Here is a 121,455-nt window from a genome sequence, read left to right as displayed (position 1 = left end):
GAGGAGGCCCTGAGGGACAGGAATGGTGAGGAAGGTCTGGGTCAGGGTCTGGGCTGCTCCCAGTGCTCAGTGGGGTTTTGGGGGCACCAGGGTGTCTGCAGGGTGCTGGGAAGGGCATAGGGAGCAAAGGGAGCTCTGTGATCCTTCACTGTGATCCACCACAGGTGTTGGAGGCAGAGCCTTATCATTTCAGAGTAACAAATGTGTGCAAAACAACAGCAGGGGCTGCAGACCAGAGAGAAATGGGAGGGTGAGCAGCTCTTTCAAGCAGCCAGGGAAGAAAAAATAATCAAAAAAAGCACTTTGGCTAGAAGGTGCTTTACAAAGTATTTATGAGGTGTGCTCGTTAAAAATGGATAAGCTGTGCAGTGAGGCTGCAGAACTCCTGCAAGCACCAGGAATGGGAACTTCTGCTGCCCAAGGAAGGCCAGGAGGAGCGAGCCTGAGCTCGGGGAAGCAGCGTGGCCATCACTGCTGTGCAGCCACACCGGGCTGCAGGACCTGCACAGGTCCCACTGCTCTGCTTTATTTGTGCTCAGGGTCTGGATTGAAAGGGATCTCTACCCCTCCTACCTCCTTTCTGCAGGAGCTGGAGTGCTTCTGACACCAGGCTTGTGCCCCACACATTTTAGGGTCTACTGCATCCAGGCTGAACCCACCAGCAGCTTTGCAAAGCTGGCTGCTCTCCACAGGGAAAAGGAGCAGGCTTGGATGCACAGTGGGGGGGGCACAGAGAACCCTCCGTCTTCAGCAGCAAAATGCTCCCGGCCAGAACTGCCCGTGGGTTCATAGCAAAGAAAAGGTACAGCCTGCTTGGATGCAGCTCGGGGGCGGCAGACGAGGAGGAGGGAAGAGAGTTTTGCAGGGTGTGGATGAGGGATGGCAGATGGGTGGGACCGGAGCGTTGGGTCAGCGCAGCGAGGGTGAACCCTGCAGTGCTGGGGACACCGGCCCCTCCCGCAGCTGCACCCCGCAGGGCCCGGCAGCCGGAGCCATCCCTGTGCCGCAGCCAGAGCCATCCCGTGTCCCACAGCCAGACCCAACCCGTGTGCTGCAGCCAGAGCCATCCCTGTGCCGCAGCCAGACACATCCCTGCCGTGTCCCCGTTCCTTAGAACGATCCCTGCAGGTCCCTGGTATCCAGATCCATCCCGTGTCCCACAGCCAGACCCATCCTTACCATGTCCCTGCTCCCCAGAATGATCCCTGCAGGTCCCTGGTACCCAGACCCATCCTTGCAGGTCCCTCGTACCGAGATCCATCCTCGCCATGTCCCTGTTCCCTAGAACAATCCCTGCAGGTCCCTGTTCCCCAGAAGGATCCCTGCAGGTCCCTGGCACCCAGATCCATCTCTGCAGGTCCCTGGCACCCAGATCCATCTCTGCAGGACCCTGCTCCCCAGACCCATCCTTACCATGTCCCTGCTCCCCAGAATGATCCCTGCAGGTCCCTGGCACCCAGATCCATCTCTGCAGGACCCTGGTACCCAGATCCATCCCCGCCGTGTCCCTGCTCCCCAGCAGGATCCCAGCCCGGCTCCGTCCATGGCGCTGCCGCTCTCCGCGATGCGATCGGGAGCAGCTGCTCCGTGCATCGCATCCTCCCCCGGGCCGGGTCCCCCCGCTGGGCTCCCGGCGGTGAGAAAAGAGCAGCGCTGTCAGCGCCCATCAGCGCTGGCGGCCCGGGGAGGGCAGGGGTGGCAGGGCTGTCGGGGACGGTCGCGGCTCCTCGTCACGCGTGGGGCTGGGACGGGGACCCTGAGGGCAGCAGACATGCCCCGGGTTTGTGTTTGGATAAAAGCAACTTGGAGGAGGAGGAGGTGAGGCAAAGCCGGCAGGGTTTGTGTCTCTGCAGTGTGGGATGGGCAGCAGCTTGGCTTGGATGGATGCTTCTCTGCCGGTGCCAACCACAGCACCCCAAAGGCTGTGTCTCTCCCGGACAGCTGGGACAGCCCAGCCTTGCTGGGCTCCTTGCAAATCTGGCTCAGAGCCCTCCTGGTGTCCCACAGTCAGATCGTTCCTCTTTGCTTCTCATTCAAAGCACCTGCTCTGGCTGGGCCAAGGGCTCCAGAGGAAAAGATGCTTCCAGCTGTAAGGAGCCAAGCATGCCGGTCAGCAAATTCATTAAAGGCATGGCTCAGCCTCCCAGCGAGGCAGAGAAGCTAAAATCCCATCTCAGGGGTGACATCCTCCCTCTTGCCCTCAGCTCAGTGCCAGTGCTGTGCCAGGGGAGGGCAGCCAGCCTCTGGGGACAGCAGCAGATGGGAACAGCTCTCTGCAGGCTGCGAGCCAGAGCCGGGGCTGGTTCCCTGCAAGTGGGGCTCAGAGCACCCCTGCAGCATCCCTGGACCCTGGAGGGGCCACAGCAGAAATTCCTGAACAGAGAAAGTGCAGCCATGGAGCTGGGAGAGAGGGGCTGAGGGATTGTCTGTGGGATTGTCCTGTGAGTGCCACAGGAGCTGCTCACTCCTCTCCCTGAGGGAGAGGCCCTGTGCTGGGGCACTGCCACTCGAAATGATCCTCAGAAAATGGTCTTTTCTGCTGGGACTTGTGGTGAGGAGCAAGAGCTGCTGCTCTGGGAGATGTTGAGACAATGGAAGGAAGGTCTTCTCCAGATCTTCAGATCTTCTCTGTAAAGAGTCACAAAATGATAGAATAGTTTGGGTTGGAAGGGACCTTAAAGGTCTTCTGGCTCCAACCTCCTTTCCCAAGGGTCTTCTCTCAGCTTCACATGGGAATGGTTCCCTGGCCAAAATTCCCAGGTCACACCCGTGTCAGACAACCCCCCAAAACACTCCAAACCTTCTCTGAGGATCCTGGAGTCCTTTCCATGTCTTTACTCAGGCAAACATTCATCCATCACTGGCATGGGGTAAAACACAGACTCCAAACAACATCCCATGAAATGTCATCTCTATAAGAACAGAAAAACAGCAGGTTGGGACCTGCTGCTCACCTTCCTCAGCAAAATCCAGGGGAGCAACAAGGTCTAGTCCATGAGGCTTGAGCTGCCAGGCTCTGGCCAGGGGAGCTCAGCACCCTGGGGGCACCAGCTCAGAGCAGAACCTGCTCCTGTGTTTGGTGAATCACTGTTGCTGTGGCTGTGGAATGGGATGTGGAATCTGCCTGTGTCTGGCCAAGACTGGACAAAAACTACTTGTAGAGACCCTGCAGGCAAGCCAGGAGCTTTCTGTGCAATCTCACTCAGGACCACAATTTCCATGGAGATGGGGAAAGCTGAGGCTTCTCCACACCTTTGTCTACCTGCTCCATCTTTATTATGAATCTTTTCACCATCCTGAAGGGTGAAACCTCATTGTCTTGGCCCATGACAGCCCAACGTGTAGAGGTGGGTCTGATGATCTGGAGACCTGAGCTACACAGAGACCTGACCCTTTTCCTTCAGGCCTCTGAAGTCCCTTCAGGCAAGCAAGAACCTTCAGTCATTAGAAAGGCTGGATTGAAGCTAATTGCCCCAAAAGAGAAAAGCTTCACAACCCATCCCCAGGCCCCCAGGCCTTTAGGATTTGTACAGCAGCATGAAATTATTAAATTGCTATTTGTGTGATTCCCTAGACCCTTGCCCACAGGACAATTTTTGCTCTGTCATATAATGTAAACTGCAGGCTTTGGATGTTCAGAGAATCATAAGTAACTGGAAGAAGGAAGGCAAAATGCAACGTGGTCCCTCCCTGGGAGAGCTGCAGGCTCCCCAGAGCCTCTCCAGGAACGCAGCACTCACACGCAGAGCTGAGACAAACACTGACCCCTCTTCAGCTCAGCCTTCCATTTCCTCCCTCTTGCTTATTGCCAGGGAAAAAAGTCACCATTAACAGCCAAAACTGATTTTTTAATTTTTTTTTTTAATTATAATGAAGGGATGGATTTCATGGCAAAAGAGTTGTTTGCTGGTTCTGATCCTTGGTGTTCTTTGGTCCTTGTTTGTCTCCTTTATCTCAAGGTCACCACACTCAGGTGTGTACTTCTGTCACTGGTCAGTGCTGAATTTTGATGGTCCATCTGTGGACACAAATAATCATTCACACCAGAGAAACTGGGACAGACAACCCTCACTGGAAACAGTTCTTGACAGCAACACCAAGCTGGAGGCTGCTCCTTGCCCAGACAGGGAAAATGCTGGATGCACCCAGAGCTCTGCACCTCCTCCCACCTTCAGACACACAACTGTAGAGTATCCCCAGCTGGAAGGGAACATAAGGATCACCAAGTGCAGCTCCCTGCTCCTCTCAGTAGCACCCAGAGCTAAACCATGGCCCTGTGAGCACCATCCAGGAGGCTGAAATCAGGTAATGTGCATTTTGCTCCTGCTCTGAAGCTGTCTTATCTTGTCCCCCAGAGTGTTTTTCAGGTATCTTTGTTGCAGGTAGGTCACTGTCTCACCCACCATTACATCCATCACCTGTATAACTGAGACCTGAAAAGCTCAAAAGATGGAGGATTAACATAAAAATCATGGAATTGTGTGGGGTTATCTTGATCATGAGATGCTGCTGGGGAAACCTTGCTTGAAAGGCTGGAAGCCCTCTCCAGACACCTCTCCCTGGTTTTGTTTCAGAATAGCTCAAAACAACATCTGGAACCCCCTCAGCAGCTCCTCTGGCACCAGAGCATGGCCAGAGGGACAAGCAGCCCCTTCAGCATTAACCATGGTGTGGTGCTGCACTCCTGAGTGCTGCAGCCATGGCAGACACCTGAACCATCTTTTTCTCTCCAATGTGCTGGTGTCAGAGAAAAGGGAGCAGGGGACACACACCCTGTACAGGAGATCTCATAGAATCATTTAGGCTGAAAAAACCCTCTGAGACCATTGAGTACCACCACTAACCCAGCACTATCCCCAAGTGCCACATCTACGTGGCTTTTTAATCCCTCCAGCAATGGGGACTCCCACTGGGAAGCCAGGTCCAATGTTTTGTGGGCAGTGCAGGGTGAGGGAGGTGGGAATGGGCTCCAGGATGCTGCAGGAAGGGTTTTGTCCCAGAATGCAGAAGCAGAGGATGAAGAATAGCAGGAGAGATACTGAAAGCAGAGGAGGCAGGTGATGTTCTCTCATGAATGGCTCTCCCAGGTCCAGCCTTGCACTTCTGCTCTGGTTTCTGGATCCTGAAGGCCAGCAGGAAGGGGTTTCCAGGTTGCCATCCTGGGCAGCTGGGCAATTCTCCAGCCAAGCTAGAGGGGTGCTGCTGTGTTTTCCCAGAAATCATGAGAACAGCCTGATAAGAGACTTGTCTCTTGACCCTCAAACAGCAGAGTCCATCCCCAGAGCCCCACCACTGCCACCCCACCCTGCATCCCATTTGGCCTGGAGGTGCTTGGAAGAGGGTGAGGAGCTCTGGTTCATTGGTGCCACCTCTCCAAGGCCGCTTGCAGTTGTCATTGCTGATTTCTGTGCTCTCCTGCCTCTTTCTCCCTGACTGGTTTGGTGGCCCTGTCATTACCAGGTTTCTCCAGCTGCCTGTCAGGGTCCTAGTGGCCTCAGCGTTGCCTCAGGCTCCTGGATAACAAACAAGGCACAGAAGAGTCCTTGGGCTTCCACGGCCTTAATTAGCTGGTGTCATTTTAGGGATGTGTGTCCTGCTGGAGACACAGACAGCTCAGGAGGCATCTTTAACTGCATCCAATTAGAGGGGGCTTCAGAGACGAGCCAGCAGCTCCTGAGTGCAGGGGCTGCTGTGAGACCTGCTGTCCTCACTGGAGCTGGAGGGGAGGTTTCTCCCCCTGGCAAACACCAGTCTCTCCTCAGTGGGACCTGTCACTGCTGTGGCCCTGGTGGCACTCACAGCATCCTGCCTGGCTTTTCTCCAAGAAACCTGCCAGTGAATCGTGTTGTGCTCAAAGCTTGGGTAGATGCTGGGATAAAATCAGTCAGTGTTTGCTTCAGTTTTAAGCAGCCCTGGATCTCCAAGGGCACCACTCCCCTGCCCCTTCCCCACTGACAGGTTCTGCTGTGTAGGACAGGCTGATGTGCCAATTCTCACCTTGGCCACGATCAAGGAGCTGGACTTAATGATCCTTGTACTGAGTTGGTCCCTCCCAGCTCAGGATATTCTGTGGTTCTTTGATAACCTGTTGCTGAGATCCAGCCCAAGGAGATCCCTGATTCCTTAGGGAGTCTAAGGAGGCACATTCATGCCCTTCATGGACACATGAATTCCTCTGCAGGCTGTGGCTGAGGGGTGCCACCACAAGCACCCCCTCAGCACTCCAAGGAGCTTGTGCCCAACAGGATCCACCAGGAGAAGCCACCCTGAGGTGCCACTGAGACACAGTGGCTTGGGGACTTCACAGGGAATCTCCACTGGCATGGCGGTGACCTGAGTTACCTGGAAACCAAAGGCTGGCCAATGGAGTGAGGATGTGAATCACAGACCCACCCAAAGCTTTGGGTTGGAAAGGATCTTTAAAGCCCATCCAGTTCCACCCCTCCCTGCACCTTCTGCTAGACCAGGCTCCTTCAAGCCCCCTCCAATCTGGCCTTGAACACTTCCAGGAATGGGGCAGCCACAGCTTCTCTGGCACCCTGTGCCAGGGCCTCCTCACCCTCATGGCAAAAATCTCATTTATATCCTACCTAAACCCCCCTCTTTCAGTTTAAAACCACCACCCTTCATCCTATCACAGCAGGCCCTGCTGAAAGGCCTGTCTCTGTACCATGAGTGTTACAGGATTTTTTCTGAGAGGTGCTTGTTCTTTAACATCTGCACACAGCTGTTTGCAAAGCCCTCATGGGGAGCTCTGCATTCCAGTCAACCATGAACATCTCCAGCCAAACACGAACACGCTCAGACTGCCAGAGTCTCCCTGTGCAAGGTGAGCTCATCCCTTCTCCCTGCCCACATCCTGGCTCTGACAGGTCACCTTGGTCCTTGGTGTCCCCATCCTCCCCTCCTGCCCCAAGGAACAGCACCCACCTCCAGCTCGGCTCCCTCAGCCTCCTCAGCAGGAGGCAGCTGGGTTAATCCCCTCCCCGGGGCTCAAACATGATTAAATCAATTAAACCCTCTTGGAAGTGTAGTTCCCATCCCATCCCCAGTCCCGGCTGTGGTGCTGTGGCTCTGCTCTGGCCGGGCTCGGTGGCAGCAGCTGCCCAGCTCTGCCCTCTCAAAGAGTTAAAGCCGAGCAGCACCATTAATATTCTCACTGATAACCCCAAATACCAGCCCTGCACGGCTGTCGCTTTCATTAGCGCCGGGAAAATGAGCCCTTCAAAATAGGACAGGCTGCCTGGGGAGGGGGGGAGGCGTGGGGAGGAGGGCTCTGGGGCCAAACATGCGATTTTCCGTGCGATTGACGGATATTAAACCTCCTTGCAGTGACGTCGGGGTGGCTGGGGCGGTGGTGAGGATTCCCCAGCCCCCTCGGCCCGAGCCCCGGGCGGCTCGGGAGGTGTGCGGGGGCTGTCACATCGCATCAGCCGGCCCGCCGTGACCCGGGAAGGTCCTTGGCCGCAGAACCGCCCCAGGAGTCCGCGATTCGCTCACCCGGCCGGGCACTGCCGGGCACCGGCACCTCCTCGGAGAGACGGCGCTCGAGCATCTGGTCTCCTTCTCCAGGCAGCACCGACACAATCTCAGGCTGCGCCAGGGGAGATACAGGTTGGATATCAGGAAAAAGTTTTTCAAGGAAAGAGTGATAAAGTACTGGAATGGTTTGCCCAGGCAGGTGGTGGAGTCACCATTCCTGGATGTGTTTAAAAAAAGACTGGATGTGGCACTCAGTGCCGTGGTCTAGTCGAGGTGTTAGGGCATGGGTTGGACCTGATGATCTTGAAGGTCTCCTCCAACCTAGCTAGTCTGTGAATTCTGTGAATTTCTCCTTTTCGATGAGGAAGGGGAGTAAAAACTGCTCGGTGTGTGGGACAGTTAATCTCCCATGTAACCTGTCCAGGAGGTGCAGAGCCCAGGGCACCTCAGATCTTCTAAATTTGGCTTTACCATGTGTATTCCTGGCAAAGCTGAGCCCTGGGGACATTGGGAAAGGACGACTCAGCCAGGGCCAGATCCATTCTGCTCTCCATCACAGCCTCCCGGGGGATCCCGGGGAAGTTCCAGAGCATGGATCAGTTTTTTCAGCTGTTGCATGTCCCCTGCAGCTGTCCAGCTCCTTTGGGATGCTGCTGTGGCGAGGGAGAGGGATCAGATGAGGTGGGGAAACTGAGGCAGGGGCCAGGTGCTGAGTACACATGCTGTTCAAATTCATGGTGGATGGCTCAGGACTGGGGCTGTGGTGCTCTTGGCACCAGAGGAGCCGCAGAAGGAGCTGCTCAGCCACGGGAAGCACAGCCTGGGCTGGGCAGAGGCTGCTGTGGCAGGCTGGAAGGACCTCACTGACTTGTGGCACTGTATCCCCATCCAGGTCCTGCTGTCCATAGTGAGAAACAAATCTTGCAAGATGTTGAGTGTGTGCCAAGGCCCCTCAAAGAATCTTGGAACAGTTTGGAAAGGACCTCAAAGCTCATCTCGTTCCACCCCCTGCCATGGGCAGGGACACTTCCACTTGATCAGGTTGATCCAAGTCCTGTCCAAGCTGACCTTGAACACTTACAGAGATCCAGGGGCAGCCACAGCTTCATCCTTCTCTTCCTAAATGAGGACATTGAAGCAGTTCATGTTCAAGCCAGGCATTAAGTGGGAAAAGAAGATCCACTTTGACTCGTGCCTGGGGAGGGTGATGACCAAGACAAACCTGTCCCTGATCCAGAGACATCTCTGAGGGTGCCAGGAGCCAGCTGTGATTCAAGGTTTCTGCTCTACACAGTCCTGGAGGACACAGCTGTGAGTGCTTGTCCAGGGGCTGTAGCAGAGCTCCACCCCATTTTCAGGGATCTCGTGGTCCAGGCACAGATTTGCTCCCCTGCCAGCCCCAGCCTGCTCCTGATGGGCAGAAGGGTGTCCTGGAGGAGGGTGCCCTGTTTGGTGCCCTGCCCATGCCAGGGTGACAGGACATCCCTCAGCCCACGGTGCCCCCACAGAGCCCCAGCACTCCTGGGACCTGGAAGGGCTCTGGGGATGTTCAACCCCCCACCCACCGCCTACCCCCTCCCTGACCTTTGGGGTGCCCCACAGAGCTTGTCTCCTTATCTGCCCAAGCAGTGGCTGTCCCCAGAGGTCTCCTGGCATCCAGGCATGGGATTAGCACAGGATAACCCCAGCAGCACCTGTGAAGAGGGACAGAGGTGTCCTCACCTGGGGGGTCACTAGCACAGAAGAGGAACTAACACCAAAGTCAACAGCAAAGTGACACAACTGGGAGGAGACGGGCTGCACCTCTCTCCCCACCTCTGCTGCTTTCAAGCTGCTCTCCCTGGTGCCGACAAGACCCAAACGTGCTGCCGAGGAAGCCGAACGGCAGCGTGTCACAGCCGTGGGGCCGCGGGGAGGCGGTGCGGGCTCAGCCCTCGCCGCGGAGCAGGCGGCAGCCTGTGTGACAAGCCAGAGCAGCATGGTGGATGGCAGCAATTATCCTGCCGCCCACAGCTGAAGGGGAGCATATGGTAAGGAAAAGGAAACTAACTTGTATTTTTCCGCACCCCCGGGCTCAGCCTTTCTGGGGCTGTCACAGTCGATTTGTGCTGCCTGAGCTGTTTCGCCCCGGCCGCCTCTGCGTGCGGAGCTCCCTCGCAGGCAGCGGCGGGGCTGCAGCTCTCCGCTCCAGCATCTCCTCGTACCGGGGCTGCAGCTCTCCGCTCCAGCATCGCCTCGTACCGGGGCTGCTGCTGCCGCTCCAGCATCGCCTCGTACCGGGGCTGCTGCTCTCTGCTCCAGCATCTCCTCGTACCGGGGCTGCTGCTGCCGCTCCAGCATCGCCTCGTACCGGGGCTGCTGCTGCCGCTCCAGCATCTCCTCGTACCGGGGCTGCTGCCGCTCCAGCATCGCCTCGTACCGGGGCTGCTGCTCTCCGCTCCAGCATCTCCTCGTACCGGGGCTGCTGCTGCCGCTCCAGCATCTCCTCGTACCGGGGCTGCTGCTCTCCGCTCCAGCATCGCCTCGTACCGGGGCTGCAGCTCTCCGCTCCAGCATCGCCTCGTACCGGGGCTGCAGCTCTCCGCTCCAGCATCTCCTCGTACCGGGGCTGCAGCTCTCTGCTCCAGCATCGCCTCGTACCGGGGCTGCTGCTGCCGCTCCAGCATCGCCTCGTACCGGGGCTGCTGCTGCCGCTCCAGCATCTCCTCGTACCGGGGCTGCTGCTCTCCGCTCCAGCATCGCCTCGTACCGGGGCTGCTTCAGCCACGGCCCCGCTCCCGTCCCTGCTGGGACACGGCCAGAGCGGAGCTGGAGCCGTGGATGCGTTTGGAGCGCCCTGGGATACCGGAGCCCTGAGGAACCCGGACAGAGCAGGACACCCGCCCTGGCAGGGGCTGCCTTTGGGGAGGTGTCTGCAGCAGCCCTGGGTCATCCATCAGCTCTGAGCTGTCTCTGCTTTCCAACCAGGACCCCTGAGATGTTGCCCTGTACCAGTGAGACACCAGTAATAGTGGGAAAACCAGTTTTACATCACACTGCATAGAAACAGTGTCTTGGTCCAGCCTCTTCCAGGAGTCCCTAGGCAGCAGCAGCAGCAGATCTGGAAAGGAGCTGGAAACTCCTGCTTCCCCTTTCTCAATGAAAAATGAAAGTTTGCTTTCCAGTGGTGAATCCATGCCCAGTTGGCAGATGAACCAGTCTGGGGTGATGATGGCAAGGATGCCCAGGTGGTTCCTACACAGCCCTGCACCACAAAATGGAGGGGATCAGAACCCTTGAGGGAGCTCAGCTCCAGCATCAGACACCCCTTGTCACAGCAAGGTCAATATCATCAGGATTCACCCACCCCAACACCTGCTGGCAGCTCCCTGAGGATATCCCACTTCTTCCCATACCTGAAATCCCCACCAGGCTTTCCTGAAGGTGGGTTATTCCCCACTGGAGCCCCTAAAAGCCACCACTAGTCCTGTACAGAGCCCTCCCTGAGCCACTGCGTGTACCGTGGGTTCTGGAATGGTTTGGGTTGGAAAGGACCTCAAAGATCATCTTGTTTCACCCTCTGCCATGAGCAGGGACACCTTCCACTATCCCAGGTTGCTCCAAGTCCTGTCCAACCTGACCTGGGACTGCCAGGGATCCAGGGGCAGCCACAGCTTCTCTGGGCACCCTGTGCCAGGGCCTCCCCACCCCCATAGGGATGAATTTTTCTCTTCTACCCAATCCAACCCTGTTCTCAGAGAGTCTCCATTGCACTGACACTTTGGGATGATGTGGCCTCTCAGGTGGATCCATGGTGGGCACGATCTGGCTGAGAGGGAAAGCTGCTGCCTCACTCCAAAGCTCTCTCCCAGTCAGTCCTCTGTCCAAATCCTCTTGCCAAAAGTGAGCCAGGAAGTGGTAGAGGCAGCAGGCAGCTGTCCCTGTTGGAAGCATGGTGGTTTCCATGCCAGTTCATGGCCAGTGGGGATTTCAGGTATGGGAAGAAGTGGGATATCCTCAGGGAGCTGCCAGCAGGTGTTGGGGTGGGTGAATCCTGCTGATATTGACCTTGCTGTGACAAGGGGTGTCTGATGCTGGAGCTGAGCTCCCTCAAGGGTTCTGATCCCCTCCATTTTGTGGTGCAGGGCTGTGAAGGAACCACCTGGGCATCCTTGCCATCATCACCCCAGACTGGTTCATCTGCCAACTGGGCATGGATTCACCACTGGAAAGCAAACTTTCATTTTTCATTGAGAAAGGGGAAGCAGGAGTTTCCAGCTCCTTTCCAGATCTGCTGCTGCTGCTGCCGAGGGACTCCTGGAAGAGGCTGGACCAAGACACTGTTTCTATGCAGTGTGATGTAAAACTGGTTTTCCCACTATTACTGGTGTCTCACTGGTACAGGGCAACACCTCAGGGGTCTGGTTTGGGTACAGAATCTCTGAAAACAGAGCTGAGCCTTGTGGGAGGTGGGGACCATGGTCAGGCTGGTTTGAGACCTCAGCTCAGAACGCTTCAGGATAAAATATCAAATCTGGTCACCCAGGCACTCTGCTTGACCCAAAGAGGGAGGATTTTGCAGGGGTCTGCTTGACACAGGTGGCTGCTGGTTACAGGATGGGAGAGGTTATCTTAGAAGTAAACTCAATGGGCAGGAGACCTCAACCCTCACAAAGCCCTCAGCAAACACCACTAGAGAGGGCATGAGGAGGAGAGGGCTGCAGAGAGAGCCCTGAAGATAACCTTCCCATAGCCAGGGTCACCTTCCTGGGCTCCTGCAGCCACACAGCAGGGACAGCGGGGCTGGGGCAGCAGGGCTGGGGCAGCAGGTCTGGGAATATCAGGAACAGCAGGGCTGGGGACAGCAGGGACAGCAGGGCTGGGGCAGCAGCTGCCCGTGGAGCTCCTTCCCCTGCGCCAGGAGGTGCCCAGCTCCACCCAGCTCCATCCTGGGCCGAGTGGCTGCAGTGCCTGGGTGCCAGGGGAGGGTGGCACGGGCAGAGGCTGCTGGTTTTCAGCGCAGGGCCCGGGGAGCCGCTGGCCCCGGGGCGCGGCGCGGGGCCCATCTGTCGCACCAGCCTCTGGCCCAGGGACAGCTTGCACGCCACGGTGCAGAGCATTGCTCAGCGTCCCCCGGGCACAGCCAGCTCGGGATGCTCCCTCCGCAGCCGCTGCCCCCCCGTCTGACCAAGATCCCAGGGATACAGATGGAGAACTAACAGGGGGCTGTGCAGCCCCGTGGCTCATCGGTAACCCGGCGTGGAGGGATTGTGATGTGCACAGAGAATAGGAACATCAGTTAGTTTCTCGCTAATGGCAGGAGGAGGATGGGGGCTCTTGAGGGGCGGGGGGGCATCCTGAAACGCAGAGCTGAATTCCCAGGCTGGAGGAGCTGAAGGATGCGGCCGTGGTGCAGGGAACCCTTCCCGTGTCTGTGTGCCCTCCTCATGCTGTCCTCTGTAGGACACCAAGAGCATAAACCCGCCACCCCTGGACTCCCCACCTACCCCAAGAGCCCTTCCCCACCCGCCACCCTCCCCCTACCTTGTTTTGGGGGAAAATTTTGTTTGGGGGAAAAGAAACCACCAGACCCGAGCTGAACTGCTCCAGCCAGGGCTGAGTGAACGGGAGCGGTGGGGTGGGCTAGGAAGGAGAAGACCCCCGGGAAGCTGCGGCTCGGTGCCTCCTCCCCCTGCGGGTCCCTGACCTCCCGTTTGCCTGTCAAGAGCGAGCTCCGCCACCGAAACACCCCCTGTCAAATTAGTGAGTCAGAAGACGTAAGAGAGACCACCGCTGCTAATTTGTACATTAACTGGTTCTGACAGAAATATTTCACAAGTGAAAAAACAGAAAATGTGCCTCAAGACAATGTGCAACTTCCGTACCAGCAAACTTCTGCTTAACTGTGCGGTGCCCGAGGAGGGGGGACCCCCCGGCCCGCCGTGCCCCCGCAGCACCGGCACGGCTTTAGCCCCGGGAGATGCTCCTGCAAGGCTGGACCAGGCCCTGAGCGTGGGAGAGGGGCAGGCAGATTCCCCAAAATAGTGATGGGGGGCGGTGGGGGAGGAGGGCAGGGGATCCTGGCAGCGCTCTCCGTAGGGAAAAGGAATGACAGGGGCTGGGTGAAAGCCCCCTCCGCACCCCACGGCAGAGAGGTGCTGCCCCCCCACAGCACCCCGCTGTCACCCACCCTGCTGCCAGCAGCTGCCGAGATCAGCGCCTGCTGCTTGCTGCCCCCAGCCCAGGATAGGACCCGCTGGGGCTGTCCCCATTGTCACCATGGGTGGGTCACGAGCTGTGGGCACTCTGCCGGGAAAATCCACGGGTGCAAACAGCTGCCAGCTGTGCCCGCTCCAGCCCCACTGCAGGGCCCTCCCCAGAAGCAGGAGAACTGCCGGAGCCGCCGCAGCGCCGCCAGCTCCTCCTCATCACAGGCGGCCGCGGCCAAAGCTGGTGGCCGAGCCCCTGTGCCGAGCCCCCGGGCAGCAGAACCCATGGAGGGGAAGCAGGAGCGAGGTGGCTGCCTGGGCTACCTGGTGGCCCCTCACGGTGGCCCCGCGCCCTGCCCGGGCTCCCCCGCTGCGTGTCGGGGCGCGGGTGGGAGCAGGTCCTCGGGCCAGCAGCACCGAGCACATGATCTGTTGTGGCAGGTTCCCTGCAGCCTGGAGCCAGCCCCGAGCGAGCGCTGGTGATGGCTTTAATTGCTTTCAGATTCGATAGCCCAGCCCGTGACAGCCCGGCCCCAGCTGTGCCGGACCCTGCGCGGCCCCGCGCCCGCTGCCCTCGGATGGAGCCCGGAGGAGGAGGAGTCATCCCGGGATGGGATCTTCCTCTTCATCCCGGCAAAGTCTTCTCCTTCCTCATGTCTGTCTGGGTGACCCCCTGAGCCCCGTCCCTGGGGAAACCCAGCGGGGACAGCGTGATGCCATGGCAGCCCCGCTGCGAGGCCACCCGGCCATGTGCCACTGTCACCCCCAGGTGAGCACCCCAGAGCAGCTCCACCCCGCCCTCTGCAGCTCTGCCGTACCCCCATCGGAAGGGGCGGACGGAGGGCTCTGCTCACCCATCCGAGCTGGGGACTGGGAGGTGGAGGGTCCATGATGCCACTGAGGCACAGCTGCTCCTCTCTGGTGGCTGCTTGTGCCCTCCCGACTTGCATGGCCGTGCCGGGGGACTGGGCACTGCTCTCTAGGTAGCCTGGGCCCGACTCACACCTCGGGGGCTTTCTCCCTCGTCTGAAGGGGGAAGACACTGACCCCAAGCATCAGGTCCTCATCGCGCTGGGGGTGGTTGGGGCGTTGCTGGGGGTCTCCAGGGTGGGAGGGTAAAGGGCCGCTCACCACCCACAGCGGCACCCGTGGGCTGGCCCTGACCCACAGCTGCCTGTGCCTGTATCCTCCTCCTCCTCCTCCTCCTCTTTCCCGCTGCCGCGGTCCGAGGTCCCTCCCCCGCTCCAGCCCAGCCCAGGTGGGCGCAGGCAGCTGCAGGATCAGCGCTGTTTCCCTGCCTGGCCCTGGGACGTGCTGGAGGGGAGCAGGATGAGCTCCCTGCCTCTCAGAGCTCACCCGTGCCCTCCAGCGAGGCTGGGGTCCCTCCCTGGCACACGGTGGCAGTGGTGGCCGTGCCCTGCCGGAGTTCTGGCCCCAGCGGCTCCCGCTCCCTCCGGGGGTACCCGGTGGGCATTGGGGTGCCCGCAAGGAGCCCCGGTCCCTGTGCCCGCCGCCTGGGCAGCAGCAGCGGCTGGCGCCGGTGAAGGTGGAGGCTCCTCCGTGGCTCGCCAGCTCCTGGCAGGGCGCGGAGCCCAGCGGAGGAAGAGGAGGGGGCCGCTCGCATCCCGATCCATTATTGCGGGCAGCGCCGGCGGGCGCCCGGGGCAGGGGCTGCATTATTGACGAAGGGGGAGGCAGGCCGGGGCGCAGGCAGGGACCCTCCTGCAGGGCTCAGCCCCGGGCAAAGCACTTCGCCTGCGCCGCAGAGCCGCAGAGCTGCCAGGCCTGGCCCGGGGCAGCGGCCGCAGCCGCCGCAGCCGCCCGCCGCAGCCTGGTCCTGCGGCCGCAGAGCATCCCCGTGCCCGGGCCGGTGCTGGGCCCAGGGCACCCAGCCGCGCCCCGGGAGGGTGACAGAGGTGGGCGACAACGTCCTTGTGATGCTCACGCTGGCACTGGCGCTGCAGCTCTGCCCCCCTCAACCCATCGCAGCGCTGGTGCTGCTCTTTTTAAAGCTTCCCTCTGTCTCCAGGCGGAGATTTGTGGCGTAAAATGCACAATATGTTCTATCTGCCCTGTGGGAGCCATAAAATATTCACCAGCAGCTCCCATTATAGTCAGAGTGAATCACAGAGAGCGCTCGAGCCCTCGCTCCCTGACGTGCCCCCTCCCCGAGCAGCCGCGGGGTCCCGGCGGTGCCAGAGCCTGACGAGCGGCCAGAGCCCGGCCGGATCCCACAGCAAGGACCCACATTCCCACCTCTGCCCCCGGGAGATATTCCCTGGGCTCAGCAATCAAGGGGTGGTGACAGTGCTGATGGGGCTGCCTCAGAGAATCCCGGCTGGTTTGGGTTGGAAGGGACATCAAAGCCCATCCCATCCACCCCTGCCATGGGCAGGGACACCTCCCACTAGCCCAGGCTGCTCCAAGCCCTGCCCAGTCCGGCCTTGGGCACTTCCAGGGATCCAGGGGCAGCCACAGCTTCTCTGGGCACCCTGTTCCAGCTCCTCACGACCCTTCACCTTCATCTGCCCGAGCATCCTCGTGTGTGCCCGGGGAGGAGCAGCAGCAGCCCTGCGGGTGGAGGGGAGCAGCGGGACGGCAGCAGCAGTGCTCACATGGGCCTGGCAGCCTGCCCTGCTCACGCTGTCCCACCAGATGAGCTGATGCGTGGACACCCCTGGGGTGACTTGTGCTGTCATTTTTGCAGCCACAGCCCCTTGGGTGAGGTGTCTCAGCCGTGCCAGGGCAGTGGGACAGCCCCTGGCTGCTCCCTGCCCCAGCTGTCGCACCTGTGCCGCTGCTGTTCGCACGGCTTGGTACCACAGGACTCCTCCTTCATCTCCCCTCCAGTGTCCTGCTGTCCATCCTTCCCTTCCATCCATCCTTGCCTTGACCCGCTGCTCCCTCTGCCCATCCCCATCTCCCCCTTCAGACCTCAGGCTTAAGACTGACAGCCAAGGGATGACAAATTTCCAGATGAAGCAACACCCTCCTCCAGAGCTGATGCGTCAAGCACAATTTTATCTTTTGCCATACAATTATTAGTAATTATAAAGCAGTTAATGCTGCCTCACAGCCCTTGGGAATCAGGCACAATTAGGGTTTGATTTCACCTCCACCCATTCCATGGCTACACCGCAGCTCTCAGCTCGGTCTGTGGTGTTGGGGGTGGTCTGAGGGTTCCCAAAATGTTCAGACAGAGTCACTGCCCGTCACTGCCCCACTCGTGCATTCTCCTGGGAGATGGTGTCCCCTCCACCAGCAGCCCACCCGAGTGTCCCCGGCTGCCCCGGGCACTGCCGTGCCAAGCCGCTGGCATGGCAGGATTTGCTCCCAGGGCTCTGGAGACGCGGGGCTCAGCAGGACACGGAGCCGCGGCCGTGGGAAGGCAGGACACGATCACCCACCTGCGCTGGTCATCACGGCAAGAGCCAGCACCAGGTCACTGCGCTGAGATATCCCGGAGTGTCCTTGGCACGGAGCGGGGCGGGGGGAGCCATGGTGGCCCCACGACCCCCGGGATCGCCAGGAGGCGGCAGAGAGGGGCGGCAGGGCCGCGAGGGTTAAACCCGGCTCCTCTCCCTGAACAGACTGAGGGAGAGGAGGGAGCGTGGCAGTGCCCTCCCCGCCAAAATTAACTCTCCATCTGTTTCTCCCTGGCTGAGGCTGATGGCTTGTGACAGGGCCTCCTGAATGCAAAGATGTTTCGCCCGGAAAAATCTATTACAAGTTGCTGTAAGAAAGACCGAAATCCTCCCCTTCTGTCTCTCCCTACTGGTCTCAAGGTGCCCACCCCGGGCGAGAGCGGGCTGGCAGCCGGCCGCCTCCACTCAGCCGGAAAGTTCTCCCCGCGCCAGGCGGCCCCGCCGCCGGACAAAGGCACGGCAGGGAGCAGGGGCGCTGCACTGGCTGCTGCGGGAATGGAGCTGCTCCTGCATCCCCAGCCTGGGCACTGTGCGGGATGCAGAGAGCACGGCAGGGAGCAGGGGCGCTGCCCTGGCTGCTGCCCTGGCTGCTGCGGGGACGGAGCTGCTCCTGCATCCCCAGCCTGGGCACTGTGCGGGATGCAGCGGGCACGGCAGGGAGCAGGGGCGCTGCCCTGGCTGCTGCGGGGATGGAGCTGCTCCTGCATCCCCAGCTTGAGCAGTGTGCGGGATGCAGCGGGCACGGCAGGGAGCAGGGGCGCTGCCCTGGCTGCTGCCCTGGCTGCTGCGGGGATGGAGCTGCTCCTGCATCCCCAGCTTGAGCACGGTGCGGAGAGGCAGAGAGCACGGCAGGGAGCAGGGGTGCTGCCCTGGCTGCTGCCCTGGCTGCTGCGGGGACGGAGCTGCTCCTGCATCCCCAGCTTGAGCACTGTGCCCAGGGTGCAGCGGGCACAGTGGCGGCGCTGCCCGCCATGGAACGGGCGGGGAAACTGAGGCAGGAGCGGGAGATCATCCAGGCGGATGGTGGGTGCCCTCTCCCGGCCACGGCACAGCCCTGCTCGGCCCTGCGAGAGAACAACGCTCATTTTATGGGAATTTCTAGACTTTTGCTTTTTGTTTTGCTTTATTTCTGCTCCTTTCTGCGCTCCCGCACCCCGAGGTGCAGCTAAACAACTTCGAATTCCCCTTTTCTGGTGCTCAGCTCTCCCCCCAGCACCGACTGTCACTGCTCCACGGAAATGCCTTCAAGACCCATAGCTTTGACCCCCAAACCAGCCCACTCATCCCTTTCATCTCTTCCACAGCAAAACCAGGCAGCTTCAGTAAAAAACAAAACTTTATTTGGTCCGTCAGAACCTGAGTTTTAAAACCACCCATGGATAATTCGTATCATACAGGGATTACTGATCTGATTTACAATTGATAAAATATCCTATGATTCTGAAGAGCTGGACAGTATTTACAGGGTTAAAAATATTCACAGCTCAGAAAGACAGAAAGAGAGAGGAGAAAAAAAGTGAAGGACAAATCATCTCAAGGAGGAAGGAGCTGGAAAGAGAGGAAACAGATCAACAAACAGAAATACAGACAGAGCTTGGCTCAGCAGCCCCACGGGGGGTTGGGAGGGTGCCAGGGCAGCCCATATCCCCATCACCCCCAATCCCCCGGGGACACAAAGGGACAGGTCAGGCAGCGCCCCCCGCACCCCCTGCCCAGCCCAGGGGCTGGTGCAGGGTTTGGGGTGCAGGATTTGGGGTGCAAGACCCCCCAGCATGATCCATGCCAGAACAGGGTCCAGCATTGCCCATTGCCCCCCTCAGCTGTAAGTCCACACAGCCCAGGAAGGAAGGAGACAGTACAGAGGGTGACCCCTAAAACACACACACACACACACACACACACACACACGCACGCACACATCAAGTCAGAGAGCCACAATGCCCTGAAAACGTGGGGTGCAGCTCCCTCCAGGATCAGTCCCCACCTTGGAGCACCCACAGGGCCAGCAGCACCCACCTTGTGCTCACTGCCTCCTACAGCCTTCAGGCTCTGTAGCGGGCCCTCCACTTCCCCCACAAAAAACCACCACATGGACTCATGCTAACTCCAGGGATCTGATCCTGACCCTGGGTCTGTACCTGCTGCCCACCCTCCCTCCATGGGGCACGGGGGGCCCACAGGGCAGTGCTGGGGGCTGAGCCCAGCTCGGGCCATGGCTTCTCTGCAGGCACTGCTCCCACCTTTGCATAGTAACACTTGTGTGACAGGGAGAGGGGCCCCGGCACTGCAGCCCCCACCAGCAACACCCCGAGGCCTCACTCCCCACCCTGAGCCGAGGAGGAGGTGGTGAAACCTCTGAGTTTCACCCCAATTACAGCAAAACCCCCTCAGCAGCAGCTTTCTGCAACAACCCTGTGCCCTCTCCCCCCCAGCCCCAGCACCCAGGATGGGTGGGGGGTCCCTGGCATGGGTGGCACCACGGCAGTGTGACCCTGGTATCCCCCAGCCCAACCTCAGCACCACGCTGGTCCTGGCAGCAGACAAAGGGGGCAACAAGACAGTGGAGAGGGCCCGGGGACAGACGGAGGGTCACACAGACGGACAGACATCAGAGGTATATTCTTCTTTTTGCAGCGCCAGTGTCCTGGCACCACGGGAAGGGGCAGAGTCCTGAGCGCGGTGCCTGGGAAGGGTCTCGACAGCAAGCTCCAGCCCCTCCCTGTCCCACAGTCCCCGGGGCGGGCAGAGGGCACTGGGCCCAGCGCAGGTACGGGGCAGGTGGGATCCTGAGATGGCCCCGTGCCCCCAGCTGCTCCTTGTAAAGTGCGTGGGGGGCAGCGGTGCCAGGGCGGGGGGCAGCGGGCAGGGCTGGTGCTGGCCCTGAGCTCGCCCCGGCCCCGCAGCGTGGGGCAAAGTGCTGGGGGTGCCACTCTGGCTCTGCCCCGCAGCTCAGCGCTGGTGGCTCGGGGGGGCACCCTGGGCCAGCGGCTCGGTGACAGGAATGGGGCAGTGGGGCAGGGAGGGGGAGCTCTTCGTCATAGGGGCCGGGGGCCGTGCAGCCCGGCCACCTCGGGCGTGAGCAGCGGGTTGTGGGTGCCCTTGGTCAGCATCCAGTCATTGAGGAAGGCCTGGGTGGCTTTGCGGTGCGCCAGGCGGTGCGTGATGGAGAAGCCGGCGTTACCCTCCAGCTGGGACAGGATTACCAGCACCTGCCTGTGGAGAGAGCCATGGGTTCAGGGCAGCAGCCTCAGACCCAGCAATCCCAGCTCTGCCCCAGGAATCCCACCTCTGCCCCAGGAATCCCACCCTGTCCTGGTAATCTCACCCTGTCCTGGTAATCCCACCTCTCCCTCAGGAGTCCCTCCTCTGTCTCAACAACCCCACCCTGTCCACTCCTCCCTGCCAGCCCTGGCTCTGCCTTTCTCCCAGCCTCCTGCCAGCCTCCATGACCCACCCCAGCCTACCCCGGACCTGTGCAGGGGGGGGACGCTGTCCTGTGTCTTGAGGCTGCCGCGAGTGGACACCACGTTGAAGCTGTCGGTGCAGTCGCACTGCACGTGCAGGTAGGACTTGGGGTGCCGGTTCTCCACCACCACGATGAGCCCTGCCCAGCCATGGGTCAGGTAGTAGCAGGTCATCCCCTCACGGCCCTGGGGCAGATAGCAGGGAAGGGGATGAAGCCTCTGGGCAGCCTGAATCAAAACCCCTGCACTGGCATCTTCCACAAGGGCTGCCCATCTGCTGGGGTGCCACATGCTGCTCCAGGGAGCAAAAGGGGTGGGCATCCAGGGTGGCAGCCAGAGCTGGCACAGTCCTGCCCAACCCCTGCCTGAGGACCCCACAGGTCCAGGCTCCCCCTGGCAGCATCACACCCCTCTCCCCACTGCAGCCCCCTCTCCCTGTGTCCCGCACCCACCTCGTGGCGCTCGCCCTTGTTCTCGGTCAGCAGGATGATGGCATCTGCCAGCGTGGTGGGCTGTGCCTCCACCTGCTCCACCATCACCAGGCGGGAGCTGTAGATGGCCAAGATGTAGCTGGAATAATCAGTGGCTGGTCGGCTGCTGGTGGGACTGGAAGCTGCAGAGACACCCAAGGAAGGGGGATCAGGGAACTGCCACCAAGCCCACAATCCCCAGGAGCACGGTGCTCCTGGGTTGATGCATGTGCAAGGTGCAACAGGCAACCTCCACCCTCAAGAAGGTCCCTATGATGAAGACCAAGGGCTTGGCACCTCTCCCTCCCCCAGGGCCCCTCCATCCTCTCACCCTGGGCAGCAGGGCCGGCCAGGGCAGTGTTCCAGTGGTTGAAGGCACAGCACACCACGGCGTACTCGCCCGGCTCCAGCATCACGTCACAGTTGACGAACTTCTTGACGGCTCGTTTGCTGTGCGCCATCAGCCGGCCCAGGCTCAGCTTGTTGCCACTGGTGAAGGTGGCCCGGAAAACCATGATGCACAGGTCCAGCAAGTGGCTGTCCACCGTGTCTGACCTCCTGTGCCAGGAAGGAAGGGTCACACAGGCAGCAGATCCAGGGAAGAGCTAGCCCACTGCCCCAAATACCCAGCCCCAGGAACCAACCCTGCATTCAGGACTCGGGTTCCAGCTAAACATGAGCAGATCCCAAGATTCGAAGGGATGGTGATGGGGACCCATCCTGAGCTCTGTGATCCTGGGGGATGTCATGTGGTGAGATATCAATGTGTTTGGCTATCTTCTGGACCCACAGAATCACAGAATTGTGGCATCATTAATGTTGGGAAAGTCCTCTAAGATCATCAAGTCCAACCATTAACCCAGTACTGCCAAAGTCACCACTAACCCATGTCCCCAGCACGGCCAAGGTCACCACTAACCTGTGTTCCCAAGTGCCACATCCATAAGGTTTTTAAACCCTTCCAGGGATGGGGACTCCATCACTGCCCTGGGCATCCTGTGCCAGGGCCTGACCACCCTTTCAATGAAGAAATTTTCCCCAATATCCTATCTAAATTTCCCCTGGTGCAACTTGGGGCCTTTTACCCTTGTCCTGTCTGAACCCCCACATGACTGCACCCTCCTGTCAAGGAGTTGTGGAGAGCCAGAAGGTTCCCCCTGAGCCTCCTTTCCTGCAGGCTGAGCCCCCCAGTTTCGCTGCCCTGCCCAGCTCACCTGCTGCCCTCCTGGAAGAGGGCAAATTCCAGAGCTGCGCGCTCCAACACCGTCAACGATGTCACCGTCACCGGCCCGTTGGCCTTGTTGGGGAACATGCCCTGCACACGCACCTCGTGCCAGTCTGAATGCAGCTTGCAGATATCCACAGAGTCAAAATACCTGTGGGGAAGGTGGGCTCAGTGCCCATGGGCACCCTGCATGCTGCAGGACACCCACACTCCCTAGGGATGACTGCTCCCACCTGCCCCATCATGACCCCGTGTCCCATTTCCCACCCTGCCCTGCTTCCTGCCCCACAGCTCTGCCTCTGGCAGTGCCATACTTGATGAAGTCGCTGTACTCCATCCAGAAGACGCCCTCGCTGCTGCCATGGGGCATCAGGTCGTGGCGCAGGGGGAGCGGCCAGTGCGGCCACTCGTCCGACCAGCTGCCGTTCCAGGAGAAGCGGCCCCAGGGATTCCGGAGCCGCAGTAACCTGGGGGAAGGGGAGAAGTGTCACAGACCCAGGAGGGAGGAAAGACCCAGCCTGCCGTCCCTTCCCACAAAGGACACCTTGTCACTCCTGCCTTCCAAAGCCCTCCCAGCATCCCAGAACTAATGTGTCACCCACATGGTGGCCCCAGACGCCCCTGTCCTGTGGCTCTGGACCTGCTGCTGCTCCCTCTGCTCTTCCCTGCCCAAAGGGGCTCAGCCAGGTGCTGTGGGGAAGGGGCTTAGCAGAGGAGAGGCTGCTAAGAGTGACTTGGCTGAAAATACAGCTTCCTACAGCAGCCCAGCTGTCAGGCTGACATTCATTTCTATTTCCCCTCCCATTCAAAGGTGAGCAATATGCTCTGAGCACCTCACTGAAGTGACAGCTCAACTCAGTCCTCAGTGTCATGTGAAACCAGGTGAAACACTCTAGCCCTGAATATGGAGCCAGCACTAGGCAAAGACAGCTTATATGACAACAGTATATATGTAACACCCTAGGATGGTGTCATCCTTGCTGGCCATGAGGATGGGACACAAAGACTCCCCAGGGTCCTGTTCACCATGCCCTCAGTAATCTGCCCCATTCACCATGCCCCTGTTCACCATGCCCCAGGTTTTCTGCTGGCAGGAGCAGGTGCAGTGCCATGGCAGGCTCAAGCCTGAGCTCACCTGAAGCCCTGGACATCCCTCACGTCCAGGATGGAGTAGGCGTGCCGGGGCCGGAGCCCCATGCTCTCGTACGCCACATCATCCACCTTCATGTTGCCTCCGCCACAGGACGCGCCCATGAGGAACCTGCACGGGGACAGCAAACCCTCGGGGTCCTGCCAGGCCTGGCCTGGGGGAAGCTCATCCCTATCACACCAGGCACAGGACAGCTTCCTTCCAGCAGGCTCCTGGATGCTCCCTCAGTGCATCCTCAGTGATCCCACAGTGTTGGCATCAACAACTCTCCCCAGGCAGTGCCCAGCTCCGCTGGCCAGAGCTCACTCCCCTTGCCCACGTGCACGCTGAGCCCAAGCTCCAAGGAGAACTGAGGAGCTTTGCCCCAAACCTCCCCTGGTTTCTGCCAGGCCCCAGGGTCCTGCCCACTTCTGCTGTCTGGCACTAAGAAAGGCAGGTGGTCCATCAGCTAGACAAGCTGTCAGGGTGAGGATGCTATTTGGGGCAGGAGGTCTGCACCAGTCAGGTTGAGGAGGAGACCATGTGCTGGGAGCTATCCATTCATGTGGCCCCAAACCCCAGCCTTCAGCCAAACCAGCTGCCCTCCTGCCCAAGTGATGAGCAGGAGGTCTCTGCTTTGGCTGTGCTCCCTCTAGACCAGCGCTAGCCAGGTGTCATTAGCAAAGATGTCACATTCGAGTGGGAGACACGAGCAGGGTCAAGCATTCACACAACAAAAAAGCCCAAAGCAAAGCAAGAGGGCTCAGTGTCACTTCATAACTCCTGCAAGACAGCAGGGGAAGTTCACCAGGCTCTTAATTTCATACGAGACTCACAGGAGAAATAATTTCTTAGAACTTCGAGTGGGAGCTCCACCAATGCTCCAGATGAGTGGCAAGGGTGGTGGACCCCACCACACCTAGTGCAGTAACCCCTCTGCTGAGCCTCTAGAGACAAGAATGCTCCCCCTCACCCCCCTCTCCAGCATCCCTGCTCCTGCCTCGTCTTACCCAGCCTCCTTAGAACTCAGCATTTTGGCCCAGATGAGGTCAGTGTCAATGGGCTCCTCGCGAGGGTTAGTGGAGCTGACCTGCAGCATCAGGCTCTCGCAGGGGGCCCCTGTGAGCGTGGCCAGGCCTTCGATGGCACGCCCGGCCTGGAGGGCGAAGTACGAACCGTGCAGCTTGGCCAGCGCCTTCTCAATGAGGGCCACCCACAGCTGCTTCCTCTGGGCCTGCAGAGACAGGGAGGGACAGGTCACCACCCCGGGCAGGAGGAGGGACAGCCCCTCACAGCCATGCCCTACAGCCATCCCCTACAGCCACCCCCTACAGCCATCCCCTACAGCCACCCCCTCACAGCCACCCCCTCACAGCCATCCCCTACAGCCATCCCCTCACAGCCATCCCCTCACAGCCATCCCCTACAGCCATCCCCTCACAGCCACCCCCTACAGCCACCCCCTACAGCCATCCCCTACAGCCAGCCCCTCACAGCCACCCCCTACAGCCACCCCCTACAGCCATCCCTCACAGCCATCCCCTACAGCCACCCCCTACAGCCACCCCTCACAGCCACCCCCTCACAGCCATTCCCTCACAGCCATCCCCTACAGCCACCCCCTACAGCCATTCCCTCACAGCCATCCCCTACAGCCACCCCCTACAGCCATTCCCTCACAGCCATCCCCTCACAGCCATCCCTCACAGCCACCCCCTACAGCCATTCCCTCACAGCCATCCCCTACAGCCATCCCCTCACAGCCACCCCCTACGGCCATCCCCTACAGCCATTCCCTCACAGCCACCCCCTACAGCCACCCCCTCACAGCCATCCCCTCACAGCCACCCCTCACAGCCATCCCCTACAGCCATCCCCTACAGCCATTCCCTCACAGCCATCCCCTCACAGCCATCCCCATCCCCTCACAGCCAGCCCCTACAGCCATCCCCTACAGCCAGCCCCTCACAGCCATCCCCTCACAGCCACCCCCTACAGCCATCCCCTCACAGCCATCCCCTACAGCCACCCCCTCACAGCCATCCCCTACAGCCATCCCCTACAGCCATCCCCAGCAGCCATTCCCCACAAGCCCTCCTGGGGCTCCAGAGGCAGGAGCAGCCAGGCCATGCCAGCAGCTTGTCCCCCTGGCCATGGGTGACCCCTTTGCTCCCTGATCAGTGTTTTGTTTGCGAGTTCCATTCCCCTTGGGAAGAAGTCCAGGAATGAACACCCAAGAGGCCTGGATGCTGGCAGAGCTTCGCCCTGGGGTGCCCAGCAATCAGGCTGGCAGGGTGGGTGCACACCCTGAGCCCCTTCCATCCACTTCAACCTGAACTTAGAACCATTTAATAATGGAAGAGGATACCAAGCTCCCAGAGATCAAGGAGTATTTGGACAAGGCTCTCAGGCACAAGGTGGGATGTTGGAGTGTCCTGTGCAGGGCCAGGAGCTGGACTCATGATCTTTGTGGGTCCCTTCCCACTCAGGGCATTCTAGGATTCTGTGACGTGGAGCACATCTGGAACAGCTGCCTGTAACTCACACACCTCTGCAAACCCAAACCAACAGCCCTTTGGCAGAGGAGGTTGCCCAGAGTGCACACGGCCATGAGACTGATTGGATTCCACCCAGGGAACACAGACACTGCTTCAAGGACAAGCTCCAAAAACTTGGACTGGTAAAGTCCTCTACTCCAGCACAGGGGGTAACTACAAGGCCTAATTACAAGATGCAAGTTTTTTCCCAGCAAATGGGGTTTGGTGTCCGGTGCTTGGAGAGCAGCAGGGAAAATCACTGGTACATTGTGCGTGTGTGACTCACAGGTGGCAGCCAAGAGCTGGCAGAGGAAAGGAGGGCAGTGAAGATTTCTTTCTGATGGATAAAGGGAGCTTAAAAGTGCTTTTTGCTGGTTTTTGGGTCCCTCACTCAACAAAATCCATGTTGTTTATTTCTGCCTGAACCACAGTCAGGGAGCTCAGATAAGAGCCTGATTTTCTTTTATTTTTAAAGCTCCGATTTTCCTTTTTTATCCCCCACATCCAGCTCCCACAGCTGAACACTCAGCAGAAAAATCTAATCACGATTCGGATGCTCCGGGAAATAGAGGCAAGGCAAGTCCAGCCCATGTGAAAACTTCCAATCTTAAAAAAAAACTCCAAAAGCAGACTTGAAATTCATGAAAAATGGAAGGAAAAGGTAAAAAAAAATCTTACACTGAAATAAAGAAATGCATGTGTATCCTCTGCCTACTGAGAGGCAGAATGTAGACACAAACTCCTTCTTGTTCCCTTCTCTGAAGTTTGAGTCTTGTCCTGACATGGCTGTGTGTCAAAACCCAGAGGACTGGATTTGTGGAATGAAATCCAAGCCAGCAGTTCCAGTCCTTGTCTCCTCTTGAGAGTGGTACTGTTTTCTTTGGCAGATTTTGCCTCCTGAGTTTCAATAGAGACGTTCTCAGTCTCCTTCATGGACATGATCCCAGCAGGAGCTCCTGGGCCTGGCAGGCAGGGCAGGGCGGGCAGGACAGGGCAGGGCAGGGCAGAGTGATGTCCTGGAGGGGCTGAGGGAGTTCAACTGATCCGAGCAGATGCCACCCCTGCGTGCCCAGAGCAGCTGGGCACTGGCTCAGAACAGGCTGCTCCATGTGCCATCCCCTCCTTCTCCACAGTCCCTCCCTGGCACAGCCAAGCTGCCAGACTTCCCCTCAGGGAAAAGGAACAGCTTTCCCTCAGCCCCTTGCAGTACAAAACACAGGTTAAAATGTTTTTCTCTTATATGAAGAGTAAGGGTGGTTTTCCCTGCAAGTGAAGTGGCTGTGGTGCAAGGAGGAGTGAGGGAATAGCAACTGTAAATGAAACTTCTTCACTGCAGCCTGGGAAATGCCAAAAGGGTTCTAAATAGATGGATATTATGGACTCAAAGAGTTCAGCTGTCTTGAGGACACAGCAAAGAGCAGTGTCCTGAGCTGCAAATAGGGTGCAACCAGTGCTGGATCTTCCATTTGTGTCACAGCAGCCCCTGGCAGCTCCAGGCTCGGGGCAGCTGGGAAGTACCTGCTGGGGAGGACCTTGGAGTGCTGCTGGGCAGCAGCTGAACATGAGTCAGATCTGCCCAGGTGGGCAAGAAGGTCAATGGCACCTTGCATGGCAGGAAGGACACTGAGGGGCTGGAGCATGTCCAGAAAAGGGAACAGAGCTGGGGAAGGGGCTGGAGCACCAGGAGAGGCTGAGGGAGCTGGGAAAGGGGCTGGAACACCAGAGAAAAGGAAGCTTAGGGGGACCTCCTGGCTCTGCACAACTCCCTGACAGGAGGGAACAGCCAGGGGGGCATTGGGCTTTGCTCCCAGGCAACAAAGGACAGGACAAGAGGAAACAGCCTCAAGTGGCACCAGGGGAGGTTTAGATTTGATATCAGGAAAATTCCTTAATGAAAGGCGGTCAGGCATTGGAATGGGTTAGCCCAGGGCACTGGTGGAGTCAACCATCCCTGGAAGTGTTCACAAACCAAGTCAATGTGGTGCCTTGTGGAATGGTTTAGTGGGCAGGGGGTATTTGATCACTGGTTTGACTCGATGATATTTGGGGCCTTTTCCAACCCCAGTGACTCTATGACACTAAATGCAGCACGAAGCAGGTATCTCACACCCAGTAGTACCTCTTTCCACTGTGTCTCCTGGGAGAGCCCGGATGAGCCTCCCTGACCCCTGGAGCACTGTTCCCGTCCCCCCGGGGCACTGACCTGGGAGAAGAGCAGGTAGCCGCACTCATCGCAGGGCAGCATGTCATCCACCAGCACCGTGGTCCACGTGCCGTCCTTGCACAGCCGCACCTGGTAGGCGCCCTCGGGGCACAGCGTCCGGGTGATCATCACCCTCTCCACCAGCTCGGGCCGCTCGGCCAGCACGGCCAGGGCGCTCAGGAACCTGCGGGGCGGGCGGGGCTCAGCGGGGCACGGGCAGCGGCAGCGGCACTGCCCGGCCACGCAGCGCCCGCAGCGGGGGAGGCAGAGCACGGGCTACAGCCTGGGGCACTAATGGGTTTGAGTAGTGCTCAGAAATCAAAGTTTGACATGAAGGTCTCACAGGTATGTATGTATAGCAAAAAGATCTTTGAATGTAAAATCTGAAGAAGGTATAGAAATTATATCAAGTTTTGATGTAGAAGAAAAGAATTGCTGAGCCAGTCTTACTGGATAATTAGAAGGCAAAGGGTAAAATGAGTTGAAAGGAGTTTTTACAACTCAGAGCAAAGGATAAATCCACCTCAAACAAAAGATGTTTTTACTAAGCAAAAAGATTTTCACAAGCAAACAAAAATGCCATGTTGCAAGTAGGAAAAAAGTCTCAAAAATTTCTACTGCAAGAAAACTGAAAAACAACTTCTAGCTTAAACTGTAACATACTAACTTTTTGTAATTAGAAAGCAATAACATGAATATGCTAATGTCGGTATGTAAAAGCATTGATTGGTTTTCATATTTTAAGATGCTCTGCAATGAAAAGTATGTAATGCATTGTAACCAAAACTAGAGTTGGCTCCAGATGCTCTTGTTACCAACCACCCGTGAATTGCAGTATCAGCTGGATACAAGTTTCAGCTCTTACAGAGTATGGCTGAGGGGGTCGAGCTGGAGCTGGAGCTGGAGGAGAGGGGGGAAGCAGGGAAGGGGGGAAGGGGAGGGGTGGGAAGGTGTGAGCCCGGCTGACTCGCCCTCACCAGCAGTTGCCCAGCAGCCCCTGCAGGATGTCCGAGGGCCGGGGCGTGCGGAACACCGACCACTTCACCGAGCGCTCCTTGAAGATGCTGCAGTTGATCTCGTGGGGCCGCAGCCACTGCTTCACCCGCTGCTGCACGCTGTCCCCTTCTGGGAACCCCACGGACCGGGGCCCTGGGGGGAAACTGTCGTCTACAAAATTGACTTTGTTCTGTGAGGGCAAAAGGCAAGGAGAGCATCAGGACTGGGGGGTCTGGAGGGCCTCCCACTGCCCCCCAGAGACAGCAGAGCCCCCAGCCCTCCTGCCTGGCTCAGGCAGTCCCTTCCCAGCCCTTTAGGGGGCCAGGACCAGGCTGGTGCCTGCTGGCAGCAGCAGAGATTCTTCTTGTGCTTCAAATCCAGCATTCAGCCTTGCCTCAGGCTCACCTCTCCAGCCCCAAGCTCCGGGCTGTGACTCCAATCTGCCTTTTTCTGTTTCACAGGAGCCTCCCGGGGCAGGGACTGTCTGACACTTCGTGCTGGTGCTAAAAGCTGGGCTGTGGGGGGCCTTGGCTGCCTCCAGAAGCAGCCGGGCCTTCGAGCAGCAAGGCTGCGAGGAGCCACCTGGCACACAAACACACCTCAGCCCGAGCCTGTCCCTGCCCCGAGGGGACACGCTGGGCTTGGCAGCCCTGTGGCACCCCAAGGCACATCCATGGCGATGGGAGGGGCAGCTTTGGCAACTGCATTCAGCCAGACCATAACCAGGCAGCAATTTCAGTGAGGGTATCCCACGTCCCAGCCCTCCTGCAATACCTCCTGCATACTAAGTAAATAGGATGGGTGGAAAGGCAGGTAATCCCATAGACATTAACCACGTGGATAGAAGCACAGAACTTCTCCCAGAGGAGAAGGGTGGCTTTTTCAGTCTAACTCAGGGTGAAATGAGAACAGGTGTTTCTTTGTTATTGTTAATTAAGTTAAATTAAATTAAATTCTTTCTGCAAAAGCTGGCTCAAATTTAAATTAGCTTTATGCACACCGAGCTAGTAGTTGACCTTCTCTTCTGTGGCAATCCTACCTGAATGCTTCCTTTGTTGTGCCTCAATTAGCACCTCCAGCTCCTCTTTTGCAGGAGGGTGTTTTTCAGTTAATACTGTCCTGCTCTCTCAGGGGAGCATCTGCCCCTGAAGCTGAGGAGCAGCCACCATTCCAGCATTCCTCACATCCTGGCTGGGGCCTGGACGTGACCCATTCCTGAACATGGATCTCGGCTCTGCAGGAACATGCTATGCAGGGCCACGAGGACACAAGAGGGGATTCTCCCCCTCTGCTCTGCCTTGTGAGACCCCAGTTTTGTCCATCTCTGGAGGACTCAGAACAAGAAAGATGGGGATCTGTTAGAACAGGTCCAGAGGAGGCCGTGGAGATGCTCTATGGGCAGGATCCCCTCTGATCTGGAGCCAGGCTGGGAGAGCTGGGGGTGTTCACCTGGAGAAGGCTCCATGGAGACCTTACAACCCCTTCCAGTGCCTAAAGGGGCTTATTAATAAGAGGAAAAGCGGTTTTTCACATGGACAAGCAGTGATGCGACAAGAGGAAAGTTTTAAACAAAAAGGGCAGAAATTTAAGCTGGATACTGGGGAAAATTCTTCCCTGTGAGGGTGGGGAGGCCCTGGCACAGGCTGCCCAGGGAAGCTGTGGCTGCCCCATCTGTGGAAGTGTCCAGGACCAGGCTTGGGCAAGCCAGGGCTTGGATTAACCTGGTCAAGTGGGTTGGCAGGGTTGGAAGGAAATAAGCTTTAAGGTTCCCTCCAATCCAAATTCTGATTCCATTATTCCAGTGGAAGAGGTCAGCCCTGCACTGCTCCCCAACAGAAGAGAAAGGGTAAAGCTAGAATAGGGACCAAACACTGAGAAGAGTTGGAAAGGCATCCCTGGAATAGCAAAGGAAAATCCACAGCAGGAACTTGAGCACAAATCCTGGCAGGGAGTTGCTCCACATGACATGGGGCAGGGGGACAACAGATGGAGGAGAACTTGGCCAGCCTGGCTCCTCCAGGGGGAGGCTGAACAGCCTGGGAAAGGCTGGGGCAGCAGGGGGCTTGGAGGCTGCCTCACAGCCAAGCCTGAGCAGGAGCACTGGGGGGCACACTGACAGCACAGGAGAACAAGGACAGGAGCAGCATCGTCCCTCCACTGCTCCCAGGCCTAACCTCAGACTAAACAGTGCCAGAGCACAGCTGATGGGTGCAGGGGGATTTTTGGGATGTGGCCCACGTGGATCTAACACTCATTACTGGTGGGTTAAGGAGCAGGATGGGCTCAGCCAAGGCTCCGACCGAGCACTGCAGGAAAGGGCAAGGCAGGCTCCCCTTCCTGGCAGTGCCACACTGCTAATTCAGCCTGGCCATCATCGTGATTCATCCTTCAGGCCTGATTCCTGATGGAACAGATGTTCCCTGCCTACAAAAGAGGCTATTCACTTGCTTAAAGGACAGGGATAAGCAGAATCTGGGTCTCTGCTATAAAGACACCCACGCCTGTTACGAAGGACATGCAGCAATTTAAAAAAACCACAAGCCCAAACAAGATCATTCTCAGAGCTTCCCCTCCAAGCCAAACATCTCTGTCCCCTGGACTGTGCAGCAGAGGCACAGGAAGGGACACAATCCTCAGACCAGGAAAAGCCTTGTCTGTACGTCAAAATGGGACTGCAACTCCCTTTCCATCTGGTCCAGAAGAGCTGGAGGCTTCCCCCAGAAGGAGGCCAGAGAAGGCAGCATTCACAAAAGCTTTTAATGCCATACAGGGAAAAAAAAATGAGGCCATCAGAGTGGTGTTTGAGGCTGAAGCCAAACTGACTGGAGCAGATACCTCACGATGGAAAGCTGGGTGCTAGCACGTACTCACGAGACCTTCAACTAGAGCCAGGCTACAGCTCCAGCTCGACTGGCCTGCCCAGAAAAGGGGGAGCCATTTGTGCTGCACCTCTGCATGTGCAACACCCAAACCAAGAACACCTAGGCCCAGCCTGTGGTTCTGAAACACCTGCAGCTGCTGGCAGTGGCAGCAGTTCCTCAGCCTGCACTCTCATCCTGAGCTTCTGCTTGTTGCATTCCAGATTTCCTGCATCCACAGACAGTAGTGCAACCAGCCAACCTGGACACACTCACCACGTTCCTACCACTAGACACTGGAGGGAGATGGACTGACCACCTAGGGATGTCCCCTTCATCTCAGAAGTTCTCTCTCACTGATTCAAAATACCACTGGGTTTCAGAATTAACAGGTTTAGCACTGGGTTTTAGACTTCCTCACCCTTGCACCAGGAGTGGGCTGTATGGGCTGTCCTAGATCATTCTGCACCAAAAGATGACATTTCAGTGCTAACAACCAGCATCCAGCTGCTGCAAGGGAAGATCCCTGGAAGCCAGGGAGGCAGAAAGGGAAGCCAGGAACAAGCAAGCACTCACCTCCCTGCAGAAGGTCACGATATTCTCCCACAGGGCTTTGGCCTCGCCCTCATCCGTCTGCCTCCTCTTCTCCACGTGCATGCTCTCCCTCCTCTTGAGGGGCTTGAGGCCCTTGTGCTGGGCCACGTACTGCTGGGGAGTGTGGCAGGCGCCGCAGTGCTTGGCCTTCACCTCGTTGAGCAGGGTGCAGGCGGGACAGGCCCACTGGGCCGGCCTGTCCTGGCCGGCGGGCAGCGGGGCCGGGAAGAGCCGAGCCACCTTGCGGGCGGACGGCGCCTTGGCGCAGGAGCAGCCGGGCCGCTCGCAGTCAGGGCAGCGCGGCGCCGCCTCCCCCGGAGCCCCGTGCTCCTGGAAGCCGTGCAGCTTGGAGGAGCCGCACACCTTGCACTTCTGGGCCTGCGTGGGGTTCTTGAGGGTGCATTTGGAACAAGACCAGGTGGTGAAATCAGGGCTGGAGGGGCTGCACGGGGTGAACCTCACAGAGTCCCCCACCAGGTTGATGGTGTCGCTGCCTTTTTGGGTGCTGCACGCCTCGCACTTGCCGGCGCCGGCGGAGTTGAGCAGGGAGCAGGAGCTGCACTTCCAGTGGGACGGACTGACCTCCATCTCCTCCTCCAGCACGCTCAGCCGTTTGTTGGACAGCAGGTCCGGGAAGCGTGCGGCAGGGGCAGCCCTGGCCTGGCCTTGGGGAGAGCCCTTCTGCCCCACGGCGCCCGCAGCCGCGGGCTGGGAGCCCTCGGGGCCCGGCACCTGCAGCTGTGGGGGCACCTCCCGCCGGCTTCGCGGCACAGGGTTGTTCTGGAGCCCCGGGGAGAAGGGGCTGAAGGCTGCTATCTTCTGGGCCTCCTGTTCCATTGCCACCGGACCCTGGGGGGCCACGGCGTCGCCATCAGAGATCTCTGCAGAGACTAAAGGCTGCGGGGTGGAGGGGGCCATGTGGAATCCAGCAGGGGTGATGACTTCAGGGACGACCAGCGCCTCTGGTGGGATTTTGGGCAGGGAGAGCTTGCGTGGGCCACCGCAGGCAGAGCAGGAGTTGGCCACGGGCGTGTTGTGCAGGGTGCAGCGCTGGCAAGCCCAGCCGCTCTCCAGCTCTGCTTCGTCGGGGCTCTTCCCCTCCGAGTCCTCGCTGCTGCTTTCTGCCTTGGCAGCCTCCTCCTTGGACGTGCCCTTGGGCTCCACCAGCACGGCAGGCTTGGGCAAGATGCCGTTGATGACGGGCAAGGGGGAGCCACTGGGTCCCGGCTCCGGGGTGAAGCCACACACCTCACAGGTTTCCTTGCCCAGAAAGTTCCTGAAGGTGCAGCGGGCGCAGGCCCATTTCTGCTCCTCCACGCTGAGCCGCAGGATGTGGTTGAGGTCGGGCTTCTGGCGAGGGGCCTCGCAGATGGAGCACTGCCGCTGGCCCACGGGGTTCAGGAAGGTGCAGCGCGTGCAGGACCACTCGCGGACGGCAGCCATGGAGCCGGGAGAGTGGGAGTGGCTGCAAGAGAGGAGACACACTGTGAGGCTGAGGCCAAGGCCACCCAATGTGCGGCGGTACCACGTGTTTCCTGGGCTGGCATGGTCAGGACCTTGCTTCTAGGAAGTGAACAACCATCAATCCAGTCACTGCTCTACAGCCACTTGCTCCTCTGGCAATGACAAATTCTCCAAGTGCATGGCAATTATTGGCTTCTATCCACAATGCTTCAGGAAGGGCAAAAGAAGCAGCCCAGCACTCACTGACCTCATCCTCACAGTGGGGTTGTGCCCTGGAGAACAAACATACCATCTCTGTGCCCAACCCTGGCAACTCTGTGTGTCCGCACGTCATTTGAAACTCTTTGGAGGAGGTGACACCCTGCTCTGCCCTCTTGCTGTTCAAGAATCAGTTCTTTCCTCCTTCTCAACACCACACCACCTCTGTTTCACTTCCTGTTCCTGTCTCCCTCCTCTCCTTTCAGCTCCACACCACTTATCTGTTGCATTTTAGGCTATGTGAGTGGTGAAAATGATAATGCAACATAGTTCCTCGTGCAATGGAGAAGAAAAAGAGAGAGAGAGCTTAATTTAAAGAAACACTAGACATATATAGAGGGTAGTACGTGAAAAACAAAATAGAAAAGACTCATTGGTCCAAGAAGGCAACACCTCCTTGAAAACATACCTTCTGCAAAATATCATGAGACACTCACATGTCTCTCACACACCCTGCAGGTGCATAATCATTGTTATAACTTCTTATCCTTGTGAAGGCTGAGAAAGACAAAACTTCAAGGCTTCTTTTTCCCTGGTTCCCAGCAGCATCCAACAACACCTATCCACACTGGGATAACTGTTATCCCACACCAGACACCACCAAGGCAGGAAGGCAGGCTTTGGTGTGCAGAGGTGCTTCGACCTGGCTGTAGGTTTTGGGCCCAGCCAGCCTGGGAGCAGCAGCTCCATGGTGCACCAGCGCCAGGACAGCTCACAGCAGCGTCCAAGCTCAGCAAAGAGAGGCACCATGTCCCAGCTCCAGCTGCCTCCCCACTTATCTGTGAAGCAGAGAGGCCATAATTCCCTTCTGGCTGTACCAGCCCTTGGCACCAACCTCCAGCGTTGCCTGGGAATGCCTGAAACCCTGAGAGAGGAATGGGTCCAACACGCGACAGAACAACCTTGGCCCAGGGCAGGAGTCACAGTGACGTTTTCTAGGCAGGTTCCATTTTCAGAAAGTGCAGCAGTAGCAGTCCCACCTCCATGGACCAGGGTGATCCTTGGGTTGAGGGAGCAGCCTTCCCCCGTGCAGCCCTCCCAGTGCTTTCAGGATGCCATGTGTGCACTCACACTGAGAACAAACCCAGCCCTGCATGCTGCCCTTTGTCCCCTGCTCGGGGTCATTTCCTGCAGCTTAGAGCAAAGGTGGGGCTAAAGCAGAGTTTTCTCCTCCTTCACACAAGGGCAAACCAGCTCTCCCTCAGTTAAACAGGAACCTGGAGCCCTCCCTTCATGCACTCCTGCCCCCAGATAAGATGGCCAAGTCTTAAACCCAACCTTGAACCCCAGTTCCAGGTCAGCTGTGCCTCTCACCAGCAGAGAGAGCACGCCCCTTCCAAGCCCTTCCACCCTGCTCTGCTTGCCTGAGACCACAGACAGGGTAAGCTGTGCAGAAAAAGCCTCCAAGTCCATCCCATGCCCTCAGCTATTCCAAGGGACAGCAAAGTCAGACCTCCAGAGACCAAGAGCAGCCTAATTCATGGGAGCTGCACCTCAGTGGGCTCACCACTGGCTCCCTCTCCAGCGTCCCTTCAAGAGCCGAGTTCAACCACCACACTGGCTGGAACAAAGGGGAGGAGGGTGTTTAATCCCATAAAGGGCAGGCACAGACAGCTCTGAGACGCCGGTGCAGCCCTTGGAAGGAACTGGGTCCTGGCTGGCCTCCAGAATCCCAAGCAGCAGCACCTGCACACGCAGCTTCCCAAGGCTCTGAGCACACTGCAATGCAGCAGTGAGGTCTGGAGGGGCAGAGGATGCAGGCAGAACCCCCCTGGGGAGGAGGGAAGTGACCCTCCCTTTGGCTGGTACATGAGAAACTCTCCTGGGAACACTCCAGCAGCAGCAGCAATCCAACCACATTTCCACATCATGCTTCACAGCCACTGGAAGAGCAGCTCCACCTCAGAGAGATCAGACATAACCTTCAACTCCCTTCTTAAATCAAACGTTTCTCTAAATAAAGCCTGAAATCAAGAAATCCATTTTATTGCACGAGAGAACTTGAAAATTCATTCTGGTTCATATACGGTGTCTGCATCGTTTGAACTGTGCAAGGTGTTTATTTACTGGAGTTATTCCCAGCTAACAGAAATATAAACATTGATTTTTCTGCCTCAAGTCCTACAGCTGGGAGCCACTGTACATCCCTCTCCCCTGTGGCAGCATCATGTCCATCATCTGAAAGGGAGATCATTCCTCAAGCAGAGGAGGGGAAGGAGCTGCTGCCCGGCTCTGGCAGCAAATGGGGCCATGAAGGGCACTGTGATCCTGTCACATCCATTTGTCTTACTGGGCGAGGTTCATCAAACCCCAGGCATGAGCAAAAGGCAAGGGGAGGCTGTCAGCAACCTGTGCCATCCACCTCCATCCTCCTGCAGCTTTCAATGCTGTTACCCAGTGTACACAGTGTGGGAGAGCATTGGCTCCAAAACATCCAGCCCAAAGTGCGGATGCCACAGTGCCTTCTGTGGATTGGGACATACAGCCACCAATCTTCTTCCTGCACATCCCTCACACACCCATGGTCCCACCCAGCAGGCAAAAGCTTCTAGCAATGCCACCATGGGACTGTGGAAGGAACCATCCTGTCCCTTCCCACAGAGAAGAGAAAACCCAGGATAACCTACAAGACAGAAATACCACACCAGGGGACATTGGGGTGAGCTGCATCACCAGACCTGCTTGATGTGGCATCAGCAACAAGCTGCAGGCTCAGGGAAGGCAGCACCATTTCACTCAGCTGGGCAGGAGATCCAGACTCCAGGCAGCTGGAAGGGAGGTGGAAGCCAGGTGTCCTGGAATGGCCCTGGGGAGCTCTGACATTCTCTGGTCATGTTGTGCCCCCCTGGTCCCATCTTCTCGCCCCATGGAACAGGAGTCGGCCCCAAACACTGTCCAGTTGCTGCTGGGATTTCCACCTACTTGACTTTCTTGGGAAAACCAAAAAGCTTTCCAGAAGGGCCATCAGCTCTTCCCTCAAAGGCTCTGCAGTGGCTGGGCCACCAGTGTGACAAGCTTTGGCAGGAGACTTCCCTGCCTTCTGTTGCACGTTGTGGTGCCCAGCAGCCACACAAAAATGAGTGAGAGAGACACAGAGAACAGCACAGTATATGGGACATGAACCTTCAGCTGTGCCCCACAGTTCTGGGGTCCCAACCACCAATCCCCCAGCCTTGGCGACTGACAGGACACCACCTGCAGCCTGCCTTCCCCTGCCTAGGACAGATAGACAGTTCCAGTCCCTGCCTGCAACAGAATTCAATTTAGGGTCCAAGGATCCCAGCAGGCACCAGGCTGGAACCTGCCTTTACATGGTCCAACCCATACCAGAATGTGGTGGGTTGTGGCAGCAGCGTCTCCCTACAGCAACAACCTCCTCCCAAAACTGAACCAGCTGAAGGAGAAATCCATCCTCAGCCTGTCCAAGCTCCACACTTCTCCTTAAACAGCCTGGCTGGCTCCTTTCCCAGCAGGCAGCAAGGCTGCATGAGGAAATAAGGTTATCTCCAGCACCTATTCATTCACCAGGCCCATCTGCTGCGTGCTAACACAGTCACTCTCCAGCCCCAACAAACACAACTGAGATAAACATTGCCTGCCACCTTCCTGCAGGAGAGGAGCTCCTCCAGAACCTGGGACCTGGCAGCAGCCACCCACAGGAGGGCTTTCCTGGGGGACACTTCACAGGGAACAAACGCAGTGATGCAGGTCTCTGCTCTGCAGCCTGGCACCAGGGAGCTGCTGGATGCTCTTCTGGGGTGCACACAACCAGGGCAGCTTGGGGTGCAAGGAAAGGGTCCAGCAGCACGGATGGAGCTGGATCCACATGGCTGTGCTTCCCACCACAGCAGCTCTCCCCAACCAAGGCAGGAGATATCAGCTGGCAGGAGGCACCACCACGTTGGCAGGAGTGCCCCTACCTTGGCAATCACAGCAGTGTAATTATCATGCTTAAAAAATAATATAGAAAGTACTCAACCAAGCAGGCAGCTTTCAGCACACTGATCAGGTCCCAGGGAATCTCACTGCTCCAGGGATTAAGAAGGTTCCAGCTGGTCACCTTCCAAAACCACTTCAGGACAGTGATATCCCCGCCCCGGGCTCTGCTGAGAGAGGAGTTTGCTGAGCCCTGTGTGTCCAGCTGCTGCAGAGCTCTGGCTCCTACACAGCCACCAAACTGCCCAGGGCTGGCCACCACCTCTGGCACCATCTAGGGCTGAAGACTTCTCTGAAGCAGAACAGCAAAACAAGAAGGAACAAGGCAGAGTAGGAAATCAGGAATTGCCCAAAACCTGCAGTTTGTGTCTTTCCTGCTGGCAGGTAGCTGGTGGTGTGCCAGGGCTGTGTGATGTGCAGCTGAGCCCAGGGCAGGAGGTGGCACCCAGCCCTGGGCAGAAGCACCCTGGGCTGCCAGAGAACAGCCTGAGGTGACCTGGGCACTGGAGTGAGAGATCCAGGGCTCTGCTGCAGAGCCCACTCTGGCAACAGGATTAGAGGAGATTGTATCAATCACACACAGCAACACAATCAGGCTGTTTCTCTAAATAAAACTCCTCCAGAGCAGCTAAAGTCTTAAAACTTACAGCTTCGTTTCTCTCCCGCAGTAAATAAACAAATAAATAAAAATCAATTGTTCTAGTCAGCAACACAAAGCCCGAGCTCTGACACGAAATGCATCCCAGCAAAATCCTCACTGACAAATACAAGAAAAAGCACTAGAATTTTGTGGACAAAAATAAAAACTACCAAAAAATCCTGAACAAATCCTGCTTCAATATATTTGAGCTGTGAATCCCTTCCCCTCAACCCCATGCTTTCTATTTAATATCTCCCATTTAATTTTCTTTCAATAGCACTGCTATTGAAGAAGAGGACTGCTGAGCCTTCTCCCACACGGACCTACCACATCTCCAGAGCCAGCAGGAGCAGAAGGCACCTGTGCCCACCAGGAAGGGGTGCAGGAGGTCAGGAAGCACTCAGAATCCCTGTGGCAGTGCACTGTTAGGAGCACACGTGGGCTGGGATCATGAAGCCCGGGCAAGGAGATGCTGTTGGCTGAGCTGACTCACTCTTGCAGAGCCAGGCAAGGGCTGGGAGGCTGGACCTGGAAGGTTGCAGCAGATATACTGGCAGAGCAACACAGAAACACGGGGAGCTGGGACTTTCCACTTGGTACAAGTTTCTATAGGAGCATCAGTGCAGACAAACAGTCTCTGATTCAGACTTCTGAACCCCCGAGGCTATAAAGGAAAGTGTCGCCAGCTCCTTGCTGGCATCATCCAAACAGGGCAGGTTGCATAAGTACTTCCAAATCCTGCCTCCAAAGTGAAAAAAAGAAAATAAATCAGGCTTTAATACCAGTGACCTTCACCTCATCCTTCCAGGACTCTTCCAACTCAGGATATTCTGTCTTGGAGAGACATGGACAAAAACAGAGCACCAGAATCTCTTTGCCCTTTTCTCCCAGATCTGCTGAGCAAGGGCAGAGACAGCAAAGAGACCCTCCCCTAACTCCAGCTTTCCTGGAGCACTGTATCAAAGTATCCACACCAGTCAGAGCCAGGTGGTCCCACTGCAATGGCACAAACATTCCCAAAAACCAGAGGCTGCACTTCTCCAGGAGTGTGCAAAAGCAGCACCCCACTTCCCCAAGAGCAAGCATGGAGGATTCCAGAGTGACTCAAGTCAGAGACACCTCAGGGTGGTCTCCAGCCCAAACTCCTGCTTCAAGCTGAGTCTCTTAAAGGAATTGCAGTAGGTTTAGACAGTCTGATCTTGAAAACCTCCAAGGATGGAGACTTCACAACCTCTCTGGGCAGCAGCCCCAACTAACTGACTGTCCTTGGGCAGAAATGCTTCTCCCTATATCCAGTCTGTTACTCTCCTGTTCCATCCTGTGTTTGTTGTTTCCTGCCCTCCCACCACGTGCTGCTGTGAAGAGCCTGGCCCTGACCTCTGCATGATGTGTCTGTAGGTACTGGTGGAGCTCCTCAATTCCTCCTTTTGTTGAAGCACTTGAGGAAATTTCTTAATCCTGAAATATTAATTTTTGAGCACTCCAGACCTTTATCATATATTTATATCTGCTCTCACTCTTTAGTGTCAATCCAGGACAAACTGTCAAGGAGTTCCCAGAAACATAGTTTAGGTTGAGGATGGAAAATCAGCCAAGGGACCAGCATGGTCCCCTTCCAGGACAAACTCTTCTGTGGCCAGGACATCCCTTCTTTCTGGAAGTTCCCTCCTCCCTGCCCAGTATCACTGCTCCTGACCATTCACTGGAGCAGGACAATCACATTCATACAGAAAATGGTATTTTCTACTAGTGATAACCTGCAATGAATTGAAACAAGACAACTGAATTTGTCCTGTTTAATAAATGAATGATGAATCCCTCATCAAAGCAGAAGGGAGGGGGAAAAAAGGTCTAATTCTGCACCAGGAAACCATGCAAGGGTGAGCACTTGATGGTGAATGGGGCCATAAAAGACCCAGCAACACCACACAACCCTCCCTAGAGGTGCCAAGAGGCTCAGACAGACACAGTTTCCCAAGCTGATGACACACTTCAGTTCCTGGGAATTTCTTGGTCCCATTGCACCAAACCTCCAGACAGTTCTTGCAGTTTCTATTTCATTTCTTCTTTTCCCACACTGGACACAGCTCCAGCTCAGATGTGCTCCAGCAGCCAGGGAGAGAAGAGGCTGGGAGTTTTAATGAGAAGTTCCCAGGGGAAAGCTGGACTCTGCTAATGAGAGGTCTGAGAGAAAAAACACTGGCCCATCTGTACAGAGTGCACTCAGCACAGGAATTTCTGGCAGCCAACAAAGCCACAGAACATGCTCTCAAACTACAGCTGTCCCTGTACTTTTACTCTCTTGTCACCTCCCCAAAACCAGGGATTGCCTGTCAGATATGAGGGTGAGAGGGGACATCTTGCTGTGGGACAGGCAAGAAAGGACTTCATAGAATCACAGAATGTCCTGAGCTGGAAGGGACCCACAAAGATCATGAGTCCAACTCCTGGCCCTGCACAGGACACTCCAACAATCCCACCCTGTGCATCCCTGAGAGTGTTGGGCAATTCCAAGGCAATGCTCTGTAAACACAAGTGCTCGCAAGGGGTGCAATGAGACAGAGAACACACTCTTGAATCCTCCACCAGCCATGAAGAGACACCAAAGAATGTGTTCAGAGTGTGGTGGGAAACAGGAGGAGGGCAGAAGCCCAGCTGGGACAGGAGCACCCTGAAAGCTCCTGTGACACACACCAGAGTCTGGCTTTGATGGAGAAGGGAAGTTGAGGAGACCGTCACGGCTTGCAGAGTCCTTTTCATGGCTGAAATGGGTTTTGTTCAGGAAAAGGGAGGGAAGAGGCAGAGTGTTTGGAGGGATCTGGCCATCTGAAGCTGCTGGAGCTGCAGCAGGAATGCCAAGTGGCACACACCTGGAAGGAGCGTGCCTCGCGCTGCCTTGTCTCCGAGCGTTACCCTGAAGTGATGGACAGGAGACAAGAGACTTTCATCATTCTTCATCAAAGCAGAATCAGAATCTGGAAGGCTTGTCTTGTGAGAAAAACAGGCTGGGCATGAGTAAGTTTAATTGCTGCAGTGTTGTAAGAAATGAGCTCTCAGAAGAAAACCAGTTTGGCTGGCAGAGCACAGGCATGCTGGGACAAGACCATTCCCAAAGGCTCCTTGGCTAATGAGCAGGTTTCCCATACATCTGCCAGAGACACAATTACAATCCCTGGGGATACAAAAGGAGGAGGCAGACTGAGTATTCCAAGGAAGTCAGCAAAGTCCAAGTTCTAGCTTTGCTCGAAAGTTTTGCAGGCTCTGGATTCACGAGCTTTTGATGAAGTCTCTCACCCTAAAGCAGCACCTCCTACACCTGTCCAAGGTTGTGGAGATGCAGGGCCTGGATGAGATGGCCAATGGCAAATATGACTTCTTCAAAACCAGCATGGAGTCACTCAGTAGCACAGGATCATCATGGGACAGGCTTTGGAGCAGCAAGGCTGGCAGGAGAACTGCCCAGGAAGGTCCTCCTGGAGCCCCAGCCCTGGAGCCAGCCACCAGCACAGCCTCAGCTGCTCCCAAGCTGCACTATTTCTCATTAAGATCAATTCCAGCCTGTTGTTATAATTAATAACCTCACCTTGCCTCCCTGCATGCAAGCAGGGGAAATTTCTGCAGCTGCAATCACACTTTACTTCAAAGAAACCCATTTAGCACAGCACTACTGCTGCCATCATTCCTCTTACTCAATGACTTTATTTACCTTTCCTGTACCTAATTTCCCCAGCCCTTTGTGTGTCTGGGGAAATTAAAAGTAAAAAATACCAAGCTCCAATTGCACCCAAATATTATATCAGGGGGAGGAAATTTGTGTCCTTACCTCAGCACCATACTATGGTCATTAACACATTGATTTGGCTCAAGCCTTGCTCTGACTACACAACACTGACTTTAACCAAAATCTACATATAATTGAATCCTCTCAAGAGAAAATATAGAAACTAGGTACAGCAGTTTATGAGGGTTTGTCACAGTGGCAGAGATTGGTGTAACTTGAATGTAGAAAACACAAAAGATCTCTGATTCAGCCAAAACATCAGTGAGTGCTCCAGTGTGCCTGCAACTCCCCAAAAAAGCTACTTTTTCATGTGAAAAAAGGCCATAGACCTCCAGCAAATGCAACACAAGAATTCAATAATTTTATCTTCTTTTGTCAATAAAAGGTCTGAATCCTAGAAGACTGATAGCCCCAAGTTCTGTTGGACACTTGTAGCTTCAGCTTCTTGCACACTTGGAGCATGAAAACACTTCAAGAAATGTAGTTTTGCTTTTTAGAAAGCCTGGTAAATATTGGATCAGCTACCTGTATGGTTTTTATAACTATAACTATATATATATATATATATATATATATATATATATCTGTGGTGTGAGCAGAAAGTTCCCCACATAAAATAAACTTATTCAGCAAAATTTGTGACCACCTAAAACAGAGGAAGAAGCACTGAACATGTGAGCAGGTCACATCACACAGGGATGGGAACACAGATCTCCAAGCCTCCTCTGGTGTTAGGACAATGTAAGATGTAAAGAAATCAGAGAATATCCAGAACAGCAGGATGAGGATTTATGACCAATGCACCAGGCTCTGGGACTGGCAAGATGCTGGGGAGGAACAGCTGGGAAGATGATGTTCTTTAATACTACTGCTACACTAATTCATTTCAAATCATGGCAGGTTTTAATGTAAAAACCCAATAGAATCTTGAGTAGGAGAAGTGGGAGGGATGGGCAGAGGAGCTCAAAATGGGAGGATTTCAGATGAAAGGCAGCAGGGAAGGGAGCAGAGGACAACCATCTTTTCTCCCTGATAAAATAAATCAAAGCATAGCTCCAAGGTGCAATTAAGACAAAAACCAACAGTAATAAGAGCTTGGTACCATTTGGGATGGAGGGAGAGAGAAAGAATCATGTTTCCATGAGGTCTGAGACTAAGGAGAGTGGGGCTGCAGCCTGGCAGGTGGAAGCAGAGCCCCCAGCCTCCTCTTCCTCCTCTCCTAGGGCTTTAACTTGGCCACCATCCCAGCTCCTGGCAGAGCTGCTGCTGGGAACTCTTGCTGCAAACGAGGAAAGTTCTCCAGCCAAGCTCTGCAGTTGCAGTGTCCCATGCCAGAGCAGGCAGTGCCCTTCCTGTGGCTGCCAGTGACACTGGGGCAGCCCAGGCAGGACCATCCTGGAGAGCTGGAAGGCAGCAGGGCACTGTGCTCCATGGCCAGCAGCTGTCAGGCTCCCCAGCATGATTAACAGGCCTTAATGAAGAGCTAAGCCAGTCCTGGACCTCAGGAAAGCAGCTGATGCTTAATATCTCAGCCAACGAGCTTTGCACTGATCTGCAGAGAGAAACACAGACTGCCAGGGGCCAGAGGAGTGAGAGGAGCTCTGGCAGCCCTCAGCATGCCTGGAGTTCAGTGTGTGCCTGCTCAGGGCACAGCAGTGAAGCCACTGCAGCTACAAATGTCACCCAGCAGCGAGGGACAGGAGAGGATGGAGGCTCCCACAGCCACTGCCACCACCAGCACACCCTGCCAACTCTCCACTTGCCTGAGCTCCTTTGGTGTGACAGAAGGGCAGAAAACAAACATGGATGTGCCCTCTCCTGCATCAGGAACCCTGTCCAAAGCTGCATGAAGCAGAGTCCCAGCTGAACTGGGTACTGCACTTTGTACACACACACTCCATCGAGTCCTTGGCTCCACTCACACTCCCTGCCAGGTGCTGCAAAAGCCACACCAAGGCCTGCTGCAGCTGCTGGGCTGACCAGGGCTGGAGAGGGGCCAGCACAGACAGCAGCACACCCCACCAGCCTCACAGAGGGCTCCTGCCTCTCCTGCTCCCAGAGCAGCAGCACCTTCTCCAGCTCTGCTCCCCTTCCCTGGTCATGTCAGGTCAAGCAGCTGAATGCAAGAGCACACAAAATTCGTTGCTCCATCAGGCAAGCTTTGGGGAGCCTGTTGCCAGCTGCAGCAGGCTCTGCTCTTCTTGCAGGTTTTGGAGGAGGAAGAGCAAGGAGGGGGAGAAGCTGCCTCAGGTGCTGCTCAGACTCAGGGCAAATGAACCAGCATCTCCCCCAGGCAGCAGGAGGAAGAAGGAATTTATTGTGACAAATGGTGAAAGCCTGCAGCAGGGCTGGCCCTTCCTGTCAAAGCTGGTGAACCACACCAGGAGAGGGAAGGGCCTGGCAGTCAAGTGGGATATGCATCACTTCAGGGGGAAAACCATCAGCAACTCATGAGAAGCAGGCTGCAAGAGATCCCTGCCTGCCCACCTGGGATGCTGGTGAGCAGTGTGAGCCAGCAGCCACCCCTGCTCATCCCCCACTCTCAGGGCTACTAACTGCCACCTCTCAGTGTCCCCTGCTCCACTGGGGTCATGCCTTGGCCCTTCAGCCTCAAAAAGGTTTGGGCAGAAGTGTCTGGGATGGGACACGGGGTGAGGGAGCATCCAGCAATGCAGCACAAGTGGGATGTTCATATCTGCATCTCCAGCTCATAAACAACTTTCTTGCTGACTGTAAAGAGTCCAGAAGGACAGGAAATAAAATTCTTAACTTTTAAGGAATCTGAAACAAGGAGAATCTGGGATGCCAGTTGTCTGACTTAGCCAGGAGAGAACAGGAAGAAGCCCCTCCTGAAGCAATGGAATTCCAGGGTCCATTTGGTCTCTGGTGAATACTGAGACATGGCTGTGTCCTCCTCAGCTTACAACACCTGCCTGGCTGCCACATTCCCTTTTTCAACAAAGTATCAGGTGGGGTTCCAGACAGAACTGGGACTGATTTTCCCACTGCAACCTAAGAAACACCATCAGCACCCAAAAAGAACCTGTACAGATTTCTCTGTGTGTACCTGTGCAGCTTTGTGCCTGCAGCAAACCTATTTTGTTTTGGAGAGCCTTGGATTCTCCTTCCATGGGGACTAGACAGCGGCCAAAGCACTGACAGACCACTAAGTCTAAGACAAATTCAGAAATGAAATGTGAATCTCTCAAGTCCTGGCAATGCACCTTCACCATCCTTACTGCACAGCAGAATGACTTCCCAAGCTTTGGGTCAATCTGGAGCTGCCACAGCCCCGTGTGGGAGCACACACTTCCCTGCATCCCAGAATAGAAAGCAGCTGGGGTCACATCTGAACATTGCAATGAGAAGATGAAAGACTTCCAAACACTCCTCTTTTTCCACTGAGACTTTTATGGGTTCTTCTCCCTGCTCTCACTTCACATACAGCTCCTTCAGCTGCTGATTTTCCACAGGTGCTGAACTTCCAGATGCTCCTGGAGGCTCTTCCATCTCTAAATTTTTTCTATTTAAATATCAGAAGCATATGGTTTATATTAGCTATAAAAGGGTGTGGATGTGTGTGGGGGGAATCTGATCCTGATATCCAGAAGGCTTCCAGGACCTCTGAGCACCCAGGCATCGGTGCCTGGCCCAGAGGAGCAGAGCCAGCTCTGCCTGCAAACATCACCTGAGGGCTGTGATCGAGTTTCCAGCTCACCTACATCACACCAGGTCCTGCAGTGCTAGTGAGGAGGCTTATACCAGCTCAGGAGATACCCAGGACTGCTGTGTCCTTTCTAGAACAGCTGCCACCCCCTGAATAGGAAGAAGGCCAAATCTTCAGGACAAGAGAAGTGCCAGGATCTAACCAGGAGCTTACAGAGGGCTTCCATCACCCCAGTACCACTAACAAAAAATGTCTGTGCATGAGCTGGGTTAGCACAGCTGAATAAAGATCCCACACAACAGGAGCCCAGCTTCTCTTGGGAGAGAAAAGGATCCCAGGGGAAACCTGCTGATGTGTCCTTCACCCCAGCTGCCACAGTATCAGGAGGAGCTCACAGGTCTGGGCACTGATATCCCTGGAATTAGTTTTGACTAACTCTCTCCAGGTCCCATTTGAAACGGGTTCAAGAGTAGCACAGGCTGCTCTTGGAAGGAAGCACAGGGATGCAGGATGCAGGCAGGGAGCCTTTCAGCTGAGAATGTGGGAAGGAAGGGAAATACTGATGGGGCTGATATCCACAGTTACGTTTCACAATACAGCCCTACCTGCTCTCAGCAGGGAGGGGAGGAAGCAAGGAAAGGAGCAAGAAGCTCAGTTCATTAAGCTTCTCTCTCACCTGAGGAGCTGGGACACCTTCAGCAAGGAGGGTGGACTCATGGGACCAAAGGACACTTGTTTCCATCCATTTAGCTCCCCACACCTGAGGTATGTTTGAACAGTCACTTCAAAAACAACCCCTGAGGAAAGCAGGCTGGATGAAGAGGAACCTCTACTTGTTTTCATTTCTCTGTCTTTAAGCCAATTAAGGAATTTCTTTTTAAGTGAGGGTCTGTGTCTGCCTCAAAGAGCCTGTGCTCCCCAGAGAACAGAGAGAAGTGAAGTGGCCATCTGGAGCCAGCACTGCAGGGATTTGTGCTTCTCTACAAAAAAAGAAACCCTGCTCCAAAGCCCCAGAATCTCTGTTTTCTAACACACCTCTGCAGCAGGTGCCTCTCCCCTTTGCACCTCAGTTTTCTCATGGTACATCACACAAAAAGCAAGTGGTGTTGACATCAGGCAGAGTTCTCCTTGTGTCTTTCAACACTTGCCCAGTGTTTGAAGAATCCAGTGTGGAAAATGCCTTTGAAGCTTCACATCCAGCCAAGAGGCCAAGACAAAGGCATGGTCTGCACTTTATCCTGGTCTCGTATTCACAGAACCACAGAATGGGTTGGAAGGGACCCCTAAATCCATCTCATTTCATGGGACACCTTCCACTATTCCTGCTCCAAGCCTCATCCAACCTGGTCTTGGGCATTTCCAGGGATGGGGCAGTCACAGCTTCTCAGGGCAACCTCTGCCAGGGTCTCACCATCCTCCCAGGGAAGAATTCCTTCCTGACATCAGGCTGGTCAAGCTCAAACGTGATGGAAGGGGGCTGCAAACACAGGCAGAGCACAGCCAAAGACACAGAACCCACAGCTGGAAAATGTTTGCTGGAACAGCTCCTGGTGTGGGACTGTGCAGACAGATCCCTTGCATGGACTAAATGACCAAATTTTTCCTTTCACACACCACTCAGAGCTATTTTCCATCACACCTCCCACGGAGGATACACACATTCTGCATCAGGTAACAGAAGCACCTGCATGTGCAGTGTAGTTTGGAGGGACAGGTCCATTTGCTCAGAGGAACACCCCCTTGTATTGTCTTCAAGAACAGGGAACAACTTTAGGGTCACAAACCTGAACAAGAACATTTGGATCTTATGCTGGTAGCCCTCCTATTCCATATTTGAGGCTGTTTCACACCACTTCCCAACACACCTGATGTTTGAACTGAAAGCTGGGGTGGGAGAAGAATTTTCCTGTTTCCCAGGACTAGAGAGATGTGGGATTAAGGCTATGGGCCTACAGCTGCAAAGAACCAGGAAAACCTGATGGGACTGTAAACTCAGGACTCACCCACATCCCCTTACTCCCACTGCAACTTCCCTCACATGGGGAGGGTGCAAGAGGAGATTTACTGGTGGCTGCCAAGCCAAATTGCTGCTCAGCTGAAGATTTATGCTGCAATTTGTAGTGCTGTTAAAATAGAATTGGAAGAGCGGTGGGGGAAGAGAAAGAGCAAATGAAAGAGAGGGGAGGGGAAATGGATCAGGAGCAACAGCACAGCTCCAAAGCTATTTGCTCCATCTCTCACATCTCCATTGAACCAATCACTCTGCATTTCCAGCTGCTCTGCTCCAGCCTTCAGACCCTGCAATGCCAATGCCTGTGCTCACTTTGCAGTGGGACACATGCAGGGTGCAGTTAATAGAAATCTGTCCATCTCCCAGCACCTGAACTGTCAGGCTCAATAAATGCAGCTGGCAGAGAATGGCACAAAAGGGACAGGGCATCTGCAGGTGGTGGCTGCTCACATGACTTCCACACTGCAGCCACCAAGGACAGGAGTAGGGACACCCCCATCCCAAAGGTCACCCACTGCCTTCCCATTCTGGCACTGGTTAAACACCATTCCTACCTGCTGAGGTCAGAGGTGAGCTAAATTATCCCCTGCACCTCCAGGAACTTTTCACACTGGAACTGGAGGAAAAAGGCTGGCAAGTCATGGATCAATATTCCTGCATGGGCTTCCCCTGCTGAGGCCCCCATTGCCCCCTCCCCTGAGAAGGCAAGGAAAGGTCAGAGTGCCCTGCAGCTGCCAGGGAATCCTAGCTCTGCTCTGCACAACTCCAAAAAATCAAAAGTAAAACCTCTATGAACTTCAACAGAACAGCTTTTCTTTGACATCAGGGAAACTCCTCATGCCCTGAGCCAGCCCTCTGTCCTGTGCTGCCAAAACCATGGAGGAATTTCAGAATTACAGCCAAGGACAGTTTGGCCTTTCAGCCCCTGGGCATCCCTGCAGAAAAAAGCCAGGCCAGGCTCATTCCTCATTCCAGAAACCACCCTAGGGCTGGGGTTTCAGTTTACTGAGAGGTCAAACTGTGGATCCAAACTGACGTCCCAGGGACTGGGGAGCTCTCAAGCCCTGCCACTGAAGGTGCCCCAGCCAGCAATGAGAGCAGTTCCCTCGTGCAAGGGAGATGGGAGAGGATGGGATCCTGCACAGGCTGAGTCCCACCCACAGCAATGGCTCTGTTTGTATGTGTACTCCTGACCTATAAAGGTCACTCCTCTTTCTCACGTGCCTGAACCTTAGAGGGGACAATTAGCCACAGTTCCCTAGAGGCTCAATGGGATAAAATACACTGACCTTCCTGTGGTTTGGCTGGGGATGCTTCATCATGCACAGCCTACTTGGCATTTCATTTCCTGCCACTGGCAGCTTCTAGGACAGTCCTGGGCCAACATCCAGTGCCAGTGTGCAGGTGAAAAAGCTCTGGCTGTGCAGAGTGGACCCTGGCCTGTATCCTCTGGCACAGCATCCTGTGTAGGCAGTGACAGAGGTTCCCTCAGCACAAAACCCTTCCATGCACCTCCTGCCCCATCAGCACCAAGTCCATGCTGGCTTGAGGCTATCCCAGGCAGTTGCCACTCACAGATCATCCTCCAGGCTCCAGGAGGACACAGGAGCACTGCAGCACACCAGAAGCCCACCACAGTTCCAATGCCCCATGAAACACAGGCTCCACACAGAAATCCACACTTGGCCTCAGATTCAGTTTGGCATCACTGTGCCCTTTCAAAATGGGGGCTGTTTGGTTTCTCCAGCCTCTTGGAGACAGAGAGGATGATTTGGTGGATTATATGGAAGGGCCAGGAATAGAGAGGAGCAATGCTGTGCTGGGGCAGACTGAGCCACATGACCACCTACAGCACCCCAACCTGCTCCTTCTGCTCATACCCCAAGCTCCAGAGCTACTGCCACCTTAACTGAGCCAGCAACACACCTGGCTGCCTCCTGGAGCAGGCAGAGAGGCTGGAATTACCAGGGAAGCCCCTAGGAGTTATACTGCACCCTGGAGGCCTCCAGGCTGGGTAATTCAGACCATAGCACTGTTTACTGCCCTGTAAAGATGACACACACTTAACTTAGTGTTTTGACAGCTGCAATCTAGAGGATGCTCCTGGCTGGAGCATGTGCCATTAACCCTCACGAGTCCATGTGCCAGAGGGAAGCATCCTGCCAGCACAGCAACCCCAGAAATGCCAGGCTGGGGCTGCTCCAACAGCTCAGTGTCTCTTCCCTGCAGCACAACACTCAGTTTTCTACCAAGGAGAGCAGCTCCTGCTGTTGTTTAAAGCTCCTGAACCTCATCAAGTCTCACACATGCTCACAGCCAGCCCTGGGTAAGCTCAGCACAGATACTCCTCAAGGACACCTAGAAGGACATCACTGCTGACCTGCACAGGACAGAGCAGGAAGGAGCACACGTGCCCTGGGGACTGAAATGCTGCACCAGACACAGGGCCCTGGCAGCTGCTGTGCCCTCCCCACCACACTGCCACCAACAGAACAAGCAGGGCTGCAGTGCCCACAAGACACATTTACTGTAGGAAAACAACCCAGGGGAAACTGGGCACTGGGTGAAGCTTTGCTGCAGATTCTCTAGGGCCTGTGTGAAGTGCTCAATGCCAGTCACTGCACGTGCCACAGGGGCTGCTGGGCAAGACTGCAGCAATGTCACTCATCAGTCCATTCTGTGCCATGAGCTGCAGCCTGAAGCTCCTGCACAACTAAAGTCTTTCCATATTCCAGAAGCACCAAGTGTTTCCATGTTTATCCCTCCCCACAGACAGACACAGCAGCTGTGGGTAAGGCAGCAGGAGAAGCCTCAGCTCCTGGGCAGGGAAGGTACAGCTGGTGGCATGGATCTGATGGAATGTTCCAGTGCTGCATGGGGCAAGTGCCAGCCAACACCAGTGCTCTGAATGAAAGGTGTCCTCTGCTTGGTGTTCCAAGGAAGCAGGGGAAAAAAATACAGTTATACACACACACATCTATCCATCTACCTACCTACAGCTTCACTTTTCCAAGGCAGGGAGATAAAAATCAGATTTTAAGGAAGACAAAAGATCCTGCTTGTGTCTGCCTTCTTCCCATTCCACAGCTGCTGAAGGACAAGAAGTGCAGACACTGTCCTCTCCCACCAAAAGCTGGCATGATCCAGCCTCTCAAAATCCCCTTGTGCTGTAGCCAACCTGCCACGCTCCAAACACCAGAGCCCAGCTCTGTGTAACCACAAGCCCCACTGTGTGATGCACAGGGGGCACTGGGGGCAGCAGGGCTGGAACCTGAGTGTCTGCAGAGCCAGCTGAGCTCTGCACAGCTCTGGGCAAGGCAGGTGAGGCCCCTCCAGCTCCCTGCAAGCTGCTGACTTGGCAGCCTCCAAGCACCTGCAGCCCAAACTCTCCTCACTCCCCCCACAGCCCCAGCTCTCCTGCTGCCAGTCCTGCCACCATCCAGAAGAGCTTCAGGCTGCCTTCACACTCCACTTCCAGCTTCCTTCTGGTCTGGATGTCCTGCTGCAGCCTCAGAAACGCCATCTGTAAGGCAGGAGCAGCTTCCCTCTCCTCGGATCAGCTCTTCCCAGCTCCTCCCAGTGACCTGCACACCTGCCCCTCGCAGGGACTCAGGGATGCCTGGGGCTGCACTGCCTGCCGAGGGTGCTCCTGAGATCCTGCTGCCTTGCCAGGCAGAGTGGGAATGCTGGCAGGGTGAGAAGCACGGGAAGGTGCCCAAGTCAAAGAAAAGCCCAGGGCAGTTTGTTTGAAGAGAGTGCCTGAAAAGGCACAGGCACCTGGGTGGGTTTTGGGTCCCCAGGCAGGAACAGAGAGATGCAGCACAGCTTGGCAAATGCAAATAGCACCCAGGCAGGGCTCCCCTCTCCTCCCTGTGCCCTTCTGCTGGCAGCAGCCCCGTGCTGAGGGTGGTTCCATCCCAGAGAACAAAGGCCTGCAGAGGTTCAGTGAGCACAGCCCCCCTGCACACACAGCACCAGGGACCCAGGCAGCTGTCAGGGACACGGGGGAAGGGGCTGCAGGGAGCTGGGGGCAGCTCTGAGCACCCCCCTTGCTGCTTCTGACTCATCTTAGTCAGACTCCAGCCCAGAGCCACCAGTGTCAAACTGGATTAAGTTACTGGTTGGAGAAATCCAGCACGTGCCTTTCACTGCAACCAGAAGCTGGTAATCTGAGAGGGAAGCAGTGGGCTCTGGAGTGATGCCAGGGAATGCTGGGCAAAGACAGGGAAGGGAGCTCCTTCCTCCCTCCCTCCTCAGGATACTCCTGCCTTCACCCCTCCTCTCACAAGCCCACAACACTGAGATCACTGCAAGCCCATCTCCCTCCAGGACACTTTTAGGTGGATGTGTTTGCAGTTTCCATCCTGCTCCCAAGAGAAGAAATAACCCTCCAAACACACACTTTCCTACATTTTCTCCTTCCTTGCAGCAGCTCAACCAGGTTCCTGAGCTTCCCACTCTTATCACACCCATCCACCAGCTCCTGCCAGAGGACTGAGACCATTTCACAAGTCCAGGCTTCACGTGTGACACCTCTCAGGGGAACAAGTGATTTGCCATGAGACACTAGACCATGTTCCTCCCTATGCAGCCAAAGAAGCAATGCAGAAGGGTTACTCTGGAAAAAAAAAAAAAAAAAAAAAAAAAAAAAAACCAACCTGCTCTGGCTCCTCTTACAGCCCTTAAAAAATTTAAAAAAAAAACCCAGAAGTCACAAGCTACCAATTCCTCCCCCTCCCCAGCCCCAACACACCTGGAAAAATGCCAAGCTCCAAAGGGCTTTCCCAGGCCCTCAACCACATATTCCCACAGCATCACTTGCAAGAGACCAGCTTCCTTCACAGAAAACTGCATCTGCAGCACCTCTTCCCAAAAGAAATGAAGACTGGATCTATGACAGCCAAAGCTGGATGCTAAAATCCTTCATGCAATGCAGCATCCCAAGCAAAACTCCCTAACACCTGCACCTGGAGAAGGACCTGAAAACATGGTCCTGGAGCAAAATGCTCAGCTCCTGCAGACAGGAGCATCCCCAAACCAGGTAAAGGAACTGGATTTTCCCTTCTCCAGGCTGACACTATCAAAGGGACAGCTCTGCTGTGCTCTCCATGCTGTGACAGCAACATCCAGGCAGGAAGGTCAGGCATTGCTGCTCAGACTTGGCCAAGCCTGCTGTGTAAGTTGAGGACGTGCTCCAGCTGCCTCTGCCCTGGATTTGACCTCCTTTGAGGCAGGATGGCTCTTGTGGGACATGGAAATGAGGAAGGTTGGAGGGCACACAGGGAGCAAAGGGAGGGTTTGTTTGGGGATCTATTGAGAACTCTGGTCTCCACTGCTCTGCACCACCCTCCAAGTTATCCACGGCTCCAGAGCTATAAATAGCCCTAATTTAAACATCTAATAGGCTTTGTGACCGCTGGAGCAGGCAGTGTGGAGAGGGATGGGCAGGGCAGGGAGCCTCAGGCAGATGAAACAGCATCCCATGCTGCCAGCTCCTTGGCACTGCAACACCTCCTTGAGCAAGACCCTGCTCCAGAAACTGCAGGCTCTGCCGAGAACTGGTGAGCAAACAGCTACAAACCAAACATTCCCAGCAAACAAGTACCCACAACAACCTGCAGCATCTTTACTGCACCAAATCCCAGCTGAACTCCACAGCAGCTTGCAGAGGGAGCAGAAGGTGCACAAGGATGCATCCACCTCACTGCAGCACCTGGGGAGCACAGGCTTCACCCCTGTGTGATGAGCAGCATGTCCTGGGTATGAGAGCTGACAGTAGAGCCCTCGTGGTTTGCATGAGTGGCTCCTGTTTCCCTCCTCATCCCTCTGTGGATACACAGAGCACGTTTTGGTGATCTCCATCTGTTCCACAGCCACATCTGTCCTTTGCATGGAGGCTTAGGGAGGGGGATGGACCAGCTGGACCCCAGAGCCCCCTTCCAACCCAACCAGTCAGTGACGCTTGAAAGGTGCAAAACAAACTCTGAGCACCCCCAAATCCATGCAGGTTGCTGATAAAACCCAGGGACCTGTGCCTGCTCCACCCCAGGTCTGCTGGGGTACATCTGCACTGCTGAGGCTGCCAGACCTCCCAAGGTCTGAGATCTGATGACAGAAAACAGAAGCAGGCAATTATCAGGTGATTCCCTGCAGTCACCTGATGCTTTACCAAGAGCTTTTTATCCCAGAATCTCATTTCTCTGGGCTCTGGTTTACCCAACAAGAAACACTAGGAGTCATTTAGTTAGGAAAAGCCTTCCAAGTCCATCGAGTCCAACCCTTCCCCCAGCACTGCCAAGACCACCAGTGATCCATGTCCCCAAGTGCCACATCCATAAGGTTTTTAAATCCTTCCAGTGATGGTTATTCCACCACTGCCTGGGCACCAATGCCTGACCACCTTTTCTGTGAAGAATTTTTTCCCCAGCATCCAACCTGAACCTCCCCTGGCACAACTTGAGGCTGTTTTCTCTTATCCTTGTCCTTTGTTCCCCGGGAGCAGAGCCTGACCTCCACCCAGCTGCACCCTCCTGTCAGGGAGTTGTGGAGAGCCAGACGCCCCCTGAGCCTTCCTTTCTCCAGACTAAACACTGTCCTGGTATCCTCCAGACACTTCTCCTAATGTTGCACTCAAAGCTGAAGTGCCACAGGAAGGGGGGATGGAACAGCAGAGAGCCACATTCCTGCTCCACCCAGCTCCCTCCACACTTCCATATGCCAGAGTTCAGTTATTAAAATCTCCACCAGCCTCAGAATAACTCATAGCCCACAGAAGAGAGCTCTGTGATGCTGCCCAGCAGTTCTGACATTTCCTGTATTTAAGCCAAGGGCTCACAAACACCCAGGACACTTAGGCTTGCCCAGAGATTTTCCCCAGAAATAAGTGGTACTTCTGGGGAGCAGGAGGTGGCACAGCAAGTGCCCTCCCACCATCTGCCACAAAAGCAGGTTCCCTCTAAAAGCAGGGAGATTTACATATTTTTATGTAAATTTTTATTTTTAGACATCATAATAATAAAATAAAAGAATAATAAAAGAATGTGTTCCTCCCTCCACAGTCATTGAGACCCAGAGGTATTTCATTCTGCAAAGGCTTTTATAGAAAAATAAAAACCCTTTGCACAGTGCTGTGGGAAAGCCCAGAAAATGAATACCCTCTAGAAGAGCAGGGCATTCAGAGAGCTTCAGCCAAAGCAAGTAGTGAGCACAGACACTTAGGTCAGCTGCACAGACCTTGCAACCCTTCCCCAAAGGCCTCTCCTAAGACTGAAATCCAGCAGTTCTTGGTACTCAACAGGACCCTGTTCATGAATCCTGGGAGTGAGGAATAGGTGAACAGCAACATTGCTTTAAATCTCATCAGGAAACAGTTTAAAGCTCAAATTCCCTTTTAGCCCCTTACAGGGGGGAAGGATGCACCCTGGAGAGGTGCCACCACCCCTTCCAGCAGCAGCAGGAGAAACCACTGCTATCCCACTGCTCCCAAACCATTCCACAGTGGCAGGCACAGCCATGGAGCCGTGTCCTGCTGCCAGCACCAAAACTGTGGCACTGCCCCTTGCTGCTCCCAGCTCCAGGAAGGGTTTGGCACATCAAGAAGTTTGGCCATGATGGATGCCCAGGCTCAGCTGAACCCTCCCACCCAACAGACCAGGCCAAGCACCTTCAAGCACATAAGCAAGACAGAGCCCAAGGGGACTTGTAGCTGAGGCAGAATTTGTCTGGCTGCACACAGCTACCAGGAGTGAATTTAAACCCAACACCTTTGCCCTAAGCAGAGGTTTCTGCAATTAGATCCCTCCAACAAGAACCTAATACCTGGTACCTCCAGTCCTCCAGCAGCTGTGTCCTCCTGGCACACGGGGAAGGGACAGGCTCCTGTTTAAATGCTGACACTCAGAAAGAGACTGCACAGCCTGTCCAGAAAAGATCAGGGACTCAAATCTTTTTGTCACAAGCCTGCTGCTTCTACCACTGAGGCCCTTTCTCTACTCCCTCTTGTCTCCCTGTCATCAGCAGCCAGGAACTTCCACACCATCAGCCTCACCCAGGCAAAAGAAGACAGTGAAGCCTCCTCCCAGGTTTTAAAATCTTGAAAGCCAACCAGCACTGATTTCTCTCCTTATTCCCATCCCACCACAAGGGATGACTCCCCCAGCTCCCAAATCAAGTACAGACCAAAGTCACACGCTAAGTATTTGTGTCCTTGTTTTTCTGCCAAGGAAGGTTTGTGTTCATCCCTGAGACAGCCCAGAGCAGCTTGGCTCTGTGCTGCTCCAGCCAAAGCATTATCAGCTTTGAAGGTGGCTGCAGGCAGGGACAGAAAACCAGCAGGAAAAGCAAAGTCTATCCCAGAACTCCTGCTCAGCCTCAAATTGACTCCCCAGTACTCCACTTCCTTCCTACACTACATGACTCCGGGGACGAAGACATGCACAGGCAGGATACCTACTCTGACTTGTTCTATTGACTTACTTAATTTTTTAAAAGAATATATTTGTTCCTCTCTGGAAACAAATCATCCACTGCTCCTTGGCCCTGCTGCTCCCTGGGAGCAGCCCTTTGATGCCTGGCAGCCTGGCTGATCTCAGCAGGTCTTTGGAACCCACTTCCATAATCAGTGCCTGGAGCGAGTTCTTCCCACGCAACTCGCTGCTCAGTGAATCATGGCTGGTGATTTTCCTGTCTCCAGGAACCACACAGCACTGAGCTGGGATGAGTTCTGCTCTCCCCTGAGCAGGGGAAATGAGGAATTATCACAAAAGCCACCCCTGTCCCCACAGGACACCGGTGTTATCTGCGCCAAGACCGGCAGTTCCTGTTCTTGCCCCGACATCCGCTCCACCACCAAGGCTGGTTCTTCAGGAAATTTATTTCCACACGTCAAGATATCACTTAGTTCCTCAAACTACAGATTTGGAGTCATGAGCAGCTTCAGCTGCCACACACGAAGCTGCAGAGACACTGCCTTTTTTAGTGCCCAGGGCCAGGTGTACGCTGGAAATTCCTAAATTTCAGTTCTGGCAGTGCACAGCCATACCAGGGAATTAATCTGTGAGCTGAGATACCTTCCCAACACCTCAAGGCAACAGAGGGAAAACCAGCACTCCAGAAGGGATAACCCTGCAGGAAGAACCCAGCTCTGTTTGCAGGATCCCTCTAAACCAGAGGGGACAAACCTACACAGCACAGATCACCAACCAGAGCTGTGGACCAGCCACACAGGTTAGCACACACAGCAACAGAACTTGGAAACTGCACAAAATATCTTTTTTTAAAGTACTCAAGTCTATGCTATAAAGACAACAACTTATTGGCTTTACACTGTCCCCAGCTCAACAAGAAGACCCAAGCCAGAGCCAGAAAGGAGCAAAGCCTGACATTGCTGGGAGCCTCCAGAGTCATGCACCAGAGCCCAGGAAGCAGATCCCGACCTCGCAGCAGCAGGAAGGCAGGAAAACGAGGACTGCACCACTGATACTGCACCAACATCACACAAACACCTCCAGGGGAAAGCCAGGACAGCTCAGGGACACTCAGAGCAAGCAGCTATTCCTAAATGACCAGCAGCTCCAAACAGACTCAAGCAGGTATGGACACCCATCCAGGCTGGAGTCCATACAAAGCAGGCTTTAGGCAAAGGCTCAAACGTTATCAGCACAAAACAGGGCAGCCTCTATAGCCAAGCCCCCAGGCAGAGGGGTTTGGGATGCTTTTTGATAAATCTCTCAACCTGTCAGAGACTGAATGCAGGACACCAGCCCTCCAAAAACAAGAGAAACTCCTCACCGCAAGTGGCTGATGCAGAAGGGGCAGAGGCAACAGCTCAGAGACATCTGAGGTGCTGATTTCATCGAGGTGGGATAGGAACTGAGGGCTGAAAACACCAATTTGTTTTTAAGAGTAATTCTGTTTTGGTGTGTTTCATCCCTGTGGAGCTGTTACTCAAAAGCATTTCACTGCTTTTGCATGCAAACAGCTTCTCTGGTTCTTCCGAGTTCAGAAACTCCCAACCTGGAGACACAATCCTCCACCTGTGATGCTACAGTGTGGTTGGGAGGCCAGAAAGAAAAGGAGCCACGAGAACATGGCAAACAAGGAACTGAGATCCCATTCCCAGGCAGCCACCTTGACAATTTAGGTGAGTGAGGCAGAGCTGGGATGAGTCCTGCAGCCCATTCTGCAGGAGACATCAGCCACCCTGTGTAAAGCGAGGGGTTGGCATCACTCAAACCGGTGGGAATTTGACTCTGGCATCCCGAGGAACTGAAGAAGGATGCAAAGCAAGCGGTGTCCGCAAGGCAGCGCTGGGCTGAAGCTGAGGTGAGCAGTGAGCAGGCTCCTTCCCCTCCTCCTTACCTTCGCAGCCGGTGCTGGAAGTGCTGGTGCTGCCGCGTTATAAGGGCGCTCTCCCACACGGGGCCGCCGGGGCTGCTCCTATACCAGCCCACGGCCGGGTGCCCCGCGTAGGGCGAGCTAGCGAAGCCATGGTCCGACTCCGTCTCTGCGGCCAGCGATGAGGCAGAGCTCCCCATGCTTCCCCCCTGCCCAGGCCACGCTGACTCGGCCTACGTTAGGTCCAGGCCAGTGGCATGGGCAGCTCGGGCGGAACGGGCGAGGCGCTGCGGCATGGGCTGCTGCAGAGATCCCAGCACGCTGGACAAAGGAAGGTCGGTTCTGATCAGAGTCAGGAAAAAAACAACAAACAAACATAGAGAAAGGGGAAAAAAAGGAAAGAAAAAGAGAGAAAGATAAGGTATGATTTCAGCAACAACCCTGCAGTTTTAAAGCCTAGCAATGCATGCTCTGCTCAGGGTCCCCATTCCAGAGCTCACTGTGTCACTGAAGAGATGGGGAGTGTGGGGGCTCTAGAAGAGGCCCCCCCAGGTTAAGCACCAGGAGTTCCTTGGCACAGGGAAGCACTAACTGATGGAGGGAAGCACAGCACAGCCCAGCACAAAGCCCTTCACACACGGGAAAGAAGCAGAAAATGGGACAAGCCAGGCCTAAGCCAGCAGCCCTGGGCACCACACACACCAGGTTAGTCTGGGCTCTGACTGGCACACCAGTTTCAGGTACTCAGCTACAAGGACTGGATAGCTTAGGTGCTTACTTGTAAAATAAAATATCCTTTTTTTCCTGTTTCCCACTAACACCCCAGGAGGACTGGAACAATGGACTGGGGATCTGCACAAGTATTTTCTGTGACTATTTACTTTCAGCTCAAGGCAAGTTTTAGCTGATCCTGAGCACGACCCTACCCACAGAAGCAGGTCTGGGGCTTTGCTCCTCCTTTTCTCCCTCTTGCTTTCCTACTTTTCAGAATTTATTCTTCAAGCACCCTCACAATTAAACTCCAGAAACACTTCATGTCCTCTGTATTAAAAGAAGTTTAAACACACACACGTCTCTCCTTCAAGTGAAAAGGCAGGACAATTTGGATGCATGTCAGGAGCAATGGATTAAGGTAACATTTAACAGAGCAAGCAAGAAGAAACAAGGAAGATAGAAAAATTAGCACAGCTGAGCTTATTCAATTACCCACCAGGATTTAAGGAGATGAATGAAACACAGAAAGACCTTTGCGAAGAAACTACTTTTGCCATAAAAAGGCTGAGATGAGGAGTCCTAAAATACAGCTTTTCAATCCCAGGATTGATCTAAGGGATCAAGAAAGGCCTTGATAGATAATAGACTCTCAAAAGCAGCAGCTCAAGGAGCAGGTGCAATTTTGCTACAAGCTCAATACCAGAATGCGCCTGCATTAGGTCATTAACTGGAGAATGCTAACTGCTCTGTCACAGCCTCTGTAGCCTGCAAAGCCTGGATGAACCAAAGAAATCTGAAAAAAGCCCAAGAACACAGTTTTCCCTGCCTCCTCCTTGTTTTAATTGGGCTGCCTCACTGCTGTACATCAGCACCACATCCCCACTACCCAAGAGCAAGGTTTCACTTTTTCAAGCAGTTTTCAAGCAGCTGATTTGTAACAATTCTGATTTTCTGCCTAAATGAAAGGCACAGGATGTGAGGGGAAGAACACTTCCAAGTGTCATCAACTCAGTCTATCTGGAGACACCAGACATCCCACACCTGTGGTGTCTCTGACTCTTCCACCCCATCTCAGGGGCCCTACGTGCTCCAGCAGCAAAGGCACAGGGGACGCAGGTCTGACACCTACAAGAAGAACAAACTGTCTCTTACCTCAGAACTTGGGTTCTATCAGGATGAAGTAGATAAGTAAAGGCAAGCTGGGTAGAACAGCCCCTCATTGCAGGCTGAGCCAAACAGAGGAAGGATGCCCAGGCATCAGTAGCCTTTTCCCCCCTTGAGGTGGGTCAAACTGCCACATAAAGCAATTCCACAGCCTGGTTCAAGACCAATTCCTCAAGCTGGTAAAGCAGAACCCTTTGCTTCCTCCTGCTGCCCATGGAAAGGCCAGTTTTAGCTCATGCCAAGAGGAGCCAGACACGCCTGCCGCCCGCATCGCTGCTGCTCCCCCAGCTCCACTCCAGGGAGCCACAACAGGCAGCTCCACTCTGCAGGGAGGGGAAAGGCTGGGAGCCCTGCTTTAACACCTGCAGCAAAACCCCACAGTGGGTGGAGCTGGGAGAGGAAGGGAGCTATAAATAGGTGGAGGATAACCTAGCTAAGTCGGAGTGATCTCCGAGACTGTCTGGTCTAACTGGGCTGCTCGGCTGTGAGTGCTGCGTGAAATCGGATTTCTCCAGGCAAAGCAGTAAATCCTTCTCCTCAGGGTCACCCTCATGCCAGGTGAGAGCAGCCAATGAATGATACTGAAGGGGGAGCGTTGACCAAAGGTGGGGAGAGGGAGAACCAGTCTGAGAACAGGAGTGGGCAGCAGTGTCACAGCCCAATGCAAAGCACGGACGTGCTCACCATGCTGAGCCCCAAAATGCCTCTGGCCAACACTAGGCAAATGAGGAGCCTCCAAGAAGTCATGGTGAGAATGGAAACTGCACCCCAGCAAGGGAAGGGGTCAATTAAAGAAGAAGAAAGTCTCTCAGCCTTATTTTTGAGGAATTTCTGCCACTAGGCAGGGAGATGCCCAGGAGATGATCTGCAGGCACCTGGCTGAACAGGGGAGTTCACTTCAGTCACCAAAAGGGAGCAAACTGCCAAGAGTTCCTCTGTCTTGGCAGGAGAGAGCAGGAATTTTCCTCTAATTAATAAAGCACTACTTCCACCTACCTAATCTGGAGAGGAAGCAACACTGTGAACAGATTGAAGTGTCTTTATAAGGGTGGATCTCACTCATGGAAATTAGCAGTTAAGCACCTTAGCAAGATGCTGAGTTTGGATTTTGGTTTTCTGCCCCTTGCAGCTGCAATAATTACCAGGTTTGAACTGATGTGTGCAACTGCTCCCAAAATATCGTTTCCAAAATAAAACCAGGTTTGATCTCACCCCCCCTCAAGCCACTCACAGCTGCTTACCCTGATCTGTGCTATGTGATGCAGACCCTTCCTCAAATTCTCCACCAGACCCTTGGTAGCTGGCATGCAGGGAGTGCAGGACAGCAAAGCTGTCCCATGGAGCTCCTAATGCTGCCAGGACAGCAAAGCAGCTGCCTGGATGCTTCCATATAACCTTATTACTCCACACCAGTGAGCAGGGCTGACCCTTTGGGCCCCAGCTCTCGTGTCACAGGAAGGGTGGGGATCTACTCAACCCCCTTTCCTTCCCTCCAGTTTTAAAGTTAAGTTTTGGCTCTGAAGAGGGAAAAAAAAAAGGAACTAGCCCATGTGCTTCAGTGCATCTAGGAAGTTGCAGGATCAACTTTTCCTAGCATCAACCCCAAGCTCTGCCCTTTGGCATGCAGCAGGAAGAAGAGACAGGTCCCTGGAGCTGCTGCAGCCACTGAGGAAACCAGTGAGGCAGACTCACCCCAGCTGATCCCACATGCAGCAGCCCCTCTTTGTGCTGGATACCCCCACACTCCTTTTCCTAGTAATTTACTGATCCATGTGGCATGAGCCAGCTTTGCTCCAGCTTGAATTTTCCAGCCTCTGTTGGTTCTCAATTTTGGAAATTCAGGGGCAAGACTTTGCCACTTCATTAATTCCTCCAGTCCCCCAGCCTATAAATCAAGTCAATTCTGAGCCACTCCCTTGCTCCAGGGAAGATCCAGGAATGAAAATACCATCAGACATACTGAACTCCAGACAGCTCTGGTCTGAGGGCCAGCAGCTGGCCCAGGAGAAGGCTCCTGAGGGAAATACAGCCCTCAAAGCTGTGCCCAGAGGAAGCTGGAGACTTTCTTCTAAGATTGAAGCTGAAGTACCAGCCCTTCTTCTCCCTCTGCTGTGTGAGCTCCCCTGCCTGGGGGCTGACTAAGATCCACATGTCCTGAGTTAGAATGGACTCATAAGCATCATGAGTTCAACTCCTGGCCCTGCACCAGGACTCCTCAACAATGCCACCCCATGCCTGAGAGTATTGTCCAAACACCCTGGAGCTCTGGCAGCCATGACCATTCCCTGGGGAGCCAGATGTGCTGGGACCTGGGACCACATCACCAGCAAAGGAGGAGCTCTCTGCCTTCAGTCCCATGTAAGCTCTGCTGGCAGGGAGAAACCAGGGCTCCTGAAGAGCTCTCATTGTGAAGTGCCCACACACAGCCCTGGAGGAGCAGCCTCCTCTCTGGGGACTGCAGGATGTGACTCACACCCTTGAACACCAAGGAGCTCAGGGGCAGCTGCAGGAGCTGGGGCTGTGTGGGGGCATTGAGCTGGGGGAGAGCACTTCAGACATCCTGAAGGAATGGACAACCCTTGACCCCCCACCAATCCTGCCTCTGTGCACAGCAGATCTCACATGCTCAGGGAGGGCAGGGTAAGCAGGGAATGCTGTGCAGGGCTGGGAAGGTGCACAGCACCTGGCACGTGGCAGCTCAAGGCTGTAAAGTCCCAGAGCAGGCTGGGATAGCTAAGAATGCAGAGGAGAGTGTCCGATGGTGTGATGCTAGCCAAGGAAGAGAAAGGAGCTCAAGCATTTGTGTGATCTAGCCAGCTCCCAGCAGCAGGCAGGGTGGCAGGACCCAAGGAAATGCAAAACCAGGCATTAAGATCATGGCTGGAATTCACCAGGTTGAGATTGCTTGTGAGAAAAGAAATAACCCCAGGAGAGGAAGGGAAAAATCCTCTTTTTTTCCACAAGGCAGCAGGGGAGGAGCAGGCAAGCAACAAGACACCCACCTCAGGCAGACACAGCACTGAAATCCAAGCTGCAAACACCAACCCAAGGAGAGCTCCACGGCTCAAGTGCAGCAGGAGCAAGCGAGCTGGAACACTCTGTGCTGAGCACACAGAGTGTCCTGAGCAGGTGGCCTGCACACAGCTGGGGACAAGACAAAGTTTTGCTGCTCCTTCTGCCTGCCCTCACCTGCCAAGCCAGCCCAAGTGCTGCAGTCTTGGCAGGAAATGAAGGTGTCAGCAATTCCTTGCAAAGCTTCTAGCAGGGAGGGCTGGGAAGGCACCTCCAAGGACAGACTGAGGCAGGGGTATAACTGCAGGGATGGGACAGTGGTTGGCACATTCAGCTGGGATGGGGGAAGCTTTTCCAGCCCTTGTGCTCCACCACAGAGCTCCCAGGGTTCTGTGGCTCAGAAAGCTCTGACTTACCTGCCAGGGCCAAGGAGTCCTCAGGTGTGCAAGGCACAAGGATGACAGCAGTGTGCAAGCACTGCACATGGGAGGACATAGAAAAAGGAGCAAAGGATGAAACTCACCCACCCAAATGTTTGTTCTGGGGCAGAGGGCTGAGGGAAGAGAGTCAGATATTCTGGTCTTGCAGGAAACTGAGAGGACAGGAAGCTTTAAGTGAGCTGTTTTCCAGGTCTTGGTGAGAAACAGACCAGTACACCACTTGCAGAGATATCACTAGCTGAAGTGCACTGTCTGGAAGCAGATTTCCAGATGGGTTATTAACGAGGTAACAAGATAATTGACCCTGGAGTCCTAGACCAGCACAGAGCACGATCTCACACTCCATGTTACAAAGTCCAGAACAGCAGCCCATGTCTCTGGCCAAAGACACCAACATGCAATGGCAAGCTTGAGGGTCTTTACCTTCTTTCAGCTGCCTTGAAACTGGTTCTGGCCCAATTTTAGCCCAGAAGAAACTCGTACACAGAGCTGAATTGGGCTAAGCTGCATTTAATGCCCAGCTTTGTAAATATACAGGCAGAGGAAGAGGTGTCCGAAGCCTGAAGTGAAAGACTGATAGGAAAAACAGATGTATTGCAGAGCCAGCTTACAAAACAACTACCACCAAAGTCTGAACAAAGTTTCCTCTTCTCCCCTGCACTGGACACTGTAAACCAGTGACAGATAATCCAGGGAGCTACAGGAAATCTATCCCGGTCACTTTGAAAGAGGGGATTACACAGATCTGAAAGGGCAATCAGCATCTTAATCACAAGCTGGAGGGAGAAAAAAAGGAGAAGCAGGAAGGTTTTTTTCAAAATAAGGGTTAACTTCAAACCTCATCTCCACTGACAACTGCAAAGCAGCACCTGAAAGAGCATGAAAATGGCAACAAGGGCACTGCTGCAGAAGGGTCTGAGTAAACACACATTTAAGAAAACCCACAGAATGAAATCCCTACCACCCCAGTGCTCTATTAAGTTAATTAGCACTGCTCCAGTGGAGTGCAATGAGCCTGTGTGTCCCGCAGTTCCTGGCCAATTGTGGGTGACTCTGGAGCGTCACCACAGCGTGGGTGGGCTGGCAGGGCCCTCTGAGCACCAGCAGCAAGGAAATGCCACTGAGAGACTCACAGGGGATGGAGAGAAACAACACAAGCACAGCATCCAATCCTGAGAAGCTTTACCAGCAGATCTCATTTCCAGATCTTTTCCTCCCCGTGTTTATAATCCTTGCAGCAGAGTTCTGTCATCCTACTCAGCTCACAGGCTGCCCCAGCTACAAAAGATGTCAGGCTGAAAAATCACCCCGACAGACTGCCTGCTGAGACCAGTTGCATTATAAAAACAGGAAGCTCTTGCCTGCCTGCTCCCAATATGCTGTGGATTTAATGGGAAGCAGCATAAGCAGGGATGCTTTGCAAGAAGAGCACACACATGGGACTCTTGCCAGGAAAAATGCATCTTGAGTAACACATGTGCTCTTAGTTTCCTCTTTTTTCAGAAAGGTTTAACTACACTCTGAGCTACCCAGCAGCAATAAACCACTTTTTTTCCCCTCTTTCTCACTTATAGCAGAGTGTTGCTTGGTAAACAGCAGATCTTCCTGTCTGAGGCTGTGCCAGCCTGTGCTGAACAGAACTGTTGTTATTGCACATTCACAGCTAGAGATAAACATGAATAAGAGCCACGAGTAAGAGCCAGGCACTGGCTCTTCAATACACTGCTTTATCAGGTTCACCTTGATTCAAATGTTTCTGACATCTCTCCCTCCTGAAGGGGCAAGATGGCACAAGCAGCAAGGACAAACATTAAAAAAGAAGACAGAAATGACAGCAGCACAAAAAGCGCTCTTCTGTATTTGCTAAAATTCACAAACTGTGCAGCTCACAGCTCCACCTGCACTTGAAACACTCAAAAGCACAACAAGGAAACAAATGGGTCCAGCCAAACCAAGCTGCCCAAATGGGAAAACAAAACAGCCTTCAGCACATTTCTCAGGACAAATCTCCATCCAGAGCCACAACTGCTGCAGGACATAAAGGTTACAGAGAACCAGGGAAGGAAAAAAATGTGCAAGTCATCATCTCATCTGCAAGCTGACACTCTGCAGTGACACAGGCACAACAAAACAACCCAGGAAAAGTGGACACTGGAAGTGTGAGGAGGGTTTCTAACCTTTCCAAGAGATCTCTGGACCAGCTGCTCCAGAAGCACTGGGGAAAAAAAGCACAGTGTGAATTCCAACAACTGTTTCCAGGACAAGTTCATGGCCTGCATGAGCTGACTGACCATCTTCAGCAGCTTGGAACTGGACTTGATGACCCATGAAGTTCCTTCCTCCCAATCACTCAGCAACCCAAATTCACAGAGGCCCAGACACAGCACAAACACGAGGCCATTCCCAAAAGGACAGCAGGGATTGTATCTTCAGATCATGCTAAGCTGACAGATAAGCAGATGAAGGGCTGGCTACTGCAGAAGGGAGGGGAAGAGAATTGCAGCAAGAAACAGTCTCACAGCCAGTGAAAACTCAGGCCACAGACTCGGAAAGCAAAGTCTCAGAGACAGGAGGTGGAGATGCTCCCTGAGCACACTGGCCTCAGACACTCCAGTCACAGCTTTCATTCTAACACAGATTAGACAGACAGTAAATATGTCATTTGCCCAAGACACAGTTGCATCCCTTCCTAGAGACAGCTCCAGTGCCCACTGCAGTGCCCTGCCCAAGCCACACAGGCAGCAGCACCTGGCTGTCTCCTGCCATTTTAATGCAATTTGGCTTTCCCGGGCTTTCATCAGGCACCATGTCCCAATTTCCAACCAACTGGCCTAGATTTAAGCCAACACATCTCTGGCTGTGCCTCAGGCAAGCACAGAGGTGGGAGAAGCCTGTCAGACAATGGTGCCATTTGGCATTTCCATCACAAACAACCAAGAGATAAAACAGAATTGCTGAGAACTGCACAAGAGGCTCAGGCCTTTCCCAGGAGCACAGGAAACAGGGAAAGAACAGGGAGGTGGGACAGACTCAGGGGGCAGAGAGGAAGTTCGTTGTCTAGAATCACAGAATCACACAATGGTTTGGTTCAGAGGGAACCTTAAAGCCCATCTCCTACCAACCCCTGCCACCTTCCACTAAACCAAGCTGCTCCCAGTTACATCCAACCTGGCCTTAAACACTTCCAGGGATGGGGCAGCCACAGTTTCTCTGAGCAACAAGGAAGCACAGCTCACCACAATCACTTAATGCAAAAGCACTGCATTACTGCTTACCCCTCTCCACCTCCAGATGACACCTAAAAACACATCAATCCTTCTGCACACTGATGTGGCAGCCATGCCATTGCTTCTGTTAGGAGATTATACTGTATTGAAATTGTAGGTGTGGAATAACATCTGGTACGAGGAAGTGATACAAATAAAACAGTGCCTGACACCACCACCACCCTTCCCTCTCCTCACCAGAGTAGTTTTACTGGCTCATTGTCTCCATCACAAGTGGCTCCTCTTCAGCTACACCAGTACAGCTGGAATTGTAGGATGTGTTCAATTACACACACCTTAAGCAATATTTTCTGGGAACAGTCATTTGAACAAACACAATGGTCATATGAGGAAAAGGCTGTACTCTGAGAGGGCTGAAACACAACACAGATGGTTTGAGTAATGGTGGAGCAAAGCCAGCCAGCCACACGAGGTACCTCCAGCACAGGGAGGGAGCTGAGCTTTAACCAAGGGCTGCTGGCTGCATCCTGAACCAAAAATGCAGATGGAGAGGAGATCATGTTACTGGAGTCACTCCCACGTGCCTTGCAAGACACATCCAGCTGCCTGAGCCTTGTGTGGTGCTGCAGACCCCCAGGCTCCCCTCCAGCAGCCTCTGCTTGCTAAGACATGGCAAGGTCAGGCAACAGGAACAAGGGCAGCAGCTTCTGGAAGACATTCCAAGGCTGCATCAAAACAGATCCAAGAGCAGGAACACCACCTTATCCTTCTCATCCATGAGAACAAGCTGTGGTGGAGACCTGACCAACACCTGCCTGGTGACAGTCACCACTCAAACTCCAGAATGCTCATGGCCTGGCCCAGCTTCACTGACCAAAGCTAGGAGAGGTTCCTGCAGATCTTCTGCTGTGGCTGGACCCCAACAACACAAACACATCCAGCCAGACCAGATGGGCCAATGCACAGCATGTGCTAGTGTCCATCTGATTCATCCAAAGCTCCAACCTGGATGAGGCCATGTCAACCTGGATCATTTCAATCCAAGGACAGCACCATCAAATGCTGCAAATGTATCCTGATGGTCCAAGCTCACACTGGCCTCCCACCACCTTGTCCTGCCTCCACAGCACAGGCTGAGAGCAGCACATAAGGCACAACACAGTCACCTCTCTGTCCCAGGGGGCTGGGAACTGCCACAGCTCTGTGGTTACTGCAGGCAAAGCTAAGCAGAGTTTCTTCATTTATTGCCCTGTCCTTGCACTGCCACAAACACACCCTGGAACAGCCATGCAGTTTCCACTGCTTAAGATTGCGAGGTGCTGGAAGACCCCACAGTTTCTCTTCCTCTCTCAGTTTCTTTTTCACCATGAGAAAACCAGAGGATGTTGGTATCCCCATCCATTTAAGCACGTAGCCTGCACACAGACAGCATGGAAACACTCAGAGAAGGAATTCAAACAAGGAAGAAAGACAAGAAAGAGAGGCACGAGAGACACGAAGCAGGGTAACTGTGCTCACAAGCCAGAGGTGAGAAGTCTCCTTCCTTCCAGCCCCTCCCAGCCCAGCCTAGCATCATCTGAGTCAGAAAAGCCTCTCACCCAACACAATTCCTGCTTGGCAGGTCCAGTGCCAGTCAGTCAGTGTAGGGTCAGCCTGGTGTCCCTGGTCCCGAGCGGCCGCTGCTGGCACCCGCTGAGTGGAGCATGCTAGAAGGTCCCTGCACTGAGCACTGGGAGCACACCAAGCCTGGAAGGAGCTGTCCCAAGCTGCTGGACAGAGAGTGAAAAAAGACACGTAAGAATAAATGACTGCTGAGACTCCAGGCCCATCAGCATGGCATCAGCAGAGACAACCAACCTCACATTTTTGGTCCCTCAAGCAATATCCCCTTGAACTCCAGCATGCAGAGGGCTCTGTGCTTCCCACAACATCCAGCTGCAGCTTGGTCCCTCCTGGAGACAGCTTTTGGGTCAGCTCAGGCTCTTCACTCGTGCTCTCAGAACCTTTGGCTGTGACTTTATAGCTCTGTGCCCATCACTGGTCCCAGTCCCTGCTGGCGGCCGCTACTCAGCATCCTGGTGTGAGCTGTCATCAGAGCAGGGAAAGGCACACCTCAGGAGCACAGCAGGATGGAGCACAGCAGGATGGTGTGAGGAGGACTCTGGACAGCTCTTGACAATTAGCAACAGGGCAGGATCTCCCGAGGGCCGGACGGGAACGCAGCGACGGCTGGCGGGGCACGCTGCCTGAATGTTCAAATACAGAAACAGATGTTAATTACTCTGCATAGCCAGGACATCATTAGCAGCTACATCTCCTGGAGATTCTGAAGTACAAATTTCTCTGATTATGCCAAACATGCCCATCCCACCCCCAGAAGCCATGACGTTCGAGTAGTTGCCTCGGCAAACCTCCCTCCTCCGAGATATTTCCCCTCTCTCCTTCTTACTCTCTGCTCTCAAAACAACCTGTTTTAATGAAATTCCTGCTTTGGGAAAGTGTTGTCTCCTTTGGGACAGGCCTTTAGCAGATGGAGGCAACAAGAACCCTCATCCATAAGTGTCTGGCTCTCCAGCACACTCTTACTTCCTCTATTTAGGTTGGGGAGGGAGGACAAAAATAAGGATTCAGCTGGCACCATGTGATCAGTGAGCCTCTTTAGCAGCATGGCAGAGCAAGAGAACCCATTCTACCCCCTCACCTTGCCCACCATCCCCACAGCCACACCATCAGATGCAGTGTGATACCTCTGGGGTAGGTGATGGTACACTCACAAAGAGCTTTTCTCTTCCAGCACTCCCCACCACTGATAATTCCAGGCAATGGGACAAACACTTGGACAGGTGCTGCTAACAGAACCAGAGCAGCAGAGAGAGGGTGTACAGAATGGGCAAGGGGCACCACTCAGGGACCAGTAATGAGTAAATAAATAAGGGTCTGATTCAGGAACCCTTCAGGTTGAAAAGGACCACTCTAATCCTTTTAGCCCAAGAACTGGGCAGCTACACTGGGAATTCCAGGCACACAGCACCTCCACAGCACCTCCAAGGCACTCACTGAGCTGCTCCAGCACTGGAAAGGAGGGAGATTCAGGAGAGAGAAGGAGGGAGTGAGACCAACACCAGCAGACAGCACTTCCCAAGTGCCACATCACATCATTATCCTTGCACATACCATGGGATATGAAGGGAAAGCAATCAGCACCCAGCAGCTCAGCACAGACCTGCTGGGCTGGGCTGGAATTCCAAGGAGTTCCCAAGCTCTGCCTGCTGGCCAGAGTCTGCAGGAAGCAGAATGACAAGGGGCAAGGTGGAGAGCAAGACCTTGATCACATCAGTGCAGCCTCTGTGGATTGTGGATGGCCAAAGGAGAGGACAGAGCTCAGCACACAGGGACCCTGGTGCTGTGCTCCCACTTCCACGGAGCAGCACAAACACAGGGGATTTGCTACCAGCAAAGTTGTCCATGAGTAACCTTCTCTGCAAATGTTTTTGTTACAGGAGCAGAAGGACACAAGTTGGGAAGCTGCCTGTGATAGTCTCAGTAAACTCAAATCACCTGGGCTGGGAGTGGGAAGAAGATGCTGAAGGGGAAACTCTGGCGCTGATACCTGAAAAGGCTGACCTGGAACAGAGATCTGGCAGAGCAAAAGGAATAAAATAGGAATTTATTGAAAGGATACACCTTGGCCAGTGCAAGAGCCTAGCTTGGGCTACACCCAAGCCAAATCCAAGATGGATTTAGGTCATGAGTTTTACACTTTTATAAATTTTGATCTTGGGGTCAATTGTCCAACCACAGCCCCAGGTTATGGAGCCTCAACCCCTGGCTTGCCCCCTTCCTTTTGACATTGTTTATGCCTTTTGGGTAATGGGTGTCCTTGATTCTCTAGCTGGGAAGGGATTGTTTTGTCTAACTACCCTGTGAAGAGAACTTATCAATATCTAATATGAAGTTCCAGGGTTACACACTAACCAGAGAATCTGAAAAATATAAAAGCTAAAACCCAAGACATCATTGCCACTGGAAGCATCACATTAGAAATGCATCTGGGCAGCATCACTGGAGGGAACAACAGCTTTTTGTAAGGTCTTGGTATCTATTTCACCAAATTGAGAATGCACTGATAACCTTGAGGTTTGGCAAGGGCTGCTCACACCAGGGCAGGGGCAGGACACCAGCTCAGTGCCCCGACACAGTGTCACTGTCACTGTCCCTGATGCTGAGCCTGCTCAAGCCCACAGCATTTCCTACAAACGGGGCTGCACTGCAGGAAGAGAAAAGCTCTTTCTTTTTTTATGAACACTCATTAGAGTTTACACTGTTGGCAAAGTGTGGAGGCACGCATTTGTGGAGGAACAGAGATATGGTTCCAACACTGGTTTTAATGTGCAAGCCTAAAGACTCGGCTTCAGTTTTTAGAAATCAAACTTGATCATCTCAAGCTGGCAAAAATAGCCCCATGTTCCCTTGAGTTATTTTCTTTTCAAATAGGCAGGGTACAGCACAATAGGAAATATCAGCAGTTATGTATTCAACCTCCAGAAACCCAACGGGCCAATTCCAGCAACCCACGGCAGCTTTCCAATCTCCCTGATCTATTTGCTGGAGTTAGTCTGAAAAGCAGGCTGCCCCCGAGCCATTCAGCAAACTCCACGTCCCGCTAATTACATCAATATAAATGTATTATCTTGGCTGTCAAACATGGGCTGCCTCAACAGGACAAGGCTCTGCCATGGAAATGCAGGAAAACAATTGCTCTTTCTGCTGGTGACACATTTCTCTGGATCCTATTTCCTTGCCAGGGCTCCCCCTTCTCCCTTCTGCCCAGGCACCAGGGCACCAGTGTTGTTTTCTTCCAGAGCAAGAGGAAACTGCACACAAAAACCCTCCTCATCTTTTAAGGAACTGAACACAAATTAATTTTGGGAGCACCACTGGCATTTCCTATCAGCCAACCTGAGAGCTGCCAGCACATGGGGAAGGGAGCTGTGAGGGCAAGAGTTAAATGTTTCTTGTGAGCAGGCAGCAGCTCTTCTGCCTCTCTTGGCTTCCTCAGCTGCCACTGCTAAATGTAAGGCAAGTGTCAACACTCCAAACAGCAAATGTGACAGAAATTCGGAGCAGCCTGCTCCTCCCTGCTCAGCCTGGTGACTGTGGCCTGGAGCCTCCAGGAGCAACTAGCGAGGCTGAGGCAAACACAGGCAGATGCAGAGGCTGCCAGGGAGCAGGGAGGCAGCTCCAGAGAGTGGGATTATGACGGAAAATGAGGAGGAAGCCACTGACTCACCTGTCCCACCCGCGTAAGCAGCTTTCCCACCGAAGGCTGCGTGAGTGTGACCTTGCTCAGAGACCCAAGTTCCAGCAAATCAAGGGCTCACAAGGTTCCCCCCACTCTGGGCACAGGGAGAGAGCCATTGTGGCAGGACACTGGGCTTTCCAAATCTGTCTCCACTGACTGCAGGCAGCCACAGTCACTCACTTCAGCTTCCCTCTGCTTCCTAAAACCCTCACTTGGAGGAATGCCACAGGGTCTGCTCCTTCCCAGACCCCCCTGCTCACAGGAAGGATCAGAACAAAGCCAGAAAAAACCAAGCCTGGATTCAGATGAAGTGGGAAGATGGGAGGAAAACAGCATTTCTCCATCTAGGAGAAGATGATGTTTCCACCAGCGGGGATCAACACGACCATGGACACACGGTACAGGCTGAGCCTCTCTCTAGATCTCACATGCAACCAGTGCAAACTTGGAAAGCTCCCACAAAACCAGAGCAGAGCAGAGGACAGAGCAGAGCAGCCTGTTTTCCATGAATTAAAGCCAACTGCACTCAGCTGGCTGAGGGAACACCTGGGCTGTGGCCACTTCCCTCTGCAAAGCCAGAGGAATTCCCAGCAAAGATAAAGGGTGCCCAGAGCAAATATAAGGGGGGAGCAAGCCAGGAGAGTGAGGGGAAATCAGTGCATCTGCTGAGGGCATCCAGGCTCCTCTCTGGGGTCACCCAGCCCTTCCACCACCATGAGACAGCTCCAGGTCTGGGCACAATGCCCAACACATGCAACGTGCAACTTTAGCACTTCTGGGTTGTTTTCCAAGATTTATTCCCATTCAGGAGACACCATGCCTCCAGTTCCCTTATGCACCAAGTCATCAGGCTGGAGGAGGCTGCTCTGCCTCCTGCCAAAGCAAACCCAGCCAGTCACATCAAACCCTCAAAGGGCTCTTCAGCCATTCAACCCATCACAGGGAAGGAAGCAATGTTGGGCTTTGCCTTCTGCTTTCAACTGTTAAAGCCTTGGACACAAACAGAAGCTGATGCAACTTGAAACGAGTTAATATCCCCACATACATAAAATCAGGGTAATTTGAATCATGCCTTGGAAAGGTTATGCTCAGGCAGAGCTCAGCCCTGCTCTGGTGCACTCAGAAGCATGAGCCAGACAACAGGCTCTCAAATGGCCAGACAAAAGCCACCAGCAGACTCTCAAGAGTCACAGGCAGCTAGTCTGTCACCACAGCTCTGCTCCAGTTTAGGGAGGAGCACAGCCCTGAAGCACAAGTCCCTCCGAGTCCCAGGTGATAACGTGCAAAGCGTGGCAAAATCTCTACATTCAGAGCCAGTCTGGGATATGCAGCCCTCACCTCCAAACACACCCCCCAGTCTCCATCAGCTCTTGACCAAGCCACAGCAGTGCAGCACTGTCTGCACCAGTGCCCCAGGCCACGTGCAGTGAGCAGTTCCCAGATAACCTTCTGTCCGACCATGAGAAGCCAGCCAGCCGCATCCTGGGCCTGCAGGCCAAGCTTCAGCGAGATTCCCAGCTGAAAAAACGCTTGGAGGAAACAGTATGACATTTCAAACACAATGTTCACATTATCCCATCTCCTCCAACAGGCCCACGGATGATCACCCTGAACATTTGTTTCCTGGTGCTTCGGGGGATGTACCCCAGGAGCAGCAGCAGGGAGAGGAGAGAGCTCAGTAAATGGAGAGGCTGGCAAATAGAGAGCTTTTGCCATCCTCTAACACTCCTACATCCAGGACCTGGAGGCTGAGATGCTTCAACTGCAGCTGAGCTGACATGCAGCAAAATCCAGGGGTCTTTATGAGACAGTGGGACCCAACAGCCCTAGGATGTTCAAACCCCAAGGATTAAGAGCCAGCCAACTGATTCTAAATGGCAAACTCGCAGACGCTTGAGAAACTCTGCATAAAACCTTGCACAGCCCCAGCACGGGTGTCTAAGCTGGAGGTGAGAGTGAAGACCTGAAGGACAGGCAGCCCGGGGTGCTGGGGGCCCCGCCGTGCTCCGGAGCCGGCATTCGGCGCTGCCCCGAGCGGGCTCCCTGCCCGCGGCAGGAGCCGGGAGCGAAGGCAGCTCAGGCACTGCAGCCTAGCGCGGGCAACCACGGAGCCTCCCCGCTCCCCCGGCTGCTGCACGATGCCCAAGCCCGTTAAAAACCCTCCGGCTGTGCGGCCGGGCTGCCTCGCGAGCGGGGTCCCCGCAGCCCCCGGGTCGCTGCAAAGCCCCGGGCGAGGCGCCCCGGCCGCCGCACAGCCGCGAGCCGGGACCCGGCACCGCCCGCCCGCCCCGGCCTCCAGCCCCCGCTCGGGCCCACCGGCAACAGGTGGTGCGGGCGGCCCGGGGGCGGCCGGGCCCAGCCGGCGCCTCCGGCCGGGAGAGCCCCAGGCGACCCCCGGCGCGGGGGGAGCGCGGCCCGCGGGGCTGCGGCGGGAGGCCCCGGGCGGGCGGCCCGTCCGTCCCCGCTCCCTCCCCCGCGCCCCCGGCGCCGCTTACCTGGGGGTGGAGGCGCCGCGCTGCCGTTCTGCGCCCCCGGCCGCGCGCGTTGCCCCGGGCGGAGCAGCTCGCGCCCGCACCGGCCGCCCCGCCGGCCCTTCCTCCCGCCCGCCGGAGCCCCGCGCCCGCCCTACGCCGCCGCCGTGGCGCAGCGCCCCGTCCCGGCCGCGGGCGTGCGGCGCGGAGACAGCGCAGGGACCGTCGTGAATAGCGCGGCGGGACTACGAGCCCCGAGGGGCGCCGCGCGCAGGAAGCGGAAAGCGGAGGCCGAGCAGGGCACCGGGGGCGGCGGTTGGGGCCGGGGCAGGCCCGGGCAGCGGCGGTGGTTCGGGGCCGAGGGACCGGCGAACTGCGGGCCCGCGGAGGGTGGGGGCCGGAGCGGCCGGTGAGGGGCGGAGGGCGCTGTGCGGCGGACGAGGACTACAAGTCCCAGCGTGCCTTGCGGCCCGGGGAGAGCGCCGCCCCCCGGGCGGGGGTCGTGGCACAGGCGGCGCCGCGCTGTGGGGCGGCTGGACCTGGCCGGGTTGAGGGTCCCGGGAGTCTTGGCGTGTTCCGGGGTTCCCGTGGCCCCGTTCGTCCGAGGTCGTGGTTTGGGAAAGGCGGGTGCATGGCTCTGAGCCCTCGCACGGCGGCTCCGTGCGCCCCTGAGCGTCCCTGCCCGCTCCCCTGGCAGGCGCCGCCGTGAGGGGATGGAGGATCAGGGCGTTCCCTGCGAGGATCAGAGCCAACCTGGACAGAAGCCGCTCGTAATTACAGCTCTTAATGACCTGGCGGCGGATGAAGCGAAGCTGGAGCCGGCAGGGATCTGCTGGGCGCTGCGGGCGATGTGCAGCCGCGGTTCGGCGTGGGACAGGCAGCCGCAGGACGGGCCTGCGCCCCCAGCAGCCTCGGAGCCCAAGGCCGGACTCGCCGGGTTAAGAGGCACCTCCAAACCTTCTCAGCCCAAGGAGATGAGAGCTGGGAGCGGTTCGTGCAGCACCTGCGCCCTCCCGGAGCCACGAGTGAAAACGGGGAGGGGGTACCAGGGGGGACCCAGCCCAGCTGGTCCAGCACACCCTAAAGGGAAATCAATGGCCGTTGTTGCAGTAAAAGCAGTATCATTTAAACCGCCAAGCTTGGAGGGGGGTTACTGGCTGCTAGGTGAAACGTGACAATTGCTAAACAGGGAAAATGTTCTCTTTGGGCTGTTGGACCCTCCCCAGAGGGCACCCCAGGCTTTCTCTGTGGGCAGTTGAGGACTGCTGAAATGAGACCTGTAGGACAATGCAGGGACCAAAAGCTGATGAAGAGCTTTGGCTTTCCTTCATCCATCTCTAAGATGTGACTGTCAGTCGTATCAACACATTTGTTTGCAGACAGATCTTTTTTAGAAGCTGCAGACGCGGCTCTGCCACTGTTCTTTGGGGTGGGCCAGGGAAGGAGCAGCCCCATGCTGCCCTTGCTCCCAGATGGAATTCCTGGACTGGGGAAATTGAGAGCTCGGTGCTCCAGCAGTGCCTGAGGAAAGCACAGAGCAGGTATCCCCAAAATCACAGGATCATGGAATATCCCAAACTGGAAGGGACCCACCAGGATCATCGAGTCCAACTGCTGGCCCTGCACAGGACATCCCCAGGAATCCTGCCACGGCCAGTGGGGCTGCCTTGCCCACTGTAGGGAAAAACCTCTCAGGACCACTGGGGAAAGAGAGAATTTGGGCTTAAAAGGATCTTTTGGCTCCACCATGGTGGGCATTTCAGTAAGATCTGTCACCAGCTATGGAGCATTAGCTGGAGTGGGAGCTTGGGCACTTGGGACATTCAGTGGCTGCACTCTGGTGTCACATGAGGTACCTCAGGTGTCCAGGTCCTGGCCCCACAGCTCAAGCGTTTTTTTTTTACCATACAAACCTTGCTTTCCTCTGGCTGCAAAAGTTCTCCCCCTCCCACCACAACTTCCCAAATGTGACAGAGGAGAGCGTCAGCCAGCTGTCCCCACACCATGGACTCACACAGCTGAGATCCAACCAGCCGTGGATCAATGTGTGTCAGCCCAGACACAGCTCCAGATCTCTCTGAGAGCTCCCCTGGCGCTGATCCTGAGCTGCTGTGCTGTGGAATGCCCTGGAGGATGGGAGGTGGCCTGGAGCAGACCCAGCTGGCCAAGCACAGGGTTGGCAGGGACTGGAGGGTGCACAAGGAGAATTCCCGTTGTGTTCTGGCAGCAGCTCCTGCCTGAGGCACATCAGGTGAGAGAGAGAAAGGGTTTGCATGTTCCACATCCCAGGATCTTCCAGTCCTGGTTTCCCAGGACACCAGGCTTCCCTCTGTTCTCACCTCTGCTGTGACCTGCACACTGGCAAGTGGCTCTTTCCTGGTACCTGCCCTCAGCCCTCCCAGCTGCAGCCTGAGCAACGGGGAGCTGATGGCTGTCAAAGGGCAGGACAGAAAGTCATATCATCCATCATTGATTTGAGAGATCTTCTTCCTTGAGCTGTTGCAGTGGAAGGCTTTTTGCAGCAAGGCAGGTGCAAGGAAATACAACCCCTGACTAAATATATAATGTGTATATATTATATAAGGGTGGGGATGCCCTGGAACAGGGTTGCCCAGAGAAGCTGTGGCTGTCCCTGGATCCCTGGAAATGTCCAATATTAGGCTGGACAGGGCTTGAAGCAACCTGGGATAATGGGAGGTGTCCCTGCCCATGTCAGGGGGTAGGACAAAAAGAGGTTAAAGTTCCTTCAACCCAAACCATTCCATGACTCTGATTATCCATGTGTGCATCTATCACTGATCAGTAATATGTTTTCAGCTGGTAGGGATTTCAAAGGTGTGCAGATGATGTAGTCCTGTGTGTAGTATCTGTGTGTGCAACACTGAGGGCATTTGAGGGAACAATATGGTACAAATCCATAAGAGTTTTGCTTTTGTTGTCAAGAGAATGCATCACCCACATTTTTGGTACGAGGGAAACTGGACTGGATGATTTTGAGAGGTACAGGAATGCCCCAGGGAAGATGCAGACTGTATTTGTGGAGGCACATGGTGGTTGCAGAGTCCAGCAGCTGTCAGCAGTGTGCTGTCTGACACCAGGCTCATGGTTCCTCCTGCTCAGCCAGCACCACGTGCTGTCAGCTGCAGTGGGACAGCTGAGGGGATGGAGATCAATGGCCCTGCTGCAGCTATGCCAGGACATGTTCAGTGGGCTCTGCTGTCTTTTTGTGTGTGGTTGTGACATTCAAGCCTCTCCCTGCTCAAGGGAAAGGTAGCCATTCTTTCTGCTCAGGGAGGATTATCTATTCCAAAACCCCCAGGTGATCCAGGGCCCCACACCTGTCCTTGGGACTGAGTCTGCGGCCTAGAATGGCCCCCTGGGCCCCACATCATGGGGACATGGGGGATTGGGGTGTCTCTTGGCATGCTGGAGCTGTGGGAATGTTGGTGGCACTCTGGGGGTACTAGAAATTCCCTGTAGTCCTGGGAGAATTCTCACTAGAGGAGGAGAGTTGTCAGCATTTCCTCAGGGGAATTTGAGAGCCCTGGGAGTATCAGGGCCTTCTTGGGGGAATCTGGGAGCTCTGGGAGTATCAGGCATCCCCCTGGGTGTGTGGTGTCCCCAGGAGATGTCACAGTCCCCAGTTCCTCACAAACACTGCCCAAATGCATGGGGACCTCAGAGATTTGGGGTACCCCAGCTGTCATCACTGGGGTGGAGGTGTCAGGGGACCCCAGGCAGGGGAAGCCTCCCCAGGTCACTGTCCAGGGGATGGGCTCACTGTGGCCCTTGGGCACACCTTGGGGCAGGGGTAGTGACAGGGACCCCCAGGGCCTTGGGAAGGACAAGTCTCATCCCTCTGCAGCCCCTCAACACCCAGTCTCACACTTGACTCTACTTTCCAGTGCTTCCCAACAGCCCCTGCTCACTCTCCAGCCCCCCAGTGCTGGCCCAGAGGATCCTACTGCCCCACCCTGAGCCACCGTTTACCCAAGGAAAGAAAGGGACATGGGTGTGGCATGGGCCATATGTGACAGGCCTGGGCATGGGGTCCACAGCCTCCCTGATCTTGGACTGCTGGACACTTTTCCCTGTGTTTGCCATGGCCCTGATGGTTCAAGTCTCTACCAGAGCCATTCTAGAGGGTCTGGCTGTCCCCAAACACAGTGCAGGGGCTCTGACCTGTCCTCTGCTCCTCACACACGTGGGCTGGGCTGGTCTCTCACAGCTCCATGAGGAGATTCTGTCACAGCTCCCCAGGTTACCCTTTGGATTGCTGGTTTAACCATTCCTACCCTTAAACCAGCTACTAAAACACTTCAAATCATAAAATATGTCGAGTTGGAAGGGATCCACTGGCATCACTGCCTCCTCCAGCTCCCTGCTCTTTAAGACCAACCTCCCCAGTACAAAGTGCCCCAGGTTTGTAGGGGCTGGAAGACTCCTCCTCAGAAAGGGCTGAAGGCAAAGGAAGGAGTGGTAAAAGGATTTTTGGCAGCAGTGCCTGTTCTGCCACCCTCCCTAGGCAGAGAGGTGGAAGCTAAGTTTTCACTGGAAGTCTGTCAGAATGGGTTAGTAGAAAGGGTTTGGTAGAGTGGGAGAGGAGAACCAAGTGTGTGTGAGGAGCTCAGTGTGACTCTGCTCCTGGAGCAGCCAGCTCCAAAATCCCTGGGATCCAGAGTGTCTCTCTCATCACCCCAAGGCACACAATGTCCTGCTGGCAGGTCTCATGGGATGGTGAGTAAAGGGGTTGGAGATCCCCAGGATCCAGCAATATAAACTCCCACATGAGGAGCACCTGGAATGACACGGACTAAAGGAGACAGTAAATGACAGAGGAGATAAGACAACGTAGAATAAAGACTCTTTTATGGAAGAGACAAAGCAGGTGCAGCTCCCACCAAGGAGGAAATCGGCTCCTGGCCATCAGTGGTGCTTGTGGGGCTCATCTCTCAGGGGTGGCATGATCTCTCCAGTCTCTAAAATCCTGTCCCCCTGTGGGATGAGAGTGTGGTGAGCATTCCCTGTGGCACCCAGACTCCCCCTGCACAGCCCAGTCCTCCAGGGAACCTGCAACGTCCCCACTTCCAGGCAAGAATCTCGCAACTCACTCTGAACACTCTTTCACCCAACACTCCCAGACCACTGGAATAACATCACAGCAAAATCACCTCGACTCTCTACTTGCTTTACCCTTTGTTTTCACTACAGAACAGCAGCCACACGTTTTGAGCCCCTTTTGTTTCAAAAATTACTTATAGCACTGCATAATATCCTCCAGCAGTGATCAGTGAGTCCAAATCCACAGCCCAGAGCTCATGGAGAGCCATGGAATCCCTCAAAAATCAGCCTGCTGCTCCAGCACCACTTGTTCCAGCTCTAGGCACAGTCCTGAGCTGACCTAACTCGACTGGAAAATTAGGCAGAAGACAGAGGCCAACAGCTCAACCTTCAGCATGTTGCTTTGTGGTTGTTTGGGATGGAATATTTTATAATTTTATTTTAGAGCATGATTAGAAGGTGTGATGCCAAAAATGGGAAGCATTCAGAATGGGCAGAGCTGATTTTCTGTGGGAATATTTGCCCTCTGACTTGTTACACCAATCAGTAACAGCTCAGAGCAGCCTGAGAACAGAAAAGAACAAATATTGTGACACTCTCTGCTTCATGAAACTTGTCCCAAGCTGAGGTGACACAGCTCTTTTGGGGACACCTGAGTGTGGGGGACCTTCAGGGACAACTGGGACCAAGCCAGAACCAACACTCTCAGTGCTGACAATGAGGAAGGAAAAGGAGACACTCCTGTGTGATTCCTTGTGTTAGTAATTACTGGGGCTTTGAACACCCATTCCCAAAGGGAATGTTTGTATTTTCCACCCAGGATGGGCAGCACTGGCCACGTTCTGACAGCCAGGTGTTACAGAGGAGGTAACATCCAAACAGAGACTGGGACAAGATGAAAGTGCCCAAACCCACTGTCCCAGTGCTGCCCACAGGACCCAGCACATCCCTTGGGAAAGCTGTCACTGGACATTTCTCTGCACAAACCTTCCTGGAAACCCCCTCCTGTCTGTGGGACACAGCTGGAAGGTAAGACAAGTGTTAAGAAACTTACCGGGAATATCCGTGGGTTTGTCATAACCACACCGTGCGGAGATTTCTGGAAGCAGGGGGAGAAGAGGGGGAAGGGTGAAGAGAACAGTGTTACTTGGAGGGAGCAGAAAGGATTTTCAAAATGGGTACCATAACACTTCCAGAATACAAACTGCTAAGCAGAAGTCTTGTTAAACCTTCCACTGCTTAGAGAAATACCTGAGGCTACAGCAGTCACACCTGCCAGGGAGGGCAGGGCTGGCCCTTTTCCCTCCCCACACCAACAGTTGCCCAGGAATGATGTTCCTGCTGTTTCTGCAGGGCAGGAAAAATTCAGAAACAACTTTTCTGGTCACATCACAGGAAAAGCTGGGCATTGCCATAAATCATGGAATGTTCTTTGTTGGAAGGGACCTAAAACCTTCCACCCCGTGCTATGGGCAGGGACACCTTCCACCATCCCAGGCTGCTCCAATCCTCAATGTCCAGCCTGGCCTTGGACACTGCCAGGGATCCAGGGGCAGCCACAGCTGCTCTGGGCACCCTGTGCCAGGGCCTGCCCACCCTCCCAGGGAACAATTTCTTCCCAATATCCCATCCAGCCCTGCCCTCTGCCAGTGGGAAGCCATTCCCCCTTCTCCAGACCCTTATTCAAAGTCCCCCTCCAGCTCTCCTGGAGCCCCTTTAGGCCCTGGAAGGGGCTCTGAGGTGTCCCTGGAGCCTTCTCAGGTGAGCACCCCCAGCTCTCCCAGCCTGGCTGCAGAGCAGAGGGGTCCAGCCCTTGGAGCATCTCCATGGGCTCCCCTGGACGCTGTCCAGCAGCTCCATGTCCTACTGCTGTTGGCCCCAGGGCTGGGGCAGCTGTGCTGGTGAGGTCTCAAAAAGGTGTGACACAAAATTAATATATAAGTGCTACCCCAGAAAGGAAACACAGGTGGTGAACAGGCCACGGGGAACAACCTTCATCTGCAACCGCATGTAAGCAGCGCATTGGCACACCCGCTGTGGGATCACTCCTCGCATCATCCCCCCGGCCCTGGGCTTTTCCAGCCTTTCCGTCCCTTCCCGAGCGCCCCCTTTAACCCCCGCCCGCACGCACCAGCAGGTGGTACTTCAGGAAGTAGGTGATGGCCCAGGCGGGGAGCAGCACCCTCAGCATGACGAAGCGGCCGCCCTGGTACAAGCTGTGCACCTGCGGGCACAGGGACGGTCAGGCGGGGCAGCGGCCAGGAGAGGCCGCACGGAGCCCGCGCCCCGCCGCTCACCTGCTGCCGCCACGGATCCCCGCTCTGCAGGAAGCGCTCCCAGAAGGCGGCCACGGGCCCGAGCCGCCGCGGCGGCAGGACGGGCTCCCGCGGGCTCAGCTCCTGGTCCCGCAGCCAGCGGCGCCGCAGGACGCGGAGCTGCTGCACCCGCAGCTTCTCATCCTGCGCAGGGCTGCTCATGGCGCCTGAGCCGCCCGCTCCCGCTCGCTCCGGTCCCGTTCGGTCCCGTTCGGCCCCGCTCGGCTCACTCCGCTCCCCCTCGCTCCGGTCGGCCCCGCTCGGGCGCCGTGTCCTTCGCCGCGGCGCGCGGCAGTGACGTCACAGGGCGCGCAGTTGTGACGCAAGGCCGCCAAGGTGATGGCGGGGCTGTGGCGGCTCTGCCGTGAGGGAGGCTCAGGGAATCGGGAGTGTCTGGGGTAAAAACAGCTCAGAGATGACTCAGCTGTGGCTCTCCCAGAGCCTGCAGGGAACTTACTTACGGGAAAGATGGGACAAGTCTATTTGCAACAGCACGGAGGGACAGGACAAGGGCTTCTCACTGCCAGAGGGCAGGGCTGGATGGGATATTGGGAGGGAATTGTTCCCTGGGAGGGTGGGCAGGCCCTGGCACAGAGTGCCCAGAGCAGCTGTGGCTGCCCCTGGATCCCTGGCAGTGTCCAAGGCCAGGCTGGACGGGGCTGGGAGCAGCCTGGGATGGTGGAAGGTGTCCCTGGATATGGCAGGGAGTGGGATGGGATAGTCCCTAATCACCTTTCCCAGCCAAACCACTCCATGATCCCACCGATTCCATTATTCCAATATTCTGTGTTTCCATGTTTATAATGATTCCATAATTACAATGTTTCCATTTTCTTATCATCCCAATGATTCATTAATCCAGTGATTCCACGTTTCCCCGATTCCAGCATTCCATGATCTCGATGTTTCCCTAATCCAAATGATTCCCTGCTCCCGATGTTTGTTTTCCCCGTTCCCGGTGTTTGTTTTCCCGCTCCCGGTGTTTGTTCCCCCGTTCCCGATGTTTTGTTCCCTGTTCCCGGTGTTTATTCCCCGCTCCCGGTATTTGTTCCCCCGTTCCCGGTGTTTGTTTTCCCAGTCCCAGCCCGAGCGTGGCGCCCCCTCCCGGCCGGGGCACTCACTCGGGGGAGCCGCTCCGTGTCCCGGGGGTCGCGGATTCGATCCTCACTCCGGCGTTCCCTAGTTCGTGCCGCGGCCGGGCGGTGCCGCTCCGCCCTCTGGGCGGCTCCTCCTGCGGGGACAGCGCCAGGCGAGGCTGGGGACTCGCGGCCTGCCCTGCCCGGCCGTGCGCTGCGGGGCCATGGCCGAGCTGCGGCCGGGGCTGGCGCAGCTCTTCCAGCGCCGGTTCCTGGCGGCGCGGCCGCTCCGCTCGCTGCCCTGGCCGGTACGGGAGGGCCGGGCGGGGGGGAGGCGGCCCCGCGGCCTTGTATATTTATTTATTTATTTATTTATCTATCCTGTTTCAGGAGCTCGAGCAATGTCTGCGGACCGCGCCGGACCCCGCGCTGCTGGCGGATATTCTGCACAAGGTGAGGACAGCTCGGAGTCTCCCCCGTGCCACCTGCGGGCGGTGTCCCAAAGCCGGCGGAATGGCTCAGAAATACGGAGAGCAGTGACCCGGTGTCGCAGCGTTTCGAAAGGCTCTACAGAACTGCAGGTTTCCTTCTCTGCCTTGGAATTTGGGTGTTCTTAGGCCAAAATTGAGACCCGCGTGCCGCAGCACTGATGTGGTGAATGGCACAGTCAGTGCAGCTGCTCCTGGATGTTCGGGGATACTGGGAATGGTGGTGCCTAAACTGTCCCTGCGGATGGAGATGACAAATTAGGCAGCAAACCAAAATGGAAAGAAGGAAAAGAAGAGCAAAAGAAAGAGGAGAGTAAATTGGATTATTACCACTCTGCTTTCTTCTTAATATATTGAAAAGAGATTTTTGTTGCCACAAAAAGTTAGAAATTTGTGGCCACAGATCTGTAAACTCACAAACCTGTCATAAATCATCCCATTTCAATTTCTGGCTTAGCATCTCTTGTACAGACTAAATTCCAATGCGTATCGTGGTACCCAGAGCTAATTAATGGTCCTCTGGTCCTTAGTGCCTTTCCTAAAGCCTGCCCTCAGTAATTGGTTTCCATGGCTGTTCTCATTGTAGACAATTCTTCACCCTCTGTGTGTGAAATATCCCCCTTCGGCCAAGTACAGGAGATGTTTCCTGACTGAGCTCATCAAAAAGGTACTTCTCACTTGGTTTTCTTTTATTTTTATTTTTTTTCCTTGAAAATACCTCATAATAACCAACATTCAGTGTAAATACACTGCACTGAAACAGGGCTTGGAGTGCAATTGTTTTCTGCTTCATGACAATGTGATGCTCAGATCTGCCCTGTTCTCCTCCCCACAGCTTGAATCCACAGCAGCTGAACCTCTGGATGAACTCTATGAGGCACTGGCAGATGTTCTAAAAGAAGAAGAATCTACTCACTGTTACAAAAACTACTTACTGGTAAGAGCTGCAACTGCACTGCTCTAAACCACATTTACTCACCCAAATTGAGCAATAATTTAAAAGCATGTAAAGCATGTAAGTCCCTGAAGCTCTGAAGCTTCCTGCCTTTTTCCAGGTGCTCTATTGATTGTAAACTCTAAATCCTGGCCTGTGCTGATCCATCTTTGCCTTGCCCTGTCCTGCAGCCCACGGGGGACTGTGTGAGCCTCTCCGAGAGCACGGCGCTGATCTCCGGGGGCACCACGGGGCTCGTCACCTGGGAGGCTGCTCTGCTGCTGGCCCAGTGGGCACTGCAGAACCCTGCTGTCTTCAGGGACAGGTATGGCAGCAGTGAGGAGAGAGGTGTTCATTCCTGCAGGATCACAGAATGGTTTGGCTGGGAAGGGATATCATTCCATGGGCAGAGACCCCTTCCCCTATCCCAGGCTGCTCCAACCCCATCCAGCCTGGCCTTGGGCACTGCCAGGGATCCAGGGGCAGCCACAGCTGCTCTGGGCACCCTGTGCCAGGGCCTGCCCACCCTCCCAGGGAACAATTCCTTCCCAGTATCCCATCCAGCCCTGCCCTCTGGCAGTGGGAGCCATTCCCTGTGTCCTGTCCCTCCATCCCTTGTCCCCAGTCCCTCTGCAGCTCTCCTGGAGCCCCTTTAGGCCCTGGAAGGGGCTCTGAGGTGTCCCTGGAGCCTTCTCTTCTCCAGGTGAGCACCCCCAGCTCTCCCAGCTGGCTCCAGAGCAGCCCTCTGTTACTGTGAGCTACACAATTGCAATTTAATAACAGAAATATTGCACTTAAAATAACTGAAATGATACCCTTTTGCTGCCGTGTAATTGCTGCTCTTGTCTGTTCTGCCAAACTTTAACCCAGGACCTGTCAAGACTTGGTTTAGGATCAAACCCTTGCACCGTGCAGTCTGACCTGCTCTATGAGGTCAGCTGTGCAGTTTTCAGTAATTTAACTAACAACCATGAATCCATGATGGGATTCACCAAGGATTATCTACATTAGATAATTAGTGGGCAGGTCTTACCACATCATTTCTACTTTATTTATAAGCAGTCAAGATGAGCAAGGACTTTTGAGGAAAGATAATTTAATAATTAAGCTCAGTGTTTCTGAGGGGAAGGAACTGTGCTGCTCAGTGTTTCTCTCCACTGACTAAAAACTGGAGAGCCAGCTTAGGTGGAAACAGCTGTGCTGCAGATGGCTAAAGCCAAGTGGGAATGTCTCTCATCCCTGTGGTGGGAAGGCTTTGTGCCTTACAGAAATCAGCATTTCAGCTAATTAATTTTATGCTGACAATTCCACCCTCAGTTATTCCCAACTCTTCATTTGCTTGGGGCAAAGGTTAGATTGTGGATGGTTCACTTAAAAATTATTGTAATTATCTGGAACTGATTTTACCTTTAATTATATTTAAAATATTTTGATTTCCAACTCAATTCTGATAGTACTTTTTACTCCATTACCCTCAGGACAATCCTGGAATTGGGCAGTGGGATTGGTTTCACTGGAATTGCCATCTGCAAGACCTGCCAACCCAGGACATTCATATTTAGTGACTGCCACCCCCGTGTTCTCAGACAGCTGGGAGAAAACATCCGGCTAAACGGCTTCATCCCGGAGCCTGACGTGCCCTGGAGCATCCAAACAGAGCCCCAAGGACAGGAGCTGGAAGGAGAGAGCTGCCAAAACCCAAAAGTGATTGTTGCTGAGCTTGACTGGGGCTCAGTGACAGAAGAACAGCTGCTGGGTCTCAGAGCTGATGTTGTCATTGCAGCAGGTACCACACCCACTGACAGGGAGCAGGGATGGGCAGGGCTCAGCAACCCTGGCAGCCTCTTGAGGAATAACAGTAAAAAAAAACAGCTACAGACCTATTTTGGACTTGTCTGTGCATAAATTCAGAGAGAGTTGTATAAAAAAATCCAGTGCCAGTAGGTGATACCTAGTGAGAGCAGAATGTCTCAGCTGTGTGTCTTACACCTTAATTTGGAGCTTTCCAAAGAAAAACCTGAGAATCCAGGTGCAAAGATGGCATCCAAGGTATCACAGGATGCACTGAATGGGAATTCAATAAAATTGTCACTGCATGGTACCTAATGCCAATGACACTGCAGTGCTACACACACCTGGACACGTCTGTGTAGGAAACAACCCCCTCTGAGCATCAGCATTCTGCTCCCCTTGGTGTTCACTGACCTCTCACCACCATTTCTGCTCTCCAGGGAATGACTCCAGATACTTCTGCAAGCCTTGGCATCAACCTCTAAACCAACTCATTTCTAACAGTGCAGGTTTGTTTTGCCAAGGGCAGTGGGAATAGAGCACCAGCACTCAGTGGTTCTGGTGCCTCCCTTAGGATGGGCTTAAATAAAATATCTGACAATCCATTTACAAAAAGGAGCACTGATTTCTAGTGATGAGGGCATAGCCTATAGAATATCAATATTCTCCTGCTCTGTGAAGACTGTATTTCTGCTTTGCTGTTTTTATTCTGGTTTTTGTTCAATTCTCAATAAATATTGTATGTTTTGTTTTTTTTTTGTAGATGTGGTGTATGATCCTGAGATAATCTTAGCCCTCATTGGGATGCTACAGAAACTCTCCACCTGCAGAGCAGACAGGAGAGCTCCTGAGGTGTTCATTGCCTCCACAATCCGAAATCCAGACACGTATCAGCTCTTCCAGGATGAGCTGGGTGGGTGCCTGTTCCAGTGTTCAGTAGTTTTGCCTTTTTGCCTCTTTCCCCATTCCTTGTTCTGTGCTAGAGAGGAGCAGGAGCATTGTCCAAGAGCAGGATCTTATCCTGGAGCTGGATTTACAAGCAGTAGATTTTGCACAGGGATGTCATCAGGAGCTTGGAACTCACCTTTAGGTACATTCTGGCTATCACAGCTCACATCTGAGCTCAAATCATCTGAGGGATGATTTGTAAGTCTGGTGCCAATAATAAAGTAAAAAGATGTTTAAGCTTAAAGGAGGGAGCCATCAGTGCTGCACTGTCACAGTGATAACACCTGAGGTGCAGCCTAAACCCTTTATCTTATCTTACTGTTCTTTGAGGGTTAAAACCCCCAACTAGAGATTAAATAAAAAAGGGATTTGGGGATTTTTCTTCATATACACTTCTAAAGCCTATCTCTTGGAGTCTCTTAGCTGTTCAGCTGGAGTTCACCAACTGGACCTGATGATCTTTGTGGGTTCTTCAGCTCAGGATATTCTGTGAAATTCTGGTTAATTCACAAAGTGACACTGAGTGTTTAGCAGAGGCATTAATAGGATTTTTAAAAACACTCATAAGCATTTACCTGTCAATCACAGCATGTTAAAGATCTCTTCTTACAGAACTTGTCATGCAACTTTTGCTCTTTGTTTTATTAAGCATCAATATGATTGCCAGTGTTTCTCTTCACAGATAAAGCTGGGATCAGGTGGCAGATGATTCCAGCCCACAGCTGCTGTAATTTTCTCTATGATGTGCAGCCAGATGTAACTATTCTACAGCTATTTATATAGGCTTGGCAACAGAACTGGAATATTGAGACCAACAGGAGCTGTCTCAGCCTTGTATCAAGATTATCCAGAATTCTGGAAACAAGAGGTTCTGAGGATACAACTGTACACAAGGACATGTGGAGTCCTTCCTGTAACTCCCAGCATGGATCCAAGCCTGCTGCTGCCCCTGGGAAGTGACTGAACCTCAAGCAACAGAAATCAAAAAAAAGCCCCAGTCACACTTCACTTGCATTCTGTAGAAGACAACAGAATTCAAGTGGGTTTTTTTTCCCAACTGTGTAGTGATTTGTAAGTACTGGGGGCAACCTGCAGGATCACAGGATGAGGATCACAGACAAGAGTGCAAAACAATGTTTCAAAGTAATCAATGGGTTTTGATACTAAAACCAGCTGTAATTGTCTACTCTGGTCTTTTATGTCTGTATGCACTTGCAGTTTGGGTTAGCTTAAAATCCCCCAATAAAACAGTGACCAACACCTGTAGTTGTGTCCCAGGATGCCTCTGCTGTAAATGAGGTGCATCTTTACTCTGCAGTGATGACAAGTCAGAACTGATGGCCCTTTCTCTCACATAAGGACTGTCACTTCCACAGTGGCTGCTGGGAATGAAGAAGGAATCACTCTGGAGCAGTGCTCCAGGTATCCTGCAAAGAGCAAGGACTCAGCTCCCCTGCTCTGAAACTTCCACCATCCATTAATCACTCTCCTGTCAGGCAGTATTGGTCCTGAAGCAAAAAAATCAAAGTGCTGCTCATTCTTCTCTTTTGACTTCATTTTCTCCATTAAAAACTACTTGAAAAAACTTCAAGTTCCTCCTTCTGTAGCAATGGAGAGAAAACTGATGACACCTAACTTGAAACTTGAAGAATCTTCTTATTCTTTAAGCTAAAGGAGACCATGATTGCTGGGATCAAGCAGAAATAACCCCAGGCCAGGTTTTGCTTCCCTGTCCCCAAAAAGAAGGAACTCAAAGGTGTTATTTCCAGAGTAAACACAAGCTGGCAACCCACACAGGAGCTCCTGTATCTTCCCTTACACAAAATTCAAGTCAAAGGTTCTGTACAGAGCTCATTTTGGATCTAATAAGTTCTATTATAGGAAGAGGAAACCTCTCTAAAGCTTTTGGCATTACTGGTTAATTAGAGAAGTGCCTAATTTATCTCCATGTGCACAGGAATGGCCAAACCTCTTGACAGGATTTTGACTGAAAACAGGAAAAAAAACCCACTAAAAAACTGGCAAATCATGCCAAATTTCTGCAGTAAAGCAACTTGACTCTATTTTCACATTTTCTCTTTTGACAAAAGCAGATGAACTCAGGGGTTGTTCAGAGTTTAAAAATGCTGGTGCAGAACCCAGTCCTCACCTCCCACCCTGACACTGGAGCTGTGAGGAGCAGTAAACAAAGTCCAAACCAAGCACATTTACCAATGACTGACATCTATTTTATCATCAAAAAGGTGATGAAAAAAATTTTGTAAGCATTAGTGAATGCCTGTAAGCATTAAGTGAACACTGACCTTAATAAAATCTAAAGGCTGTAGCTGAGTAAGCACTCACTAAGCAAAGTGCCTTTTGATCAAGTTATACATATTCTGTTCATATATTTTGGGTTTCTTTTTCCCTTTTCTTTTCATCTGTTCAAGAAGAGATTAATTTTATGTTCTTTCCCAAGGTAAATGGGACATGCATTTCAGAGCCCAGAGCTGCAAGCTCTGCTTTGCTCTAAGTGCCCAGTAAAGCTGTCACACACAGTGCACACTCCTGCACACACTGTCAAAAGGAAAAACAGCTTGGAAACAAAATGGTTCTGTCCCAATAAAACAACACAGGAGGATATTCTGTGCTTGGGCAATTAACTGGCCATCGAATTGAGCAGCTGAAATGAAATAACTGAAATGAAAAGCATCTGCCATATGCCAAAAACACCACACCCAAATCACCCACTAAAGTGCTGACTGTACAGGAGCTAAAGCTGGTAATAGTTTCTATCTGTATTCAAGGATCTTCACCAAAAAGGGACCTTCAAACAGCACAGGTTCTCACACAACAAACAGCCTCAGCACCTTCAGCACTTCTTAGCCAGGAAGCTGAAACTGTAAAGGAAGAGTGAGAGCCCCGTTCCAAGACAAAGGAGTTAAAAACTGTAAATGCAAACAATACAAAGTGTTTATTCACTGTTTCCCTAATCTCCAGCTGCAGGAATGTGTTTGACACCCTCCTTCCCCCCAGTCATTCTTTGTTCCCCAGCAAGGGGAGGACAACCTGGTCCCAGCTCTGGTCCCAGCGCAGCTGCCGCGACGCTCGCAGGTTCTCTCGGAAACGGTGAAGTTTCCCTTCCAGGGAAGGGAAATCCAAGAAAAGCATCTGTAATTTAAAAAGCAAAACCACAGAAAAATAACTAGCATGTTCCATTTCAGGCTCATTCCACCCTCCCCAGTGTTAACTCTCAACTACAGCTGCAGTTCTGGGGTCTGGCCCCACAAACAGAACAAGGACAATACTGGGAATGCTTTTGCCAGCCTCAGGTTCACATTTAAACAGAAGGGAGGCAAACAATGCTCACCAGGCCAGGCAGTACCTTGTGAGAATGCAAAACACACGGGTGATACTCAGATCTGAAAAGGCTGCCCACACAGTGGCACCTCTGGGGTTATTTCTGAGGAGAAGGAAATCAGTCAGAGCCTTTACCTTCAGTTGTTCTGCAAGTTCCTGCGAGTCCCTGAATATCAGACCATTCTCATTGTGTTTCACCAGTTCATGTAAACTGTGAAAAAAAGTCACAGAAGAAAAACTGAGGCAAAAAAGCAGCGAGTGGGACATTTACAATGTTGTACAGTGACATCCAAGGGGACCAAAGCAGGATATCTGTATCTTATGGCCCCAGATGTCACAAGCTCCACACCTGACATAATGGAATTAAACAGGCAGTTTGAAACAGTTAAAGATTTCTTCTCCTTTCTATGTCAGACTAAATCTATCACAATTGTACCAAAGGGCCCTCATTCTGTCTTTGTGCCTCTCGTCTGGACATCCATTAAAAAACAGGGCAATGATCTACTTTAAAACTACATTTTTTTTTCCACAAGGAAAATCTGTCCATGATCTATCATGAAATCTTCACAGAAAATGTATCTTCTTTTTTAAAGCTACTGTTTTCCCAAAGAACCATACGTTTCCAAGAATGCCCATGCATACACTCACCCTTTCACTGAACATATGTGTCTATGCAGAATAAAGATTTTTTTAAAATTAAATATATGGAAACAATGGAATACAGGGATTTTTAAGGCAAGTGCTTGCATTAAATGCTCCAAATTTGTAGAAACTAGAATTAACTTTTAAACTTAAAATAACCTTGATTTCTGTCTTCTTGAATTTTAAAAATTGCATAATACAGGAATCTCACTGAATTCCTGCAGTAGCTGCTGAACTCTGGCTTTGTAAGAATATTGTTTTATGTGATCCCCTTGAGCTGTAACAGAGTAAACTCTTACCATTCAAAATGTATTGCACACACAGGTAAACAGCAGCCAAACATATCCACCACCTTCATGGGCAAATCCAAACCACTGGAGGATTTATGGAGACACACCCCCAGGTCTGCTGAGCCTGAAAAACCAACACAACACAGTCTGAACTCTCTGAAAGCAGCTCCTCTGTCCTCCTGCAAACCTTTATTTCTGTGCTGCTTTGGGTAGTGCAAGTGAAACTTTCAACTACCCAGACACAATTTCAAGCAATCAGGGAAAAAAATAAAGCACAGGGTGTTTTGGGACTCAAATTAGTTATGTTTTAGAAAAGTAATAAGTGAGTGTATGTTAAATTAAAGGGGATTTTTAAGTTTTATGTATCTTAAAACAGCCCTTCAGCTTCTCAACCTGCTAAGAATGGGTAAGTAAAGGAAAATCCCATCACTATCCAATCAGGATACACTGCATGGCTCACCAGTGACCTCTCTCAGTTGAAGTCAGCTCAAACAGAGGAATTACAGTGTGATTTTACAGACTTTATGTTAATTCTTTGAAAAGATCCAAATAAACAGTGTTTCACAGCCACATAAATTGTCATGCCCTAACCCTGCAGAATGAAGATCACACTGAATATGTATTTTATAACTCTATTATTCCCACTTCACGTTGTTGCAATAAAAATGCTGAGGGAGTAACATCCCAATGACAGGATAATTTAGAATTTCAGCTACTTTTGCTTGCTAAGCCAACAACTTTTTCATTTCATTTACTGGAGTGACCCTGAAAGTAAAGTAGAACGTGCACAGCTGTATTTCAGCACAGCTGGAAGAAACAAAGAGTGCAAAGAACAGGCTGAAACAGCAACACAGCTACTCCTTGGGAAAATTCGGGACAAGCCAGCCAGAGGAACTCAGCAGCTCTGCTGGAATGAGTCAAATCCATTAATATCCTGTCACTAAGCAGCAACATTCCTGACTATATTCTTCCAGCTTCTGTGCAGTCTGCATCAGCCCCCAGCAACTGTGCTGAGTTGTGTCCCACACATCCTCAGGCCTTTTCCATCATGCACTATTTACCAAGCAGAAGAGGGTAATCCTCAGCTTCCAGCCATGGTGTACAGATCTGGACATGCTTCAAGTCCAGTTTTTGGATCAGTCCATTGTAGTAATCCTTCAAAGGTCCTTTCCCTGTTTAAAACAGAAAAATAATCTTTTATCAAGGTGACTGAAAAGAGTGTGGTCTGTGAAATACAAGCTCCTGTTGGATCAGGTGCACAAACAGGATACAACACTTGTGGTACCCTAAAAAGACATGAGAAATCTAAGTTCCCTTGAAAGCAATGTGCACCTGGACTTCTCTTACTCAGTATTTCAATGAGTTTTCAATCCATGTAGAATCATGGAGTTTTTAAGGTTGGAAAAGCCCTCTCAGATCAAATCCAACTGTTCCCCAGCACTGCCAGGGCCAACACTGACCCATGCCCCAAGTGCCACATCCACATGGCTTTAAATTCCCCCAGGGATGTAATCCCAGCACTGCCCTGGGCAGATGTGCCAGTGCCTGACCACCCTTCCCATGAAGGAATTCTCCCAATATCCAACTTAAACTTCCCTTGGCACAGCTTCCTCTGACATTGCTTTTCCAGCATCATCTCAACATTGACCTTAGATTATTTTTCATGCAGAGCTGGAGCAGACAGGGAGGCTCTTTAAAGATGTGCCATAACTGGTGGATGGTGCAATAACTCAGCTATAAATCACTGTCCTTATAACCAGACACAAAGGCAAAAGTCCCTCCTCTCTCCCACCAGCAACAGAAGAGTCAGCACAGAACAAAAGTGACAACTAAGCCTTCTGTTGGCACTGACAGAATTGAACACAAACATTCTTACCTGTTATCACACACACTAAAGCTGGAAGCTTGGCTCCCTCCTTGATAAACCTCTCATAGTCTGGAGAAGATAAAACACTGGTCAGAGCTGATAAATCTCAGGGTGTTTGGTTGAAGAGAGGTGAGAGTGCATTAATTATTGAGCTTCCCACCACAAGCAATTTCTTTATAAGCATGTATTAGTAACATAGCAGTAAATTCTGCAATGTTAACATTTACAGACTTCTACAGAAATAAATCCTGCTGTTTATGCATGAAGCATTTCTTCAACTGCTCCCCAATCAGTTGCTTCAATAGATCAATTTAGAATTGCAGCTGCAAAGTTTACAAGATAAGACAAAGTATTCCCTCCCTTCCCATTAACAGATACCTGTGGAGAGTAGGTGTAATAGCTCAGAAAATAAAACTGCAGTTTAGGAGCCAGTTAAGAGATTTAATTCTTCCTGACAACTCTTCTAATTGAATTCACTCAGATATTGCACTGCTGTATTTCAATTACTTATCTGAAATTAGTGCTAATTAATCAAATACAACTGCATTTGCTCCTTCACATAGCAAAACCCTTAAGTGTCCAGAAGAGACCTCTTTAAAAAAGTGAGATTAATTCCTTCATACCAACCTTCTAAAGCTCTTAAAAGCACTGAAAAGTCTTCATCCTCTGAAAAAGAAGGTTTTATTAGTGAAATTAATATTTCTACCATTTTAAATTTTTGTCTTTAAATAACAATTGAGATTTTCCTCAACTTCACCTACACAATTAAAATATAGACTATGCACTCAAAGTTTAAGTACACAGTCTGTACTTAAAGATTACTATTTCCTATAAAGTGCTATTAAAAAAAACCCTAGTTTATTTTCATAAATAGAAGTCCATAACCATGCACAGTGTTTATTTATTTCCCTTGCTGGCAACATGACAGACAAACCAGCTACAAATACTAGACATCTTTGAAGCTATCAAGTTAAATTCCTCTACTTTCTAAAACTGAGAATTAAGTGCAAAAACTGCCCTGATTATTCCTAGATAAAGAAAATCCTGCCCATGGTTACTGGCAATGGATTTGTTTCCAGTCTCTGTTCCTTTCTTGATACAGAGGGGAAAAAAAATGTACATAATTATGTAATAAACATCATCAGAAATCATGGAATCACAAATTGGTTTGGGTTGGATGGGACCTTAAAGCTCATCTCATCCCAGCCCTCTGCATGGGCAGAGACACCTTCAGGGTGCTCAGTAAGGAGTAAATATTTGAGTTTCTTAATCTGTTTTACACCACCATGCAAGACAGCACGTCTAGAATGAAAGCTAAAAAAACCAAGTAGGAAACCTCTTTTAATCATTCTTACAGGTGAGCTCTATAATTAAAACATAACTTCTAAAAAATCATTCATTTGTAGCTTTATGTAAGTTTCTCAATATTTAGTTGCATCATACACACATTATCTTCAAATTCTCCCAAGAAAACAAAGGGCAAACACAACTTCAGGTGTGAGAAAGTACAAACAGCCCTATTTGATATGAAAAATAAAACTGAATGCCAACCTGTCCAGCTGGTGCTGCTGATGAGGAGGGCTGGCCTGGCCCTGGCCTTCAGCACACTCCCACTGCTGCTGTCCCTCTCGGTGAAGGCTGATCTGTCAGCAGCAGCACTGACAGCTCTGTACTATGGAAACACAACTTCTGAGCAAGAGCTGTACACACAGCCAGCAACAGCAGGGAACACTCTGCTTAACTGGCACCAACTTCCACACATTTGGCTTCAGATTTGCTGCTCAACTTGGCTAGAAACAGAATCATTGCATTACAGAAATACCAGGACAGGGCAGGCCATTTTTGCCTCTTGCCTGCTGCTATAGGCACAATTCCACTTTGCAACCAAATGTTTTCCTTCACAAGTCAAGCAGAGTCAGCCTCCCTTTCCACAGTCTATCTCACACTTAGCACAGCATGGAGGCCAACAGCACATTTATTCAACTAAACTCACAACCCACACATTCTGAGCTGGGCATTTCCAAAAATCCCCCACCATGCACTGTGGATTTCACTTCTTTTTCAAGCCTTAGTTTAGTGAATTTAACTCCCCAGTACATCTGCTACAGGTGACATCGTGCACAGCCAGAGGGGAGTGTCCAACACTTGGACCAGGATCCTGAGGCTCTCCACAGTAATGAAGGGATGCTATGAAGGAAGCACCCAACCACTGCAGTGTGGGTCAGTGGGAAGCAAACATCTGCAGAGTTCCACCCCAGACACTCCTCACAGATTGCTTAAGTGCTTATGCCAACTGCTTTAAAAACAGAACACTTCTACTACTCATGTGACCAGAGCTCAATCATTTCACTTCTTCTGGCCTCTCCTAGTGACAATTAAGGCATCTCAGTGCCCCCTGTGCCTGCTGGGGGTCAGAACACCCCACACAAGTATTTCTGGTAACTTAAGTGCCACAACTCCGTGTCCCTTGGTTCAGGGCTGTAGGGCCAGCTGCACTTGCACATACCGTGGTCTGAAAGGCTCGTAGTCCTTGGCAAGTTTCATGTACAAGCTGTGCTGGAGGTCTAACGGTGTTTCCTTAAAATAAGATGCTGGTTTGTCATACAATGTTACAGCCCTGGGAGGAAATAAATGTGCAGCTTCAACAAGATACAGATGTAACAACATGCACGTGGTACAGCGGCAGGCTACAAGAATGTAATCAGAAACAAATCACTCAAATCAATGCAGCAAAGTAATTCATTTTTTGACTCTTACAATTTCTCTCCTGAAGTTTGCTGGAACACACCAAGGTGGACACAAGTAACAAAGAACTGCTTTCTTATATGCTTATTCTAGAGGTGAAATGCACCTGTCAAAACTGCAGACATCACTGTTCTGATTTTCAAACTTACTCCATAACTGCCCCTGAGCAACTCTGATCTTGAAGCCCTCAAGACAAGCTGGCAGATCACAGTAAGTGTTCAAATCCCACTGGTACCTATCCCACTCCAGCAAACTTGCATGGCTCCTGGACTGCCACCCCAGCCCACACTGCACTGGCCCATCACAACACTGAGCTGATGTGTTTCAGTGGTGATGGATGAGCTCAGGACAGCTGCTTTTGTAAGATCCCTCTGCATCCTGAATCCTCAGGGATCTGTTCTTTCATTTACTTAGCACAGACACAACTAAACTGTCTGAGGCACATGACTTACTTTATCTTGAAATTCACCCAGAGATCTTTTTTCATGGCATCAGTGACACACAGGTTATAGTCAGACAAGCGCCCAGAAAGCTTTTCATACCTGACAAAAATGAAATGCCAGTCAGAAACCACAGGCTGGCAATTGCAGCAATTGTCCCCAGTGCTCATGCTTGATGAAAGCCAAACAAAACCCAAAGAAACCCAACTGCACCCAGAACTGAAATATGATTGCCAATTTTTGATGGACTCCTATTTTCCAAAGCCTTTAACTACACATAACCAATTATATTCAACAAAGAGCTGTTCAAAGAAAAGTTGAAGTGTAAAGCAGCATTAGAGAATAAAAAACCCAGGACATATATAGAAATTCCAGTAACAAAATCAACATTTGCATATATATGGAAAAGCAACCTGCCTACTTCCTGCAAACCCCCCTCCCACGTGTTCCACAAAGCAGCTGCAGAACAGAAACCAGTTTTACACAGCAAGGCCCAGAAACCCCTCCCCATGCCAATGATATTCTCCCCACTGGCCTCCACTCTGAATTTCACCAAATGTCATTTTCACAGAGCAGGAATGACTGCACAAACCATTCTGCAATCAGGACCAGTGGGTGGCTCCTCCCGTGACTCAGGCTCATGATGGTGTATCCATAGTTGTGCCAATCAATGATGAGTTTGCTCCCCCACCACAGCCCTGCCACCCAGGCAACAGCTATACTGGGCAAGCCTGGGGGATTCTGCTCAAAAACAAAACCAAAATAGCATAAGACTGTGACCAAGTGACAAACACAAAGCAACCACCAGAAAAAGAAAATCAAATGTAAATTGCATCACCTTAAGGGAGCTTCATGAACAGAGACTGTATTGACTTACAAACACTGGCAGGTACTTCAAATTTAACCCTTGCATCAAGATCAAAATTCCCCTCCAATAAACATACCAACATTTCCAGTAAGATTTATTCTTTAGTACTACCCTTGGCAATGAAGTTTTCAAAGCACAACAACTAAAGGAAAGAGAAAACTTGACTTGTTAACAGACAAATCAAATTTAGAGCCAAAAAATACCTGGATACAGGTTCACAGCACTGATAAGGCCAGTTCAGCTCTGAAATAATTAGAACAATGTCTGAGATGGCTAAAAATGCCCTGTAATGTAGCACTATTTATTTTTATTTAAATTAGTCCCAATACAAAACATACCTGAAGAAGAATATAGGATGGCTGATCTATCCTCAGCAACGTGTACAGTAACTGCACTGACTGCACCAGCACCTTTAGGACATACTGGAAAAGCTTTGGACCCACTGCAAAGTGACAAAAAAAACAGGTAAGAATATTAGAGCTTTCCCCAGAGAAATATGAGCATCAGAAACAGCCAGCTCTGTGGAAACACGTCAAAATAACATGAAAATGGACACAAGTTTAATAACTTTAGCAACAACCTGGGTCAGTGATTAGTCACACCCTCAGCAAATTTGGAGATGGCACCAAGTTGTGTGAGTGTCCATCTGCTCGAGGGTAGGAAGGCTCTGCAGAGGGATCTGTACAGATGGATCACTCCAAGCAGACACTGAGGGGCTGGAGAGTGTCCAGGGAAGGGAACAGAGCTGGGGAAGGGGCTGGAGCACCAGGAGGGGCTGAGGGAGCTGGAAAGGGGCTCAGCCTGGAGAGAAGGAGGCTCAGGGGGAACCTTCTGGCTTCTGACAGGAGGGGACAGGGCTCTGTTCCCAGGGAACAGGAACAGATTGAGAGGGAATGGCCTCGAGCTGTGCCAGGGGAGGTTTAGAAGGGATATTGGGAAAATTCCTTCATGGAAAGGGTGGTCAGGCACTGGCACAGCTGTGCAGGGCACTGGTGGGGTCACCATCGCTGGAGGGATTTAAAAGTGGATGTGGCACCTGGGGACACGTTTCAGTGGTGGCCTTGGCAGTGCTGGGGGAACGGAACATTGAATTAAACCTTCTTAGAGGGTTTTTCCAACCTTTGTGATTTTATTCTATGATCACTATAAAGATCGTGATCCCTACAAATTCTCATTCTGTGTTTTGTACAGAAAGAAATCCTACACTCGTTGAATGGTTTGGGTTGGAAAGGACCTTAAGGCTCATCTCATTCCACACCCTGCCATGGACAGGGACACTTTTCCCCATCCCAGGATGCTCCAAGCCCCGTCCAACCTGGCCTTGGACACTGCCAGGGATGGGGCAGCCAGAGCTTCTCTGGGCAACAGGGGTATACACAAGGTAGAGGTAGAATGAAAATAATGTCCACATTTCACTCTGCACGTGAACAGCAGCAATGTATGTATGTTCAATACCAGTGGCTCCTGTCTAACAGAGGAAGGGAGACAGGAGTGCGGAGCGGAGCGTGCGGCGGGCCGGGACCCGCCCAGGCTGCGGGCTCTCCACGGTCCCACCAACCCCGCTGCCCGGCCCGGCCCGGCCCGGCCCGCACGCACCTCGCAGCCCGCGCAGCTCCGCCACGGGCACCAGCCGGATGTTGTCGCTGTGCAGCACGTCCCGGTGCGGCCGGCTCTCTGCGGGGGGAGAGCGCGGTCAGCGGCGCGGCCGCCCCGCCCCGCCCGGCCCCGCGGCGCCCCGGCCGCCCCTCACTCACGGAGGTAGCCCAGCAGAGCGACCTCGCGCCCGTGCCGGGCCAGCGCCAACGCGTGGTACTGCATCCGCGGGCTGCGGCCCAGGTCCCCCAGCACGGCCACGCACACCCGGCCCGCGCCGCCCGCCCGCCGCCGCCGCCACAGCAGCAGCAGAGCCGCCACCGCGCCCGTCAACGCCGCCCACAGCCACGGCCACAGGCACGGCCCTGCCGCCGCCATCTTGGAGCGCCGCGAAGGCGGGAAAGGCGCGGCGGGGGCGCCCCCTGGCGGCGCGGAGGGCCGCGCCCTGAGGGGACCCCGGGCGGGCGGCGGGACCGCGGCAATTACCGAGGGAATGGGTAATTAACTAATCACCGCAATAGAGAGGGTTCATTAACTACAGCGGCACGGAGCGCTCGTCCGCAGTGCGGGGGTTCCTGTACATTTTAGAGTATCTCAAAGTGAGGGGTGATTTCAGTGCAGCCCCATTACCATCCAATGCGTGTGCTTCTCTGTAGCTCGAATTCAGCTAAATTCTAACGCGATCTTCTCTGATCTGAGTTGATACTCTACATATTTCTGTGCTGCCCCTCAGTTTGTTATCTCAATCCCTGATCCTGCTAGGTACTAAATCCCTTCAACGTCTGCATCCCACTGGTTTCTTATACGTGTACCTAATCAACAATTTCCATCTATTTACAGCTTGTTTTCTGGTGCAAATACAGAAAAAAATTAGCCTGCAGAAAAAATAAATTGTCACATTATCTTGGCACCACGGAAGTGACTGAACACCACATTGAAAAAAATCATTAAGTTGTACAAAAGTTTAAAACTAAGTCAGTTGTAATGACTTAGTTGTACAAAAGTTTAGAACTAACTAAGTATTACAAAAGTTTAAGACTAAATCAGTTGTACTAGCCAAGAATCCACTAGAAGTTGTCACACAGTGCAGAGAACAAATGGTATTTCTTCACTACAAATAGGGATAAAAACAAAAATGAAAAGATGTTGGTGACCAGGGACAGGACCAGGGAATGGCAGGAGCTGTGCCAGGGGAGGTTCAGGTTGGATTTTGGGAAAGGTTCTTCCCCAGAGGTGCTGGCACTGCCCAGGCTGCCCAGGGAATGGGCACAGCCCTGAGGCTGCCAGAGCTCCAGGAGTGTTTGGACACCAGGGATGCCCAGGGTGGGATTGTTGGGGTGTCTGTGCAGGAGCAGGAGCTGGACTGGATGATCCCTGTGGGGCTCTTCCCAACCAGGAAATCTCACAACTCCATGATTCTCTCTGCAGAGCCTTGTGGCCCCCAGAATGGTATCCCGTTATTCCAGTTATGTTTCTCTGCCCCCTATGACAAATGTCAGATGTTGCATTTCCAGTGTAACTCTCCATATTGCCAAACAGCAAGTAGGTGGTAACAACGAAACCGTTGTTCCCTTTAAAAATACATAACTAATTAGGAGTGTGGGCAGACTGGTTCCAGAACAAAATAAAGCCTGGAATGTTTGCTCAAAGATTCTGCAGTCCAACTCCTGTCCCTGCACAGACATCCCAACAACCCCACCCTGTGCACCCCTGGCAGTGCTGCCCAGACAGACACTCTGGCACCTCAGGCCGTGCCCATTCCCTGGGCAGCCAAAGTTTCCTCAAGAAAACCCCACTGTCCCCCACTGCTGTCCCACTGTTACACATACAGCCCTGCCATGGCAGACACACATCCATTCTGAAAGGAATGATGGATTTGTCTTGACAAACAAGCTGTGGGTTTGCTGGTAGATAAGGCTAGCACTGAGAGATAAAAGAAACAATGGGATGGATTCACTGATTGATGAATGGAAAAATATATTTGCCTTTACAAACAAACTGTAGGTTTGTTGATAAATGAAATTGGATATTGAAAGAAGTAATGAGGACAACCCATTAATTGTATAAGAATTAAAAATTAAAAGGGAGGGTTATACATTAGAGGGGAATCTCAGGTATCAGGTGTTCAGGGAAGTCTGTGCCTCTCAAGTGCCTCAGCCAATGGGGAAAGAGAGAGGGAAATGCAGCTGGGAAATTAGGATAAAAAGGAGGATTCATCCTCCAAAAATTGGAGGAACCCAGGGGAATGCCCTATGGCGTCTCCCTTTAATCAAATAAAGTTACAGGACTCCTCTGTCTCCTTTTTAGACATAAAGCTCTGGTGTTTGTGGATTAATTTTCCTGACAATTCCAACCCGTAGGAGGTCTGATCTTTTGGGAATTCTTAGTTTCAGTCCCTCCTATCTCACCTGACAGCTCCTTGCTGTGTATCATTTTAATGCAAAATGCAAATTGCTTTTCTGTTTACTTCCTTGAATAAAATGCAAATATGCTGGCTGCAATGGAATGAGGGACTGGTGGATTCTTGCAGGCTATCAGGCATAACACCCCAAATCCATACAGCTGTATTTTCTGGCAGGTTATCAAAGTACTTAAAATTACAAGTGTATCAGCTTTATGGATGCAGTAACTTTTAGTTTATGAAGGTAGAGGGCAATAAATGAGTTGCAATAAAAGTTCTTTTGACCTATGTAATCTTCAGAGCACTTAGTTGGAGAAAGATAAATAAGGTGCAGTCATCACTTCTAGCACTTCTAGAACAGGGATGCACTTGAGAGAAATGCATTTTCAGAGACTACTGATGTCTGCCCATAAAATTTTTCATATGTATTGAATAGCAGTTGTGTTTTACAAAATGCTTTTCCTGTCTCTTCTTCCTGACCATTTCAGAAAGTTTGGAAATGCTGTTTCCATTTACCCTAGAAATAGTCTATTTAAGCTCCATCCCCAGTCCTCCTGCCCTCGATGGACTGCTGTGAGTGCAATAAACAGAGACAGAGCAGCCAAAACCCCTCTCACAAATGGAACTTCACTCATCCCAGAAGTCTCCAACTCAAATGTCTCGAGCAAATCTCATCACAACCTGCTGTTACCCTGGTTACTCTTATTGACACATAATATATGGAGTTCAAACCCCTTAAAACCTGCTTTCTAATTTTTTTTTTTTATTTGCACTGAAAAAATAACATGGAATATCCCAGTAAGGAGTATTTGCACCAATCTCACCTGCACTGTGGGTTACAGGCTAACAGTGCTTACAGACTCAAAGGGCTCAGAGCACTGGTGCTGTGCTGTATCAGTAGGGATAAATTATGGCCATTTTTAATAGCAAGGTAATTTGCTTCTTGTGTTTGTTCTCTTTTTGCTCAATTTCCAAAGCACAACCTCTGCCACAGTGGAGGTGGCTGCAGAATAACCTCAATTTGGGAGCTCTGAAATGCCACTGCAGGTGGCCCAGCACTGAGCCCTGGCACTGCTCTGGTGCTGCTGGGGTGCCCCTGGGCTTTGCCCTGAAGATGAAAACCCTGTGGTGTTTGAAGGGAGGACTGGCCCTAATGTTCCTCTAACAATCCCCATGCTCTAAAATATGAAATTATTGATATTGTTTAGTACCTGCAGTGGCTTGAACTGTACACCTGCTTTACCTCAAAGTCAGCTGTTTCCCACAGACTCTTTACCAAGCCCAGGCAGGTTATAGAAACACATTTTTTATTTCCTCCCAGAGCATAGAAGAGGAAGAAGGGATATAATCAGGAAAAGTAAAGCCAGTATATATGGCTGATAATCACAGGGAAATTCAAATTAATAATTATTAGACAAGTTTTTTTTCCACAACATAAAATTTTCAAATTGCAGGAAGAAGATAAAGTACTTCCTAATTGTGTTCATGCCCAAATTTTCAGAGCTGAGCTCAACTTCAGTCTCAAGAGAGAAGAATATCTGCCTTATATTCCAATATATAATTGGAATTAAAATTAGCTCTAGACATCAGCATGCACATTCCTCTCATGATATTCACTCTAATAACAGAAAAAAACACCCCTGGCTGACCTCCACTGAGTGGATAAAACAGAGATATTCTGACTTAGAACCTGACTAAGACTTCAGTTGGGGTTGGGGTTGTGTCTTCATACCAAAGCTCAGCTGCTGGAATTCATTCAGCCCAGTGTGGTCACAAGGTGTTTTCCCAGCCACTGCACACACTTGTACTTCAGACCCTGCATTTTGAGGACATAAATATGGTTGTGACACTCTTGGAATGGAGACAGGTTATCTTTAACAACAGGTAGTTATCTCAATTAGTGGGGAAATCATGTGTCTGCAAAACAAACACTGGAATTCTGGCAATGCCACCCTTTCCTCTGAGCAATTCTGGAAAAACAAGTCCCTTGTTATTCCACTTACACTTAATATTAATGAGGTGGAAGGAGCTGCTTTAGAGAGGAAAGTAAACTGAAAAGGAAATGCACTGTATGGAAAGGAGAGACTATTCCATTTTCAAATACTGCTTTGTTTCTCGTTCCAATCTGGAAGAGGTTTCTGTTCCCTGTCCATTTCCAAAGGTGACTTTTGGCTCGTGGATTCCACACTGCATGTTGTGATTCCAGACTCCCTTGTAAGCTATGGAAAAGACTGGGGGAGTTTGGGAACTGGGTGGAAGCCTCCCAGTAGAACCCTTAGTACATGATGATCCCTGTGAAAAGGGGAAGCTGTTTGAGAAAAAGACCAAACTCATGCACAAACCTAAGTGAGCTCCCAGAGCACTCTCCTCATGTTTTTTGTAGAGCTGAGTTTAGACCTTGAAAACCACCTCTAGGCCACCCTGGAGTTCCACTGGACAGCTTGTTTCCAGCTGGAAACACAAGCAGGACACCTGCAGTTCTCCATGGCTGAATCAAACTGGAGGCATAATAATCCATTAGCTGAGACCTTTCAATGCACTGGCTTGTCCTAAGGGAGTTGTCTGGTTAATTTGTGACATAAAACTACATTTCCCAACTGCAAGACACCTGAGACAGCAGCACATTTATTTACCTGAACCAGATGTGCTTATCCTGGGAAAGCTGAGGTGTAATCCACTGGCTTTGGGAACACTGGGTTCTCCTCCTGCAGTACAGCCTCAAGTCTGTGGCTCCACAGGGGTGATACCTGTCCTTGTACCACCTCATTTATGGAATCAAGGCCTGAAGACAGCTGGGAAGGGACTTTGAAAACGTGACAGGACACAGGGAATGGCTCCCACTGCCAGAGGGCAGGGCTGGATGGGATATTGGGCAGGAATTGTTCCCTGGGAGGGTGGGCAGGCCCTGGCACAGGGTGCCCAGAGCAGCTGTGGCTGCCCCTGGATCCCTGGCAGTGTCCAAGGCCAGGCTGGATGGGGCTGGGAGCGGCCTGGGACAGTGGGAGATGTCCCTGCCCATGGCAGGGGTGGGATGGGATGAGCTTTAAGGTCCCTTCCAACCCAAACCATTCCACGATCAGCGATTTAATCCTTTTAACTCAGCAGCTCGGGGCCCGCGTCCCTGAGGGAGCTGTCCCGGCCCCGCCCGCCGCCAGAGGGCGCTGCCGCCGAGCCGAGCGCCCGCCAAGATGGCGGCGTGTGGGGCGGCGAGCGGGGGCCCGGCCCCGGGCCGGGGATCGGGGCGAGCCGGGGTCGGCACGGTCCTGGCGGCCGCGCTGGCCGTGCTTGGCTCGCTGCAGGTGGCCCGCGGCGCCGGGTGAGTGTGTGGGCGCCGCCTGTGCCCGGCTGCGGCGGCTCCCGGTGCCCTGCGGTCGGGCTGCTGGAGCGGGTGCCGAGCGGGACAGCCGCCCTCGCAGCGCGGCGGGTCACGGGAGAAGCGGGCCGGGGGTGCCAGCGAGGCCGTGCCCACCCCGAGCTGCCCCGCTCTCATCACCCACCTTTGCGGCCTTGGGGCAACCGCGTGTTGTCGTTGCAGGAGCCCCCCCGGCGAGCCCCCCCTGCGGCCCTACCCGCCCCGGCAGCACGGCCCGTGGCACGGCCACAGGCACGTCCGGGACTGCCAGCCCCTCAAGTACGGGAACCTCACGCACGAAGCGTGGCCCGGCGACAACAGCACGGCCGGCCCGGTGGCTGTCACCAGAACCTTTGTCTCGTACCTCCACCCGGAGGGCAGCGACCGCAAGGTGATCTATGGGCACTTCACCTTCGTGAGGAACCCCCTGAGGACCTTCTCGGTGCTGGAGCCGGGCGGTGCCGGCGGCTGCCTGGCTCAGCGCAGAGTCCCCGTGGAGGAGACTGCGAAGCTCAGCAAGTGTCTGGTGGCCCAGAACGGCGGGTACTTTAACATGAAAACTGGAGAGTGCCTTGGGAATGTTGTGAGCGATGGAAAGCTGGTGAAAAACTCTGGAGGCCTGCAGAACGCTCAGTTTGGCATCCGGAAAGATGGCACCATGGTGTTCGGGTAAGAGCTGGGGTACTTGGAGAGTGCTTCTAGCCTGAAGGCTTTCAGGCAGCATGGGCAGGCAGCTCATCACAGCACTGCCTCCTTGGCCTCCCCAGTTAGAGCAGACGCTCACTTGGAATGCTGAAGCTAGGGACGTTCTTGCTGTACCTCTGTGGCCCTTGGCTCGTGTCCTAGGATGAAGAGAAGCTCAAACTTATGATCTCCAGCTGCTTATGTTCCAGTGTCTCCTCTCCCAGCTTGCAGAAGGGACACTGGGCAGGGTGGAAGGGAGAGGGCTCTGTGTTCACCCCACAGAGTGCAGTGTGTGTGCTCTGGCTGCAGTGCTGAAAGGCTGGGCTTTGGAAGGAGCCTCACAAGGTGCCTCATCCCTGCTCAGCACAGGCTGGATGGAGTGGGCTGCTCAGAGCCATGCCTGGTTGGATTTTGAACATCTCCAGAGATGGAGACTCCACATCCTCTCTGGGCAAACCTGTGGTTGACCATATTAACACTTTTTGGGAGCACTTTAAGGGCAGTGACTTCACCACTGCAATAGGCAGCTGTGCCAGTGCCTGACCACCCTTTCCATGAAGGAATTTTCCCAATATCCCTTCTAAACCTCCCCTGGCACAGCTCGAGGCCATTCCCTCTCAATCTGTTCCTGTTCCCTGGGAACAGAGCCCTGTCCCCTCCTGTCAGGGAGTTGTGCAGAGCCAGAAGGTTCCCCCCGAGCCTCCTTCTCTCCAGGCTGAGCCCCTTTCCAGCTCCCTCAGCCTCTCCTGGTGCTCCAGCCCCTTCTCCAGCTCTGTTCCCTTCCCTGGACACTCTCCAGCCCCTCAGAGTTTTTCTTGTGAAAGGCCCAGGACTCCTCCCAGCACTGGAGGTGCCTCAGCAGTGCTCAGCACAGGGGATCCAGGGTCACTGCTCTGGCCCTGCTGGCCACATTGTGGCTGGTCCAGACCAGGTGTCACTGGCCTTCTTCCCCCCGAGCATGTGACCCTCCCCAAGCAGCTGGAGACAGTAGTTCTGATCACCCTCTGGTGAGGAATATTTGGCTGAGTGCAAGGTCTCCAGGAGCTGCCCTTCCCCAATGGCAGGAGGATTCTAAATGTCCCAGAAAGGTTCACAGGACCCTTCTGGTCTCAGAAGATGCAGCAGCAGCCTGGAAGCTGCATCCTCCACCCTTCTGGTTGCTCACTCCCAGGCCTCAGGAAGGATCCCTGCAAATCTAAGCCAGGGCTTTATCCTACAGCCATTCTGGCAGCCCTGAGTACCATGGCCTTGATTTATGTGAGAGAGGGGCTGGGTGGGTCAGTGACACATCCCTTCTGTGGGGGGACTGCTGTGGAGTGACCAACAGCAGTCTGAGGGTCACTGTTGAGTCCTTAACCTCAGCTCTGCCCTGCTGCTCCCCAGCTCTGGCAGGATGTCCCTGTTAAATGGAGCTGTTGTTGTGTTTGGTGCTTTTGTGCCTTCCAAACCATCATCAGAAAAATAGTTAGGGTGTAAATAATTTTGGCTGTCAGGACAGTGGGGAAAGTCATTCACAGCTTGACTGGTTCACCCTGCATCAGGACCAGCAGGACACAGCCTAGGGCACAGTTGCCCCACCCTGCAAAGCTGCTGCTGCTGCTGCTCCCTGGGCTGACAGGGGGTAAATCCAGGCTTTAAAAGCTGTCAGTCCCTGCCCAAACTATTTAGTAGTTTGATCTAATTTTAGCCATGTTCATGTTGTCTTCTTGTACCTTTCCCATGGGAAAAGAGAATTAGTTTTGCATGTTTTCCATTCAGTTATTTGCAATTACACTTCTCTACAAAGCACAGAGCTTTGTTTGCTTACAGTCACGGATACCAGACAAGTAAAAATTCAGCATCCAGCTCCCACAAAGCATCAAGAAAGTCATCTTTAAACCCAGAATCTCTGGCAGAGCACAGCTGTCCAGCTCCAGTCCCTGCTGCCTTTCTCTCAGTCGGAAACATCCCCCAGCACCAGGCTCTGATGAGGCAGGTGTTCCTCTTCACCCTCATTCAGGAGAGAGCAGCATCCTTCCTGTGGTGACACACAGCACCCAGATGGAAGGGGCAGGCAGCATCCAGTGCAGCTGCAGGCAGGCTGGATGCTCTAGCTCCAAATGCTCTCCAAAGCTGTTTGGTGTCACATTTTTGGAGAATAGAAGCTGACAGGCAGCAAGATGTTACAGCTGCTTCCACAGATCCCTGAATATTTGGCAGTGGCTCTGTCCTTGTGTTGTGCCAGATGCTTGCTGCCCTTGTTACCCTGGCTGAGATCTGCTGGCCACATTGCTGTTGTTGCTGGCCACATGGTTTCAGGCACAATGGCCTGGGACCATCATTAGCTGTGGGTTTGTGCAGAAGAGCAGAGAGCAGGCTGCTAAAGTGATGTTTCACACTGCTTGGCCCCTGGTTTTGGATGTAGCTATCCTTCCTTCTGCCTTCTGCTTTCACCCTGCTTCAGGAGCCTGCTGGCAGCAGGAGAGGCTTTACCATGACATGCTGTGACTGTGGGTAACCCTCCTGCCCTCTGTTCCTAGTTACCTGTCTGAGGAGGATGTCCTGGATCAATCCAACCCCTTTGTGCAGCTTGTGAGTGGGGTGGTTTGGCTGCTGAGGAATGGAGAGGTGTACATCAACCAGAGCCGGGTGGCCGAGTGTGGTGACACTCAAACCACAGGTAAATACTGTGGGGCCTGGCTTCAGCCTGCCCATGCATTGTCCTTCCTCTGGGGCTCTTGGGAGAAGGGGTGCTTAAGAAGTCCAGCTTTCAGAGAATCATGGAATAATTTGGGTTGGAAGGACCTTAAAGACCATCTTATTCCACAGCCCTGCTGTGAGCAGGGACAACTTCCACTATCTCAGGTTGCTTCAAGCCCTGTCCAGCCTGACCTTGGACACTTCCAGGGATCCAGGGGCAGCCACAGCTTCTCAGGGCACTCTGTGCCAGGGCTTCTTCACCCTCACAGCCAAGAATTCCTATCCTGTCTAACCTGTCTAGAGAAATTAAAATCAGATAGCTCTCACAGGAGTTGAAAGATTGTGAATCCCCTGCTTTGTCCCTGTGCCAGACAAGAACTTAAATCAAAAGCATTTTTGTAGGGCTTGGATGAGCAAGAGAAGCCTGGGCTGTGCTCCTCACCGTGTTTCAGTTCAGATGAGGCCCTTGCTGGGAGCTATTTTGCAGACAGATGTGTCTTCACAGCCCATTTTTTCCCATCTGAGTGTGAATTGTTCCCTGTCCTGCAGGAACCTTTGACAAGTTCATCAACGTGATTTCAGCCAGGACTGCAGTGGGACACGACCATCAGGGCCAGCTGGTCTTGGTTCATGTGGATGGACAGACAGAATCCAGAGGGTAAGGCCTTAAATTCCTGGGACTGGAGGGACACTGCAGCTGTCAGGGCCATGTTTTAAGGCAGAGACTTGTAGAGCTCAGGAGAGCCAAGAAAGACTCACACAGCCCTCCTCAGGGTGCATGGGATGAGAGAGATTCCCCTTCCACCACAGAGAGCAACAAGCTCCTGATCTAACAGCTTCACTGAAGGCAAATCAACAACCAACCTCTGCTTTGCAGGGTCAACCTGTGGGAAATGGCAGACTTCCTGAAGCAGCAGGGAGTCATCAATGCTATCAACCTGGATGGTGGAGGCTCTGCCACGCTGGTGCTGAATGGGACCCTGGCCAACTACCCCTCTGAGCACTGGTAGGTGCTGCTGCCTCGTCCCAGGGCTCCTGTCAGGGTGCAGAGCCCAGCCCCACACCCTGGCCTGGCTGGGAGGGCACAGCAAAGGCAGGTGGCAGGATCTGGGGCAGAGAGCAGCTCTAGACTATAGAGTGAATGGCTCCATGTTTTTTCCACTTAGTCATCCAGGATTAAAGCTGAGCTGGTTCCATACAGGCAGCAAAGCTGTGGCTGTGACTGAGTGGCTGGTGTGGGAATCGGATAAGGCAGCAGCTCTTAGTCTGGGAGAGTCAGAGCTGCACATCCATGGGAATTAGCAGAGATCTGTCAGTAGCTTATTATTGTGGAAGAGAAACACTGACTGGGACACCCTGCCCTACCTCATGGGAAGGAATCTACAGAATATTCTGTTTTAAATTCAACTTTTTAGTCAGTTCTGACTGTAAACATGAAGGGATTTAACATTCAGTTGCTATAACTACAGTGATATAATTTATATCAAAGCAAATAACATTCAAGAAAATGTGTGCTGGGTGCCAGAATGAGGGAAGCTGGGAACTGCTTTAAGGGAGACTTTGTTGCTTCTGTAATTCCGTGTTTGAAATGATACCTGTCAGATGGGATTTATAACTCAGTTAAAACATTGACTCCCATGTAGTTGTATGTTTCTGTTTTCCCAGAATTAATGTTCATGTTTGGCAGTGTGGATCAGGAGGAAATCTCTGGGTTACAGAACGGGTGTTGGGCTGGTGTGGGCAGCGGTGCCGGCTCAGCTCGTGTCCCCTGTGCTGTCCCCAGCCTCTTTAACAGCATGTGGCGCTGTCCCCGGAGCATCTCCACCGTGGTGTGTGTGCACGAGCCGGGCTGTGACCCTCCCGACTGCAGCGGCCACGGGCTCTGCGTGGCCGGGAGCTGCCGCTGCGACAGCCCCTTCTGGGCAGGACCCGCCTGTGACAGCCTGGACTGCGGCCCGGCCAACTGCAGCGGGCACGGCCTGTGCAGCGCCTGTGAGTCCCTGCGCTGGGCCGGGCGGGGCTGCGGGGCTGCAGGGGCGGGGCAACGCTGGGGAGCGAACCTGGGAGCGAACCTGGGGAGCAGCCCTGGGGAACATCCTGGGGAGCGTCCCTGGGGAACAGCCCTGGGGAGCATCCCTGGGGAACAGCCCTGGGGAGCAGCCCTGGGGAGCGTCCCTGGGGAACAGCACTGGGGAACAGCCCTGGGGAACAGCACTGGGGAACAGCCCTGGGGAACATCCCTGGGGAGCAGCCCTGGGGAACAGCCCTGGGGAACAGCCCTGGGGAACAGCCCTGGGGAGCATCCCTGGGGAGCATCCCTGGGGAGCAGCCCTGGGGAGCAGCCCTGGGGAACAGCCCTGGGGAACAGCCCTGGGGAACAGCACTGGGGAACAGCCCTGGGGAGCATCCCTGGGGAACAGCCCTGGGGAGCAGCCCTGGGGAGCAGCCCTGGGGAGCAGCCCTGGGGAGCAGCCCTGGGGAACAGCCCTGGGGAACAGCCCTGGGGAACAGCCCTGGGAGCATCCCTGGGGAACAGCCCTGGGGAGCATCCCTGGGGAGCATCCCTGGGGAGCAGCCCTGGGGAGCAGCCCTGGGGAACAGCCCTGGGGAACAGCCCTGGGGAACAGCACTGGGGAACAGCCCTGGGGAACAGCCCTGGGGAGCATGGTGTCCCTGCCCACCAGGCACCAGCTGGCTGCATGGGGCTGCTTCCCCTCTGCTCCAGCATCTGAGGCACAGATGGTCAGAACTCGTTGCCTTTAGGAGCCAGCAGCAGGCTGGGCTGTGGCTTGGGGCTGGAAACTTCAAGCTCTGTGCCTCAGTTTCCCTTTCTGCCCCATGCTTGTGCTCTGGGTTTTTTTGTGAGGCTGCTGATGTGCAGGGCTGTGTGAAAGCAGCTGCTTCTGTTTCCTCCCCTTATTGTTCTTCTTTACTTGCCTCTCCTACTTGATAATTTTTCCAAGTGTGCAGGTGCTACTCTTTCATGAATCTGAACCTAGGGGTTGCTGAAATGTCTGCCCCCAGGTGCTGCCCTCTGTGCCCAATCTCATTACCCTCTTCCTGTCCTCCTGACCCCTGGCTTGACTCTCATTCAAGTGTGCCCCAGTGCAATGGCTGGGCAGAGCTTGGTGGCTGCAGATGTTGCCAGTAGCTGACCCAGAGTTGATCCCAGGGAATGCCATGAGCAGGGATTGCATTTGGGAGGGGGGTGTATGAACCCACCCTTTATGTGAGCACAGGGTTCCTGTTCTGGGGGTTTGCTGGCAGGGTAAGAAGGCACCTCAAGGGGCAGAGGCTCCTAATTTCGAGTCCTTGCTGCATGCAAGTTCTTTTGTTGTCAGTAACACTGTTCCACGTGTTTGTGTAGCTGGATGCCTGTGTGACCCCGGCTGGACTGGCAGCAACTGCACTGAAGGTGAGCACTGGCTGCTACTGCCCTGCCCCTTCACAGCAGGGAGAGGGGGGAGGGAACTCTGTCCAGCAGCTGCCTGCCCGAGGGGGAGCAGGGGAGGGAAGGGCCACCCTGTGGGCTGGGCTGCTCTCTTCTGGCAGTGTGAGTTTAACTGCAGCTGCTTGGTGTGAGACACTGAACCCCTTTGCTCATTGTTCAGGGCACACACTGAGCTGATGGCTGAGCATCCTCCTCACCCTGAGCTGTGCTGTGCACTGGGATTGCTCACCTCTGCCACCAGGGCCCTGGTGACACCTCTGCTTGTCTCCTGCAGCCTGTGCTCCTGGTTCCTACGGGGAATCCTGCAGCCAGAAATGCCAGTGCCAGCACGGCAGCTCCTGTGACCCCGTGCACGGAGCCTGCACCTGCCCTGCTGGCTTCCATGGCACCAGCTGTGAGCATGGTAAGGGTCCTGTGAGCATGGTAAGGGTCCTGTGAGCATGGTGAGGGTCCTGTGAGCATGGTGAGGGTCCTGTGAGCAGGGGAGGGTCCTGTGAGCATGGTAAGGGTCCTGTGAGCATGGTAAGGGTCCTGTGAGCATGGTGAGGGTCCTGTGAGCAGGGGAGGGTCCTGTGAGCAGGGGAGGGTCCTGTGAGCATGGGGAGGGTCCTGTGAGCAGGGGAGGGTCCTGTGAGCATGGTAAGGGTCCTGTGAGCATGGTAAGGGTCCTGTGAGCATGGTGAGGGTCCTGTGAGCAGGGGGAGGGTCCTGTGAGCAGGGTGAGGGTCCTGTGAGCATGGTAAGGGTCCTGTGAGCAGGGGAGGGTCCTGTGAGCAGGGGGAGGGTCCTGTGAGCATGGTGAGGGTCCTGTGAGCAGGGGGAGGGTCCTGTGAGCAGGGGAGGGTCCTGTGAGCAGGGGGAGGGTCCTGTGAGCATGGTGAGGGTCCTGTGAGCAGGGGGAGGGTCCTGTGAGCATGGTGAGGGTCCTGTGAGCATGGTGAGGGTCCTGTGAGCAGGGGGAGGGTCCTGTGAGCATGGTGAGGGTCCTGTGAGCAGGGGAGGGTCCTGTGAGCATGGTGAGGGTCCTGTGAGCAGGGGAAGGGTCCTGTGAGCATGATAAGGGTCCTGTGAGCATGGTGAGGGTCCTGTGAGCAGGGGAGGGTCCTGTGAGCATGATAAGGGTCCTGTGAGCAGGGGAGGGTCCTGTGAGCATGGTGAGGGTCCTGTGAGCAGGGGAGGGTCCTGTGAGCAGGGGGAGGGTCCTGTGAGCAGGGTGGAGGGTCCTGTGAGCATGGTGAGGGTCCTGTGAGCAGGGGAGGGTCCTGTGAGCAGGGGGAGGGTCCTGTGAGCAGGGAAGGGTCCTGTGAGCAGGGGAAGGGTCCTGTGAGCAGGGGGAGGGTCCTGTGAGCAGGGAAGGGTCCTGTGAGCAGGGGAAGGGTCCTGTGAGCATGGTGAGGGTCCTGTGAGCATGGTAAGGGCTGTTCTGTGAGCAGGGTGAGGGCTGTTCTCAGCGACCTCTGGGGCTGGGGACAGCATTTTTTGTCACCTCTGAGCCACCTCTTGTAGGCAAAGCAAGGGGCAGTTCTGCCAGGGGAGCTCAGGCCTGAGCATCACCAGCTGCCTCCCAGTTCTTCTGGGCCTGCCTGTCCTACTCAAATGGGCTAAAAGGAGAGGAAGGAGCAGAAATAATAGTTTTCTTCATCAACAGAAAATTGTGGATTCCTGTTTTGTCTCAGCCCCAAAGAACTGCATTCCTTTCCCAGAGCCCCTAAGTGAACATAAAACATCCCCTGCTCCAGGGTGCTGCAGCAGGCCCTGCTGTAGCCAGGTTCAGGTGATGCAGATCAGTGCCTGTGGACTGCTCCAGAGGGCTGTCCTGCCATCCAACCTCAGTGCTAATGGAGCTGGCCCTGTCCTGCCTCCTGTAACCACTCCAGGCCCCTGTATCGTAGTGAAGGAGTTAATTCCAGTTGGGTGTGAATTTCCTGGGTTCCTGATTCTGTCAGTGGTGCTCTGTTCCAGCCTGGGTATCTCAGCCAATCCCATCCCAGAGATGTTGCCCAGAGCAGCTGTGGCTGCCCCTGGATCCATGGAAGTGTCCAAGGCCAGGTTGGATGGGGCTTGGAACAACCTGGGATAGTGGAAGGTCCCTATCCATGGCAGGGGCTTGGAGCAAGATGAGCTTTAAAATCCCTTCCAGCTCAAACCATTCCATGATTCTGTGATGCCAGTTTTACACAAACACCCCTCTGAGTCTCACCAAAGAGCAGCCCTGAACTCCCAGCAGGGTGCTGCTCCCAGGCTGCTGCAGGCTCAGCTGAGCCACAGCCTCGGTGGTGTCAGAGCAGGTGGAGCTAAACACTAATCTTAGAAAATTAGGATTTTAGTTACCTTGCTGAAAATAATGAAAAGTTAGAAGTTAGAAGGGAGTAGTTATCTGAAACTTAAATAATTGATGGTCTGTCATTTCATGTTTTCTCAGCTGTGCTTACAATGGGAAAAGATGAATCTGGTGATCAGACCTAAAGGAACATAGACAATGCAACCAGAAACTCTTTCTTTGAAAAACTGGACTATCCCCAGAAATCATTTGTATTGTCAGTGATAGAAAAGGTCAAGAGTTCAGGGTGAGGAAGACTCCCCTTCCTTCCTCCTTTTGAGACCCCTCCCCAGGAAAACGACCCCAGACTTAATTTAAGAAGTCAATCAATGCTTAATAGCTATTCAAGCTAATTACCATAGGAAGGGGGGATGGGAGGGGCTGTTATTATGAATATGTATTTGTTTGAATCCTTTGTCAGTAAATAGACTCTGTGATCACCTGTGAATTTGCAGTGCTGTTAGAGGATTACCTCACACTGCTGCCCAGCACTGAATAAACACACACTTTGTAACTTTAAATTGTTAGAGTCTTTTGTCCCTCACAGTTGAGTATTGGTATTAGACCAACACTCTTATTTTGGTAAATCAGGGCCTTGGCAATGACCCACCCCTCTGTGTTCCATCCCCAGAGTGTCCCCTGGGCTGGTTTGGGCTGAGCTGCCGGAGCCGCTGTGCGTGTGACCACTTGTGTCCCTGTGACCCCGAGACTGGAAGCTGCAACATCACCCAGCACAGGGCACTGCAGGACCAGCTGCACAGAGGTACTGACTGCAGGGGCTGGGCTTTGGGAAAAACCTGCAAGAGCAGCTTTAGTGCATATTGGTGTTTGCTTAGGCACCAGCTCTGCTTACCCTTGCTCTTTTTCAGTGGAATTTTACACCCTGCCCCACCTTTCTTCCTTTTTTATTTTTTTTTCCAGCTGGACAGTGCTTGGTTTCCCAGAATATGGAAAAGAGCAAAGAAAAATTCTCTCTGTCAGAGTAAGTGTGTGGTGCATCTCAGAGGCTGTCACAGAGCATGGGGGGTGTTCAGTCTGCAGAAATGGAGGCTCAGGGCTGACCTCACTCTCCACAACCCCTGACAGGAGGGGACAGCCAGGGGAGTCGGGCCCTGCTGACAGGGAACAGGGACAGGACAGGGGGAAACATCCCTGAGTTGTGCCAGGAGAGGTTTGGTTTGGATCTTGAGGAAATTCCTTCACAGAAAGGGTGTTCAGGCACTGGCCTAGGGTGCCCAGGGAGGTGGTAGAGTCCCCATCCCTGGAGGGATTTAGAAGCTGTGTGGGTGTGGCAGCTGGGACATGGTTCAGTGGTGGCCTTGGCAGTGCTGGGTTAATGGTTGGACTCGATGACCTTGGAGGGCTTTTCCAGCCTAAAGGATCCCCTGGTTCTCTCCTGTCTGAGAGTGTCCCACAAGCTTGGGAGCACAGAGAAGGGAGAACAATCCTCTGCACACTGGGCACACAGGTGAGCTGTGGTGATGTGATTTGTGTCCCCAGAAGCTCCTGGCTGTCCCTGAGCTGTGCCCTGGCCCTGCTGCTGGTGCTGAGTGCCCTGGGGAACGTGTGGCTGCTGCTGCGGGGGCGGCGGCGGCAGCAGGACCGGGACTATCGCTACCACCCCCTGAGGGACATCAACGGGGGCAGCCCCCACTGCCCCACTGCTGCTGCCTGGGACCAGGAGGAGCCCCAGGAGCCCCAGGAGCCAAACCAAGAGTTCCTTTAGAGTCGTGGATGGGATGGGTATTTCACCCTGCATCGCCCCTCAGCACTGACTGGCACTGGGGCTGTTCCCACTGCTGCCCGAGGAGCCTCAGCCCAGGAACTGCCCTGTTAGGCTGTGGTTTCCTTTCCTCTGCTGCCCCAGCACCCAGGACTGCAGCATTAGGGGATGCAGGACATCCCTTGGGTGAGGGAATTCCACAGCTGCAGCAGGAAGGGAGATGGGCTGATTCCTTTCAAAACTTGAGGGAAACAGGTGAGGGATGCAGGTCGCAGGCACCTCTGAAAGATCCCTGCTCACCTGAGCTGTGCTTTTTAAGATGCAACTTAAACTGCCTCTAGTACAAAGCTGGGCTTAAGGGTATTACAGTCAATGTCTGCCCTTCCTTGCTCAGCTCAGATTTTACTCACAAAAGTGAGAAAAAGTTTGTTATAAAATGTTGAAGCAGGTGCAGCACCCAGTGCCAGCAGAGCCCTCCTCTCCTGGCCAGGGTGGTGGCTCAGGGGAGACACACAGGGTTGTGACAGCCCAGGCAGGGCTGGAGTGTTTTCTGGCCAATCCTCAGGCCAGAGCGGCCCCAGAGGGTGATGAGTGCTGTGTTTTGGGGCAGCTCCTGCAGCACAGCACCACAAAAAGCCCTGTCAGCTCCCAGGTTCCATTTGTGCATCTCCCCAAAGGCTCCTGAGGGACCCTGGCAGTGACACAGCCTGGAGCTGTCCCTGTGGGGAGGGGCACAGACAGGGACAGCCTGGCATGGCTGGCATGGCACAGCCTGGGCTGCCCTGCCCCAGCTGGGCACTCCTCAGAGGGACCAGCAAGGTCTCCAGCCCAGCCAGGATCCTGAGCACCTTCTCTGGAAAGGAACACATCCTTCCACAGTTACCTTAGAACAGTGTTGGAGTTTGCTTCCCATGGGGGAAACCCAGCCTTGGATGAGCCCCTTGGATGCTGCAGAGGGGTGAGAGCCTGTCTGAGCCCCACATATCTTTATGCACTCCCTTTTTACCTCTCCAAGTAAAGGATGTGTAATTTCTGTGCCAGTGTTGGCATCAAATCAGCCTGTAACCAAGAGACTCTATTTTTCTATGATTTACAGAAGATTATTTGAAACTTGAATAAAGTCTATTAGTGCTACCTGTCTGAAACTCAAAATTTCTGATGTGCAGCTGCAGAAGGAGCTGATCCTCTCCCAGTTAACCTCAGCCAGCCAGTGGAACCCAGGGGCTCTTTTATTTTTAATAACATCCACACTGCAGGAGGTACTGTTCAGCCCACTTCTGTGCTAGGAAACTAAACAAAAGATGCTGGTTCTGTAGAAAAAAGCCCAAACATTTTAGTTAAATTCAGGAAAAAATGAATACAAGCTTTACCTCTGCTTCTGGGGGCAAAGAAAGCAGCACACAGGCTTGAATTTTCATTGCCCTGCAATTTCAACAGTTGAATCAAACAATTCCACATGTTCTCAGAGATGTTTTATTTCCCACATACCCAAAAGTACAACTCTACCAGAACCAACAGACACCATCACTGGAGGATACCTGTTATTTCAGCACCCTGCAGTGGCCTCTTACAGGAGGTTTGAGGGTTTTGGCTGAGAAGAATGAGGATTTCAGTGTGTAAAACCAAAGCCAGCTGCAAAGGAGAGAAAGTAAGTGCTGCTAAAAAACTTAATTAATGCCCATTTAACTTGTGTAACTGAAAGCTTGGAAGTGGGTGTTGGTGTCACTGAAAGCCAGCAACTGACTTGACTCCAATTTCACCTTCCAAGAGAAATAATCAGATGTAAGGAGCATCACAAACGTGTTGGAGGATTATTAAAGCTATTTGCATGCAGGGATCTCTGACAGCTGCTATCAGGTAAGTCTCTAATAGCTGTTCCTTGCATTAATTGCTCACAGTACAAACATTTAGGATATTAAAACAGTGTGAGCCCATAAAATGCCTTTTGAAAGGAGGGATTCCCTGCCTGGAGCAGGGCTGGCCTCAGCCCCAGCAGCTTCCCAGCCCAGTGTGGACAGCTGGGCTCACCACTTCCTACTGGGAAGCGCCAGTGGGCTATGGCATTTTCAAAATCTTTTGTTAATAAACCAAACTGGGATTACAAGTTATTCCCAGTTCCTGAAAGGGAACAGACAGAACCGAACTGGCTGGGCAGAGGAGCCCGGCTGCATCTCAGTCACTCGGGACTCCCTGGCCTGGTGCCCGTCGGGAATTCTGTTCCCAGCAGTGAATACGGGAGCTGAGGAACGGCCGAGCTGCTGCGGGGCCTCCCTGTGAGCGTGCCCAGAGCCCAGCCCTGCTCCGGGGCCACCTGCGGGGCTGGAGCAGCCCCGGGGGCACAGCCCTGCCCCGGTGTCACCTGCGGGGCTGGAGCAGCCCCAGTGTCCCAGCTCTGCTCCAGTGTCACCTGCGGGGCTGGAACAGCCCCGGGGGCACAGCCCTGCTCCGGTGCCACCTGCGGGGCTGGAACAGCCCCGGGGGCACAGCCCTGCTCCGGTGCCACCTGCGGGGCTGGAGCAGCCCCGGGGGCACAGCCCTGCTCCGGTGCCACCTGCGGGGCTGGAACAGCCCCGGGGACACAGCCCTGCTCCGGTGTCACCTGCGGGGCAGGGACAAAGCCCCTTTTTCACATCAGGGAGCAGCAAAACACGGCTCAGGACTGTGCCCTGAAGGACAGCCGAGGCCATCCAACATCCACCCTCCTGCTCCGTGTTTGCCCTTCCCAGCCCTGGGCCAGAGCCCAGGGCACAGCTGAACTTCTCGGGAATGAAGGTGTCAGCTCTGGCCTGTGGCTGCGCCCTGTGGCACAGCACCCTGCACTCCCCCAGCCATGGCACCAGCTCTGAGGTAGGTGTTGTGTTTGCATAGGGAATATCTGAACCAGGGAGAGCCCCAATTTGCTGGGGCCAGTTTTTAATTAGCAGCTCATTCCCTGCACACAGCCCCAGCTCACTGACCTCTGCTGGGGGGAGCAGGGAAGGCTTTGCTGCACCCAAAATGAGGCCAGTGCCAAGGATTGGGCTTAGGAGATTTCTGAGGATCCAGAACCCCTCCCAGACTCAGCTCACTGTGAAGAAAACTGAGTCTATTTTCTAAAGTACATTGATATCATTTGAGGGAGAAAATGGTGATATAGAAGAATTCTGTGTCTCTGACAAGGTCAGGTTTAAAAAACACAGCACAGCAGCCAGGCTGTTGCTCGCTTTCTCCTGTTAACATTCAGAAGAAAAAGGGAAAAAATATCGAGTTGTTTAAGTTGGTTTCAAAGTAAATTGTCAGGTGGGATAAACCAGGCAGCCTTGCCAAGAAGAGGTCACTAGCTGCTTCACAAACCTGTGCTGTGATCTCTGATGGGCAGAGGAGTGCTACTGCCAAGGGACAAGAGGAAAAACTAGGATTGGGATATTCCCAGAGCCTGGAATGCCCTGTGGAACCAGCCCTTGACCTCACCCTTCAGAGATCTGCCAGGGGTCAAGTTCCAGATGCTTCACTGACAAAAATTAAACACCCAAAACTTCTGGTGGGCAGCAAACAGCATATACCACATTTCAAAATAAAATAAAATTTAAAAAATCCAGGGCAAAGGAAGAGATTCTTACCCAGAGAACAGGAATGTTGCCACTGTAGGATGTGAGCAACCATGGGAGAAAGGAAACTAAAATCCTGAAACAGCACAGGGGGAACAGGGCTGGGTTTGCTTCCGGAGCTTTGGGAGTCTGAAACTGTTTCTAGAATCAGATTTTATTCTGAGTCAAGGATTTTCCATGAAGGATACACACATGAACTTTTGTTCCAGAATTCCTGACTTTCCAGAGAAAACATAGTACTTGTCCCTCTTTATCAGACTCCAGCTATGCAGAAATGCCAGAGACAGAAGTTTTATTTGTCTGGGAGAAACATTAAAGTCTATGGAACAACTGAGAAGTGGAAATCAGAACTTCCCTGAGCTCTATGTAAGGAAATTACCTCTTCACAGGGAGAGAAGCAAGGTGCACAATAATTCCCTTGGCTCCAATCCTTAAAAAAGCCACCAAACAACTCAAAACCACATCAAGTTCTTTGTCTCCCATTGTCCCAAATATTTTGGCTCTTTTCTCCTTTGGCAGAGCTTCAAAACCAGTGATTAAAAAAAGCAGGGTGGGAAGGAAGAACTTCACAGATTCCTGAATAAAAACTTGGTGAATATTTGACACCCCCTCTCATTTTTTTTTCACCTGGACAAGAACATGGATAACTTTGCTCCCCAACCTGGTTACAGGAACCATCAGAGATTAGGGACAGACATGGCATTTTTGGTGTGTAGGAAGACAGAGCATCTTCATGATACCTCCTGAACTCAATCCTTGTTTCTTAATCCTAAAAAACAGTCTAAAAAAGCACTGGACTCTCACCTTTCCTTGCAAGGAGGGTGACACAGCCCTTACTCCAATGCAGCCCTTTTGCAAGAACATCCAGTGATCACAAAGATCAGGACCCAAGCAGAAAGATTGCTTGGGATTAAAGACAATCAGTTATTCCTTTCTAAATCAAAGTTCATCCCATTAAAAAAAGGTGACTGTATTTAATAAATAGTCATTTCTGACATTATAAATAAGTTAAAAATTAATTTAAAATAAGCTAGTATAGAATAAATAGGCTTCAGTAAGTGCTTACATACATACATGCCTCTCTGAAAAATTTCAAGTGAGCTCATGTGTAAAAGAAGCAAGTTCTGTAATACTGCCAGAGAATCTTGTGCCTTCAGGAAATCAAATATTGCTTTTCTTAGCCCTTTAGGATTGGATTCAGTTCCCATCCACTCGAGAATGGGACAGACCTACTCATTATTGCTGTAAACCTGAGTAAAAAGAAACAATAGTTTGGAAGATGCCACTCACTGCAGGCAGATTCAATGCCTGGAATTTCTAAAAAAAAAAAAAAAAAAAAAAAAACCACAAAAAAACCATTTTGACTTTGTTTCTCAGCAGGGTTAAAAAATCCAACACATTTCCCAGAGCATCCTGCCAGACCAGAAGAGGTTTTTGGTTTGGCCTGGAAGTGATTTCTGAACTGTCCTACCTGCACCCAGGTGCTGGCAGTTCCTTCCAATGCCCACTTGACTGTTCAGGGTGGAACCAGTACCCTGTGGGCACCCAGGACATTCCCCTGGTTCTGCCACCCAGGAATTATCCACAGGTCCAACAGGTAAGGCAACATCAGCCTCCTCTGTGGGAAAGGAGTGATGGGAAGAGCCCTTTACAGTGGAGTGGGCTGGATCCCTGCAAACTCACAGGCACCCAAAATCCACAGGGGGTGAAGGAGGCTGCTGAGGAGCAGGCAGCTGACCCAAAACTCCCAAACCTTCCCCTGGAACTGGAGTTGTTTGGCTGAAGCAGCTCCCAGAGGCCTCTGTGTGTCCAAAGGGCTGTGAGTGCCCCACGGCTCAGCCTGGAGCTCTTTGGTTTGGGGCTGGGCA

The 121,455-nt window shown here is 53.3% G+C and overlaps 5 protein-coding genes across 17 annotated transcripts; 2 read left to right on the top strand and 3 right to left on the bottom strand.

Annotated features, from left to right (window-relative positions):
* Positions 1 to 19,691: 19,691 nt before the first annotated feature.
* CAPN15 (calpain 15) lies at positions 19,692 to 75,122 on the bottom strand. 10 transcript variants are annotated; one of them, XM_056503360.1, is made up of 17 exons: positions 75,018 to 75,121; positions 69,078 to 69,466; positions 68,819 to 68,989; positions 66,171 to 66,208; positions 58,688 to 59,005; positions 32,554 to 34,036; positions 29,525 to 29,701; positions 29,101 to 29,309; positions 28,124 to 28,307; positions 24,394 to 24,617; positions 23,390 to 23,515; positions 22,569 to 22,721; positions 22,244 to 22,405; positions 21,361 to 21,587; positions 21,012 to 21,172; positions 20,567 to 20,745; positions 19,692 to 20,308 (listed from the first exon to the last, which is right to left on the bottom strand). In XM_056503360.1, exons 5-17 carry the CDS (start codon positions 58,861 to 58,863, stop codon positions 20,131 to 20,133), a joined length of 3,639 nt encoding a protein of 1,212 aa, XP_056359335.1. In that variant the 5' UTR covers positions 58,864 to 59,005; positions 66,171 to 66,208; positions 68,819 to 68,989; positions 69,078 to 69,466; positions 75,018 to 75,121; the 3' UTR covers positions 19,692 to 20,130. The 10 variants fall into 10 exon arrangements, with proteins under 10 accessions (XP_056359335.1, XP_056359338.1, XP_056359334.1 ...); XM_056503363.1 differs by lacking the exon at positions 66,171 to 66,208 and having other exon boundaries at positions 20,560 to 20,745; positions 75,018 to 75,122; XM_056503359.1 differs by lacking the exon at positions 66,171 to 66,208.
* A 4,723-nt stretch (positions 75,123 to 79,845) lies between these two features.
* Positions 79,846 to 82,627, bottom strand: NDUFB6 (NADH:ubiquinone oxidoreductase subunit B6). The gene is made up of 5 exons (XM_056502987.1): positions 82,620 to 82,627; positions 82,352 to 82,565; positions 82,186 to 82,278; positions 81,109 to 81,153; positions 79,846 to 79,988 (listed from the first exon to the last, which is right to left on the bottom strand). The coding sequence occupies exons 2-5, from the start codon at positions 82,529 to 82,531 to the stop codon at positions 79,920 to 79,922; spliced, it is 387 nt and encodes a 128-aa protein (XP_056358962.1). The 5' UTR covers positions 82,532 to 82,565; positions 82,620 to 82,627; the 3' UTR covers positions 79,846 to 79,919.
* A 44-nt stretch (positions 82,628 to 82,671) lies between these two features.
* On the top strand, positions 82,672 to 89,600 carry EEF2KMT (eukaryotic elongation factor 2 lysine methyltransferase). 4 transcript variants are annotated; one of them, XM_056502984.1, is made up of 9 exons: positions 82,672 to 82,767; positions 83,836 to 84,026; positions 84,520 to 84,600; positions 84,769 to 84,870; positions 85,059 to 85,192; positions 86,346 to 86,653; positions 87,099 to 87,167; positions 87,422 to 87,571; positions 88,289 to 89,600. In XM_056502984.1, exons 2-9 carry the CDS (start codon positions 83,847 to 83,849, stop codon positions 88,387 to 88,389), a joined length of 1,125 nt encoding a protein of 374 aa, XP_056358959.1. In that variant the 5' UTR covers positions 82,672 to 82,767; positions 83,836 to 83,846; the 3' UTR covers positions 88,390 to 89,600. The 4 variants fall into 4 exon arrangements, with proteins under 4 accessions (XP_056358959.1, XP_056358957.1, XP_056358958.1 ...); XM_056502982.1 differs by having other exon boundaries at positions 82,676 to 83,753; XM_056502983.1 differs by lacking the exon at positions 87,099 to 87,167 and having other exon boundaries at positions 82,692 to 83,753.
* Positions 89,601 to 90,540: 940 nt separating this feature from the next.
* On the bottom strand, positions 90,541 to 99,786 carry ALG1 (ALG1 chitobiosyldiphosphodolichol beta-mannosyltransferase). The gene is made up of 13 exons (XM_056502986.1): positions 99,552 to 99,786; positions 99,394 to 99,471; positions 98,136 to 98,239; positions 97,522 to 97,670; positions 96,942 to 97,031; positions 96,251 to 96,361; positions 95,296 to 95,411; positions 94,372 to 94,410; positions 93,754 to 93,813; positions 92,939 to 93,049; positions 91,887 to 92,001; positions 91,081 to 91,156; positions 90,541 to 90,756 (listed from the first exon to the last, which is right to left on the bottom strand). Exons 1-13 carry the CDS (start codon positions 99,766 to 99,768, stop codon positions 90,622 to 90,624), a joined length of 1,401 nt encoding a protein of 466 aa, XP_056358961.1. The 5' UTR covers positions 99,769 to 99,786; the 3' UTR covers positions 90,541 to 90,621.
* Positions 99,787 to 104,950: 5,164 nt separating this feature from the next.
* On the top strand, positions 104,951 to 117,134 carry NAGPA (N-acetylglucosamine-1-phosphodiester alpha-N-acetylglucosaminidase). The gene is made up of 11 exons (XM_056502980.1): positions 104,951 to 105,107; positions 105,327 to 105,812; positions 108,347 to 108,486; positions 109,056 to 109,164; positions 109,384 to 109,512; positions 110,290 to 110,498; positions 111,874 to 111,921; positions 112,232 to 112,360; positions 114,909 to 115,040; positions 115,199 to 115,259; positions 115,778 to 117,134. Exons 1-11 carry the CDS (start codon positions 104,980 to 104,982, stop codon positions 116,001 to 116,003), a joined length of 1,797 nt encoding a protein of 598 aa, XP_056358955.1. The 5' UTR covers positions 104,951 to 104,979; the 3' UTR covers positions 116,004 to 117,134.
* Positions 117,135 to 121,455: the final 4,321 nt, after the last annotated feature.

Source organism: Oenanthe melanoleuca, chromosome 14 (genome assembly GCF_029582105.1).
Source record: "Oenanthe melanoleuca isolate GR-GAL-2019-014 chromosome 14, OMel1.0, whole genome shotgun sequence".
Classification (NCBI taxonomy): Eukaryota; Metazoa; Chordata; class Aves; order Passeriformes; family Muscicapidae; genus Oenanthe; species Oenanthe melanoleuca.
The sequence above is the reverse complement of the archived record's forward strand: the minus strand, read 5'-3'. Positions and strand labels throughout refer to the sequence as shown.

What these genes read in the sequence shown, in the direction of transcription:
- EEF2KMT (XM_056502982.1), top strand. Translation starts at nt 83,306, where the DNA reads ATGTTTGTTTTCCCCGTTCCCGGTGTTTGTTTTCCCGCTCCCGGTGTT. An exon ending in TGACTGAGCTCATCAAAAAG is followed by an intron (nt 84,601 to 84,768) that starts GTACTTCTCACT and finishes TCCTCCCCACAG; the next exon opens with CTTGAATCCACAGCAGCTGA. An exon ending in CCTGCTGTCTTCAGGGACAG is followed by an intron (nt 85,193 to 86,345) that starts GTATGGCAGCAG and finishes CATTACCCTCAG; the next exon opens with GACAATCCTGGAATTGGGCA.
- ALG1 (XM_056502986.1), bottom strand. Translation starts at nt 99,768, where the DNA reads ATGGCGGCGGCAGGGCCGTGCCTGTGGCCGTGGCTGTGGGCGGCGTTG. An exon ending in GGAGCTGCGCGGGCTGCGAG is followed by an intron (nt 98,240 to 99,393) that starts GTGCGTGCGGGC and finishes GTCACTTTGCAG; the next exon opens with TGGGTCCAAAGCTTTTCCAG. An exon ending in CAGCAGCACCAGCTGGACAG is followed by an intron (nt 94,411 to 95,295) that starts GTTGGCATTCAG and finishes CTTCTTTTTCAG; the next exon opens with AGGATGAAGACTTTTCAGTG.
- NAGPA (XM_056502980.1), top strand. Translation starts at nt 104,980, where the DNA reads ATGGCGGCGTGTGGGGCGGCGAGCGGGGGCCCGGCCCCGGGCCGGGGA. An exon ending in GGACAGACAGAATCCAGAGG is followed by an intron (nt 109,165 to 109,383) that starts GTAAGGCCTTAA and finishes TCTGCTTTGCAG; the next exon opens with GGTCAACCTGTGGGAAATGG. An exon ending in GAAAAATTCTCTCTGTCAGA is followed by an intron (nt 115,260 to 115,777) that starts GTAAGTGTGTGG and finishes TTGTGTCCCCAG; the next exon opens with AAGCTCCTGGCTGTCCCTGA.
- NDUFB6 (XM_056502987.1), bottom strand. Translation starts at nt 82,531, where the DNA reads ATGAGCAGCCCTGCGCAGGATGAGAAGCTGCGGGTGCAGCAGCTCCGC. An exon ending in GGGATCCGTGGCGGCAGCAG is followed by an intron (nt 82,279 to 82,351) that starts GTGAGCGGCGGG and finishes CTGTGCCCGCAG; the next exon opens with GTGCACAGCTTGTACCAGGG. An exon ending in CAAACCCACGGATATTCCCG is followed by an intron (nt 79,989 to 81,108) that starts GTAAGTTTCTTA and finishes CTCATCCCACAG; the next exon opens with GGGGACAGGATTTTAGAGAC.
- CAPN15 (XM_056503360.1), bottom strand. Translation starts at nt 58,863, where the DNA reads ATGGGGAGCTCTGCCTCATCGCTGGCCGCAGAGACGGAGTCGGACCAT. An exon ending in TCGTGACCTTCTGCAGGGAG is followed by an intron (nt 29,702 to 32,553) that starts GTGAGTGCTTGC and finishes TTTGTGTGCCAG; the next exon opens with GTGGCTCCTCGCAGCCTTGC. An exon ending in ACAAGGGCGAGCGCCACGAG is followed by an intron (nt 20,746 to 21,011) that starts GTGGGTGCGGGA and finishes TATCTGCCCCAG; the next exon opens with GGCCGTGAGGGGATGACCTG.